This window comes from Fistularia commersonii, chromosome 3 (genome assembly GCF_037954325.1).
Source record: "Fistularia commersonii isolate RoL2024-O1a breed Wild chromosome 3, RoL_Fcom_v1.0, whole genome shotgun sequence".
Lineage (NCBI taxonomy): Eukaryota > Metazoa > Chordata > Actinopteri > Syngnathiformes > Fistulariidae > Fistularia > Fistularia commersonii.
In genome coordinates, this window is record NC_141286.1 from 14,769,943 (window position 1) to 14,894,701 (window position 124,759).

Genomic DNA, 124,759 nt, shown 5'->3' on the forward strand with positions numbered 1-124,759 from the left:
AGTTCAGGGTGTACCTTGCCGACTCTTAAGTGCTGGGTGATTTGTAGATAAGTGGATCAAAGAAATCGGCAAATATCTCTAAAACAGTTTTTCTCAATTTTCAGTAAGCAAAGCACCAGTGGTTGAGATGAAATGCAACTTCAAATCATAGGGTAAATTCTTTCTCTCACATTTCTCTCTGGTGATCCTCCTTTCTTTATGCAGCCCTAGCCCCGGAATGGCTATGGTCAGGAAATCACAAAACTACAAATACACATCTTAAAGTAAAATGATATAAATTTGGTGTCAATTTCCATGTGCAGTAGTAATAATTGATATTTATAAGCGCTCATCAGACCCTTTTTTATGTGCTTAGTCAAATGTAAAGCTACTACTTGTAAAAGAACACTTAAATTGAAACTTCATATAATTATAATTAATCCAATGCTCTTAGATGATATTGTCCATCCCCTGTCTTGTGGATGTTGGTTGGCCATCCACAGAAAATTCAGTCGAGGACGGATATTACTTAAAGCTTGTGCTTTGCAGTACCATAGTTAATATAATTTAAAGACCTGCAGTAACACACCAAAATATTATGCATGTGTTGTGATTGACAGTAGGCCTTATGTCCTGGAGGTGAGATAGTAGCACCTCCCGTAAAATCATCTGTCATGTTTATGTCATTCCAGAGCATTATTGTGTAACATCAGTACTGCAGCTGCTTGTCCTGGCTGACACTGCAGCAGGCTCACTGTCAATAGAGGACAAAGTAAAAATACTCTCACTCACAGTTTACCCAAATATCTTATGCTTCTTTGAAGTAAGCAGGCTGCTGGATGGCCAAGATGTAGCCAGATATATCAGATGATGTTTATAATTTTTAGAGATTTAAATCTAGCTTAACTTTCAATATTTACTCTGACCCTCGGGCAAAATATTTCAGAGCAGAGGTTCAAGTAGGAGTATAGGAGAGTTTTCCCTTTCAAAGACACTTGATTGAGGTCTTATCTGTTGTTGCATTATTATCCATTATGGTTATACATCACTGGCATTGCCATTTAATGTCATTTTAATTATTTCACTGTATTCAATGTTTACCAAGATGGACAATCATAGCAAAAAACAAATTAACTACACAGTTCAAAAGCACACAAACAAAAAGCCACGGAGAACTGACAGAATTAAAACAAGATGTTTTGTAATGGTCTGATGAAGAAGTACTTTCAAATGTGATATACTTCAGATTGCACAGTTAGCACCAGAAATATTTGGTCAGTGACATAAACTTAATGATTTGAGATCTGCATGCCACCACACGCTAGATTTGAAATGAAAATACAATGGAATTGAAGTGCAGACTTTAAGGTTTAATTCAAGGGGTTGAGTAAAAATGATTAAACATGTAGGAATTGTAGTTATTTTTATACAAGCGCTCCTAATTTCAGGGGCTCAAACGTAATTGGACAAATAAACATAACCCTAAGAAAAATGTTACATTAATATTTTGTTGAGAATCCTTTGCAGGCAAAGACTGCCAGAGGTCTTGAACCCATGGACATCACTGAACACTGGGTTTCCTCCTTTGTGACGCTTTGCTCTGCCTTCACTGCAGCGGTCTTTAGTTGTTGCCTGTTTGTGGGTCTTTCTGCCTGAAGTATTGTCTTGAGCAAGTGAAATGCATGCTTGATTGGGTTGAGATCTGGTGATTGACGTGGCCATTGCAGAATATTCACTTCTTTGCTTTTTTTTAAAAAAAAAAAAGAGTCCTTGGTTACCATTTGCAGTATGCTTTGGATCATTGTCCATCTGTATTGTGAAGCGGCGTCCAATAAACTTTGCTGCATTTGGCTGAATCTGAGCAGAAAGTATATCCCTATGCACTTCAGAATTCACTTGGCTGCTTCTGTCTTTTGTCACATCATCAATAAACAAATGTGACCTAGTGCCATTGGAAGCAATGCATGCCGATGCCATCACACCGCCTCCACCATGTATTACAGAAGATGTGGTGTGCTTTGGATCATGAGCTGTTCCAATTCTTCTCCAAACTTTCTTCCCATCATTCTGGTACAGATTGATCAGGTTGGTCTCATCTGCCACAAGAATGCTGTTCCAGAACTGAGCTGGCTTCTTCAGCTGTTTTTTTTTTTTTTGCCAAAGTCAATTCTGGCCATTTGATTTTTGAGGCTGATTAATGGTTTACACCTTGTGGTGAATCCTATCTATTTTCTCTCATGAGGTCTTCTCTTTATGGTAAACTTAAGATACTGATATACCAATTTCCTGGAGAGTGTCCTTCACTTGAATGGATGTTTTGAAGGGGTTTTTATTCACCATGGAAAAGAGTCTGCAAACCTCCTGCACTGTGGTCTTCTGTGGATGTCCAGGCCTTTTTAGTTCCCAAGCTCACTCGTGCACTCTTTTTTTTTTTTTTCCTCAGAATGAACCAAGCTGTTGATTTGGCCTCTCCTAACACTTATGCTATCTCTCTGATGGATTTCTTCTTTTTTTCAGCCTCAGGATGATCTGTTTCATCTCAATTGAGAGCTCCTTTGACCACATGTTGTGTGTTCACAGCAACAGCTTCCAAATGCAAATGCCACAGCTGGAATCAATTCCAGAACTTTTAACTGCTTAATTGATGACAGGTTACTGAGGGAAGAGCCCATGCAGCCTTATTATTTTTTTGCAGCCTTCTGAGTTAATTGTCCAATTACTTTTGGTTCCTTGAAAAAAGACGCGGGTAAGTATTAAAGCTGTAATTCCTAAACCCTTGTTCCAATTTGGATGTAAATGCTCTCAAATTACAGCTGAGAGTCTGCACTTTAAGTACATATTGATTATATAATTGTATCCTGAATATGTTTTCGTAAACAGCTAAAATAACAAAACTTGTGTCGCTCTCCAAATATATCTGGGCCTAACTTTATGTCATCATTTTTGTTTCTGGTAATGTTAAAATCAAAATTAAAATGATGTTCAAATTTGCAGGCATTTTTTTTCATAAAATTGTTGAAGAACAGACTTTTTCATCATACTGAATTCGTTTTTTTCTGCAAATTGTATAGAAGTGCTTACTCATCATTAACCATTTATTTTGCCCTCAAGGTATGTAAGGGGTCATTGAAATTCTCTAAGTGAAACATGATTTCACATGAAAACGAGGGTATTCTTATGCACTTAATACTAAAATGGATTTTTCCGTAAAATACGCTGAAAAGGTTTTACTGGGGATCTTACATCCCTAGATATAACTTAAAGGAAAAATCCAGTGGTTCTTTTGTACTTGACTGAGCTACTGCCAACCAAGGAGTTTAGGCTCTGGTATATGGAGGTCCTCTGACAATATTTCTAACATTTGATCACCAATGACTAATGTTACTGTGCTTAGTTTGTTCGCCTGTTGAATTGTTGTTAAGCAAGACTTAATACCCCTAATTGCTGCTCAGTGACATGGTTTATATATGATGGGTAAATGCAGATGATTAAGAATTTCCCGAAAGGAATTAATAACATATTTGAATTAAGTATTTGAAAAATTCTGACATGATTGAATAATGCATTGATTTATGTGCATGGTGTCATTGCAGGCTCTTTGATGCAGTGTGAATTAAAACATTGTGTTAATTTGTCTGAATTAATCTTATTGACTTAAGGATTTATAGAAATTGGAACAAACAATTGAACAATTGTCAAGAAAGGTTTTCAGTTGTGAAGGTTTATTGCTTTTCTTTTTCTCTCTAATCAGACCCTAAACTATCACAACAACCAGCATTTTCTCGTCCGAGATTTGCTGGACAGAGACCTTCTGTTTAATATGTGGTGCTGCAAAGGAGATTTAATTTCTGAAAAAAAACAAACATTAATGATTTTGTCATTGGTTATGTGACAGTATTTGCTCTTTTGGTTGAACATGTTGTGAGGCTGTATGACTGTATGTGTTTCATCAAGTTGTCATGACATATTTTTACTGTTAATGAGAGGAAAATAATTAACATTGAATGTTGAGCAATTGAACAACATAAGTAGTTTCAGCCCTTTATACTTTTATAATTGTTTGTGAAGCAGTCAGGTGTCAGAAAGTCAGAATACAATGTATCCTTTCAATACCAGCAGGTGTCAGCATGTTGCCTCAAGCTTCTCCTTGAGGTCAAAATTGTGGCAAATTGCAGAAATTATTCAGAAATGGCTGCCTGGGTAACAATCATGTTCAATGACAAGGAACAAGAATTATACTGTCATTAGCATTCAACAACAGGTCAGTTAAAGTGATCATCTTACAATACAAACCCATCTGTTTGGGTTTATTATTTCTCCACTCCAAATGAGGATCCTTTCTCGACGTTATAATCTATTTGCTCTGTCACTTGATAACTGATCTGGAGGAGGTTTAGATGACAAGTCCAGTTGCTCCTAAAATGTTAGAGCTATAACAACAATGTTCAGAGAGCAGCAGTCAATCAAAGCTTCAGTTGTTGTAGCCCAGTTTGAACATACGTTGTGCTTCTACCAGTCCAGTTATTATGTGCATGCTGGGGCGTGCCCAACACACACACACACACTAAACTCTTTACAGTCACGGTGTGTCCCGTCACTGCTGCTAAAGACCTTTAAGCCGCAACACATGAGGTCTAAACCTCATTTACTCTAGCTGCACAGACATTAATCAATTCTGCATTTTCTATATCAATGTTCCAATTGTTAACTATCCATAATATTGACTTTCGGTGAATTTAAAAAAAGATTAGAATCAGAAGTACAAAAATCACATCCCAGGGTAGCATGCTACCACAGTGGTTAGTACTTCCGATTCAATCCTCCCAGTTCAAGGTCCCTGGTTCAATTCTGAAAGCGGGCCTTTCTGTGTGAAGTTTGCAAGTTCTCCCTGTGTCTGCATGAGTTTCCTCCCAAAGTCCACAAATGGAGTAGGTTGATTGGAATGGGTTGTTTGTTTCTATGTAACCAATCCAGGGCTAGGATAGACTCCAGTGACCCTTAGTGCAGCATAGGTAATGGATAAATGAAATAACATCAGAAAGAGCAATAGAAGTTATCAGTTTGAAATTTAGTTAAGGAATAATTTAGTTACCTTGATGATCTACAGAACAAGGTTGCAAGAGACTTCGCTGAGATTACTGAACCTGGGCAACCCTTCCTTAGCCAGGCCTGGGAGAAGAGTTTGCCAGCAAGTGCCTAGTGAACTGGGCTTAGGTCCATCGAACCTCAGCGAGCAACATGGAGTTACAACCCTCTGGTTTCACCAACTGTAGAGAGACAACAGGCCTCAGTGTTGTGGAAGACAGGTGGAGTTTGTCAGTATCTGGTGTGGCAAACCAGTTTGTCACACCAGAGGATAAAGAATATAAACCTCTCTGGGGGAATAGAAAGTCTGGTGAAAGAGGTAAAGCATTACCAGCTAAAAATATTTGGGCTCAACTCAATACTTAGCATTTGCCCAGGATTGGCTAATGGGCTGACCAGTTAAGAACAGTTTCCAACTGAGTTTTGCAGGGAAATGTCCTGGATGGGATGTTGCCAGATATCTGCAATTCCTTTGGCAGACTTCAAGTTCTACTTGGGCAATGATGTAGAAGCTTGGAGGTTATTAAACAGAAGAGATAGTTGTTTTGGTGTAAATACCAGGGTTTGTCTGAAACAGTTGGAGAGTTCAGTTGCGCTGGACGGCTGCAACTTCAGTGGCCGTGGAAGCAAAAAACAAGTGTGGAAAGAGTTTGGAGAGGCCAAATAGAAGGACTTTGAGTAGTATTAGGGACCTGGTTTGACCTTCTCTGTCTGCTGCAACTGTAACCTGTCCCTGGAGAAGCAGCAGGACTGTGAAGAATAGAGTAAAAAATGTTCAAGCTTGTCATTTTTTAATTGATTTGCATTTAACTTTATAATCAGCCAACCACAGCCAAAGGGATTAAAAAAAGAATGCCATATCTTGAGTCCATAAAGCTCTAAGAGGTGTCAAATTTGATCCTTATGATGACTTTTAGTATATGATTTTATTAACTTTGTCATTGCATGTTCCTCCCTGACAACTGTTTTATCCTTTGATGGCTTCTATGTCTGAGTTCTATAAAACAGAATATCATATAAACTTGTTTGAGCTGCTTCTTCCCCTTTTTTGTCCAACAGGACTGGGGGTTATTGCAAGTCTGGAGTTGGGTCTGGGAAGAGAGGAACAGGGAGTCTCAGCCCATCTGGTAAGAAGCTGCAGGTCATCCAGTTGGCTGCTGGTCTGTCTGAAGTTTGGGGGGATGGTGGTGGTGGAGGTAATGAGAACTTGCTTTCTTAAGTTTACATCCTGCAATCTGTGTGTTGTTCTTTAGCAAGTTTCACTAAAATATTGAATATACTGGAGGAGTCTCTGTCCTGTCAATCCAGACCACAGAAATAACAACAAGAAAACGTTTTCAGAAATTTAGTTGAAGAGATCCTGATGCTGATTTTAGTGTGTTACCCATACTCATGGCGGCCAGAATCTGGAGATACTTATACTACCCAGTGCTACTAAGACGTTATTTCAACGTTAAGTGCATCCATCTATAACTTCACTTGAATCCAAACAAATTAAATGTTTGATTATGAAACTATCTTTAATAATCAGTCCAGTGTTGGTTAGGGATACCTGCTTCGTGACACCCTAGTCATTATTGTCGGTCTCTGGCCCAGTGTGGCAGTCAGTGGAGAGGTCCTGGTCCAAGCCTGGTACCACAAAGAATGGAGCTATTCTGTTAAGGATTAGCTGCTGCCTGGCTCTGCTCCTCATTGGCTGCCTGCAGATTGTTCTGCGATCTGGAAAACCTGCTCACATTCTTGTCTGATGAGCTGGATACAGAGGGAATTTTCCATCAGAACGGAGCAGGATTGTTGTCATCCTGTTGGTCCCCTTCGGCTCACACAGCAGCACTAATTACAATGCAGAAGAAGAAACAAACTGGCCCACCATGGCAGGATAATCACCACTTTCCTTCCAAGACATGTGATGACTTGCTGGGTGCCCTGCATCAGACCTCACATCCATTGTGATAACAGAAAACCTGCCTGCTGTAACTTGATGAATGTTTAATTCAGAACAACAAAGATTTCACACAATAGCTTACATAGCAGCTTCAAATATACACAGCACAAATTACTCAACCAATACAATCATCAGTCATCAGTTCTCGTTCATTTCATCCTGAGAATTACTGCATAAATGTTTGTGTATATTCTGAGGTGTCACTTTTATGTAATGTCTCATCCTGGATGAAAGGGACTGAATTACTTTACAAAGTGTTAAGCTCAGAAATATTGTTGAGCCAGCCACACACACCCATTGCCTTTAGAAAACCTACCTGGCACAGGACTGTAGAATGAGCCCATTCCTCTTCTCCACAGACCATAATAAGGCTATTTGGCCAAATTTTAAAGATTAGAGATTAAAAGCAAAAGTACTGCATTTTCGTTTAAAGAATGTTTGTAACTTGTTATATGTAATGTCATAAATGGTGTTTCAAAGTGCAAAGATATACGTAGTTGAGCATTATTGGTGGTATTAATCATTTTGGGCCGAATCATAATAAGACTCATGACTGAGAAAAGAATGAATTGAACATATAAAAAGGTTGAAATCATTTTGGTTTATGAGTTGAAAAGAGTATGGAATTAACTCTAGATATGTGAAGTGAAGGTTTGGTGGCTGAATAGATGAAATGGTAATGAAGATGAAGCAGTCTCGAAAGGAGGTTGGTCTCAGGCTGGTGGTAGTGTGAAATTATGGGGTCTCAGGAGCCCCCAACCCCAGGGAGCCCAAGCAGATACCCCAATGGCCTCCATTTGATGAGACTCAGCTGAGATGGCTTAAGCCTCCTGAATGCTTCAGATATTCTCAGTTGCATGGTTTAAAGGGCCCATTTCAGGTGTCACATCATTGACAGTGTTGGACTCTTTAACACTGCAGTTTCTCATACTTGGATATGGCAGAAAAAGTGTTCTACTTTTGGCTTTTCCCTTCAGGGGTCGCCACAGTGAATCAGCCTTCTCCGTCTAACCCTATCTAGGGATGAAACCATACTGCTGTACACAAATGCTGACTTCTGCTCTCAGTCTAGTTTCCACTACTCTTTCCCATAACTTGATTGTATGGCTCATCAACTTTATCCCTCTATAGTTGCCGTAATTCTGCACATCCCCCTTATTCTTAAAAATGGGCACCATCACACTTCGTCTACATTCTTCAGGCATCTTCTCACTCTCTAAGATCCTGTTGAATAGTTGAATCTAGTCAGAAACTCTACCGCTACCTCTCCTAGACACTTCCACTCCTCCACAGCTATATATCATCAGGACCAACTGCCTTTTCACTCTTCATCCTCATCAATGCCTTCCTCGTTTTACTTTTACAAATCTGTGCTACTTTGTGGTCTACAATAGTCACCTCTTCTACCCTTGCCTGTCTTTCATTTTCCACATTCATCATCTCTTCAAAGTACTCTTTCCATCTTCCCATCGCTCTTCTAGCATCTGTCAATGTATTTCCCTCTGTCCTTAATCATCCGGACCTGTTGTACATCCTTTCCTTTTCCATCCTTTTCTATCCTTTCCTTTCTTTATCCCTCTGTTTCACCAACCTGTATAGATCTTTCTCTCCCTCCTTACTGCCCAACCAAGCATCAAGTCATCATACGCTCTTTGTTTTGCCTTTACTACCTCTATCTTTACCTTGCGCTGTAGCTCCCTGTCCTCCTGTCTGTTCTCTTCAGTCCTCCCAGTGTCCCACTTCTCCTTTGCGAACCGCCTTCTTTGTATATACTCCTAAACTTTCTCGTTCCACCACCAAGCCTCCAGAACATTCCAAACAAACTCCTCCTTCAAGATAACTCCTACTCCATTTCTCTCCCTGTCAGTACCATGATAGTACAACTTAAAGCCTGCTCCTAAGTTTATAGCCTTACTACCTTTCCACCTGGTGTCCTGGACACAGGAGACAGTATATCCTGGACAGTATATCCACCTTCCTTCTCTGCATCATGTTGACCAACTCTCAATCTTTTCCTGTCAAAGTCCTGATATTCAAAGTCCCTACTCTTAGTCCTAGCCTCTTGCCTTTCCTCTTTTCTCTTTGCTTAAGAACACGACTTCCTCTTTCTTTGACCATGAAGGATAAAAAATAAAACCTAACAAAACCATATATGTTCTGTAGACCTGATTTAGCATTTTAGCAAAACCCTGCTAAATAAATAAAAGCAAAAGGTGACAGTAGCAGTATAACACGCCACAAACCACTTCACCACCAAGGTAGGTCTGGCAGCTACATTTTCCAAAAACAGTGTAAGATGGTAAAAATAACAAGTCAAAGTTATTTATATTTACCAACGAAGTCATACTATGCTGTCAGTATAAACAGACAGAAGGAAGGATACTTCAAGGTCAAGATAATTTTGTAAAAATGTTTGCATATTTTATGATGGATTTTACAATTTCAGCATAGCACCTCTACAGTATTGGCATTAATGTTAGTTTCACTGTCAGGAGAGTCCTAGGTCTTAAGTTGAAAAAGAATTATAAAGCACACAGTGTCTCTTAAAATAATAATGGGCGGATTATCAACCCATGTGAGTTTGAATAGGAATTTATAGTGGTCCTTCAGAGAACAACTTTCTTTAAAACCAACTGCTAACACCTGTTAGAAATAATAAAAATACCTCTCGAAACTATATAATTTCATCAAACTCCTCTCTGGTATTTTATTAAAGTAAGGTCATTAAAGTTGCACCAAAGTTGCATTCGTCGACAAACTTGGGTCTTTTCATTACAGAACAATAATAATAATCAATGACATAACTCAGTCACAACAGCATTGGCAGGACTGCTATATCAGTACCCGTATCATGTAGCTCATTTATGCTAATTTGTGGAAAAAAAAAGAATACAGCTACAAAGTAACATGGCAAGTGACATTATTACAATGGGCTGTAAGCTGGTAGTGTAATGTTTTGTCTGTTAGCAGGTTTAGTTTGAGTCAGTCGATTTGAAAAAGATGTGGCAGGCTTAGACCTAAGGTAAGATTCAAACACAAAAAAGGTTGAAAATGTCAATACTCAGCCACTAGGATTCAAACCTGAGAGTATGTTCTTTTGTGAACACAAACCAACATTTCACTGTACCTTTTGGTCATTTCAGAGAAAACATTTTGTTGTTCATTATGTTTATGATATGGCTTTTTAATATAGAGTGAGAGAATTACAGCTGTTTTAACTACATTTACTGTACTATTAATGAGAGAGAGAGCTAGCCCTGGTTTTCAAGTCATAGGTTTAAAAAGAAACCGCATGATTTGCAATCCATAGTAAGGATTTTCTCTTTGGAGGTTTAATCTGTTCTAAGTAGTTTCTCCTCCAATAAATACAGGAATGCTAACTGATGCATTGAAGTTGATTGAGTTTTTCAAAGTTTTACCTGCTGCATTTTAATTTTGTCTTTGCAAGAAGCAAACTATTTTTTACACATCTCTAAAAGAACAAATAAATACAACTGACACTCATGATTACTATTGAACTGTCTGATCAAAACCTGCAACATAGATAATTACAAATAAAACCCTTCAGATGGGGATGAAGGTGAAGTGCAATGTATTGTGCCTGTTTCTTTGCAAGTTATTCTGCTGTTACATAGCTTTGTATGCATGTGTGTTTTCACAAGATCAGTCCTGCTGCCTGGATTTTATTATATAACTGTTCCCTACAGACATCTAGGCTTGTTTTTGGTTGTTGTAAATACCTTCAGGTAAAAACATGATGCAGATCAAAGGATGGTTGGGTATCTTTGGCATGATGGTAGCTCCATTGGGCAGTTTTTCCACATCCTGTGGCATCTGACTGCATACTTTATATGATGCTAAAAGTCTCATCTGTAAGGTGTTTCCAATCTTTCTTTGGTTGGTTGTAGACATAGGCAAGTATGAACCACATCTTCTGTCCATCAGGTCTAAACATCTCAAACTGAAGGGATTTATATTTGGCTATTTGGAGGTTCCACTTTTAGACAGTAATTTGAGTTTGCATTATTAAGTTTGTATCCTTACTTGAACTTGAAACTCTGGCACAACAATTTCCTTCGGGATTAATAAAGTTGTTCTCATCTCATCTCATTAACTTTCTGATTTCAAAGGTCATCCATTTCGATTTGTGTGTGTATGGGTGTGTGCGCATGCGTGTGTGAGTGGGCGCATGGGTGTGGGTGTGTGCGTGTGTGAGCCCGCGTTACAGAGAACGAGAGAGAAGGTGTTGATGTCATATATTGACAAATTTCAATGAATCTCTGGTGAGTTGCACTTTATGACTACTGCATGACTTAATTTGGTGCCTGAAAAATTAAGCACTTTGATGATGCAGAACATCCAAAGATAAATATAGATGGAGTCTGTGGTATCACTCACACAATGTCGTCATGGCCACACAAACACACTCTCAGCCACACTTGTTTCCATTCATTATGCTGGTGTCTTCTCCCTGGAGATACCCACCATCCCTCTGTTACCACTAAAGACCCTCAAGGTTGAAGGTCAGGCAAGCTAGATTGGACCATCTGCTACTTAGCATTAGATGATACTGCAAAGAACTATGAGCAGCAACAGTTTTATTTCAGGGGCATTTTTTATTTATTTATTTAATTATGCAAATTCACTTCTGCTGCTTGGGGGTGCAGTTAGGCATGTACTTGAAAGAAAACAAAGCAGACCAGCTGGGGATGTAGACCCCCTGTGTTGATACATCCCGCCTTGGTTACAAGTTATTTTTGTTAATTGATAAAAAGATTTGGTAGACACATTATGGAGCTAACAAAGACAGATGTGTTTGCTGAAGAGGCCGTACCAGCTCAATCACACTTTTGTACTGGGGCTTTTTTCTGCTTTTTTTTGTGGAAACTGGAGTACTATAAAAAGACTCAAGTTGGTAATTTCAGCGTATGTCTGCATGTTTCTCTGTGTCTGCATTTTTTTAGAGTTTGAAAAAAATGAAAGACTAGGACTGTTAAATATTTAGCTGAGGTAAAGAGGTGTTTATTAAATCAGGTGGAATGGGAGTGGCTGCATCTGTTTCTGTTTGAGGAGTGATACTGAGACAGAGGTCATAACTTATTAAGATGAGTAGTGATGTTATAAGGTTGTGAGCAGGAGGGACAGGTCGAGTTTGTTTGAGGCAGAGTTATCCAAAGTTTATTTGGGTGTTGATGCTTTTCGAGCTAAAATGAAAAATCTTAACAGACTTTTAAAATGCAACTTAATTTGTATCATAGATAATATAATTAAATTCACTGATATCAGTCCAAATACCACAGTGGCGGGGCAGCATTCATTATAAGACAGCCCTTTGTGTTCCTGAGTTTAAGAGATCCATAATCATAGTTGGTGAAGCATTGAAAAGGCCAGCTGAAAGGTTGCTCAATGTCCTGCAAAAAAGCAAATCCTGATACAGATTTCCAGTTGTGCTTTCACAAACCAGGAATTTGAGTGACTTGAGGGACTGAGGAGTTTGACATAGAGTTTATGTCCTTGCTACAAAATATTTATCCTTTGTGTCTGAGCGTTTTTCAATTCAGTCGCAATGCAACTCCTAAAATTGTAAACTTATCGTGCTGGAGGACTCTGTGTGTCCCTATTAAGCAGGGAGCTGTATTGTTGGTCGCATCAAGAGCTAGAAGAATCTCTGTAGCCAAGTGATACTAAGTAAGGGTATACTGTAGATAAGGGAAATTCAGTAGACTCCAAAAGGTAGCAAGGCTTACACATAACCTGGTAGGAGGCTCCTTTGTCAGCCCAAAACACACTAGAGGGATGATGTTGTACTTCCGTCCAGCCTGGAAAACCTTTGGTTTCCCAGGGAAAATTAGAATCAGAATCAAAATAAACTTTATGGAGCTACAGTATGTCACTGTGGACAGGGATACCTAAGTCAACCTACTCAGTCTGCTGCCACTGCACCCAGACCCAGAAAACCAGTGGGTACATTTATATGAAAAGATACTTGTGCAATTTTTAGGGCTCTAATAGACAGACTGCATGGCAGAAGAGTTTAAACTGACAACATGGTTATTAATATCTAAATGAGAATTGGTGGTATATTACCAGGGGGTGAATAGCAATTCTTCCAGCTGCTATCTGATGAAATAAAAACGCTTCAGTGTTTTTCCCACCATACATTCCCCTCCTCTCCCAAATGCTGAAATCAAAGTAGGTGTAAGTCAGTACTCATTTCAGTTTGATGTCAGTCAGAGTGAACTTTATTGTCAATGTCTTTATTGCTTTTTAATTTTAACAAAACCAATATTGCCTGCTTGTTGAAACCTGGGAAAAAATGTTTAATGTCTAGAAATGAACTGATATCCAACCTCTTTCAGAAGCTGTTGTTCTGAATGAGTGAATATCTGGTTACTTCTTATTTTCACTGTCACGGGGGAGTAATACTGGAATGGTTACTATAGTGTAATGTATTATGTGACCTGGAGATACTTCAAGGCTGAAGCGTAAAAATGTCTGTTAGTCATGCCACATTTCAAGTTGAACTTACTAAGAACGTATTTTTAGTTTCTCATTTTGATGTTGCCATTTCTGCTCATTCATTGAGTCCCCTTTTTTCAGGGCAGTTCCCTTTGAAAATCACAAGTTAAAAAAAGAAAACACATAAATAGACTAAGAAGAAGTTACCTTTATATGTACAAGAAGGTAATTTAAAGTTATATATGTATAATTTATTAATTTAATTAAATAGCATTTATATGTTTGAATATATTGATGACTCACTAAGTATGTGTCCCACTCACCATTAAGCATACTGCTTTGGATATGGGTTCAGGGTCTGGGCCTGTTCCCCCTCAGGGATTCAGCAGCTGCTGAATCTCTCTGGCTGTCCTCTGTTGTTTAGGAGTTGGCAGAATGTAGTAAAAGCATAATGATCAGCATTTAAAAGTTGTCAGTGACCTACTTTTTTTCAACACATTATGCTGTCAGTGACAGACTCAGATCAGATCCGTATCTTGTAATGGCCCTGAGAAAATATTTTGACTCGGTTCAAAAGACATGAAGTCAGTTAATGGTGGTTATGATTGCTGGTCTAACTGTGCTGTGTTTCTTGTGGTCTATTTAAAGGTCTGCTTTGTCTTTGGTAGAATGCCTGTTAACTCCTGCCAGCACCACTTAGTGTGTGTATGTATGAGAGAGAAAAAGAGAGATAGAGGGTGAGTGAGAGAGAAAGAGAGAGTGAGAGAGAGGTGGAGCTGTGAGCCTACCGACTGATATTTTTTGGGACCCATGCTGGTTTTTCACTGTGAACTTAGAGGAGCTCCACTGACAGCAGACCTGATCATGTCTGTCTGGATGTCTTGTCTAGAAGCTGGTCTTGTGCTCTAGATATTAGAGTTTGTCCCTCTTGTCAGGTTGGGGCTTTACTCTGGATTATTGGCTGTGAGGAGTTGAGTGGAGGGAGTCTCAGTCTCCTGACGGTAAGAGCATGCGATATTTCAGACAGCTTTGTTGTTTTATGCTGCAATACAATGATGGTTATTGTAGCATGTTTGGTCTTAAATTTGTTGTTCTCAGTCTGTTTTCAGGAACAAAACAGGTTTTACTATCATCAGTTTGCCTTGAACCATGTTCAAGTTGTGTCTTTCTGGCTGATCCTTGCTGGTCACATGAAAGAAAAGACAAAGTAAAAAGCTCAATTAGCATTCAAGGCATCTGGTTTAGAACTACCACAAGCATTCATGACCTTGATCATTGAATTCCTGGAATGCCAGGGAGAATGTCCAAAAGATCTTGGAAAACCTGTGAGGAGATATTTTTATATGACATTTTTGTAATCACTGAAAACAACTGAAAAGTTAGAGAAAATTTCAGGTATAAACTTCTTTTAAGAGTGTACTGTCTCTAAAACTGGCAACATGTAGGGTCATTCTGTGGACAAGAATGCGTCCAGTAGTTCTCTACAAGTATGGGTTCTCTCCAAAAACCCCAAAGGAAAAAGTTATGAATTTCAGTTACGTCTTCTGGTTACTGTGGCTACTTAATATAGGAAAAGCCATTTTTTTCTGATTACCTGATTAACTAATGAAACTATCAGAATGATGGATTAAAATAGTCACTGTTTAAGTGTGGGGGCAGAAGGGCAGGCACATGTTTCTGGATTTATAAGAAGACATTGGACAGCTGCTGCCCATGTTAGTGTTTGTTGGACTATCTAGATCAGACCCGGGCATTTTACGGCCCGCGGGCCACGTCCGGCCCGCTTACTTTTTTTTTTTAAACGGCCTGACAATCTATTTTCTTTGAATATTTTAAGAAGTATTTTCAATCAATATTGAATTTAGAAACTCCTTTTTTACCTCCTTTGTTTGATTTTGTATGGATCATTACATATAAAATAGTATTGGTACATTTATATGATCATTCATGATTTTAAAGTTGAAATAAAATGCCAAAAAATTTAAATGATTAAAATTAAATTTTCATTTTGTTTGATTTACATGGTACTGAGTTGGCCCGTGCATAAAAATGAAATAAGACATGTGGCCCACCAGCCAAAATAATTGCCCACCCTGATCTAGATTGTCATTAAATTGTTCTTGGACAATGGTCTCTTGTAAATGGGTTTGTAAATATGGTAAGTACAAGATATAGTTACCCCCCCTGCAGAATAAGTTTGATTTTGGTTCCCCCATGTGAAGAGAGAAGCTAGACCCACAATGATGTCTGATGGATCGCAGCTAGTGTCCTGCTCCTGATGTGTAGAAAATAGAAGTAAAAATCTGATGAATATGGATGCTGGGTTAGGAAAGCCAACAATTCTCAAACTGACCAGAAATTGCCAGTTGCATCATTGGATAATATATATCTTTTTTCTAAATCAAGATGAGGCAGTCCTCTTCTGCCACACACACACACACACACACACACACACACACACACACAGGTACATGAGGGTGGGAGTGTTTTGAAGGCATTTATGTGTACTTTTGTGAAAACCCAGTGAATGTGAAAATATTTAGGGTTAATTATAAAACAGGCACAGCTAATTAGTCTATGGTTGACCACCAGTGTCTAACTGAATGTTTGCCTACACACACACACACACACACACAGAAAGACACAAACTCACACATATGCAGACATACACGGGAACTGAGACTGAGGTGTTTGAAGAATGCCAACAGAACACAAAGGCCTGAGGCGCGAGAGCTGCTGCAGGTGGCTACTTGTCTGACAGAGATGGAGCTGCTGAGCTAATGGATCACATGATCACCGGGTCAAAGTTCTTGAGAAATGCGGATTTTTATATATTCTTCCTGTTCCACTCATATAGGACAGTTATACTGATGCTAGCAATCAGTATTAACTATATGACCCCCCTACTGGTTCATTCATATGTTTTCATATATCAGCCAGAAAAAATTAGAAATCAACTGAAAGTAACTTAATGCATTTGAAAATACTAGAGAAACAGACCGGCTGACTATAAGGTTAATTTTCTCTATTATATTAGAACAACCTGAAACATATATGCATTAACAGGGTTAAAACATGGTTTTACATAAATTACCTGGAATCACATCACAGACATTTTTGATAGCAATAATTGTTAGAAAAATGGATGGATGAGAAGAATATAGTTATTATTCATCTCGTGAATTAATCAGATTCAATCCTTAGTTGCACATAATTCACTACATGTTTACATGCATTGATTGGGAAGTTCACCCGGTTGTTTCAGATAAGTGATAAAACCTTTTGTTTTTTTAGAGAGTTGGCACCGAACAAACTGGTGAGGGAGGCAATACGGCCAATGTTGTTATTGGGTACATTGTTGAAATTGTTTTTTCATTAATGTGAAAAAAGAAGCCAGCATAAGCAAATCCTTTGTCAGGGAAGATGCACCACTCATTTTTTAGGAGGCTGATCCTAATGAGTCACTCACTCAAAAAATTTAAAACACCAGTCTGCAGCATTTAGTGGCATTATCTGAGGTTAAACTAAGTGTAAAGTAAATTGGTGAGAATGCAATCAATCAAGCATGGAAATCAGCCCCCAAGCAGTAGTTTGATTGTTATATTAGCTGTCTCCTGGAGTTCATACAAACATGTTGAATGATTTTTCATCTTTATTTATCAAAATGAATGGTCTTGAAATATGCATTTACAGTACTTGTGGTAATCAAAACCTATAGTACATTTATGTCAATATCTGTGGCAGTCATCATGATAATCCCTATCCAGCAATTCAGAGCTGGTTTTCATAGACCACACAACACAACATTGAGATTTCAATTCCTTAACAATATCGAAAACAAAAACCTAAAAGTAAACCAATTAAGATGTGAGAGACTCCATCTCAAATCCCACCTTAAGATAAGCTCATATCAATCACATCCCATTTGTGTTCTGGGGTAACCTTTTCATGGACTTGACCTTGTCCAATTATGCTGATTTTTGTAATGCCTATTTGTTATTCAATGACTCATTGCATTGAACATATGCTTGTAACCACATGAAGATTAAGCATACCTTTGTATTGAGTTATGGCAGCTCCTGTACCGTTTATGATGAAACTGAGTTTATTGATGACTGAAAGTTTTTTATGTGGTCCATTTTATATCCAAGTTGAAAAGGAGGAATTGCTTCCCTGACTGATGTCTGACAGGATATTAAGTCTCTATTTAATTTCCTCCTGCGAGGCCTTGGGGCTTCAGGCACCCTCAGAGGGAAATATGTGCCAAAGGGTCTCTGTGTTCTGGGCTCCAGTCACTCCAATACATTTTAGAAGGACAAGTCAACACAAGTTTTATTTGTGATGCTGCTTTAAATTCCATTCTGATTCTTGACGAGGGAAACAGGAAAGCTCATGGATATCACATTTATTTCAAATGAAAGATGGAAAGATAAAAAGGTGCCTTGTGTATTTGTGTTTCCTGTCACTATGTTATTCTTACATAGTCCTATATTTAATCCATGTGCTGAACTCTTGAACAGGCATCCACCTGCTATAAAGATTCTGAAGTTAAAGTCAGTTAAACTGATCAATGAGCAGCTTCTTCAGCAGGGGTCCCCCATGGCCCTGTCTCAAGCCCTACGGACCTTTTCACACCACTCCTCGAGTGCTAAATACACTATGATCAGTGTTTATTGGCTGCATATAATAAAGGCAGACAGGAGCAAGACAGTCATATTGAAGCCCTTCTACATTCTTCTTTTTCATTAGTGTCACTGCAAAAGTGCAATGTCATACACCACTGTTTGGACAAAAATGCTTTGGCTTCCAACAACTGGCCTTTGCTGAACTAATCAGAACAGGGAGTCTGAGTTGTGTCATTTTTATCATGTCAGGATTTTTGCTACTGTGTACCACTTTGATAGTTCTAATAAAATTTAGAAATGAAAAAATGTAATAACATTTGATCAGACTGTTTGGTTGATGAAACACTAAAAATCCCAAATTTTCCCTTTGGGGATCATAAAGTAAGATCTTCTCTTAAAACAGCTAAGATAAACAGCTAATAAATGTAAATAAATAAATTCAACAATTACTTGGGTTTCTATAGGTTTATTCATTTAAAATATATAAAATTGTATATTTTATTTTGGTGATCTTAAAAGAGTTACATGTGTCATCTGTCATGGACATCAGTCCATGACAGAATGATCTCCAAAGCCAAAATGGTTCAGACAGAAAAAAAATCCCAATTGTGCTGATAACTGTCAAAGCAATGATGCTTTGAAGGTGCCTTGCATGGACTTGGTAGATGGATACACCACTCCTAAACAGGAAGGAGCTTGTTGATGCCTGGGCCCACTGACCTAGTAAGTCAAATCCTGCACAAGCATTTGGAGTGCAGATTGTGAGAAAAGACTCAATCTGGCACCCATAGTACTTTCCTTTTTGCCGTGCAGAGTGCATGGCAGGGGTCAGCAGGATAGTGTGACAACATCAGGATTCTAGATTCTGCTCTTCCTGGATGATGTGGTCCTTAAGACTCATCACTATATTATTATGATTATAAATAATCTTGCCCGATGACAGCTTGGATGGCTCCAGCATCCCCCGCGACCCTGAGTACAGGATAAGTGGAAGAAGATGGATGGATGTATAATAATAATGATAATAATGATATTAATTAATATATAATAGTAATATAATCATAATATATATAATTGTAATTAATTATATTCATAAATGTACTTTCAATCAATGTGCTATCATTTATCAAAACATAATTTATTTCTTTTATATTTTATATTTCATTATGTCCGACTAATTTCTCCATGTTTGTACAGCATTTTGAAGGGAGGCCTTTTCTAAATAATTCCATTAATTCATTCATTCATTCCAAACAATTGCGTTCATTTTTGTCTGTTCCACCTATCCTCTTGTCAGGGATTTCACGGGCTTGAGGGTGTTTTTGTACCTCCAGGTGGCAAAGGGGTAGTCTGCATCGTCAAGCAGTCAGGATCGTTGTCAGAAGCTCTAAGTCAGAGGCCCTGGTTCTGTACCAGAAACTGGTTGACTTTCCCCTTGGAGCAGGGGGTCACTGCTTCAGGTGAAGAAATTCAAGTATCTTCGTTTGTTTTTTTCATCAGTGATAGGAGGAGGTAATGTGAATAGTTTCTGAATATATGGGGCGCACACATTGGTTTTGTGGTTTAGACACTTAATTGGTGCGGTGGGGTGAACTTGGGGCTGAGCTGGAAAGCAAAACAATTTCCCCATCCATTTATGTTCCAACTCTCATCAATGGCCATGAACTTTGGTTCATGACTGAAAAAACAAGGTCTCTCCAATATGAGCTGCGTATGCAGGTTTTGTCTGCAGGGGTAAGGGGTAAAGCCTTAGAGATAGGGTTAGGAGGACAGACTGCTCCTTTGGGTTGAAAGAACACACTTGATGTGGTCTGTGCATCTAATGAGGATTCCCTCTGTATGTCTCCCTTTAGAAGCAATCTTAGCCAGTATAATACATGAGGTGGCTTGCTCAGACTGCTGCCACCATAGCCTTGGCCTGGATAAGTAGTGGGATAATGAAGATCAAGGTAAAGCTTTTTTTTTAATTGAAGCCATATTTAATTTCAAAGGAAAAACATTTCAAAACATTAATACAAAATATTAATACAAAAGTGAATATATTTAGATTTTCACATCATTACTGTTATTTATATCAACCCCAACATATATGTGGAGCCATAATTTTTATTCTGATTAGCTTCTGTCTGCTGCATTTGACCTTTGGACTGTTGGTACTAAACTAACAGCCACTTTCAGTGAAATGGAGCGGATGTAAGCAAAGGTCAGAGGTGAGCTGGTTTGATTTCTGGTGATGTGATGAGTTTCTCATCAAACTGACTTGCTGCCTTTGAAAGGGTTCAACGTTCAAAGTGTCAGTAATGTCACACACACGACCCTCTGACCGAAGTGTTGAGAATTTTTGCATGAATATAATGTTTAGCATGTGCCAGTGTTGAACTTTATTATACTTTAATTGTGACAAAATTCCCTTACTCTCAATACAATCTCACTGCACTCACTACTGCCTTTAGACAGACCTCATACTACAGAAACACAACTTCACTCAATATGTACCTTACAATTACAGTTTGTATTCACCCCATGCACACATATAAAAACTCATCTACTTGTCCCCCCAAAACACAAACTTTATATATACTATAAACTTTCTTATACACATCATACATACAGATTATATGCTCACTACATACACACACACAATCTCATGTCTCACTAAAAACACATCTTCAATTTCAATAATGAAAATAATTAAAAATAGGATAAATTGAAATATCCAATTGTAGCACAAGTGGGCTGAGATTTGATTAGTTTTTAGCTTCATGTGATCTGACAAGATGACATGAAGTTCTATTTAAGCTAGATAGTTACTGTACGTTGCACCTAATGGACATTCTGTTGTAATGTTCTGCATCCTGAGACAACTGACCTGGGATCAGCACTATCTACTTCTTGTGGTGAAGCAGAATCGGAGTGCTCGAAGTCCTCGTGATAAAATTGGCGTGGAGGCCCAATATAATCCTATTGTCACCTATTCATAGCCTTGACATTGTGACTTTGCCAGTTGGTGTGGCGGCGCCACCACCAACTGGCCACCAACCACTTTTCTTCTGCGGCTGAGAACTTTTGCTTTTTCCGAAGACAACAGACTACATTAGCTCCATGGAAACCATAAAAGACCCCTGGAGATGAATAAAGGCCTGGTTTCCCTGGAGTTTCTCAAAGATGTCCAAAACTGCTCCCTTATTGTTTTCTCCAAAAACAGTGGCCCTAAATGGATGACACAAAACAGCTGATGACATTGACAAATTAAGCAACATGTCAGATTATACTAGTGAAACTGGTAGAGAAAAGTCTTCCACTGTCTGTTAGCTTTTCATCGTGCAAACACCTAGACTGACGCTGTTGCTGCTCTTAGAGACCGCTACAAATATTAGGCGCATTGTATTTTTTTCACACCCTCTCTCTGACTCTGACTGTCTCAAGAGCCATCACTATTCATGAAATAGTATGCATTGATCTGCGTTGTTTCACAGAAAGCATGACAACAGCAATAGCATATTGCTTGCAGTATGTGTTAGCGTTAAAAAAAAAAGGTAGACAAAGTCCTTTTGGCCAAACTTCTGTAATGTGGGAGACACCATACACTTTATTTTAGCCATAACTCCTCAACATCAGGTCTGCAGGGTTTAAATTCAGGGTCATCGACATATCAGTCAGCCTGCAATCTCTAGTGCCCTCTTGTGTTCTGGCCAATGGTTTAAGTGTCTTGAAATTGACAGGCATTTTTCATTTCATACTGACTGACATGTTTTTTAATCCCAATATTTTATGATTGGAGACTCATTAAATTTACAGCATTAAATCTCACAGGTATAACAATTATCTAGATGAATGCAGGGTCCTTTAAGTCTTTTCAATGCTGTCTTGTGGTTCTGTGTCAGTGAGTCAGATGTAGGTTGAGGAGTTTACCAGATGTTGGTCATGAAGCTGGTGCTGATTTATATGATGTTTTGGTCAGTCTAAATGAGCTTGGTTCATTCACTGAATTTTTAGGAATCCGCTCCATTCACTGGATTAGCTCAGTGAACCACAGACCAGACCAGTCATTGGGTTATGACTGACTGCCTATAGTTTAAAATTGTTGATTATAGCTGTCTTTTTAATGTCCGGCACTGAATTGGATAAATGATATTTATACTTTTATTTTAGGAACTCGTTATCTTACACTGATCATCAAAAACACAAAGAAAATTATATCAAGAAAAATATTTTTCGAAAGCAAATCAGAGCACTTGTAAGCAACATTTTAAAAATGTATATTCATAGGCAAAGTCTACTAACTCAAACTGAATGTGTCCCTCCTGCAGGTTCAGCTCAGAATGCCCATCAATAAAAAAGACCAAATTACACCAATGTGTATGTGTGACCCTAGCTGAGAGGTTTCAGACAGCAGGCTCTGGGACTGCAGCTTTATCCCCAGCCTGTTACTGGTCACATCTGTTAGAGCCCTAATGCTTCAAACAGATGATGCTTACTGTCAGATTTATATCCCTGTGCCTCAAAAACTCAGTCGAAACAGGTGGTTTTTAACTTAGAGAGAAAAAATATCAACTGAACAAATAAAAGTCTTACTTTTGATCCCTCTGGAGCCCTTCAGGATGCCCCACAAAACACAATGTAGTCAACAAATACTGTTGGATAACTTAAGTTCAAGTAATAGATCAAGTATCAAGGTATTGGTAGTTGTTTTTAAAGTGTCCTTTTTAATTTGAAGCTTTATTAAGAACACTATTAAGATTATTTCTAGATTTATCATGTCAAATTTTCTTAATCCATTAGGCAGTCCACATCTTTTGGATCCATATGGGAAATAAAATCACTTCTGAGAAAATTGCTACTGATTTCAGAGGGCTTTCACTGAGAAAACCTTCGGCATATTTGACTGACAGAGCTGTCAGACTTTCATTGACGCTTTGTGCAATCCAGAATACTAATAATGCTTATAAATTATGTATAGCACTAGGTTTTTAAGTATGAAAAGGAATGTCTTAGTTGTTTCAAAGATCTTCCTTGAATCTAATTTGTCATCTGTTGTTTTTAACAACATTAATAATAATAACAACAAAAATAATAATTTCCTTTCTTTATCTCCATTGGGAACTTTGTTCTCTGCAGTTAATCTATCATGGATGAACCATGAGCAGTAGGCTGCCGTCCACCAGCGCCAGGATTTTGTTTTTGTCCATCTCTTTTTGACCAAATGTTGCATCACAGCAACACACTTGCCTTGAAATACTTAAAAGTACCTCTCAAAAGTTTGAACGACTCAAACTACAAGCAGTTTGTGTTGTTCAATGAACTAAAGCTTTGCCAGCAGAGAAAGGTAGAGTGGCTGGAGGCTGGGCCTCAGATCAGACAGAGTGGGGCGGGGGAGAGGATGACTGGCCGCTGGGGGTGGGGTTTTCACATGTGCGAGGTTGCGCTTTGATTCAGACAATCAGAGGTGAGGGGCATCAGACAGTTGCACTGCTCCAACAACATGGTGTCACACTGGAATTCACAACTGTTGACAACACACTGCTCACACCATGGTAAGATATATCTGCGTATGAGAGTGTTTGCCAGCCATTTGTTCTAGAGGGGGTGGGGCAGCAGGGGTGTAGGGTTTCCGCAAAGGTGTAGTTCGCAAATGTTTGTCTTGAAGTGTGTGTTCTGACTGACTTCTACTTTCATCAGTGTGTGTGTGTGTGCACGCGCACGTGTTAGTTTCATAGTTTTAGCAGAGTTGGGAAACAACTGCACCTCTCAAGTCAGTTCGTCATAGTCTTTGTCTCTTTAGTGTCAAGTCATGATTGGAATGTTTTTTTTCGCTTTTTGGTTTGATTTGTTTTTCTTCTGTTTCCATGCTCACGGTTGATACAGGAACTGGAACTGAACAAATTAGAGCCAGGAGAAAAAATGCTAACACTGTTGTGACTCTGAAATTGAAGAATGAACCAAGCCTTTGGGACTGATATTTTCCCAAACATCCAGGGTCAAGATATGCAGTTTAACTGCGCTGAGTTGCAAATTTAGTGACTTGTAAATAATGAAATCAGAAGAAATTGATTTTGAAAGTCAGCAAAAAACTCTGTATTTAGCAAGTAAATAAAAAAAAAATAATCCAAGTCACTGGTGGTTTGTAGATCTTAAAAACAGACAAGCATTGTATCAAAATATGTAAAATTTAGACGAAACTTTTTTTTTTAAAAGGAAGTATGCAGTTTATATAAACAATTCATGATAGTTACACATGGGATACTCAAAATGAAAAAAAAACCTGGGTTACAGTCAAATAAACTGTGAGTTAATGTGTTTACTCAACAGTCAGCACACGTGAGGGACTTCTTGGTCAGCTCAGGTAGTGTGGATGTTCTGTCATGTTGCAAATGATTTTATATTCTTGTGAAAGTAAGGGGATGTTTGAGTTAATTCTTGCTGTCGTACTTGATAAGAGAAATTAATGAGCACAGAGATATACCCATCCAGTAAAATGGAGTCAGTAAATTGATCCAAAGTCAAATATATATAGCTACGGATGTTTTTGCACTGGTGATGGGGACATTCAGTCTGGTCTTACTGTTGATAGTTGGGCAATGAAAGACGGTCCAATGTCTTTGCAGTTCACTGATGTTAGAAAATCTCTTATATGTAGACTTCAGCTTGAAATTGTTGTCTCTTAGCCCATAGGACATTCGTCGAAGGCTCTATCCTATGATTTTATGATCATCTATAGTTTTAATGTTCCGGACTCTAGACTGGATCTCCATCATGTGAAGCAATGTTGTTCAATAGGGACCTTGATAAAAATGTTTGTAGTGGACCACAAGAAACCTGATCTGAAATCACTTATCTGACACTCACAACCCTTGTTCTCAATTTAAGTTCCTTTTCATCTTCTAGAACTTATTTTGTATTTTGCATTTTGTAGTTGTTTGCCTATTTTCTTACTAAACATAGGAAAATGCTAATGAAATAATTGGACTTTTGCAAGACACTTACTGGGAATCTACAGAATCAGTAAAAACAGTAATGGACCTAAAATGTTTTGGAAAATTTGTTCATGATCTATGAATTGAAATATTCATAAATTTACAATATAAGAAGTATTGTAGAGTCACTCTAGGAAGGACAGGTTGTCATCTCTGTGCTTTCTGTGTAGTGATATTCTCCTTTCCAGTTCATGAATCTAAATTTTGTTCTGTAGATCATGCAACTGGTTTTCAGTGTTTAATTGATCGGAAGTGATTTTACACCGTCTTTGATGATCTAATGTGGTTGTAGATTATGTTAATCATGTTTGGTGGTTATTTATTTTCTTATAGAAATACTATAATATACCGTAGTACACCTATGTTCGGTCTTTGCTCTCTCTCTGACTGTCTAACCCTTTTTCCACTGTAGCTGCGGATGTAAGTGAGCTACAGCCTGTGATTTTATTCGTTGTCCCAATAAGCACCTCATGTTTTCTAGCTCTTCCTCAGCTGGACTGTTACAACTGAGGCGGCTAAACGTTTTATTTACATAGGAAATAATGTCTTAGAGAAACAGTCTATAACAGGAAAAAGGTCAAGAAGAATTTGTGAAGACATCCAATTGTCCAGGAAGGGATATATGTTGATAAATCTTACTGTGTTAACTGGATTTACTTTACGTTTGCCTCTCGTCAAATAAACAATGTAAGAAAAAAAGACATGAACGAGTTTTGATGCCAGGATTAAATCTATCAGTTTGGAAAGGATTTCAGTTTTTCTTTGATTTTCGTCTTTTTTCTCTTTCTTAATTTTCTTCATCTCAATGTGAAAAGGCTTATATACATCTTTTGCTGACATAGAGTGAATACTTGAAATTGCAGTGCTTTAGCATGATTGACATAGAACATCATATGATGGAGCTGCATTGAGTTTCTTTGATCCACTCTCACTCTCCTCAAGAAATCATATAATAAGACAGTAACAAATAATGCCTCGCTGGTTGGCTAACATCTCATTTTGTTTTCCTTTCCCATTCATACAAACAGTCATACAATAATACATTGAACAATGCTGTCTTTGGGGAGTCTGGCCTTAGATGTCTTGTTAGGACTTTTGGACCCTCTTTGAGAATTGACTGAAATCCGTAACCCTTTAATTAACAGGAATGCATCTTTGCCACCTGATGTTTTACATGTGACATCACCTCATAACTCAAGCATCTGTTAATTTATAATCTCTTGAAAGATTTGTCTTGAAGAAGATGCAACCCTGGAAGTTTATTTTATTATAAGGTTGAGTTTTTTGTCTTCTTTTTGTCATTTTGCCATCAATTTATGCAAAATATATATGAACTAACTCCCGTTTATGTCTTCAAAAATGGAGTGTAAACATTCAGAGGTGTTGATTTATAACAATTGTATTTCTGAATTTTTTTTTTAGTGGGTTGTATGTGATACACATCCAGTGACTTCACCATTTGCCTTGTCCTCCAGGTTTGTGTCTGACACGCTGAAGAATGTTGCCGCTGTAGCTCTAAACACAGAATTTCTTACTCCATATTGACTGGATCCAAACTCCAAAACCCTTATCATGTCCATCTACCCTGAAGAGGGGGATCCGCATACCGTTAGACAGCCAGCCAGAAGGAAAAATAAGACGTAGTTAGGGAGTGTGATCTGATCTAAAAAAGACGTCTGGCAGGAAAACACTAGGTTGTTTGAACCCAGATGAAGATGAGATATACACTCAGACTTTCCCTGTTGTGAAATAGGGGTGTTCAGAACTCTTGAGATTGTGATCGAGATGTCATTCTCTGAAAAAAAAGTGGAAAAATAAGCAAATAAACAAAAAAAATAAATAATCATTCTTTTCAGTATAATAAATTATCACCAAAATCTTCTTTCATGGCAGTTTTACTAAAAGAACTTGTGATGCTGTAGAAAAATGACCCCCCCCCCATGCCCTCTATTTAGCTGTCAGTCACACAATGCCAATGATTTAATTTAAAGAGCTGTAATGGTTAAGGGTCTGTTTTACCCTGATACAGCGTACACCATTCTGCCGCCAAGCTTTTTATAGATAAGGAAAAGTGAAACAGGAGCTTTGAATGAGCTACTTTGGCATCTGTAGAGCTGCAAAACATGTTTAAATTAACTTGCACTCAAATTCTTGTGATGTACATGACATCAATTTGAGTCATGAAGATGTAGTCATCTTTTCAAAAAGATGTAAATTTACATTAACAAAAATAAAATGACAGAGAAGCTCAATAAATAAACAGTGCTTTGTTTGGATTAGAATAAAGTCAGATTATATTATAAACAGTAGATGGTGATGAATGGAATCCATGTGACTTAAGAATGCCCTGGTAGTTGGGGTGTTTCTGTGGGGGTGCAGTTCTGGTTAGAAGAAGCCTTGCTTCACGTTTCAACAGCTGATGATCAGTAACCATGATGCAGTGGTACAGATTCAAAATGTTGGTGCTCTGGACAATCCTGACACGAAGTGTGCTATGTGGTGCATAGGGACAGTCCTGACAAGGCATAATGAACCAGTGTTCTTGTAGAACCAAAGGATTCCTGTTTTTAAACACAGTGAAACCTGAACCTTCCGGACCCTCATTCATCTGGGGAAAACCCCACCACTAAAGTGACACGCCTTGCCATCTGAAATTAATACCGCCGCCAAAGAATCTCTCTGGCCCCTGAAAGTGTCTGACCTACTTCATTGCAGCGTTTAGGGATGGACGGTCCACCATTAACCACTTTGTCAGGATGGCCTGACTCATTGGACTTCTCCAACAGCTTCGACATTAGTTTCACTTCTTAATGTCAACAAGGTTGTAGTATATTAATTCAATATCTCCTTGCCTGTCACAATTTTGAAAATACTTGAATTTGATGAAGTAAAACAGTTATAAAACACTGAATTGAATCAGTTGATATACATGTATTTTCCCCATTTTTTCTGTGTGAAGAATAACTAAATTATCAACAGGATTCTTAACAGTTAACAAATCCTAATTTTAATGTGGTTTACTTATCGCCCATATTTCTTGACTTCTGTTGTCTATAACACCCATCTGCATGAGATATCATACATGTGGTTGCTATCATATATAAAAATGTTAATCATATCATCAAAACCCCGAAATGCATTTTTGAATATGACATGCATGTGATCCAGACCTTGGCTATAACCTTGAGCCGTTGGGCAGAGAATTCTGCGTGAAGGAGAGTTATATTAGATGGGGGCCATAGGTTAGGGGTCTAGTTGGTTACGTTTGAGTGGCCCAACTTGATGGGCCACACAAAACTAAGAACTAGCTAGAGCATTCAGGAAAATGCACTCTTTTGTAGCAACCAGATCCACATTTACTATTCCCATTTCTTCAGTTAGATAACAATCTTCTTATTTGTCTTTCCCGATAGTCACTCCAGAATCCCCATAGCATAGGTATATTCACAAGTCAGACTGTTTTGTGACTCCTTGAGATTGGTTTCCTGCCTTGACTTTTGCAATAAGAGCTTGACAACTTTTTGTGTTATCAGAAACCTGAGAGTTTGATCTGCACTGGCAAAACAAGTTGCTGCAGATAAGAAATCAAATGCTGTACGGGTTATGAATCAGAACAAAGCTAAGCTATTGTAGGAGGGAAGAGGTATTTGATATTAAGTGATACCATTGGAATCAGCTGAGACAGTCTGACTCTGGACCAAGAGAACCTGGTTTTATTGACTTTCAGGAAAACATGGTGTTGTTTTGACTTGATACTGCTTGGTATGACAGCAAAATATATAAGACTGCTGTGCTAAATCAAGAATGTTGCATTGGGTTAAAAGGACAATAACAGCGTCTTCATAATATCCCCCAACAAATGTTTACCACCACACAACAACAAAAACAACAACAGCAGCAGCCATTAAATATACCTAAGAAGCTTGTTAAATACATTAGTACACTGATGCTATCCTGCAGTTTGATAACAGGCTCACTCTACTCTAAAATCCAAGATGTTTATAACAGATGCGGGAAGATAATTATTACCCAACTACATGGATGTGGGAAATAAAGCATTTTGCAGTCAGAGATACGGAAAAATTATATACTTACATATTATTTTTTTTCTTCTGGACACTTTTACTATGGAATATAGGTAAGAAAGGATTTTGACTTGTGCATCAGGTGCCTTACATCCTCTTTGTTTTCTCTGAAAAGAAGACAATGAAACAAAAAAATATTTGTTTAGTTTGATTTCAAACATTTCGATGATTTCTAATGCTCATACACCAGTCTCGATCACAGCTGGCTTTTTCTGTCACATTTGACTTGTGGGAGGTCAGAGGTCATGAATCCAGCAGGCCCCTTCCTCCTCATGTTTGTCACCATGATTGGTTACTAAAAGGGTCATGACCTCAGGGTTTTTGAAGGCCTGGGTTCCATGGAGGTGCTTCTGTGTCAGTCGGAAGCAGCGCCGTAGTTCCTCCACACCCAGAACGGGTTCTTCCATTGACTGGGGTAAGGATGATAAGTCATCACCCTCTGGGGACAGAGGTATTGCCATGACAACGCATTCATGAGTGGAGGGGATGAATCAGTTTAACTTGAGTCTCCATCTGTATAATTAAACAGCCCGGTTGTCGCAGCAATCAATGACAACCACTCCACCACTGACAACTCACAGCTTGCGAGCAAAATATAATTCAATTTTGCAAGAACCCATAATAATGATAAACTAATCCCGCCTTCTAAGATAGCAATATTTCATTAGCAATTCAGAAAAAAATGCTTCTATTATGATGGACTTCCAGAGATAGGCATTACTTAATTTATCATTTTTACTTGACTCTCCATTATTTGTTTAATCAATTTGGCAGGTCTTGATCAGACTGAAAAACTAGAATAAGTTAATACCTTTAAAAGAAATGGGCGGTGAGGTAAATCACATTTTTTAAACGTTTCATTTCCAATGTCATGGTAATGATTTATTGCTCTCTTCCAATAATTCTATGGTGGCTGAAGCCAAATGAAGGTAAAAGATGATGAAATTACTGCTTTGAAAATTCCCCCCCTCTCCTCAACTTTCATTACCCAGACCTGAGAAAATTTACAGGATTAAGACTGAAATATTTTTATTGTATTATGCTGGATACTGTATGTTTTTAAATTCAAGGATAAAGGTTGCCACTTAATTTAAAATGTTATTTTACATATTCAATAACCGTTACAATGACCAAAAGATAGGACAGTTACAGTGACCAAAAGACAGGAGGCAGAGCTAGAGGTCGCAGAGATGAAAATGTTGAGGTTCTCTTTGGGAGTGACCTTGATGGATAGGATCAGGAATGAGTCTGAGGAACAGCACATGTCAGATGTTTTGGAAAGAAGGTCAGAGAAGCCAGACCGAGATGGTTCGGTCATGTACAGAGGAGGGATAGGGAATATAGTAGTAGACGGATGCTGGAATTAGAGCTGCCAGGTCTCAAGGAAGACCAAAAACAAGATTAATGGATGTAATGAGAGAATCTATGAAGGTGGTTGGTGTGAGAGAGGAGGATACAGAGAAAAGGGTTAGATGTAGAAAGTTGATTCGCTGTGGCAACCCTGAAGAGAAAAGCCGAAAGGAAAAGATTTTACATATTCAATATCTTGTTGGTTTGTACTATAAGCTCATCTGTTGAATTTCTTGTCGTATTCCCTAGACTCCACCTTCTATCAATAAAAGGAGGAGATTTTGTAGATGTCTGGTAGATAAAGATTTACCTATGCGTTCAAATTAAAGTAATTTTTCCCCAGTAGTAGACTGGTGACAACAATAGTACACTCAGACCAATGGCATGAGACTCCTCTAAGCCCCAGCAATATCACGAGTGTCAGCTTTTCAGGAAGAAGTGGCCAGAGTAGAGAATAAGTGATTTAGAGAAACAATCTTCTCCCCTTTTTCCATGAGGCAGCTGCACACATTTGATACTGGAGCCCAGATCAGTCCTCCCCGACCCTGTTTCCTTGTAGAAATGCAATTTGACAGAAACTTAAATGGTCTTACCTTAGCCTTTTGTCTATGTGGCTATTACATGTTTTACACCTAACCCTTTTCAAAGCAGCATTTCACCAAAGTTTTTGCTTGTAGCTTGTTGCACCCCTTAACAGACTGCCATCTATTGTTGATATGTAGAAAGTACTGAGCAACTTCATAAAAATAACCCTCCAAATCTATGCAGCTGTTTAATTGTAGAAGCCCAGGGGTTGTATGGATGATTATTTGGATGCCAGGGACATCGTGTGTTTAAGTGTGCACAGGTGTGTTTTGTGAGCGAGTGGTTTATGCTTTGTGCAATAGTATGTTGGTTTTTTAAAGGCAAAAAACTACCAACTATGAGCAAATATTTATATAGGTTAAGGGTGTATTTTCACTACCTATCTTTTTTTTTAAATTATTAGTCCTGAATGATTCAGTTTGACAAAAACTGACAACTGATAGTTGATTAACTTTGATGACAAAATACTGAATGGGCTTGACACCTAAGTTTTTTTTTTTTTTTTTCAAGTGTATTACCCCCACATTGTTTGGCTCCTCTCTGTTTTGATTTTCAAACTCAAAGTAAATTTAGCAGGGTGCTTGTCTGGATGTGTGCACGAGCGTATAGGCCAATGTCAGACTTATAATGACGACTTTGATCGAAGTTGGTTTCAGAAAACAGCTAAACGTGGATGATTTAGTGCCTTTTATGTGAAAATCCAGTAATTGTTCTCTTGTGGCTGATAAAAAAAATTGGCTTTCTTACTCTCAGGAAATTTATAATGACATGCTTCAGCTCCAATCTGTGGCTATTTCTTTAGTGCTTTAGTGCTTCAGGGGAGTTTCTAAAACATCAAAATATATCAGGAGTAGCAGTAGAGCCTGTAAATATTATGATATGTGTCTTAGGAGTATGTGTGTGATTTCAGAGTGTAACTTGTGTGCCAGGTCCAGTGTGAACCTGTTGCTCATTCTTCTGTAACAACCTGATAGCTTTTTTTAACATGCTAATGCAGAACAAGTGAACTTTTTGTACTACTCTGCACCTTCATATCTTAAGTTGTATTTTTAAAAATCACTACCACCATATGTTTCTTTGGTCTCCGTACTGCTGGCGCCGTGATGTCATGACCAGTGGTTGTAACCCCATGGCAGCGCTGAGTGTCACCTGACCCGACAGCCGGCTGCTAATTCTGGCCAAGCCTCTACATTTGGCTGCCAGCTGCCGAATGTGAATCTACATGACTATGTCACCAGGATCATGTGACCTGCTGCTTTGAGCAGATTTTCACCATCAATAATCAACTCTCATCTTTTTTTAACCAAATGTGACTATTGACCTTGTGGAGCAGTCATGATGCAGTCTGAGCAGTCTGGGTCCTTCAGGCTCCTGATCCTCCAACAGCAACACTTGCCTTTAAATGTATCCCTTTAACAGATACTCTGTGAATTTGTACCAGATTGTCTTAAAAGGAGTAATTTTGTATTCTTTAATGTTTACAGTAAAATATTTTCAGCTCAGGATGCCACTTGACATCTGAGTACCAACCAAGCTATCTATGTGTTTGGCTTATCATTTCAGTCAACACTTTTTGAGTTTTTGTGATTATATTTTAACCCCCTTTATCAACAAAGGGTTAAAACCTGTGCAGTAACAAACCTATGCCACAAAACTTTTGACCAACTTGTCCTCCTTGTACTGTGCCATCAGACTAGCCGATCCAGTTTGAGCCCTGCTGACATGTCCTTCCTGCCACACCTGCAAGGGCGTGTCCTCAGAATGTTTCAGTGTCAGAACAAATGCTCACTGTTGAGACACACGTGAGAGCAGAGATTGATGTTGGAGGTTATTAGTTTGGATTCTGGTGTGTGTATGATTTTTAAAATGATGCAGTCATTGAATGAGAGTGGAGTGATTTTTGGAGGCTACCAATTTTGATTCTCATGTGTCTATGATTTTTAAAATGGTGACTATATGTCTCAAATACAAATAAAAACTAGCTTTTTTTAGTTCTAGTTTAGTTATGCCCGCTGGCCTCAAAAGCGTTTCGGTCTTGTGAAAGTTCATGAAATTGATGCTTTTATCAATATTTTGTACCTCCTTTGTTATCCTGTAGCTTAAAGTTCTCCTCTCTCTCTGACATGTTTCCCTGGAGATGCAGGATTTCTTTTTGGCCTGAAACATTCCAACGTTTTTCACACATGGGACATAACATATGCATTACTCATTAAATTGCCAAGGCAGAACAGCCTGGCCCATGTTTTCAGATCCAGCTCAAATACATTTGACAGGAATCAAAATGAAGTATGGGAGAATGGTAAGGCACTGAAGATAATGTGATAGTTTTCACAGAGCTCTGCTGGGAATCATTGGTCCCTGCAATTCATGTGGATGTTACTCTGATGTGCACCACCTACACTGATGTTAAGGCATACCAAGTGCAGCCCTTTATGGAAAGGGTATCCCCTTTTAGCAGTAGCTTTTTCAGCAGAATAATGTGCTTTGGAATCAGTTTAAGAAATAACAATGACAACTTAGCTTACCTATTCTACTGATCCCAATCCAGTACAGTATCAGTTTCACAGTATCCGTGATGTTTGGGATCAACAAGCGTGATCCATGGAGTAATCGACCTCACAATTGACTGGACAGACAGGGTCACAGTGCTGAAGTATATAGTCAGGTCAATAAGTATTTGATCCCCCTGTGATTTGCAAGTTTTCCGTCTTAGAAATCATAGAAGGGTCTAAAATTGTCATCATTGATGCATTTCCACTGTGCGAGATAGAATCTAAAAAAAAAATCACATTGCATTTTTTTTAGCAATTTATTTGTAAATGCCAGGGTCAAATAAGTATTTGGTTCTTTTGCTTATCAGGCAAATGCTTATTTTGTTAACTTTCTGAAAGACACCTGTGCAAACCCACAATCTGTCAAAATTGTAGCATCTTGCATGAGTAAAACCAAAGAGCTGTCAAAAGACACAAGAGACAAAATTGTTGACCTTCATGAAGCTGGAAAGGGTTATAGAACAATTGTCAAGCAGCTTGGTGAAAAAAAGAACAACTGTTGGAGCCACTGTCAGAAAATGGAAGAGGCTAATGATGACTGTCAATGTCCCTCGGACTGGGGCCCCACGGAAGAACTCTCTTCTTGGAGTATCAGTGATGCCAAGAAAGGTGAAGAATCAACCCAGAACTGCACAGGAGGAGCTGGTCAATGACCTGAAAACAGCGGGGACCACCATCTCCGAGGTTACTATCAGTAATACACTGAGACTTAATGTTTTAAAGTCATGCATCGCATTGAAGTTTCCCCTGCTTAAGTCAGCCCATGTCAAGGCCTGCCTGAAGTTTGCCAAGGACCATCTGGATGATCCAGAGGAGTCATGGGAGAAAGTTTTGTGGTCAGATGAGACCAAAATAGAACTTTTTGTTTTTAACTCAGTTCGCCGTGTTTGGAGGAAGAAGGATGATTGTCATCCCAATACTACAGTACCTACAGTGAAGCGTTGGGGGGGGACACAGACCAGGACGACTGGTCTGTGTGTTCAGCACACAGACCAGGACGACTGCTCTGTATTAAGGAGAGGATGAACAGGGCAATGTATTGTGAGATATTTGTCAAAAAACCTCCTTACCTCAGTCAGAGCATTGCAGATGGGTCGTGGCTGGGTCTTCCAACATGACAATGACCTGAAGCACACGGCCAGGAAAACCAAGGAGTGGCTCTGTAAGAAGAATAAGATTCTGGAGTGGCCCAGTCTCCAAACCTAAATCCAATCTTTGGAGGGAGCTGAAACCCCATGTTGCCTAGCGATAGCCCCGAGACCTGAGAGATCTAGAGAAGATCTGTCTGGAGGAGTGGGCCAAAATCCCTGCTGAAGTGTGGGGGAACCTTGTGAAGACCTAAACTGTTTGACCTCTGTAATTGTTAACAAAGGCTTCTGTACCAAATATTAAAATGGTTTGACTCTGGGTCAAATACATATTTGACCCTGTAATTTACAAATAAATTGTTAAAAACATCATACAATGTGATTGTTCTCTTTTTTTTTCTTTTTTTTTTTTTTAAGATTCTATCTCACATCTGAAATGCACCAACGATGAAAATTTTGAAAATTGCTGATAGCTTGCTATGTTGCTGACTAGCATGGTGGAGGCTCCACCAAAGAAGGTGAAAAAAGGCTTACAATTTCAATCCAGAATGGAAAGAAGAATTTCTATTTACCTTGGTAGAAAAACAAGCGCATTATCATGTTTTACCACCCAAACATGTGCAGTGTCTAAACAAGGAAATATGGATCTCGGCTTTGTGGCGGACTGGTGCATTTGTCAATCAGATCATATCTCTGATGTAATATCTGTTGTGTCCACCTTCCTGAATTTTTCACTGTTAGATAACAAGTGCTTGTTGACTTCTTGAATGAGAAACCATCGCTTGCTCTTACAATCATTGAATGGTCTTCTCCCAGGGGTTTGAAGTATGATGATGGGGATCACTTTTCAGCCAGAATTGATTGACTTTTGAGCAATTTATTACCTCAGAAAATCATGGCACCATTCCTGGATAATAGCAACAAATACAGCCCACGCTCACTCATTCAACTTTTTTCCTTCGTAGCTGCAGTTTATTATGGAGATGTGATTGGTGATTTGTGTGTTTGTGATGATTACAAACATTACAGACATTGTAAAAAGTCCCCGACTATTGCAGATAAACATTAAATTAATTTTGATTTATGCTCGATAAGACTTTGAAGTATGGTGGGATTGTTGTACTGCTGTGATTGTTCCTGCTTTAATTTAACGATTAGACTGTGGTAATGACAGGTCCTGTCATCAATCATGAATATCAAAATATTTGTTTAACATAAATATTTGCACAAACTCAAAAGTTTTTGTTCTCCTTCCTTACTTTGGCTGTAGCTTCCGATCTTTCAGTGTGTTTTATAGACTTAGGATTGTACTTGAGGAACTTAAATATCTGGCTCCTTATCCATCCTTGCATACATGGTGCCCTCACTAACCGACTAGACAGTATTTTGGCTCATGGACGTTTGGCACGGTATGTGATTTGGTTCCTGTCATCACAGAATTGTTGGATGAAAGTCAGTCAGAGCTGCAGACATGTAACGTACCTGCACTGTTTATCAAACATTCAGCAAACAACTTCCTCATTTCACGACAAACTAGAATCTCTTTTCAGATTGTGATGGTATTATTCAATTATGTAATTTCAATAGAACTAAAATAAGTACCGTCATTTCCGGACTATTGAGCGCACCTCAATATAAGCCGCACCGGCTTATATTGACCGATGGCTATCTCGGGATTCCTCCTGCGCACCAAAACGGTCAAAGTCGTCTTCTTCGGTATCTTCTTCGGACTCAGAATTTCCCCGTCATTTCATCAGTCCGATGTGACGAAGAGAAATGTTTTAGCGGCGTGAAGCTTGTTAGCGTCCCCCACCCAAAAAGTCTGTATATTAGCCGCATCGTAGTTTACGTGAAAAAAGTCGCGGCTTATTGTCCGGAAATTACAGTAATTCTTTTGTTCACTGCCTAAAATGTTTAACAGAGTTGTTTCAATTTCGAGTTCAAGTTGCACCTTAACCACAAAACTTTCTCCTCAGACAGGGTATATTTAGCTCAAAGGATGTGTAAGTATAATTTAGACTGATTTGTCTCTGTCTAACTTTCAGGACTTTGAATCTTTGGACCGCTGCATTCAGACTGCTCTATCATCCCTCTACCCACCCTTCCAGGATACGTCCCCAACAATCCTCTCCCAGGTCCTTAGCGTGGTGGAGAAGTGTTACCGAGGAGACAGCCTTTACTACCTCATCCATTTCTTGCTGCCAGCGAAACAGTTCTTACAGACTCTCCAGTATGATGCCTGTGTGAGTGTTCCACCATTTGCTCACCCTTTCTGTTCTGTCTGTAGCACTGGCAGACCATGCAATTCATAGCTTTGCCTTCAGTCGTGCTCTATTTATCAATCCACCACTCAGTAACTGTTTTATGGCTATAAAAAACATCTTATTATGCAGAAATGTAGTATAAAGCACTGTTACATGGCAGAAATAACTCATGCAGCCACAATAAATGCTGTTGCTGAAGAAACAAACCTGGAGCACAAGTCTCCTTCCACTGCAGCTACAACTGTGACACACATAAACAAGCAACAATAATACCCTTATAAAATTGTAATATTATTCAGAAAAATAGGAACATTTTATTCACAAAAATTCAGATTATTTGTAAAAAAAATCCATCATCCTTTCTTTCCTCAAAAAAAATTGAATTACTGTGTTGTATAGATTATCCGGCGCTACAACTCCATCAAGAAGTCCTTTTCTGTCACTATCAAAGCTAATGTTGTCATATTTCTGGCAAGCTTTAATTCACTGTAGGGAAAATGGTCGCTTGACAGAAGCAGTTGACACACGGAGGGTCGACAAACACACAAATGTGTACAGCGGCTCAGTCCTTAACTTTAGCTTGCACTTCATTTAATCCAGAATACATGGGCGCTGCGCCAATAAAAAGAGCTGTGCCACAACTTTACCCAGACATTAATTTTCCACAAAAAATTGGATAGTAAGATGTGCATTGTCATTGCCTCGTTTGCCACTGGTTACACTGTGCCTATTACATAACACAGGATCAGTGCGAGCTGTGCTGCCTTACTCGCTGCGCACTTGCTCACTCAGGCGTAGATCCTCTCTGGTTTTCCCAAAAGTTTTGGACAACACTGTTTCTCTGAAGTGTCTGGCAGTGCTCTTGTGTCTCGTTGCTGCCTTGGTTAGGCAAGTCAGATTCACAAACCCAGTATGGCTCCAAACACCATGTCGATCAGTGGCAAATAACAAGCACTCCCAGCAATACAATATGCAGTTTTCCTTGGATCCTATGAGTCATGGGTACTGCTCATACTTAGCAGGTTAAAAGTGATGAACAAGTCCTTTTCCTTGCTGTAACAGCTAACTTTGGAATTGCCCGACCTTTCTTAATGATGGCCAGCATTTCTCGAAAAGTCTGTCTTGAAAATGGCTTTGACAATAAATCTGCAACCACATCAATGTCTTTTCTTACTTCAGCCATCATCGGTTGACAAATTAGAGATTGTGTCAACACAGCTATATTTGTATTTTTCCAGCTCGCTACCGATGCAGCTTGCTAGATCTGGCTAGTACACTCTCTGACTATCCAATCAAAGGGCGTGTGACATGCCGACGTTGCCGCACACTTCTAGAAGGCCTTGGTGTCACAACTCAAAATCTGATTGGTTGAAGCAACAGTTTCATTGACACAATTTTTTTTGCTAGAACGCCTGTGAATCTGATTCTGCAAGTCTCCAGGCAGATTTCTTGACTTTTACCCAGCCTGGCAACAAATAATAGCTGAAATGTGATTAGTTGAATGCTTTAATATAAAAATACATGTTTGAAGCAGCACCGCCAGGGAAAAAGCTATTAAAGGAAGCAGACAGACCATTTGGAATTATTTAATAAGTATTCATGGACAAAATCTTATTAAAATCAGTCTGTGATTCAGATATTTTTTAGGCCAGCAGAGAAGGCCTTGCAGGCCCTGACAGCCCAACACTAAAGCCCACTAAAGACTCTTAAGTCACTAGTGTTCTGTGTTCAGACACTCCTGCTTTGGTAGAGTGAAGTAGAGTTTCGTCTCTATCCAGGTTTAGGGGGAAGTGTCTCGTTTGTTTGTACTTTTGTTCCAGTATCAGTGTGTTTAGACTAGTGCCCTGACTGAATTGGCTAGGATTTTAGTACCATTGTACCCATACTTGTTTCTGAGACATATTAAGGACGTTATGCATGACTGTAACTTCTGCTCTCTGTCACCCTTCTCTTCCCTCCTCTCATCTGCTGCAGTTGCCATATTCTGGTCGGCTGTTCCGTCATGAAGGTTGGCCTCTGTGTGTCCATGAGAAGGTAGTTGTCCAGCTCTGTCCGCTGGACCAGCGCTTCCTGTGTCCTGGAGACTTCTACCTCCTGGTTTCTCCTGCAGCTCCATCACTCTCTAGAGCTCTCCGTGACTCCTGCCGGAGGAGTTCCTTTCCCTGCCTGGTGGTGTGCAGCTTGTCACCTGGTGGACATCATGTGGAGCAGCAGGAGGTGTTCCACTTAGCCCTGCCCTCCCTATTCAGCATGGCTTGGCTGGATTCAGTCAATAGGGAAAGGAAGCGACGGGGAGCTCCTCGGCTGGACCGCTGCATTCTCTCCTCCAACGGAGATGTCTTCAGAGTCCCCTGGGAGGACGTGGTCTATCCAGAGTTCATCAGCCGGCACAGGTCCATCCCCAAGGATCAGGATGAATCGCCTGATAAAACATCACATCATCCACCAGAACAAGGGGTCCAGCTCCTGCCCTCGCCTACAATAGCAGACCAATCAGTGTTGAGCAGCGACACTGAAGAGTCTGAGGGGGAATATGTGGAGCTGACAGAGCTCCCGCTGCCTCGTTTCTCACCGCAGAAAGGCTCCTTGACTCAATCAATTGGACTGCAACGCCGATCCATGACCACTGCGTCCACACTGCAAACCGTACACACTCAGCTCACTACAAACACACAGTTGTCTAATGACACACAGTCAAATGCAGGCACACAGCAAACTATACAGACGTTGCACACCACAAATACTAACCAACCCGTAGACACACTGCTGACTACTTATTCACAGCCCAGTACACACATACATGAAGCTACAGACTCCCAGGGTATAACACATGTTCAGCAAACTACAAGTACATTGCACACACCACACACACAGCCCACTACAAACGGACAGAAAAGTTCCCACACACAGTTCACAGACTCACCGCAAACTACAGACTCAGCATCTACTACACAGACACGGACCACTACAGACACAGAGCGAACTACAGACACACAGTCCAAAACAAACACAGACTTCAGTCCACACACACAATCCATTACAGAAACACAACATACTACACACATAGATACAGATACACACACACAGCAGGCTTCATTCACGCAGCAAACTGCGCATACACAACAAATACACACACTTCAAGCAGCATACAAACAGGAATCCGCTCACACACAGCAAACTATTCAAACATCTCCAGTAAAACACAGCTTTGAGTGCTGTGACATACACACACAGCAAACTGACACTCAAGATACTTATAAACACACTACTACAACACATTCTGTGTTATTAGATCAGGAGGTCTCTTGTCTCATGGACAAGAATCTGAAGTTTTGCCCCAACATCTTGTCTTCCACCCCGCCTGAGGTGTATGAATCCTCTACCTGCCGGACACCGATGGAAACAGAATGTGCTGATACAGCTGGGTGTTCAAACCCTAACACTCAATCCAAAACCTGGGGAAATGATTTTGGGGAGGAGAGAAGAGATGAAGACTTGACAAAGAAGTTGGAAGGACAGAAGATAGAAGAGACAGGGAAGAGGGTAGACGAGGGTTTTTTAGAAGAGCACAAGGAAAGTGAAGATTTAGACAGAAAGGTTGAAGACGACATGCAAGTAGAGCAGGAGGTTAAGGTTACTGTACAGCAGAGTCATGCAAGTAGGGATGATGAGGAGAAGTTTGTGACATCTCACAGTGTTGGAGGGAAAGAAGAAAAAAGAGAACAGGAGTCCCATATTCATACACACTCTGAAGACTTTTATTGTGAAACTGAACCACAAAGCACAAAAACTGAAGTCTTGAATTTTGAAACCTTGGAAGCACTCGATCAGGCAGAGGACTCTCATTGTGAAAAAAAGGAATCGCTCACTAAAGATTCTTGTGTTAATGATGAATTGCAACACATGCACAGTGAGGATTCTTGTGAAAACTTCAGAGAACTGAAACAAAATAATGAATCTTCTGAAATCTGGACAGAAAGCACACACGATAAGCAATCTAATTGTGAGAATAAGCCGCTGCTCCTTCACTCTGAGGACTCGTATTTTCAAAATGATGTGTTACCGCCACAGTCTGAGGAAACATATTCTGAAAACAAAATTTCAACTCCCCACTATGAGGAATCATTTTCTGAAAACCATACAGAAAAGAGACTGAATGAGAATTTCTCTTCTCAATATCAACAAAATGTATGCCCCGAGGACTCAAATTGTGAAAATCAGTCAGTGCTGCACTCTGAGAGCTATAATTGTGAAAACAATTCATCAGGAGACCACTTGGAGAATCATTATTTTGAAAACACGTTACCACCACAATCTGAAAATTTGTACTGTGAAAACCGCACATTACCAAACCCCTCTGAAAATGCTCATTTTGAAAACAAGACATTACTACTCCATTCTGACAACTCTTGCTGTGCAGACAGCATGTTACCAACCTCTGAGAAGTCTTGTTGCGAGCACCCTTCTCTGCCCAAGTCAGAAGAAACTATTTGTGAAAATAATTTGTTGCATCCATACTCTGAGGGGCCTTGTCTTGAGACAAAACCACTCCCCCTCCAACTTCAGGACTCTAATTGTGAAAAACACTCTTTACCAACCCAGTCTAAAAACTGTTATTTTGAAAATATGATGCCTCTGACTTCTGTGGAATCAAATCCTGAAAACTTGCTACCGCAAAACTGTGAAGACTCCTCTGATAAAAACGAAATGACTTTGCCCCAATCAGAGGGTTCCAGCTCCTCAGTTATTGCCGTGACAGATCAACACGCTTGTCAAGAAGAACAGCATGGGTCTGGACAAGGGCAGGAATTAAAGAATGATGAAAAAGGGGTTGGTCGACGATGCCCTGTGGAGTGTCATACTGAAGGTACTCGCATTTATTTCCCTGTGGTTGTTCTTATTCTTACTCATAAAATTTTTACCTCTGTTCTCAGCATCTCCTCATCCTACCTTGCATCCTCTTCCTTCCTCCTCTTTTCTTCTCCCTACAATATGCCCCCCCATGTCACAGCTTTCTCTGTCTCTGTTTTATTCCCTCCTATCATTATCAGAAGATATGTAAATGAGCACAGATTTCTCACACATAGTAACACTATTGCAGTCCAGCAAAAACAGTGCGTTTGCCCCCTTTGACAGTGTAATCTTGTATGTTACTATTAGAGCCACAACTCCTAACCCCACTGTCAATTTCTCTTGGGGATAGAGAAAATGGGTGACTAGTTCCTCCTTTATTATTGTCAAACAACACAGATTACGTGGTTTAAGGCTTTGAAAAATCAGCCCTTTGTATAAATGATTGATAGTCACAAAGGCCTAGTTGCACTAAACATATTTGCCTCCTATTTTTACTATTCTTCATCATCCTTTATCCATCACATGTTTATTATTTTTGCTGTCTGTGTGTCTTGCTTCACAGACTACAGCCCTGAGCTATCTTCTGGCTATCCAGATGCTGTATCTTGTGATCCCAGCTCATCCAGTAACCAGTCCTCCCAGTCAAGCTTCAGCAGTGTGCTATTGAGCTCTGGAGTTCTCTGTCTGCCCGGTAACATACATACCCCATTCATCTTTGCCATGACCACCGTCTTTGTGTATGTGTGTCATTAGATTTCAACTCCTCTGTGTGTTTTAAGGTACCAGAGACCGGGCTGGGCATCCCCTGCTAACAGTCCGTACCAAGGACACATTGTGGTTGAACCCAAACTGCGATAACACTGCACTGCTCAATCTTCTGCTATACTACACTTCAACGCTCAGGTTGGAACCCAGCTCCCCTCCAGACATTTTACGTCAGTCAACTTCTTCCTCTGCAGCAATTTATTTTGTGTTGCAGTGAGGATGTACGAGAGCTGGGTCTGACAGTACTAATGGACATCAGCCGAACAGCTCCAGCACCTGCCCTTTTGGATGCCCTCAGAGCCCTGCAGGTGAGACTGAAACTGCATAATTTCATGTCAGTTCTGGCATATTTGTTGTTTAAAAAGAGAAAAAAAACATTTAGTTACATTCAAAACGAAACATTCGTGTAGGAAGATACATTTTAGTAACATGCCCTCTTTTGTTGAAAGATTAATATCCTCAATGACATCCCCCAAGGATTCAAACTACTTATTTGTTGTATAGAACAGTCAAAACAAATGGTTCAGAGTGTAGTTGATGACTTTTGCCACTACAGTATATTCACATTTGACCTCACTCATATTTGATTCAAATGTACTTAGAGATAGATTTTTTTTTGTTTAATAACTCCAGATTGAATGTCAAGCTGCCAGAAACAAAATAGCCATGTGATCATTCTGTTTGCCCAAGAAGGAGCAATATTAAGCTTGAACACTGAATTTATTTTCAAGTTCTTGTGTTTCTCTGAATATATGTGTTTTTGTTTGTGTTTCTGTGCAGGAGAAGGCACCAGGCTCCATTCACACTCTGTTACTGTTGACCAACAAGGACTCATCTTTGTATTGTGACAAACCTTTAGCTGTTAAGGCAAGTCCTCTCTATCCCTCTCTCTCACACACACACACACACACACACACACACACACACACACACACACACACACACACACACTTCTTTTCCTACATGTATTTGGAGATTATTGAACTTAAGAAAACTTAAAACAGCTATGTGCCAACTGAAATATTATCTGAATGATAATGATTTGGAAGCAAAGCAGTCATAGCTATAAAACCAGGCAAATATTGGAGTAACTTCAGACAAATAAGGAGTTTCATCTTCATATTATAAAGATTTGCCTGAGGGTTTTTAGAGTCCCAGTGTATTTGTGAGATAATTGTTTGTCTTATTCTGTGTTGAAATTTACTTGATGAAAACCTGCATGCTCTAAAAGAAAAGAAAAACAGAATGTTGATGTGACCCTGGCATACTCCCCCTTTGGCTCATCTATTGGCCAGCTATTCTTCAATGTTCAGCAGCTACTGAAAGATCAGCTCCTGTAGAGTAACTTGAACTTAATGACTATGGTATACTACCGTAATCAAAAAACAATTTCTTGATTCTTCCCAGATTGAATCTTTCCCTGAAAGAGGAATGACACTTAGGGGATGACAGCAGTTATTTTCCTGTTCAGCAAATTTTTCAGGGGACAAACTGCTTCAAGGTGACCGCCTCTTTTTGTTTTTTATGTTTGCGCGCGTATGTGTGTGTGTGTGTGTGTGTGTGTGTGTGTGTGTGTGTGTGTGTGTGTGTGTGTGTGTGTGTGTGTGTGTGTGTGTGTGAGAGCAGGTTGAGGTGTCATGTACCCTGAAGTCAATCCACAAACATGTGGATCTGCATCAACTGCCAACAGAGTTTGGAGGCTCCCTCTTCTTCAGTCAGAGCAACTGGGTGTTTTTCAGATCGGTCAGTGTACACACACACACACACACACTCAAACCAAACACATCATCAGTACAACTGCACAATTGCTGCTGTTTCTATCTAAGAGTCTGCTGGAATTCACTGAGTGAAAATTGATTAAAATGACAAAGAAATAGACTTAAGGGCACTTGTGGTTTAAGCAAGTCCATTTGCCATGATAAGTGTCATGAACTGGATGACTGGCAATCCTCACCGACTTTATTGGCATTTTGAAATTAATGAAGTGAAACAGGCTCACGTGTTCGAACTATGTTTTAATCTGTTACTTTGTGACTTTCTGTCTCTATCTGTGATGCCATTAGAGGATGGACCAGCTGACCAGTCAGTGTGAAAATGTCATAAGCCTGTTACAGAAGACCATCAACACCCTGGAAAACACAGCACTTCCTGCTACTGCTGAGGTATCTCTCTCTCTCTCTCTCTCTCTCTCTCTCTCTCTCTCTCTCTCTCTCTCTCTCACTCTCTCTCTCTCTCTCTCACTCGCTCTCTCTCTCACACCCCCACATGCATCCCCACAAATTCTAGGGTCAAAAATTAATTAATGAAACATGTTTTTGATGATAACTGTAGAAATAATCGTCACATAGTTGTTACCATCACTAAAATTGTATCTAATGCTTCCTGGAATCAAAAAATGTTGACCAACATTTGTCTAAATGTTGACCAACATATGTCTAATGTCTGTGTGTATACATGTATGTACACAAACATCCATAAATTAGTTGTGAATCAGGATACTGACCGTTAGCTCCATTACATGTGAGACACTCCTCCTGAATTCCACTATTTAAGTTGTTTCTATTCCATGTTACCATTGCAGTACAATGAATTGACCTTACCAGCATTCAGGCCACCCAGTGAAAGACTATTAGAAGTAAGACTACTTTAGTAAGACTCAGGACTCATCAGAAAATAAGATCTCACTATATTCATTCATGAAATTTAACAGAAAACTTTCTGCTGCTGTTTTTAAAAAGGAGCATTTTGCTTGTACAAAGATTTATGTGGCTGATTGATACTTCTGTGGTACCTGCATTCTGGTCTGGTGTAGGTTCACTTTAAGCCAACATTATGTGTTTTGTGTGTACTGTAACCCAAGCTTCCATATATCTGTCTGCGTTCCAGGAGGCGGAGCAGCTGTTGTCCAGGTTCAGAGCTGTGATGCGCAGTGTTTTAGAAGATAGCCGGTTGGTCAAGTTACAGCTGGAGGGTGGAGCTTCATTGTCTCTCCTCCGTAGAGAGGAGGGCAGTGCTACGGAAGCCCAACGGGGAGCAGTGGATGGAGTCTCATCACTGTATGAGCAGGTGGACGAACTGCTTCACCGCCTTGTTACACTGTCTAATGACCGAACAAGGCAGCTGGAGTTCATTCTGGACTTCAGCAACCTGGAGATGGGCTTCGCCAAAGTCAGTATGAGCATGCTCACAAACGTATATACTTTGGTCGTTATGTGAATCGTTGTTTATGTGCGTGGATATCCCGTGACCTCCTGATATGTCACTGTGTCACTGATGGGTGCATTAAAGTCTGTGTGTCTTGTGACCTTCTAACACAAACATATGCATTATGTGGTTGTTTGTGTGTTAGGTGGCTTCCTGGCTCCAGGAGGTTGGGGATGTCCATCTGAGGAGTCTGAATGAACCTGAAGATTCTCTGGAGCTTTTAAAAAAGAAGCAGCTAGACTTCAAGGACTTATTCTCATCAGCTTCTGTGAGTTCAGTCAGTTCAGTCGTCACTAACCACAATGATGTAGCAGTCAATAAGCGGTCTATTATAATGACAAGGAGAAGATGTGAATTTAAGTCAAGTGCCAAGTGTCCAAGTATGATAATACAATATAATTTCGTTATAAAGGTGATAGAATTAAATCTCGGGTTTTATGGTCATCAATGTAGTTTTTACATAAGTAGTGAAATATGAACATTCAGTAAAGGAGAACATTAAAGATTAACTAAGCCTCATAACTCCAGTCTTCATAAGTAGATTGACTTTGTTGAGTACACGGATTGAGTTCTAAACCTCTGTCTCTGATAAGTATGATCTGCTGCTATCTGCTGGTGGAAATGAGGACTGTTCCAAATCCAAATCTGGAATCTGGAATCCAAAAAAATATACCTGCTGTTCCAAGTATTTTGGCATCATTACTAGTACACAGTGACTGTTGGTTATATCTGAGGATTAAAGATGCCTTGTTTCCAAGCTGAGATAAACAGCGTGTTTGTTTCCATAGGAACACTGTAAACATGGAGAGGCCTTGTTGGCTCATCTAGATCGTTGGAGTGACATGCCATACTCTGCTGACCTACGAGTCTATGAGGTTAAAATTCACTCCTTCTGGGCTCAGCTTCAGGATTTCTCCCAGCGGGTCAACATCACTGGGATGAACATTGATCGGGCTGTTCACCTCTACACCTTTCTGGACCAGGTATCACTCAGCAGCTGCTCATCTTCAGATTATTTATGGTACCACATAGTAATCTGCTCTATCATCTTAGAGACATTGAAATTCTCTTAATCTCCCAGTCTGTAATAGATAAGACCAATCACATTCTCATTATTTTGACCAAATAACATTACTTAAAAAGAAAAAAAAACACTTAATTATCATTTGAAACCTCTCTTCTGCAGAAAAATGTGTCTTCATATTTGTTAGATTTGGAGATTAGTTTTGGAGGGAGCTTGTCAAGGGGAGACTGATTGGTCTATTGTTACTATTTTCTCTGAATATCATCTACACCTTCTTTCACCAAGTCCATGTTAACTTCTGATTGTTGAGGGTGTGTTTTCTCTACATAAGATAGAGAGTCACCTGACTACCACATTCCTCAGACATGAGAGGACGTGCTGAAGGTGAAGCGTGTGGAACTGCTGTAGGGTCCGACAGACTTTCCTTTGCAACAAATCCAAAAGTCAGATAAAGTACCTCTAAATAACTAATCAAAGTATCTAAAATTAGAAAAACATTATTCGTAAACGTTAAAATGGTAATCCCATGTACATGCGTAAAGGAGAAAAACATCACTTGGAAATGACCAGGAGAAAAGGGACATCAAATTAAAAAAAACAAAACATGAAAATTGTTTTGGTGGCCCACTTCTCTTGTGTTGGCCACTGTAAGTGACCAATGGTGACAGATGTATGTTGATCTGTGTGCCCAAGGGAATAGGGGGTATTGAGAAGTTTCCACCCCTATGCACCAGGGTGCAAATATTGACCTGACACACACACACACACACACACACACACACACACATGCTTGAACACATGCACACAGACATGCATACACACAAAGCAGATCAATTCATCTCTAGATCATAGATTTTTGAGGACAAAGGAGCATAACATAAATGTGATGCAAACCTGTGAAAAGTAGTTGCGTGCACGTGTCTCTGTGGGAGTATGTTTGCCTGTGTGTATGTCGGTGTGTGTGTGTGTGTTGTGTCATGCGTGTAGTCCAGGTATCGCTCCAGTGCCAAGTTTTCCCTCCCTCCCTCTTTTTCCCTCCTTCCACAAAGTCTTTGTTGATGTGGTGACCTCCTCCCCCCTGGGACCGCCCAGCTGCCATTCAGCATGTGAATGAGGTTGGGGGGTGTCAGGATGCCTCTCTTTCACTCCTCCCTCTCACTCTCTCTCAGTCAGACTATAACTTCACAACTGTATACATCAGGTAAGACTCAGCTCAAAACGCTCTTCTGCTATGTTTGGATCTTGTTTGTTTGTGTGTGTGTGTGTGTGTGTGTGTGTGTGTGTGTGTGTGCGTGTGCGTGTGCGTGTGTGTCTCAGTATGGCTACTTGCCTGTCTTTGATTCTTTTAGACTTCAGGCGTCCGCGTGTAGGAGAGTGTATCTGTCTTTGTGAGGACCAGCTGTCAGTTTTATCAATCAAAGAAGGGAATCTGAGGTTATTTCATCTTGTATCAGATCTGGATCTTATCGATTTATCTATCTGTCACATCTGATTTTTGGGAAGCCAAGTAATTGTGCCCTTTTTTTGAATAAATACCAAATTGTGTCACGTAGTCACTTGCTGGTCTAAGTGTGTCTAACTTATTCAGCCAAGGAGCCTGAAGGAGGGAGACACAAACACAGTGTGATAAAAGTCTCACATGTTGAAGCTGGGGCACTTTTTCTATATTAATTTAGCTCAGCTGACTTTTGGTACCAGATCCATTTCCAAAATCTATTTTTCATCATTTTTTTCTTCTTTGTTCAGGACATTAATTATGGATTATTGATTATTGATTATTTGACATGTTCATTTTACATATTCCTCTGCCAGTCTCACTTTGGGTCTGATATCCAGTTAGACCTCCATCTGCACATTTTCTGGAAATACATTTTCATCAAAACATTTCCATTAGTCTTAAACTCCAATCCTTTCAGACACTTCCAACACAATCCAGTCCCCACTGACATTGTCACAATTTGTACAGCATAGAACTCATTCCTGTAGTTTTAGCTCATGTCCTGGGACTACAAGCAAATGTACCTGCTTGTGCTTGCCCAACTCATTTGCTTGTTGAGTCTCTTGATCTGTAATGCAGAGAAGATAGCTTCCAGTGCAATCTTTCCGTCTTTTCCAAGGTTGCATGTTCCTTTAAATGCTGTGACTGCACTGAACACAGTCGAGAGTCATTGCATTACAAATGTCTTCCATTTGGCTGAAATTGATTTCATGTCTCAGTTTTACCGATGATTTACACCCCAAATAAATGATGTCATCTCGGAACGGCTAGGTTACATTCCTAGCAAAGCCTTTCTTTTCCATGATATTAGCTCAAACTTCCACACTGACAAAGCTTATGTTAAACGTTTGTAATGGGAATTCAGATCTATAAATATCAGCATTTAAGAAAGAACAACCCTTCTTTTTAGACAAACCAATGTAAGCTTTTTTTGCTTTTGCTCCAGCAAAAGCTGTTGAAAATACATCATGCTTTTCTAAAAAATGTTTCATTCTAAAGTGGGACTGAACACTTGTTGACTGTGTACATCATCTTACCAAATGACTGCAGCTAATGTTATCAGGGAGACAGGGAGGACAATATTTGGTGTGTCACCTGGAAAGAAAGTAGATAATGTGACTTGGTGGTGGAATGGGTAAGTGTAAGAGTGCATATGGAGAAAGAGGTTTGCTAAGAGGGAGTGGGACTCTGAGGGGATTGAAGAGAGTAGACATTCATACTGCGATGTAGTGCAAGGTGAAGGTAGGGGTGGCAACGGCCAAACAAAGGGCTTTTGATGACCTGGTTAATAGATTGGACAGTAACAAGGGAGAGTGATTTCATAAAGGTTGGTGAGTCAGAGAGGTAGAGATTAGAAGGACGTTAAGCAGGTTTGGGTGATTAAGCACAGAGTGGGAAATTTATTGACAGATGCCAGAGGTGTCATGGAAAGAATAAAAGTTTTTTTTGAGCAGGTGATGAATGAAGAAAATGAGAGAGAATCAGTAGTGGAAGAGGTGACTATTGTGGACCGTCAAGGTATAAAGATCAGTAAAGGTGAAATGAGAAGGGCATTGAAATGGACAGAGTGGAAAGATGGTTGTTACTAATGATATACCTGAGGCGGTATGGAAGTGTCTTAAGAGAAGTGGTACTAGAGTTTATTACTAAGTAATTTGACAGGATTGTAAAGAGTTAGAGGATGCCTGAGGAATGGAGAAGTGTGCAGTTTTTATGAACAAGGGAGATGTGCAGAATTGTGATAAGTGCAGAGGAATAAAGCTGATGAGCCATACAATAAAGTCACGGGAAAGAGTAGGGGAGGCTAGATTGAGAATCGAGGAGAGGATTTGTGAGCAGCAGTATGATTTCAAGAAAGATCACTACAAATGCTGTACTTGCTTTGAGATTGGGATAGAGAAGTAAAGAGAAGAGTGAGCTGCATTGCGCCTTTGTAGATCTTGAAAAGACAAATGACAGGGCGCTGAGAGAGGAACTGTGGTTCTTTTAAGACAGTTTTAGGTGTGTTACACAGGAGTTCAAGGTGGACGTGGGACTCCATAAAGGATCAGCAAGGAGCCCCTTCTTGTTCGCTATGCTGATGGATAGGCTAACAGATGAGATCAGAAAGGAATCTCCAGGGACTTTGATGTTTGCAAATAACATAGTGAGTCTGTTGTGAGAGTGAGGAACAGGTGAAGGAAAATCAAGAGGTCGAGTTATGTCCTCCATAGGAGAGAGGAATGGTGGTTTGCTGCTGCAAGAAAGCGTATGTGAGTGAGTGAGAGGGACCCAAGTGGAACGGTGAGGCTACAGGGAATAGGAGATAAAGAAGTTGGAGAACTAAAGTATCTAAAGTCAACATGACAGAGCAGTGGAGATTGGGGAGAAAGGTGAAAAACGTGTTCTAGCAGATTGAAACTGGTGAAGAAAATGTCAGGGGTAATGTGTGATAAATGAGGATCAGCCAGAATGAAAGGAAAGGTGTACAAGACAGTGGTGAGACCAGCGGTGTTACATGGTGGTATGGTGTGGTAGAAAAGACAGGAAGCAGAGCTGGAGATAGCAGATAAAGATGTGGAGGGTTTTTTTCGGCGTGACAAGGATGGATAGGATTGAGAATGAATCGATCAAAAGGACATCACATTTTAGATGTTTTGGAGGTAATGTCAGAGAGGCAGAACTGAGGTGCTTTGGACATCTAGAGAGGAAGGATGGTGTATATATTGAGGTTATGTGGTTTGAACTTCCAGTCAGATGCATGAAGTCTGTTTGTGTAAGAGAAGAGGACACAGACGACAGGCTTGGGATGAGGCATTTTCCATCAGGTTACTCACTTTGGTTGTGCAAAGCTCAGCCTATAATAATGCGTATAGTCGATTATGTTACCAGTCCATGTTGTGAGTTCAGTGCTCACTATCCTGTGCTTAATTTGTGGACTCCCTTTGATCTATTATATTGTATTATCTCAAGGAATGATAATAAGAACAGTATCCATTTAATGGTGTGTGCGTGCGTGCGTGTGTACGTCCGTGTGTGCGTGCGTGTGTGATGGCTTGTGTGTGTCTATGTGTGCGTGCGCATGCGTTTTAACCTCTACCTGCAACGCAGTTGTTTGTGTGCAGGCATACCGAATGATACAGACCTGACATCGACTGACTGGTATGGGAGGTCCATTGGTGGACACTGTTTTGAGTCAAAAACTCTGTATCTGAAATGTAAAGACAGAGAGATGGTTTAACGCTTGTTTGCAGAATGTATTTAGGGTGTGTTGGTAAATATGACTTACAAACAAACTTGAGACAATACTTCACTGTCCTATGAGTGCACTAACCACAAACTCAGATTATTGAGGTCAATGAACTATTGAGATTACATATTATGGATTTACACTGCTAACTTGAATAGCAAAGCTTTATTATTTAAATATTTGACTGCACAGAAAGAATGTTTACCCATTGTATGCCAGTGAGGGATTTTTGCTCCTATACCATATTCAGTTAATTAATAATAACAGTACCATAATTTTTGGACTATTGAGTGCATCTGAACACATGCTGCACCCATTAAATTTTAAAAGAAGAAAAATTGTGCATATATGCCGGTATAGGCCGCACCTGTTCATAAGCTGCAATTTCTAAATTTATAATTTCAGATATTTGCAAAGAAAGATGTTACAAAGCAAGATTTTTTTTACTTTTAATTAAAAATGTACCATAAATGCTTGTTTCTGAACAGTGCCTGTAGCATGTCTGGTTAAAAAAATAAAAATAAAAATACAGTAGTCTACCTGGAAACTTCATTGATCACTATCTTCATCTTTATCCAGCACATTATAACCACTAGTCGTCTTCTTCAGTGTTGGAACTAAACAGCCGTAGCATTCTCCGGTCACACACTTACTTAAGTCTTTCTTACGTTGTCACTCTGTGTCACTTTCGTCTCGAGGTAAATTCGCCCTTGAGCTTGTGGTCTCCTCTTTATCATGCAGCAGTCCAGCCTTTCGAACCCGGTTAGTGATTTATGCATTGATACCATGTGTAACAGCTCTATTTTCTTCTTTGACAGACAGATCGATTATCATTAACTTGAAAGCGGCATCATATGCATTTGTTAAGCAGTTTGTTAAGCAGTTTAATTTGAACGGTTTAATTGGTCCACTGTTACCATCTCGGTAACTTCATTGGTCTGATGTGATGAAGCTAAATATTTTGACGGCATGAAGCTCGTTATCCTGTAAAAATCCATAAGTTAGTCGCATCATTGTTTAAGCTGCAGTGTTCAAACCATGTGAAAGTCTAGAAATTATGGTATTTGTGAGACACTTTCATGCTGTCAGAAAGAAAAGGCGAGTTAAAGAAAAGATGGCACAATGATTTCACTTGAGAAAGAACAGAACACTTTTAAAGGTAAAACTCAATACCTTCTTGCATTTGGACTGAAACTGATCTCATGCTGCTGTCACAAAAAGTCCTTAGACGTTTATACAGCGGCAGCAATAGCTGCATAATTAGCTTTGATAATTATACAGTTACACAAGGCACGATAACAAATGTGGATGTATGTGGTGGCTGATTTGAAGAATGACGATAGCAAAACAACAGATGTTCCTTTGTCTTTTTTGAAATACATTAATTATTTCAACACAGATGACCGCCAGAATAGTACAAGCTAATTTGTTGTGATGCTATTTAATCTGTCTAGATGTTTTCTCCACACAACAAGCCATTAGAAGTGCTAGGATTAGGGCTCAGAGTTGTTTGCTTTGGTTTGCTAGCACTAGGTGAACTGAGGACAAGTGGGTTGAAGAAATGTCAACATGGCTGATTGTAGTGTCTTAAAAAGTATAAATCTTTCAGGTGTCTACTAACTTGAACTCACAACCCGTAGAACCAGAAACACTGACCACTGCAACTTCAAACAGAAATACCATAAATGTCAAAGAGACAAGAAACATCATTGGTGGTCTCATGTGTTTTTAACTCTGACCTGACACAGTAATTACACTGTATTGATTTATTTTTCAGGTTCTGTTCAGATGGTTGTTTAAATAAATACATTTTATGATAATGCCAGGCCACACAGTGTGTACTCACACATACACACTCTACATAAACCAAGACACAACAACCTAATGAACATCCTTGGACAAACTCACACTTATCTGTCAGTAAATACACAGTGAGCACAGTGTTCCCAAGGAGCATAGAAGAAAGTCACATTTTAAGAACAAAGACTTTCTACTCAAATACAAAGTCTTGAGTCTGTCTGGTGCAAAACAAGACATTTTACTCTGATAATGTCTGACAGATTCAATCCTGCCTAACTCCGAGCTCCATCTTCAGGAAGCATGCCCCATGTGGAAGTAAATAAGTAGATGCAATATCAACTTGGATATGTGTGACATCAGATAGGGGGGGCTTTGAGGTCAGGTCAAACTGAGCCCCCATTCCCCCTTACTGCAGCGTCAGTCAGTCCCAATTTGACTTTGAAGGGTTTGGAATCCCCCTTTAACTGCTTTTCACTTTTAACCCCCCCCCCCCCCCCCCCCAACCCTCACCCAGTCCCGTGCTGACTGACTCCAGCAGAGCTGACCTCAGTTCTTCAAGTGTCAGAAACAAGCAGACATTTTCATCTCTCCTCCTCTCCAGTGTCTTCCTCCTTTTCTTTTCCACTAATCTATTTTCCTCACTTTAATGTTTGTTAGAAAGTGGGTGAAGTGGTTTGTGGTAAATTATCGGTACTATCTTTATCTTGTTAGTTAGAATGTGACTTGGCAGTCCAGCAATTAATGCTATATCCTGCTGGCTTGTATAGTGGAGGGAAAGAGCAAGTGTAGATTGCAATCTTGTGTCAAAGAAATGACCTGATGTGTTGAGTAACTCAGTAACTCTGCTGCTTCTTCCTCTGTCTTGATATTTTGAACATCAAATCTGAGACATAAGAACAGATGGTATTTACATTAACCAAAATGTCTAAGGATATCAGTCGCTAATTTGAAGGGTCTGTCAACTTGGACGTCCACAACATGAAGAACTGATACTTTGCAGTTTCCCCAAATAAAGGACTGTCTTATCTCATTGTAGATTGTAGCTCAATGATGCCCCCCCTACAAAAAAAGGAAAAAAAAAATGGTCCTTTGTGTGTGTGTCTTGGCTGAGTGCTCCTCAAACTGATTAGCTTCCTGATTCGTCCTGATCACCAGACGCTCAGTTCCCACATACATTCAACTCACCCAGAGGCCTTTTGTAGAGATGTATTTGTGTGCTTTTGTATGTGCCCATATGGTTCCATTAAGTGTCTTCTAATCCCTCTGTCCTGACAACAGTAGGTTAACAATATTAAAACAAACCTGAATTCAGATATAAAATGGCTGAAATGAAATAATGGTTAATTGCAATCTGTGTTTTTTAGCAGTTCCCTTAAACCAAATGATTTTGGTCTCATTTAAGCTTCCTTTAGACATATACTGCAAATTTTACAGTAACATGGCATTCGCTGCTTGGGTTGTTCATGAGTGACAGAGTGAAAATAAAACTCTTTTAAGTCGTCAGGTTCCCACAGTCAATATAATCACGGATCAAGTCAAGGATCAGGGAATTCATAGAGGGTGTGACTGTTTGTTAAAGAGTTTATCATGGACAACTAAACCATTACCCGTTGAATAAACGTAATTTATATTAGACAGGCCGACAGCTTGCAACAAATAGTTTAATAGCTGTTTTGGAGCAACTTCATTGTGCAGTCAATCTGCAGTTGTATGTCGATCAGTTGAGACGAATATTAGCAGGAATACATTTTTTAGCTTGTTCATTCATTTACACAGAAAACAGAACTTTAGGCTTATAAAAATAAAGAAAGGGAGGGAAAAAAACCTGAAAGAATGAAAAAGAGGAAGAAAATTGAAAGCAAACTAAACAGAGTGTATATCGCCCTCTGCTGTACTGCTTACTGCTCTGCTTGTTTATGAAACCTTCAAGATAATCCTTTTTTTTTACTTAGAACTGAGACAGTCTGCCCTTACTGTGTGTGAGGGTGTGGGAGGTGGTGTCGGGGAGCGGGGGCGAGGGGGGGGGCTGCTTTAGCAATGAGGTCATGTGCTGTCAGTCAGGAAGGGAAGAACAATTCATCAAGGCACTGAATAAAGGCAGGCTTCTTTTATTTATATGCTTTGACACGTGTGCGCGCGCACACACACACAGACTAGCAGAACCAGGGGGGGAGGTTGGAGCCTGCCTCACTCACTTAAAAGCTCCTTCCTCCCAAGGCTGGTATCACTCCTGACCTCCACATTCTCTCTTTCTCATGTTTTCTGCCTTTTTCATTCCCCGTAACTTTCACAATTAAAAATTGCTTATTTACCGTGTGTTTTAGAAGTAGTTCAGGAAAAGTAGACGTGAATATAGAGTATCAGGAGATTTCGTTTGCGAAAGCTGTCCACTCAGTGAAGCAAGTTGATCACCCATTCTGTTGTGAAATTCTCAACAGAGTGAGAGAGAGACAGACGCCCACACATCACTTGAACTGGAAACCGTTCCAAAACTAGGGTATAAAGCATCAGCATTGCTGCAATTGTTTGTTTTCTCTTACTTTACACATTTTTAAGGTTACTTAGTAATCTAAGTCCACTTAATTGTCATGATGATGACAACCATGACAATCACTTTGACATTTACAAGTGATAGCAATAACATTTCATAGTCCATAAATAATGAGCTTATATGCATTACATTTGTTTAGCTTTGGGGTCCAGATAATCAGCTGGAAAATCCACATCTGAGGCAAAAAATTAAGGTTAAATTTCTCTTAAGTTACCTGTTCAGGATCTCCTTTGACTAGCCCTACCTGAACCTGTTTGTAATGAGGCCACATTCCTGTAATGGCGTTGTATGTGACACTTTGCAGGCCTATGGCTGGGCATTGGAGGGCATGCGTCAGCTCGCTGGCATCAGTATGGACGACTGCCGGCTTCCAGACAAATGCCAGGCTGTGATCAACAGCCTGGAGGACTACCACCGCCAACACCCGCCCATCCCAGACACCTGCTTCCAGGACATGAAAGCAGTGGCAGGGGAGCTGCGAGGGGAACAGGGGGTCCGTCAGTGGCACTTTGCCTGGTCCAAGTGCCAAGAGACCCAGAAAATGATGGACAGGAAGATGGAGGCTGCCCTCAAGACTCGAGACTCCCCCCACAGACGACGCTCTGACTCTGTCAAGAGCTCCTCCTCCGGGAGGACACTTTCTGGACTCTTTGGGCTCAGGGAGAGCTTTGATCCACCTGAGGAGGACATCATATCCCAGCACATGCCATTCCTGCAGCGTCTGTTTCGCAGTGACGCAACTTCAAGTCCCACCCCATCCCATCGCCTCACACCCTCCCCTCCCACCTCCTGCAGAAGGCAGCCACTCAGGAAGACCCAGAGTTTCGACTGTGCCCCAACTCCAGAGGGGTCCTATTATGGGGTGAGCCCCCGTGCTCTCAGCGAGCCAGTGCGACGGGGAAACACTGGGGTCTTCATCCGTGGCCTGGAGGTCAGCAGCTCAGAGGCAGCTGATCACACCCTTTGCCCAAGGATGGTGGCTCACGGATGGCCTGGGCAGGGACCCCGTTGCTCAGGGAGCCTCAGGACCATGGGGAGCCCCTCAGAGTCCCGGCCTCGAGGGAGGTGAGTCAGTAGTTCAGCAGTGATACAGCGCTTATAGATAACTATAAGCGCTGTATTATTTTATCAGTGTTCAATACTATCCCTTCAAGTTAATAGGGTCGTGAACTTGGAAAAGCATGGCAATTAAATTTGGAAGTTTTTTATTTGAAGTCATTTTGGATACAACATTTATTGGATTAGAAAGCAGCTTTACAAGTACTTGTGTATAAAAATTTGTAAAATACTTATTATCAACCTTTACTGCTTGTTGTACTGAAATATGCTGGCATCTTTTCTGTCTGCCATTTCTGAGGCCTTAGCATAAATGACTCTTCAAGTCTGGAACTTATTGTCAGAAATGTTTATGGACTCTGTAATGATAAAACTCTTCAATTGTCCGCCGACATTTGCAGTAAGCTACGTCACATCATGGAGGAGATGGTGACCACAGAACGCGAGTATGTGCGGTCGTTGCACTATGTGGTGAACCATTACTTCCCTGAGATGGAGCGGCATGACGTGCCACAAGAGCTGCGCGGAAAACGCTCAGTAGTCTTCGGAAACCTGGAGAAGCTTCATGATTTTCACAGCCAGTTCTTCCTTCGAGAGCTTGAGGCGTGTCGGAGACACCCGCTGAGGGCACCGCACTGCTTCCTGAGACATGTAAACTTCACACACACACACGCAACTGCCCATGTCGATAGGACACGGAAATAAGTTGCCACAAGGATCACATCAGGCCAACTGTTGACATCAATACATAATCAAGATATTATTCTAAAATCTGAATGGTTGTCACTTTTATTACTGCTGTATTGGAACATGAAATACTGTTCATACGACACAAATACAGAAGTTGTCTGGGGATTAAGGTGGGATCGAATCAAATCTGTGCCTTATATCACCCTATATATGTGACTATATGGCACATACTGCTGAGTATCTCAGGCTGCATGGCAACCGCTTTGAACGCATATGGTCAGTAACATTGAGGGTACGAATTTTAGAAATGGAATTTGAATCCGGCAATCCATATTGTGTGGTGCATTTGTAATTGTTGACATTGTCTCAACTTTTTTTCCCTCATACTTACAATTTGTGTGCATTTTCTAACGGAGCAGTTGTATTTAGATGGTAGAAAAATGTAAAAAGAAATAATGCAACAGAAGTGCATGACTGAGGGTGACATGCTTGTTCGTTTCTATGTTTCTGCAGCAGGAACAATTCAGTCTGTACGCGCTCTACAGCAAGAACAAACCCAAGTCTGATGCTCTATTGGCCAATCACAGGCTGTCCTTCTTCAGGGTAGGACCTCTACTCTCTGACCTCACATTCCAATCTTCCTTCCCTATGTTAATTTTGTCTCCCATCCCCAACTCCAGAGGAAGCAGCAAGAGCTGGGAGATAAAATGGACTTGTCATCCTACTTGCTGAAGCCCATTCAGCGTATGAGTAAATATGCCCTGCTGCTGTCCGACATCATTAAGGAGGTGGGTGTGGCTCAGGAAGCTGACCTAAGTGTGCTACTGGCTGCAACGCACATGGTCAAATTTCAGCTTCGCCACGGAAACGATCTACTCGCCATGGATGCCATCCGGGATTGTGATGTGAGTCGGTTTTTGTAAGAAACACCTAAAATGCTGAAATATATTCTTTGGATTGCATTGAAAATATAGTTAGCTGTATAGACCCATTGACAAACCCGCTTGGTTGACTGTGTGAAGGTTTCTCAAGTGAATTTTGAAGAGAAGATCTGTAAATCAGGCGCTTCATGCAAGCCTCCTCTGTCTTTAATTCATGTGTAAAATTGAATTAAGGGTTATTAAATGTTTCTGTTTCTGTAGTAAATGTTTCTGGTTGTATCAGCCTCCTTTACCTTAGTCACATTTGCTGTGGTTTCTTTCCTTATGTCTCATCAAGATTCTTTGAGCCTTTGGATAAATTCCAGTCCCTCTGCCCTGTCTACAGTGTCATGTTAAGCCATTGATAAGAAGCAGCCTGTTCAGAATAGTTAGAAATCTTCACCCAAGAAACAATTCATTGCATCAACAGCTAAATCTTTAGGTTTTCAAAGATATTTATTCTTGATAGAGGTTTCCACGATGTCTGCCTCCGATTTATATGACCTGTTTACTGTATAAAGGGCATTTGCCATCTACATAGCAGATGTAGCAGAAATACTTTGTGAAGTGGATGTTATTTCATTTTTCTTATTCAGTGGCAAAATTCCCGCTGATATCCCTTTCTACTTACAATAGATCTCTGTTTCAGCAATTCTTTTAGCCAGGTCATTTAATACATAATGGCGTTTTAAAAAGTTCAGAGCTAGTTAGGGGATGTTGGCTGAAATGGTCCACCACAGATTTTTATTTTTCACATATTGGGAGGCACATATCTGTTTGTCACTTCTGATAAATGAACACATTGAAGTAGGTGAAAGCAAGCTAAATACACCAGTTAGTAAACAGCACCTTTGACAGTTTTTAATGATGGTGGACACATGGGATCTGTAGAAACAATTAAAAAACATTGTATACAAAGCCAACCGAATACTGAAAGGATTATTTAAGGATTATTAGTTCTATTCAGTAATTTTTTAATGGGAACCTGCTAAGGAACGGGCTGGACATAGTAGCAGAACCAAGAGCCTTTTATCCTCTGAAATGACATCCTTCAGTGACCTGTACTTGCCTCACCTGTTGTTACATGCAGTGTAGAAAGTGGTGAAAAGTGGCTTAAGTAGTATGAGGACAGCCACAGCGAGAAGCTCATTTACAAAGGCAGTGTTTCCATTAGCAGAGGGATGAAGGCAGAGTCTGTGTGTGACTATTACGTAGTCTGATTAACCTAGTCACTGATGACTGATATTTTTTTGTTCCTTCTACAGGTGAACCTGAAGGAGCAGGGTCAGCTGATCCGTCAGGATGAGTTTACAGTGTGGAGTGGGAGGAGGAAGTGTCAGCGCCATATCTTCCTGTTTGAGGAACTAGTGCTGTTCAGTAAACCAAAGAAGGTAGAGGGTGGCCTGGATGTCTTCATCTACAAACACTCCTTCAAGGTGAACTCTACTCCACTCACAGGCAGGGAGGTGGCAGAGTCTGGTCTTACATGCCCCTTTCCGCTTCAGACAGCTGATATAGGTCTGACAGAGTCGGCGGGAGAGGATGGACTGAAGTTTGAGATCTGGTTCCGAAGAAGGACAGCCAAGAACCAGACCTTCATCCTTCAGGCTGCAATCACTGAGGTCAAACAAGCCTGGACTAGTGAGATCGCTCGCCTGCTGTGGACTCAGGCTGCCAGGAACAAAGGTAGCAGTGGACACAGACAGTCTGACAACATTGAAACGAAAAAAAAAACATTTGCACTGAGCAATGAGATTTGATGTGATTCACTCAAACCTGTGTTGTTTTTTGTTTGTAGTCGTTTGTTTTTCCCCCTTTCTTAGCAGTGTCTCGTTAATTTCCAGGTAAATCCATTCAAGCCTTTAAGTTTTATTTTTTTTATTATTAACAGATTTTTTTCAGTCTGATATTCACAATTAAAACAAATAATTAAATGAACTTTCAAAAAAATGTGAGAAATGTGTAGCAATTCAATAAAAATAATTATGTATAATGTGTAAAGATAAGCCAAACAACTTAAAACAAACTAACCTTCTCTTCTGCCCTGATCTATTTGAGGTCAGATCAAACAACACGCTTTCTTGATTTCTTGTTTAAATGAACATCATCCAAAAATATCTCGTCATTCCTAAATACTACTATTTTCTAAGTACCTGTAAGGACTTAATTTTTAAGGGGCTTGTGGTTTGGTTTTAGACAATCTTTTACTTATTTTTTAGGTAAACAATTGAACTTTTCATTTTTAAGGGAGGAATTCCTCCTCATGTCTGGATGTACAGCAGTCCCTCACATATCGCGGTTCATCTTTTGCGGTCTCGGCGGTATAAAATGGTATCACAAACAATTTTATATTTTTGCTATGGCACAGGTTTTTTCGGTGTAAATTATTTTTGAATGCTTATTATTTCAATTATTGTTATGGTAAGACTATATGAAGTGTTTTTCAGAGTATGGGAAAGGTTAAAAAATGTCACAAGTGTCAAGAGTGTCATAAAGCTTTCGAAAATAAATAATAAAATGAAAATAGGGTCGCTACTTCGCAGACTTTTGTTTATCGTGGTTGGTTATGGATATTAACCCCCGGGATAAACGAGGCACTACTGTATATCCAGTACAAAACAATGTGAGTGGAGTTAAAGAGGACTGAGCCTGTGCGGTCTGTGCGTGCAGAGATGCGTCTGAAGGAGATGGTTTCGATGGGAGTTGGAAACAAACCCTTCCTGGACATTCAGCCGAGCGACGCGGCCATCAGTGACCGAGCTGTCCACTGCATTATGAAGAGCCGAGGTGAATCCCGCTGCTTCTTTACACTGGTTTCAGCCCATATAGACATATTTAAAACAGTGACAGTCACACGAGGGTTCCCAGCTCCAATGACCAGACTGAACAAACTCGATTTGGTTACCTAGTTTTGGAGACCTGCAACATTGTCAGTCAGAAGGAAGGAGGCAGTTTGAATGTCATCAACAGCAACCACCCATCATAGACATGGAATAATTGATAATGTGGTTTTGTTCAGGGGCCAGAACGCGAGCATCCATCGCTGTCTCAGTCTTCGATCACTCCAATCCTTTCAAATGTGCAGCAGTGAGCTCTGAAAGCACCACCTCAGGCCCCTCATCCTGCAGCCTGTTGGGACCCCTTAACCTACACATGTACAGGTAAACACACAAATTCAAGTACTCACTCATACTGTCCATGGACACACGGATGATAAAATCAAATCTTCTTTCCACAGTCAGGGCACATCATCCTCCCCTCCCCTCACTGTAGAGAGCTCGTTCACTTCCTGTGTGGAGGAAGACGAACAGGAGCATGAGACGAGCAGCCAACCCTCTATAAGTATGTGTGCGCACAGTGTAATTTCTCTTGGTCAGGTAGAAATGATAGTCATTAAACCATCATTCAGAAAACATATTCTGATGAAGAAAGACAACATAGTTAAGAATAAGACTACTGTTTACCGGAGATGTTTAAATGATCAGATATCAGAGGTGTTCAATAGAATTAATTCATTCATTGTATGTGAATGGAGCTGAAACTTATGAGCTCACAGTCCTGACACCCAGAGCAGCAGGGAAGTTTCCAGAATTGTCATGAATAAAATATTTTGTGTTGCAGCCACTGACAGTTCAGGTTCGTCGTCTCACTGTTTCTCTGGATCCACCGGATCAGACAGTGGCTGTGTCTCCGCCAACCTTCAGGAGGTACTGCAGGACGAGCCTAATCCCCCCGGCTCCGCACCCTCCAATAAAACACCCAGGCACAGGAGATACACTTCTGTGAGTACACACACACACACACACACACACACACACACACACAACTCCTCATCAAATAATGGAGTGGGTGGGTAGGGGGTTACAATCAGTTTGAAGAATCACACATCTTGATGTTATCTGTCTTGGTGTAATTATTCACCCTAAATATCAATAGACTCAGAGCCACCGATTGGAGGAGATAGGCAGGTTGAGGGATACGGTATGTTTATGAGGAGATGGACCTGTTCCTTTTGTCCCCAATTGTCTGCTTTTTGCTTTATCTTTTGTTTCACGTGACTGTCAGACACTCTGTCCGCCTGCTCTATTCCGAGCAGTAAAAGATCAGGTCTGTGGAAAAAGGTTTATTTCTCTCAACTGAGGATTTATTCAGAATGTTAAAGGAAAGTTTGTCATCGGTGAAATATGAATAGGCGATGAATTGAAATATTCTGAAATGAAATCCGTTTTGAAACAGATAGTTTGAGTGGATTTGGGGAACTCTGAAGAATTTGCCTGAAACTGCATTAGTCTTACATGCATTAGAGTCCTCAGATTATACTGCTGCTTTGACATGTTGAGTCTTAACTTCCAACTTAAGGGAAGTGATTCTGGTCTGTTTCATGTTACATATTTCTTGTCATGGCAGTCACATGATTTCCATTCTGAGAATATGTCCTTGCTTCATTTCACTTTTCCCCCAATCAGAAGTCCTCCCCTGTGAGTCCAGCAACCATTGTGTGAGTCAGCTAACTGACAGTTCAACTGTAAGTGACCTCATCATATAATATCATATCATCATGTGTCTTTCAAACCTGTTAGCCAGCCTTTTTGTTATGGAAACACGTTGACAAAACAAAAGCCACATGCAACTCATTGATGTCAAGACTCAACCTGACAGAAACCAAATCACTGATATCATTTCCAAGCCTTGTCAAAACCTATGCCAACCTGAAAATGACTTAAGTCAAACTCAAGGAAATTCCCCAAGTTTCAAAATGTATAATCCCTGTGGGTTCACCACCACTGCGCCCTCTGGTGGTACCAGGTTCTTTTGCAGTAAAATATCTTAAATGTTCTGCAACAGTCTTTGAGGCTACAATCAAACTTTTCCACAAAAAATGAACAAACTTGACATTTTTGAGGCCCAACAACTTCATTTTTTAATATTTCAGCAATCAGTGGACTGAAATCATCATTACAGTAAAAGTTTCCTCGCCTTTTTCTTGCTGGCTTTTAGTTAAGATTCAGCGGCCATGTCTGATGTTTATTTTGTGTGTCTCTGTGTCTGCAGGTTTATCCTCCCACCCTGGAGTTATCGTTTGTGTTTGTTAAGTAAGTGGTCGTGTAGTCGAGGTGTAAATAGTTATGTAGTTGGACTCGCTGCTGTTCACATGTAAATAACAAGCTGCTGTCACTTTTCTTACTTGAATAATAAACATGAGTTTGTTCCAAACATGTATTTTTCAGAAGCTGAAATGCTAGCATGATGTTTCCACAGCACCCATAAGAAAATGTATTCATCCACACAGGATATTATTCTCTTCAATGAAGTAAAACATTTTATCTTCGGGTTTCTTGGTAGGTTGTAGAGACAATGTATGATCAACATACACCATGTGCCATGGTGTCCTGAGAACCGAAGGCAGGCTACCAGAAAATTGATTAAAAGAAAACAATAAGCACAATAAACATTAATAAGTCTAAAAATGTAAACATTACAAAAAAAATGTACTTGGTTTAAATTTAAAAAACAAATACCGAGCCCAAGATCCTGTCATACATCCAGAGGTTTCCACCAGGGCTCTCATAATAAAAATTTGTTCGGTGAGAAGCAGCAGGTCATGTAACCATGGGACCCCAGTACTAATCTTACTGCTGTACAATTTACCGTCATCATTTCAGTAATATATTTTGTCTCAATGTAATTCTCACAATTTCTCTTAAAGATCTTAAGAATCCCATGTTTATCATGACCAGATCTCCTCTGAACTTAAAAGGGGAAATCGTTGGTCACTCGTTGCCACAATAAAAGGCAGCTTCAGCGAGACCGGCCTGCCTAGGGGAGAACCTGGGCAGCAGGGGGATAAAAGTTCCACATAGTCGCCTGAGCGCAGCGGAAATGTAAAGCTATGGCACTCTAGCAAAATGACCATTGCTAAAGTAGGTCTCAAATCTGTCGCCCCCTGCTGGATTATATATCCCATTATGATTGTGTGCATTGGTTCTGAATCCTCATCCAAACAGGAAATGTTTTCACTTCCTCTCTTTCCCAAGAAATTAACTTTCACTTTAAAAAGATACAGAAACATTTTTGGTATAAAAGTTTTATTGTTTCTTTGGCTTCTCCAAATCTCCGGCTGATGAATCAATACTTGATACTGACACTGATTTGAGACAGTCGGTCCGCCTCAGTGATAATCAGGAAATGCAACAGCAACTTACATAAACTTTTTCAGAGCAATAACTTTCTCTATAAAAATAATAATAATTTGCATTGATTATCTTGTAATCCATAGTTTCTGAACAGACCAGGTCAGTTTTTATTGGTCGGGTTCTGATATGAGACAACGTATGGCGCAAAAAAAAAGAACAGCTGATGCTGAACTGGTTTTAAGTTCAGAGGTAACATCATTTTCAATCAGTGTAACAGAAAGTTACCATTAATGAATACTGATATCAATACTAATAAGAAAGGTCAGTATTGGTCTGTATTGTTATCAGAAATAACTGTGGACAGTCTGAGGGTCAGGATTACTCATAATTTATAGCAGTTATATTAGAAATCACGTGATTACTAATGAATATATTTAAATATTGATATCAGTGTTGCTCTCCAAGGTAGTTGAAGCACTGACAAGAAATGTCAATACTGAAATGTTTTACTGAAAGTGAAACACCAGATTTCCGGCAGTTTAACAGCAGAGACACCAAGAGGAAGTGCAGCTGGGGGCAAACATTAAACTAAAGCGGTCTGTAAACCATTATGTCAGATAGAAATACTTTCACATTTGCTGTGAATGAAATTGTGCAATTATGTCTGAAGACTTTTCATGATCAGATTCTTTAATTGGATAGCTAAATTATTTTTTCAGTCTTTAATACAACTATAATTTTTTCCCCTTTAAAAGGGAATATAAATTCATCATTTCAATATAGAATAAAGGAATCTTTCAAATAAAATGTCATTTAAAATGACAGATCAATAATGTAGCTATAAAATAATTCTTGTTATAATCTTCAATTAACTGAAGTGAATAAATCAAGATTTAGGAAAATCTTTTGGTCCAAGATGAATGAGACAAAAACAAAGAAAACAGTTTATAAAAACCCTTAAAAAAACAAAACAAAAAAGCAAGTGGTTTTTCCTTCAACAAACAAGAAAATACAAAAATAGAAATGTAACTTTGTAACAAACACAAACCTCTGGCAGGGCAGTGAATGCATCATGGAGTCCATCCGTCACCCGTAAGTCACTAGTCCGTTCAATTGAAGCATCAGATTCTGATCCCAATGCGTAAAATTTAGATGAAATAAAAATTCCAATTAAAAACATTTTAATCAATAAAGTAATGGAGACTCAAGGAATCAGGATTTTACCAAGATACACCATCAAACATTCAGGTAGGACATCAGATGCAGATCCTGAATCACGGAAGCCAGAGTCCGGGTGTGGTGATGGTGTGATGATGACGTAGAGGGTATCTACACGGTGAGCCTGCCCCCTCACCTTTATAAGTAATTAAGAAATTAATAATTTCTTCTACGTTTGCGTGAGACGGGATGTTGTGATTAGCAGAGATGGACGTCAAGAGGATTGGAACTCACGGACTGGCAGAACCAAATGTCAAACACCGCAGAAATGAACTAAGACGACGAGGATTAACACCTCTGTGATCCTATCAGAGGAAGACTTGGAAGTAAAAGACAGAAAAATACAATCAACTGACATGATTGGAAGCCAAAAGATGTTGAAAGTCGAGCGACACTTCAGGCTCTTCCCGGAAGTGATGGAGATCTGCTGTGGCGTCGGAAGAAGAAAAGAAAGGAAGCACAGAAATAGGCGACGGCTGAAAACGTTCCTGCAGGTCGTTTGCTTCCCGTTGAAGCTGTCATTCCCTCCGGCCAGCAGGGTGGCGTCGCACCCCGTTGGCTCGACATTTCAGCCAGAAGACAAGAAGGCGGTGTCCAAGCAGAGGCCCTGCCTACAGTGGCAGCTGCCCTGTGACAATGGCGGAGGCCCCATCTACAGCAGTGAACACCTGAAGAAGCTCTTTTTTGAGCGCGACTCTGTGATCTTCACCTGGCCGCCGCCACCAGGAGGGTTGTTGTCGCTCTGGAAATGAGGAAAAAAATAAGAAAAATCACTGTAAGAGGTTCAACCAACTAGGCTGGCAGATTCTTTCTCTAAACGGCGGAAAACTGATTCACGACTGGGAGGCAGGCATTTTTACCAAAGAGCTTAATATTTAAGTTTTTTTTTTTTTTCTAAATTACATATTAGTTCTTGTCAGATCATCTTCTTGTGGTAAGTGGACTTAGTTTTCTCCCCTTGAAGATATTTCACCTTAGCCGAGAGGCTTCTTTAGTTTATTATAGCATGAGTTAGCATAAGTCCAGTTGCCATGGGAAGATTTCAAACAGAATTAATCATGATGCAAATGACAAAGAACCTCAAGACATTTTTTCTTTATTTTCAGAAAGTTCCCCCCCGTTTCTTGGCAACTTAGTGTTGCAACTAGCACATTTTGTTCATTTTCATGAATGATTGTGAGTTTTTTTATTCATTTCTGTGGGGAAGCAGATATACTGTTCTTTGAAAATGGGATCATTTTTAAATGGTCAGAAATTGATTTTCCAAAATTCTTTCCAGTTTGCTGTTTTTTTTCTTTTAAACATCTGATAACAACTTCCCTTTCTAAGAAAAAATATCATGCTTCTGCATTTTTTACAGTACTTTTATTCATATGTAAACGTTCTATTGCCAACAACTGAAAACACAACCACACACACAGGCATTTACACTCACCATCCTTCTGTTGAGTCGTGTCATGATGTCTCTGCCGAGAGTGAAGAAGGCCTGCGGGAAGTGTTTACACTGCATGTTAACTGGGGTCACATCAAGAAATTAACATTATGTGAAGTATTTACTGCTTTGTGTCTTCCGCTGTTCAACTGATCGTCACGCTGGACATCAGTCTGTACGGAGGAGGAACATAAAAACCAAACCCTCACCTCTTCCACGTTCAGGCTGGACTTGGCGCTGGTTTCCAAGAACTTGATACCATAATCGATCGCCAGCTGAGGGAGGGAACATTTTGGCATAATTATTATGATATCATCTCTAATAGCAGTGATGTTAGATTTATGAACTCTTGACAGGGATGTACATTTTTTTTTAATCCTATTAGTCCCACTTCATATTTCTGATCAACCAATAAAAGTTACATTTTTCGTTGATCAAAAAATCTCTAATCTTTACTTTCCAGAGTGACAAGGGATATATATGATAGTGTCAAGTTACACAGAAAAATAACACAATGGTATTTCTATGGGGTGTAGTGTGTGTGTTTACGCATGTGTGTCGCCATTGACCTTTTCTCCTCTCTCCTTAGAAACTTGTCTCTTGTCATTCATGTCACACTTATTTCCCAGAATCATCCGCTCCACATCTGAGGAGGCATGCTGGAAAGACACACGACTATCAGCTCCTCTACCACTATCATTATCAACAAAGAGCAACAACTACAAAACATGTAATAGACAGTATGGTAAAATGTGCAGTGATGATGTCGTCTGGGGGAGTGGCCTACCTCCTCAATGTTGCGAATCCAGTTCCTGATGTTGTCAAAGGACTTCTCATTAGTGATGTCATACACTAACATGATGCCCTGAAGCGCACAACAGGAAATGACAATCACGATCATCACATACACTCAACAGTGAAGGTGGTCCCACGAGCCTCAGAAGGGAACGTGTCTTACCATAGCTCCTCTGTAGTATGCCGTGGTGATGGTCCTAAAACGCTCCTGACCGGCCGTGTCCCTGGAATCCAAGGGGGGCGGGGGGTGAAAGGCCATTTGTTAGCGTCATGTAAACAATCTGACCTCCGATCAGTGATCTGAATGTTTATGGATGTTTAGCTGATTGTTTTGTGGCGTTCTTACTGTTGTATTGCAGTTTATAGCTTATATCACTAGATGAAATGGGTAAAATCAAAATGAAAACAAAACACGATCACGGAGAGTTGCATGAACCTGTCGGCTTCAGTTATGGCCGTCTGCCGTGCGTGATGTCATCATTGTGTCACACTAACCAGATCTGCAGTTTGATCTTCTTGCCGTCCAGCTCGATTGTTCGGATCTTGAAATCGATTCCTGAGACAAAGAAAAACAAATCTGAAGTCACAAACATCGTGGACACCACCACCTGTCGGCACCGCCTCCCATCAATCACACAACTCTGAATGCCCGACCTTTAGTGATGTCACGTTTGCCGACCCAGTTGGGATTTGCAGATGTGAGGTCGTTTCCTGCTCAGCTGAGCAATGCCTTGCACAAGGTAAAATAGTTTAACAAGGCTCCTTCCTGCCACCATGAGGCAGAGATACCTATCCAGGAAGTGGCTGACAACTGGTTTCCTGCTGTGTGTGTGTGTGTGTGTGTGTGTGTGTGTGTGTGTGTGTGTGTGTGTGTGTGTGCGTGCGTGCAATGATGATCAAGATTCTGTGTTATTTGTGCGAGCAAGGTACCCACAGCAACCAATACTGACACCTAATAAACTAAGGGAGGGATAAGATTGCCCAAAAAGTCACAGAGAAGTAACTAAATACAAAAGAAAACGGGACGTTTGACAATTCGGTGCCGATTGATTGTCTGGCCGGTTTGAAGCAGAAACAGGAAATAAGAACTTGGGTCTCTCCTCGTCAGCAGGAAGTCAAACTGGGCGTCACGGAAACATACAGCGGAGCAGGTCAATGACCCCCCCCTCCCCACAACGTGGCTGACCATGTGACCAGCTGTGCGTCAGAATCGCCACAAGTGGTGGACGACATTTTTTCTTTTGTGACAAACCGTTCAATTGTCACTTTCTTTCTTTCTTTTTTAACAAGTCATTTCCAACTAACTGATATTCTCTGGCCCTTTTTAACAACCTCTCATGTAAAATAATGTATTACTGTTTTTTTTTTTGTTTTTCAATTTCAAGTACATATTAATTTTGGTTTTGCAAAGTTTCATGTAAACTGTGCCAATTTGCATTTGCAAAATTCTTCTACACTTTTTCCCAGGCATTTCCCTTACAAATATTCATGTACAATTTTGCAGTTTTTCCAGGTACGGGATACAGAAATAAATATCTATTGCCCAATTTAAGGCAGTTTAAGTACATTTAAGAAATTACATTGAAACTGTTTGTGACGTTGCTTCTTTTCTACTCTTGTTTTAATATTCCTGCTGTGCATAAAGGCCAAAGTGAAACAAGGCCTATAGAGTTTTCAGACGACAAGCTATAGCCAGTCAGAGCAGCTCTTTGTGTTAGAAAAGTTCTTTAGGTCAATTGAGACAGTTTTGTGGCAGAGTCATTTTGACTTTTACGGTTGTAATTTTACAGTTTCACATCCAAGCTAAGTTATTATCATGCTGATACATCTGAAGAAAAGGCATGCTTCTATTTTGATCGTTACACCATTCTGAATTCGGGGTTTTACAAACTGGCATGTCCTCGCTAACACACACACACACACACACACACACACACACACACACACACACACACACACACACACACACACACACACACACACACACACACACACCCAACAAGGGTCAGCTGACCCCCGCTGCAGGATGCTAACAGAGCATCCTCTGTGCCGTAGCAAAGGATTGTGGGAAAGAAGCCAACGGCAGAGACAAAGAGCAGTTTGACGAAGTATCAATCAATCATCTGACATGCAGCATAAGGTTGATGGATCCAGTCGAACCAGTGCTCTATATTCATGTTAAACTGGATGGTAGTGAACAGCACTGACCTCTGACCTCTGGATGCCTTCAACTTCAACCTGAATCACTCTTTTTCCTTTTTTGTGTTTTTATGAGGGGAAAGAAGACAAAGTGAGTCCTCTGAATCTCGAGGACGAGTTTACTATTTTAGGATAAACAATAATCTGTCTTTGGTCTGGACTGACTTTCAAACAAATCATTTGTTTGGTCTTTTTTTTTTGAAAATCCTATGAATTGTACCATAGAATCGACTTTTTGTAGAAAATAGCTAGAAGAAAAGTCACACCCACATAAAGATTTGAAACAGATTGAAATTCCAAGGGTCTGATCAGCAATGACATCAGTTTTGTTGCTAGTTTTAATGCGCCTCAACGGGTGGAGATACTCGATCCACGCCTGGGTGGGGTCAAAGGTCACCAAGCATCTGGACGCCCACGCCCTCTCGTGACAGCACCCTTTAGCCTCCCGTTAGCCTCACAGCTAAAACGTTCCCCGTAAACGTGCGGGAAGGAGGACTCACCGATGGTGGAGATGAAGGTGGTGTTAAAGGCGTCCTCGCTGAACCGGAACAACAGACACGTTTTTCCGACACCGCTGTCACCGATAAGCAGCAGCTTGAACAGATAGTCGTACGTCTTCGACATGTTCCCGCCGTGTGTTCCGCCCCTCTCGGTAACGTCGTGGGATCTCCCTCCCCCGGCTCTCTGCACGATCCACCGACACTCCTCTGGCCCGCGGGCTGACTGGGAACACCGGCCGTCACTGGGATCTGGCTCTGGTTTCCGCTGGAGCTGTTGCGGCGGGTAAGAGCAGGAAGTGGCTCGGTCAAGTTTCACTAATCGCACCGTTGGAGCACTTCCGGGGACTATTTTTTTTTTCAAAGTAAAAGTACACACAAAGCTTAAAAAGTTCAAACTTTTAACTCAAAGCATGATCAGTACGAAATAACTTTTAACAGTGACCAATGATGGAAACGATTTGATCCCCATTGCTTCACACACCAGAAATTATTTGCATGCATTTTTTCAGTTCTGAATGTTTACATTGCAGATCAATTTAGTATTTACAACTTTATGGAGACGAATGGGTTCAGATATTATTCCAAACAATGCATAGCTTAAAAAAATTAAAACTTTAGTTTACTTCAGATATACACATTTTTTCCCCAGGTCATTTTTCCGTTTTTGTCAATCCACTTACTATTTATTTCAGGTAAATTACAAGAGTTTTTTTTTCAGTAGTTCACACACTTATTTTTCATTTGTACGTCTCATAGAATTCCACTTACGAATACCATGGTTGCTCAATAAATACTCAATTGACAAACAATGACAAGTTTTATTGGTGGAGTCCAGAAATGTTTTGCAGGTCCATGACCCATGTGACCTCACACAGCTCATGAACTCATGCTATAATGAACTGCCTCAGGAGATTAAAATGATACAAAATAATGACATCACTTCCAAAGTCTTACATCATGGTTCATGGAATCAGTCAGATTGGCGTGCTAGAATTTCTGAATAGACATAGGGGTTTGACAAAGCATCAATTTTTCTATACAGTCTTGCTTTTAGTTTCCATGCACTCCTGTGTTGGTAATAAAAACAGCTGTTGTTAGCAGATGCCCATATTTGTTGAGGGAAGGCAGAGCGACAAGTCTCTTCTAAAAAGCCCTTTTTTAATGGATGTGAAATTTTAGCAATGAGTGAAACAGCAGTTTCACTCCCAGCGCAGATTGCAGGCCTTTAGAAACTGACAGGAAACTGCAGTTAACATAGGCAGAAGTAAAAGCAATAAATAGACATTATGCACTTTAACTGTAAAAAATACTTAAGCAGTTGAAATGAAGGTAGAGTGCTGATTATTATTAATAATTCTTTTATGTAAATTAGTTGTTTTTCTAGCCAACACTTGTTTGTCAGAAACACGTTTCATTTCATCTTGGTCATGAGATATTTGTGCGTATGTTTCTTTCATGTGAATGATGGACAGCTGATGCGAAAGCCCCAACGCCTCCCTTTACATTATTAAGTCATTCAACCAATTACATTCTGACTGAATGTAAATTACGGGACCAAGATAGAAGTTTGGCTGACTTCCCGGTGGGTTGTCAGTAAGAGTTGGGGAGGGGGGGGTTCGCAGGTTCTCTGTGCAGCAGCCACATAATGGTCCCGACGCTCACTCCAGATCCTGGATGCGCCTGCAGATTTCAGCAGTGAATTCTGAACATTTTGAGTTTCCGCCCAGGTCCTTTGTTAGTACCTGAAATGCAAAGAGGAAATTGAAGTCACTAGGAAGATAGCCAGTAATCTGAGCAGCCGGTGGTCTAGCCCCGCCCCTCTCCAGCACATAGGATGAACAATTGGCTCAGAAACATGTAAACCACACCGAGTTGAAACCAAAGTGAGATGATGCGGTTATCCTCCAATGTTTCTCAGCCAAACCCTAAACAAATGACACAACCCGCTTGACACAAACCTTTGACATCAAAAGCAATTATATGGAGGATGCGCACCTTCTTGTCCCTGATGGTGTCAAAGCAGGCTGTCTGGATCTTTTGGGCATGGTCATGGAGACCCATGTGACGCAGCATCATGACACCACTGAGCAAAAGTGCAGTGGGGTTGGCGAGGTCCATGCCAGCGATGTCGGGCGCAGTGCCATGAACCTGCAGGACAAAGTCAGATGTGACTGATCGCATCCACAACCAATGTCTCTCTGACTATCCCATCAAAACATCCTTCCCATTAGAGTTCATGTTTTGTTTGAAAAGCTCATAAACAAATGTTACGTTATGTTACATGATGCTATAAAAGGATGGATCGAAACTAACTGATTCAAATATGGCGACACCGTTGGCACCGATGTTCCCACTGGGCGTGACACCGAGTCCTCCAATCAGACCGGCGCAGAGATCACTGGAAAAGCAAAGAAAGGTCAAGAGTCACGTCGACTCGTCGCATCTGTTCTCGAAGGCCTTCTACTGACCTCAGAATGTCTCCATAAAGGTTGGGCATGACCAGCACGTCGAACTGGCTGGGATCCTGGACCATCTAAGGATGCAAAACACACAGATTATAATGACCGGTCAACCTTACTTTCTCTTTTCTGTTTCCCATGCAACTTTTGCCTTGTATTTGCTGGATTTTGCTGGCTCAGCCGACGTCAGGTCAGCAATGTAAGATGCCACAAATACAATGTGTGAGAATGATGCATGTTAATGTTGGGCTCCACTCTCTGTAGACATTGAAGAAACTGAGATGCCAGGTTGAAACATTACAGATGGCATTATTCCTCTTCCTCAACCTGTGTATCGCAGATACCAATCAGTGGAAATACACAAAATATTTTTGACAACAAAATACTTCAGGCCATGTGGTTTTACTCTTTAGACTAGCTGCGCCAAATTCTTCCACTAAGTATCAGCCTATTGTTTGATGTTGTGGCCAAGGAGGCACGCAGCAGCTCCAATGACAGACAGACGGTTTAGTTTTGATGTAGTACAAAACCAGTTCAAATATACAAAGTATTTTTGACTGTGGTATTCCTGCTAAATGCAGAGCTGCGTGGTACAGCAGCGTGTCGGTCAACTCACATTGAGGCACACAGTGTCCAGGTACATCTCAGTGAACTTGATATCTTTGTAGTTTTCAGCCACTTCGCGACACTTTCTGAGAAACAGGCCATCAGACATCCTCCTGGAGAGACCCGATGGAAGGAGACGGATGAATGTATAAATCAGACAGAGTGGCCTAAACTGCCCTGTGGGAGGCAGGATTGCCTGACACCTCACTGATTTTCAGCTCTAAGTTCAATCTAGCAACTGTTCACAGCGTTTGGTCCCTAATGATGGAACAATGAGGATAGATCCAGAAGAAGGTTAAAAGTTTCCATACAGCTGAAAAGCAGGACGGTGCAAAGAGAGTGTAAACGTACTGACCACACTAATGTGCCTTAATTAATAGCCTTGCTGCCATAACAACAAACTCTCCTTACATTATGTTGGCCTTGTGGACAGCTGTCACGCTGTTCCTCTGGTTGTTTCTGGCGTACTCAAAGGCGTACTCTGCAATGCGTCTACTGGCCTCTTCTGTGATGAGTTTGATACTTTGGACGACGCCTTCAACAATCTAGGAACAACAAAAGAACACCCTGAGACTAAGAGACACAACACAGTCTAGGACATGGGGATGCCCAGGTCGGCAACTCGCCCTTGTCGCCCCTGACGGGCATCGCAAGTGGGAAAATGTGATCATGGTTTTGACGGACCATGTGATTCTGAAAAGATGCAAGAAAAAACAAAAGGGCAGCACAAAGGAAAATGGTGTCTTATGTTCACAGGGGGGGCGTTGGGAGGGGAGACGGGCAGGAAGTGACATTACAGATAAGACATTGTCTGCCAGCTGACAGATGACTATCAATAAAGATTTGGGTTAAAGAGTTCTGGACCCTCATCTTTTTGATCGACCAGCATAGTCATTCATTTTCTGTCAATTATCAATTTGTGTGTTTCTCTACACACCTGGGAAAAATTGTGACTTCTGAAGAAAGTACTTGAAACAACAAATATGACATTGTAAAAGTTATTATTTTTTTGTCCTTTTGGGGATTCCAGATGCTGATGATCTTATTTAAATACATTGTATTTATACTTGTTATTCATTTTAGTTGTTGTTGCCTTTAAGATATCACCTATATTTTCAAAGTCTTTTTCTCTTCCAACAATGTGTGGAAAAGATCCAATCAGCTAGAACTCATCAGAATACAAAAACAATGTTTTTTTTAATTACTATCAGACAAATTTAGTTGTCATAAATAATTTTAACAGGTTAATCTTCAGATCTGGCTGGACCATCCCCTCCCACACACTGACTGGTCTGAGGTCATTGTTTCTATTCACTAAAAATCTAAAGACATTCACCAGGCCAGGCTACTTGATATTAAATTACTATATGTGTAATTGCGGTTAATTCATAAAAATATTCTACTTAATTAGTATAGTGACAAATTTGTCTGGGGGGTTTTGAACTTTCATGCATTGCTTTTGTTAATGATTGCCAGTAATCTATTAATTTCCTCAATAAATCCATTTCAGTCATTACAAAAACATGACAAAGCCAGTGACTGATTGGTGGGTAAAGCTGACATCGGATCCACATTGTTTTTATTAATTGGAGGCTGAGGATGAGATCTAAGCCGACAGTAACGTCACATTGCTCCTTCTTACCCAGAGCACACGGGAGCAGAGCGTCCGACGTGGCAGCTAGTCATCCTACAGGAACACAATCACATCAGTCGTCACTAAAAGCCTCATCTGACGCTCTGTGCTGTTTACACACGGACATCAGTGCTAAGAGTTCAGCACTGGCCACACAGATACCAGTCTCCCCTGCAGCTGTGGATCATTTAGACCAAATGTTGTGATGGACACCTTAACATGTTCATCAAATGTCTCAGTGGCAGTCATTGATTTCTGACATATCACCAACTATTGTTGTAGACAAACATCCATTTCACACTCCAAACTCAGCAGAATTGTGTTTTTATAAACTTTTAAAAAGTGAGTAGATATAACAAAAGTTGAAATGTCAGCAAATCAAGTCTCGTTTCTGAGATGTTCCTCCTTAAAAGGTTTTGATCTTGTAAACCTCACTTTTCGCCGTCCTCTGTTCATCACATCACTCACCACATGTTCGATGCCACTGTACTCGCCCTCTGTGTTCTCCCGAATAGTGACCAGATTGACATCGGTGTAGGCCGTCTTGTAGCCTTCGATGGACACACAGGGTCTCACATTGGCATAGAGGTCGAAGGTCTTCCTGAGCAGTAGATTCATGGAGGGATGGCCAGCAGCAATGGGTGTCTTCAAGGGTCCTGTGGGGAAATAAGCCATGGTCAGAGTGTCTGTGTCTCAGTCTATCCAGTGTGATCATAATGTGAACAAACCTTTCAGGCCAATTTTGCTGCGGTCCATTGATTCCTTTGCATCTGGAGGAATCATCCAGCGACCCCCAGGACCCTTAATGGCGGTGACATTACGCTCCTCCCATCTGACCGGAGCCTAAGAAACAAATGTACCAGTTAACTTCTCTGAAAAACACACACTGATTTCATGAGCTAGAATCTATCTCGTGAAATTTGTTTGTGTGGCCAACCTGTGGCTCCCAAGTCACAAGCGGCTCTCATGTTCATGTCGATTTTTGTGTTTGAGTGTTTTTTTTTTTTTGCTGTGCGCAGAGAACGCTGGAATGGCACAAGTAAAAAACACACAGACACAACATTCAAACATGCAGCTAAGGAGCCACAGGTTGTCCAGGCCTGAGCTGGATATTTTGGTGGTCTTTGAGGGACAAAACAACAATCAACATCTCAATCCAGACTCACTTTAGCGGCTTCAAAGATCTTGACGACAGCAGACGAGATCTCAGGTCCAATTCCATCCCCTGGAATCAGGGTGACAGTCTGCAACTGGACACGCAAACAATGTGTTAGTGTTGCGGACAGTTCAGTTTGCCAGTTGCAATTTGATGTTAAAGTTCCCAGTAGGAAGCTAGGTCTCTGATTAATTCACAGCATGATACTCATGGGCCTCCATGATGACGGCACCGCTGCAGGAAAAGCTTAAGTTGAAGATGTTGCAAGGTGACTATGAAGACAAAATGACAAACTGACTGAGTGGAATGTACTCACCCCTCTGGAAAAAGAAGCGGATGACAGAGCGGGTCTTTTGATGGCCCCTGCCACCTGGGACAGCTGGAGGAGACAGCAAGAGGGTCAGTCGACATGAACGCCACAACACAAACCTTGTCACAATCAATCTTCCAGACACTCAGGATTACTGCGGCTGATTCCATTTAAAAGCACATCATCTTCCCGCGAAAGAAAAATCTTGTGACAAAACACTTCTTTTAACATTACAGAGCCTCTTCACCAGTGTTAAAGCCGTTTTACCATTCATTCAACAATATTTTTTCATTTACTAGACGCATCAGTTAAAAGTGAATCTGAGGATGTTGATTTTCTGTTCATGTCATGTCCTAGAAGACAAAATCTTAATACTGGCAACGTCTCTTTGGACTGTGCATTGATGAATGCACAAGCAGAATTTCCACGGTATGCCTGTGACAATAGCATCAGCAATGTCCTCTCAGAGGTCGTTTATCTATTACTATAAACTCCAAGGTTATATCCAGTTGAGCCGAATTAACCAGCCTGATGCTATTTGTCAGGAAGGCTTTTTGAGCTAGTTTCCTCTGAACTGTACACTTATGCTGAGGTGATTTACTTTTCATCTGAATTTTAGTTTTTTTTTTACAGGGAAAAAACGTGGCCTCAATCAAAACTCTGTAGCAGTAGGCTTTTAAATCGTGGGACGAAGTCGTGACTGTTACGGATGAAATCTGGCGTTTAGCTAGTTAGCTTAAGTGAGCGAGTTGTCAACTCGCTGAAGGACACACACATGTAGCGGAAGCTAACTTGCTAACCCGCTAAAGGTTAGTACAAAGACGGCTGTAAGAAACTGTCCACAGCGACAACATTGGGTCAGTTTCTCCCCTCTCTCGTAGACACAACTGCCGACAATTACACTTAACGTCAGTGTTTTCATCCCATTTAAAGGCATCGTTTTCTCACCATTGACCTCCACACGCTGCCGGCCATTCTGAGGAGCCGCGACGAAGATCCTCTACAGTAAAGATGATCAGCTTGGAGGAAACGTCACCGTACGAAGAGGAAGACGCAACGGAGGAGTCGCATTAACGGTTCCCTCCCCTCTCGTACAAACGCTTATATTTTTACGTTCCTTGCGTCGTGTTTTGATGATGTTTGACGATTTCCGATGTTATTGTTTTCTTTTAGAGTACACATCACACTACAATTGTATAAAAATGTCATAATTTCTTAGCACGCCAATGGAACTGTTATGAAAAAGCGGTCAACAAAACACTAGACAGTAGGAATGAAAAAATATAAAATAAAAGGAAATATAATTTTCCAAAAATTAAAAATCTATATTTCTTTATCCATGTGTCAATTGCACATAGATTCATTTAAGTAGCAAATTTAGAGAATCCGGCCAATCGTGAATCTTTTGTACGTTGTACGCTGTCAGTCTACTTTCTATAACAGTCAGATAACCATTTAAATGTAATTTTGGCGCAACGTTAGTTGACGTCATTGCCAAGTCAAGAAAACCACCATAGTGATTCATCTCATTATGAGGAGACAATCTTTGTAATCAGGAATAGCATTTTCCCACTTGGTTTATCATCACCAGTGCATTAGTCTCTTCTCCTAAATACTTAAACATTCCAACAGATTTTCAGCTAAAACTTATCCACACATGTTCATACATTTGAACGCAGGTACTCGCACAAAACGGATTCCAATTTGAAAAAGTAACTGAAAAGTAAATGTGATGCTGAGCCTCAGAGATTATCTCAGCTGATGGTTGCACTTTATTAGTCCTTTATCGTCCAGCTTGGCGCCCCCTAATGGACACCTGTGAGATGATGATACTGCTGCTGCCTTCAGGTGGTATCAGGATCACTTGCTCAGCCTGGACCTTGATGCCTTCAGATTGTTGATGGTAAGAGACAAGGGTATTGATCCAACTGCACTCATCTAACTTAGAATAAGAAAAATGCAACTGAAGACTTTCACAAATCTGCAATTTTTTTTAGGGGTTGTGGTGGCGGTGGCTTAGGTTCTAAATTAACCTTCAGTATCAATATATCCGTGGAACCGGTCATTGATTCATTTAAGCTGTCATATTTTCTTTAATAATTCACAATTTCAAAATACATATTTCAAGAGAGCAAAAAAGACACAAAACAAAGATGTTTCCACAAACCACACACACAAATACACATAGAGATAAAATAATAATAATAATGACAATAATAATAATATATTTCATTGAGACGCCATACTCTAGACACTAGATAAACTTTATTGATCAAGGACGGGGAAATTCGATGTGTGTGTGTGTGTGTATTTGCAAAATGAAAATATTTATAATATATATAAAATATTACAAAAATATGATATTATCTAATATTTTATAAATTATTATAAAATATATTTTATAATATATATACTTTGACACCTTTCCACAGTTAAGGGTATCGTTGTCCAAATTTTAGGATGCTACATCCTTATGTCTGGTATATTAGTAAAAAAATGAAGAGTAAGTAGCTCCCGGCCTCCTTTTTGCTGCTAAACAAATAAAAAAAACATGGCTAACGTGTTTTGTATCCAGTAGTATTTTGACCCACTCGTTGTTCCATACAGTTTTTCCCGCTCGGTGCTGCACCGGTGTCGGACTTTTCCACGCGTCTCTTGCCGTGTTAACGAGCGGGACGTGAAGGCAACACACAGTCACCTCTCCGCCTCGCCTCCCAGCCACGGTCTCCTTCGCTGCTCCTCCTCGGAGCTGCAGCCTCCATCCCGGTCGGGAGAGTGAATTCTGCCGCCGCAACCGAGCGGATGTGTGCGGATGTGATGCGGCTCCGTGCGGCGGCAGGATGGGGAACAAGCAGAGCACCTTTACTGAGGAGCAGCTGGAGGCCTATCAGGTGATGCTTTTCTCGGTCACCCGGGAAGTTACCGACACACAGCCGCCGTCAGGAAGAGCATCGGTGTGTCTTTAGAGGAGGAAAGGATGGAGGTGAAGGTCATGAACGGCTTCTGGCACGTTCTAGCAGGATCTAATAACAGGGCGGCTTCTGGTGGCTTAGCTCCAGTTCTGCAATCTCCCCATACACACAGATGCTCTCTCTCTCTCTCTCTCTCTCTCTCTCTCTCTCTCTCTCTCTCTCTCTCTTTCTCTATCCCCCCTCTCTTTCTCTCTGTCAAACTCAGCCGCTCAACCTGTTTGTGTTTGTTTACAGGACTGCACTTTCTTCACCCGCAAGGAAATCCTGCGGTGAGTCCTTCATCACCTCATCCTTACCAACTTTATCATCTTCACCTCCATCCTCAATCATCATCATATGCTGGGCTTATACCCTGAGACTAAAGATTTTGCAAAAAATCATGTACAACTATGAAGTCACACAAGCTCACATCTTAAGACTGTTTTTTTTAAGTATTTAAATCTTAAGGATTTGTAAAGATGTTGAAAAGACTTGTGGGAAACTACAACTAGATTCTTCCATCGATTTTTTTTTTTTGCCACCATGCAATGTTTTCACCAGGAATTTGCAGAGCCTCTACATTTTCCATCCAATAATCAGAAACAAAATCAGAAAAAAATTATTTGTCCCCAAGGGGCAGTTGTCGGGCACATAGGGAAGCATAGCAACGTAGAGCAAATGAACATCTATAAATATATAAAATAGATATAGATATATAAAATGAAGGTGGATTAAAAATCTGATAAAAAATAGAGTGAAGTAACTTCAACATCAATGAGGCTCCTCAAATGAAATTAATTATTACTATTATTATTATTATTATTGTTATCATCGCTTTTGCTCCTTCGCTCAGTCATGATACATTGAGAGTTGACACCATACAAGCTGGGCTGTTCAGCCCATAGTTCTACCATGCGGTCCTCTTTCTGGACGCCCCATTCTGATTGGGACATCGTTCATTTTTCCTGCATCCATACCATAAACCAATACCACCTCTGCTGCCAATAACGCTGTGGTGATTGTTTGTCTATCAGGTTTCTTATTTTTGGTTTTGTTGGCCCTCACCTTTTATTTGTTGATTCTGTCTTTACTGTGACATAATGCTAAGACTGGCAATAATATCAAACATGTTTGATATTGTTTTAAGCCCTAAGACTAGGAAAAGAATGAGCTAAGACTTAAGACTACCAGCTCACACTTAACAACTGAGATGATGGGAACGCGCTGTGACTCGGATAAGACTGCCCCATGACTCTTAAGATTTTCCTTCAACTTCCAGTTTTAAGTCCTCAACTGGAAAATCATAAGAAGTAAGCCCAGGAACAATCCTTGAGGGCCCCCAAAAGGCTGTTTTATTTTACTTTTTACAGTTTGTTAAAAAAACAAAAAAAAACAAATCCTTTTAATTGAAGTTTCAATAATGATATGATACATTTTTCACATGAATTGAAAAATCTCAATAGCTGGTAAACAGATCCCATTTGTTTTGTTCACTGTGACCTTGACGTGACCTCTGCCACAAACAAAACCTTGTTGGTCTGTGCAGTGTTGAAGTGGCGCGTCCTCGCTGATCGAGTGCCTAGTTGGGCCTATGTTTGAACTGTCTTCGCGGATGTGTCTTCCTTTGACTCGCCCCTTTCAGGCTCCATGGCAGGTTTCGGGAACTGGCCCCCCACCTTGTTCCGCTGGACTTCACCAACAACCCAGACGTCCGAGTACCTGCCAGCTTGATCATCAGCATGCCGGAGCTGAAGGTACCAAGAATCTTCTCTATCAAATACATGTAGGTTGTAGCTCTTTCACAACAACAAGCTATGCTTCGGCTTCCTAAAGGGCCCTCAGAGTACAAAGCAGTCAGCTGATTTAGCCGTGTTACAGGCGCTTTATTCTCAGGGTGAGGAGATTATGTTTTATTTTCTTGACTTGAAAGCAGCGGAGTTGAAAAAGTTTCTTTGAAGGGCATGTCTCAGTGTGGCCCATGCAGCGTTCTCACTAAACTGACATTCCCTGGCAGGAGAACCCCTTTCGAGAGCAGATTGTTGAAACATTCTCAGAGGATAGACGAGGGAACCAGAGCTTCAACGACTTTGTGGACATGTTTTCTGCTCTCTGTGAGATGTCACCCCGAGAGCTGAAGACCATCTACGCCTTCAAGATCTACGGTAACATTTCACTCTGAGCACCCCATTGTGCTAAGTTTAGGATCCTTATTTGCAGTTTTTAAAAGTCTCATATTCAATGCACCTTTTTATAAGTAATAGTTTCTTTAAAATATATTATGTCTCCCAGTATCTCTCCTGATCTCCTCCTTATTCATTTACAGCGATGCCCTTTTTCTTTATTGTCGAGAAAGGAGTTGACTAAATCTGCCAGATAATTTGCAAAATGAAGCAAGTAAAATGCATTAGCGGCAGCAACTCAGAATACATGGGTGAATGAGGAATGGTAAGGTTACAGGGAGTAGAAATAATGATGGTGGAGGACTTTAAATACTCAGGGTCCACAGTGCAGAGCAATGGAGAGAGTTTGAGACCAGCAATGATGCCTGATTTAGAGACAGTGCCTCTGTGGAATAGACAGGAGGCAGAGCCGGAGGCAGCAGCAGCGTTGAAGATGTTGAAGTTCTCTTTGGGAGTGACAAAGATGGACAGGATCAGGAATGAGATCATCAAAGGGACAGCACATGTTCGATGTTTTGAAAATAAAGTCAGCTGCCAGACTGAGATAGTTTGGACATGTAGAGAGGAGGGATAGTTAATATATTGGTCATAGGATGTTTAGGTTAGAGCCGCCAGGCAAAGGCCTAGAGGAAGACCAAAGACGAGATTTATGGATAGAGGGAAAGAGGATATAAAGTTAGTTTGTGTGAGAGAAGAGGATACAGAGAATCTGGCTACACGAAGGCAGATTATTCGGTGTAGCGAGCCCTGATGTGAACAGCCGAAAAGGAAACGAAGATCACAAGATTAAAACAAGATATTATTCATTGTTATGACAAGGAAGAATGAAAACTCTATTTACGATGCGTTTTAGTAGTAATTTATACAGCTGTAAAAAAGTCAGGAGAAGCAAGTTGTTAGTGATGTTTTGCTTGTTGTCCAGACTTCAACAGGGACAACTTCATCTGCAAGGAGGACCTGGAGAAGACCATGAACAAGCTGACCAAAGGTGAGCTGACAGCCGAGGAAGTGGCCTTGGTGTGTGATAAAGCGCTGGAGGAGGCCGACCTGGATGGAGACAACAAGCTGTCCTTCACAGACTTTGAGAACATGATCTCAAAGGCTCCCGATTTCCTCAGGTTGTTCTCGCAATATGCTATTTTTGTTTTAAGCATGGATTATGAAGCTGAGTTTGTGGCATATAGATCAAAATATGTTCATCTTAAACAATTTTTTTTAACTAGATTTTATATTTTGTGACTTTGTTCCTGCAGTAACTTTCACATACGAATATGAGTCGGGGAGGCTTCACTGCAGCAGTTGAAATCCTGCAGGAAAGGCAGACGTCCCATCCGGACTTGCCAAGTCCGTCCTCTCAACACAGTGCCTGTTCTTTCTACCGTCGCTGCAAAGGCCGTCTCCCTTAGACAGACGGAGGTTCCCGCATGAAGCCGCTCTCTGAAGCAAAGGGGGAATCGTGGAGAGATCCACTACAGGACGGATGAGGAAAATAAACATGAGGCATCCTGTCTTTGGGTCGAGGATGCAGACAGGATTTATTTGTAAAGCACAGAGTCTGGAGCCGTGATTCTTCTCCTTACTAGCATGTTGTAACGCTTCCTGCTTCTGCTGCAAAATGACAATCACAGTCGATGGAAGGGCTCTCTGTCTTCTCTCACATAGACACTTAAATATTTTCTCGACAGACTGAAAGAATATTTTCTTTTTTTTGTTGCCCCCGTGAAGCTTTTTCAGACAGCATCTTTTTCATTTGCATTTCAAAAATCTAGAAACCTGATTTCAGATTAAAAGTATTATTTTTTATTCTTTTTAAAGGAACATTCTGTTACTTATTTTCTGATGTTTTTTTTTTGCAAATTTCATGATGTAACTTTCTTGACTGTATTGTTTTCTTTGTCAACCAGCAACTTTGGTCCTACGGTGTCAGATTGTCCCATTCTGGTTTGACTGTTTATAAAGGCATGACCTATGTAAATTATCGCCATGTTCTGTGCTCACCTTTATAATCAACATCATTCCAACTCATTACTGTGTATCTGACTTCTCTTTGGAATTTATGGGCTAAAGACCTCCTTTTGTGGAAAAAATTAAAGACATAAGGTTAAACCATTTTTTAGAATTTAGGTAATTTTCAATCCTGTATACCCATGTTTGTTAATAAGATGACGCAATGATGCTAAAGAAAAAAATATTAAAAGTTGGAACATAATGAGGTAAAAAAAAAACCTCTAAATTAAAAAAGAATGGAATAAAAACTGTTTTAAAATGAAAAATAACAACTGGGCAGCTATGAAACCTTGTGCCCAAAAGTGTTCCCAAATCGACGATGTTGTCTTGTTTTCTGTTCATCATTACGAACTGTGTGCTACATGTTAGCTGCATGCTACACATTAGCCATGTGCTGCATTAGAAAGAACTTCCTGTTTACAATCATCTGCCAACATGGTTTATCAATGACCATTATCACTGAGGAACCTGCTTCCCAAAACAAAGACTAACCAAAAATGACCCACAGATTTAAAATGGTTTTATGATCCCGTTGTTGTCCTGCTGATTAAAAACCTCCTGGGCGAGGAGACATTTCTTCTCGGATCCTTCCGAACAGTCGAGTTTTGTCTATTTTGATGTTACTGTGAAGGCTGAACCTCTGACGCCATCCTTATCTCACAATACAAAACAGTTCTGATGATGACAGCAGTATGAGGTTGCAAGCAGGTCATCAAGAGAAAAAAACAATCTGTCCGATGACTGCTTGCTTATTTCATCATTTTCATTCAATGCCAACTTATTCTTGGAAGCTTCTCTAGATTTTAAGAGTTTTTTTTTCTCAGTTTTTCAGTAATTTTTGCTAAATGTCAAGGAACGTCTACACTAACATTGAAGCATTCTATGAAATTGTTTGTTTACGAGCGTGTGCACTTTTGGGCTGATTAGATGCAATTTTGCTGGCAGCCACTCGGCGTTGCTGTCACACAGTCTTCAGGCTGTCCTGAGGCTGACCGACATCTGTTTGCAACAGATGCCTGTTTCCAGAAATGAAGCAAAGTACTTTTTAGATTAAATCCCTACTTTGTGCTCAGGTTTTTGTTTTGTTTTGTTTTATTTACTGATTCTTGGTATATGGTCTTTCAGGAGATCTGATGAAGTATCTCTGACAGACTGAATTCCTCAGATGCTTTTTTTTTTTTTGTCATTTTTTTCAGTGATGAGGCGTTAGGATATTGCTAGCTATATTCCAGAAATTCCTGGGATTCTCGAGATTGGTCACTTTGTTGGGTTTTAATCTTAAAAAGGTAATTTAAAAATCTATCAGTGTAAATTTTGAATTGGAAAGACAACGTGTAAGACACTGTTGACGTCTGCAGGGTGAATAAATGGGTTTAAAAAAGATTATTCATGATGGATGCGATATTTTATTTCATTGCGCCCACATGTGACCAGACATCAAGGTTTTGTAGATACTGTAAAATTCGAATAAGCGTCAGTATATAACTAAAGTTTGATTTTTTTCATTTGAACGTACATAGGTTTGATAAGATCATTAGCTGGTCTGTCCTCATTTCTTCTATCTACCTCAGTGTCGACTTGAGGGTCAGCATGATTATTTTGCCACAAAAACTGAGCAGCCGTCTCTCTCTAACCTGCTGCTTATGAACTTTAAGGATGATTATATGTCATATAGTGGCTTGAAAAAGAGTTCTAAAATTTGTGAGAACTTAGGTTGAAAGGCAGCTTGAAAATATTTTCCTTCATAGTCAACATAGGCTGCAGGAAGTGGCAGGAAAACTGCTGCCAACAAACATATCAATTTTTCAGACAGAAAAATAAATTTTGAGCAGTTAATGATGTGCAGGCGGGAGACATTTTTCCAAGATATTGTTCCAGAAAAGGACTCTGGAGTTGTGACTCTGAATAGGGATGACCAGAGACGTATGTAGGTTTCATATTCAGATATTGCTCACCTAGAGTGCAAAATAGTCTCATCTCAAACCTGGATGTAACCCCTTCCTATTCAAATAGGTTACAATAGTAGTAGACTAAAGTTCACTGTTAGGATTCTAGATGCTAGGATTCTAGAAAGTTGCTCATTGAGCCCAGGATGGAAGAACCATATAAAAAAATTAATTTGCAACGGATCGTTTTTTACTTTCAGCTTTTCCCTTCAGGGGTCGCTAAAGCAAGCAATCTCCTCAATTGAACCCGTTCTCTGTATCCTCTTCTCTCACACCAGCTAACTTCATGTCACCTTCCACTACATCCATAATTCTTCCCAAAGGAAAGAATTATACCCAAGGAAAACAACAGGGAAGAATTATGGATGGAATTATAATTGGAATTATAATTTCTTCCCTTTTTTGGAGTTCAAAATGTTTGGTTGCATGCAGAAATGTTATTTTGTTTTCTCTGCAGTTGTTCATTGCAACACATTTTGTTTATACATTCAAAGCGATTATTGCCACATACACAGTGTAGAAATGTGTTTCCCTGTACAGTGAAATTCCTACTTTTCTGTCTGCAGTGCATTTGGCTACATAGCATAAAGGCAAAAAATATATGTAACGTTATATGATGTGGTAACTCATTTTAAATTTCAAAAGGGTTGTGTGGCTCCTGGCGTCTTCTTTACTGTGGGGAAAGGGGCCCAAATGGCCCTTTGAGTAGTAAAGGTCGCCGACCCCTGCCCTAAGTACTTAAAATCCTCCACCTTCTTTATCGTCACTCCCTGTAGGCTCATCGTTCCACTTGGGATCCTCTCACTCACACACATGTATTCTGTTTTGCTATGACAAACCCTCATCCCTTTACAACAGGTAGAAATTCCTTATCACAAATAACAAACATATAGCAACAAACCACCAATAGCATTAAACAAGAAAAATAACAAAGTGCTCACAAAAAAATTAGGAAAGATAATCAAATTTGTTCTCTGTTGTTTTCCTCGGGTTTAGTCTGTTTTAGCTTAAGTTTGATCAGCCTTTCCTTTCTTAAACCTCCAGTAGTACCCAGCAAACCTCAAGAGCAACCTAAATTCTTGCAGGTTCTGAAGGACTGGCCAAGTTATGAGAGAAGTGATTTCCCTTGGATCCGTCTCAACCCCGTCACCGGAGACGACATGTCAGAGATACTGGACAAATGTCTGTAACATTTGCTTGAATTCCCAAAACCCAAAAGAGCATACAAGTGCTGTCTTGGGTTTGTCTGACTCCTCAACTTCAGTTTTGTAACAACTAGACATTTAATCAAGAACTGAAAACCACTGGAAACCTGAAAGCGTGGAGTAAGTGTTGCATTTATCCTTTGTCTGTCGTGTTCAGCTTATGATAAACAATTAACAGTTGGGCGGCAACTTTTTTTTTTTTTTACCACCACAATTGGTGACAAAAAAGGTGACTCAGACTCCCTGATTACCCCAATATCTAGGAGCTCCTAGATGTGTTTGCACATGGTGTCAACATCAACATCAATGTGTATTTAGTCTGTATTGCAGCTTTTCCCTGATTGTGAGCTCAATTTTTTTTTGATCTCATTGGGGCTTTTTAGTCTGTGTGAATTTCTATGCGCTACGACACCACAAGTAGGGAGGGTAGGTTGTCCTTTACTCATCACCTCTGGCTCGCCAAATGGTTCACTGAATCTTCTCCTCCAGCATGTGCTCATGAAACCGCTATGTGGCTATCTGCTGCTTGTCTCCTCTACTTGAAGTAGACTAATGGTGCTGATGTCCCCTCCCAAAATCCACTCTCCACCAAACGATGTCCAATAAAACTAAATGCATTGAAGGTGAGTTTCTTCTTAGCAGCGAATACACACTAGATGCTACATTAGTTAGCCGTTAACGTTCACTTTGTGACTAAAGCCACATGTACTCGACTCCGCAGCAAATTCTGCCTGTCTTGGAGTCTTTTGTTTTTTCGACGACTTCTGGACAACTTTTGTGCAGAGCAACTCCTCACCCGCACAGTCAGATCCCGCGGTCTCTCCTTACTCAAATGACCCATTGAGGTGGTGTCCTAATGCTATTAGCTGATCATCGGTCCACTCAGGGAAACACAGTAAACCCCATAAATGTTTGCTATCAATCATTCATATACAGTATCTACAGTATCTAGACTCAAGGACTTCTGCGTCCCTCTTTTTTTCCTCCAGCTTATGTAGTCCTGGGCTATATGGACATAAACTTCAAGATTCTCTTTGCATCTTTTTTGTCCTTCGCTCCAAGTGTTCTTTTTGTGAGCTCTTGTTTCTATTGCGAACCATCATTCTTTGAAGAATCTGGATTTAATGGAGAGGGAACTGAATCAAGATGATAATAGTGGGCAGTCTTCATGTCGATTTTAAGACATTCACCCATCTGTGTCATGGCTGTTAATGGAGTTAAGACCTCAGGCAGTTGCTCATTTAATGCAATTGAGGTTACTGGGCCAACATGATAACTGGAAAATACGTCAGAGCCTACAATTCTAAGATGGGCCAGCAGTGCTTTGTGGTGAAATGGAAAATAGCCTGATACCACATATGCAATTGATGATGGGCCCTTCATTCATTTTCATTCTGATCTATCTGAGTATCTATAACCACCCATAAATCTTACCTTATTATTTGGAGGCCTCATGCTGCCAATTCAAAGAATCTGTTGAACTCTTGTTTTGCAAGAATTGGTCTTACCAAATCAGATCGATGATCACAAGAACGTTTAACAATGCAAAGTTCGTGGGTTTTGAAAGGACTGTTATTATTCACAGGCTGTGCCCCAAGGGTGTTAACAGCTGAGGTAATGATTTGCAACTAGCATATCATTTTAACTACTTTGTATAGATGATTGAAGGAAATAGTTTGCTGAGTCTGTACCCTAATGTGATGTCAGTGTCCCAAAACCTGCCTCCTCTGGCCTCGGTCAGCTATTCTAACCTTGTGGTCGATGGATACCACCAACTCTGCTGTGCGCTGTCTGGCCTCATCCTGATGGATGTGGCGCATAGAGTGCCTAAACCTGGGAGCTGCCATCGGTAGTGAACTGATTCCCAGTTGGTTGTGGTGACTTTGAATTAGGGCCCACACTAGGAAGCTTAAACCCACGTATCTTTACAAATTCAACAGTTGGAGTGAAAAGTAACTAGTCCTCGTTAAAAAAAAAAAAAAAACAACTATTCCTCGTCAACATGCTATTAGGCTTATAATTGGCTGAGGGAGCTCTAACGCCTTGAAACCCTCTTCCTGCAACAGCTAACATATGATAATGTAAGTCAATTACATTGATGGGATCAACCGTACTGATAAAGCTAACTGTTAGACTAAGCTTAGAGTAAAACCGTTAAAGAAAGCCGAAGAAATGTACTTGAAATATTAACATAAAACAAAACAAAATCTTGTACTGTGATAACAGGTTCAAAGACTTCAGTAAAATGTAGTAGTAGTTGTATCTAGTATTAGAAATTTAGATCATTTAACGACTGTGCGGAACTTAAAATGGAAGCTTGGTTTAAATTCAAGTTATAAATCCCACAAACTCCACAGTGAATTTTAAAGGAGTCTCTGTAAAAAAATTGGACTCCCCTGTAGTTTTGTTACAGCATTCAGTTACCCTTATAAAAACTATGACTCACCAACTATAGCTACTGTTCTCTGGAGTCTTAGAAAGAACTTTAAAGGTACATTAGCCAAGAAAGAGCCATAATCTTTCTTACACCCTAGAAAGACCCATAATGTCCATGATGGGAGCAAATCTCAACCATGACCATAGTCTTGGTGCTGGGGAGGTTCTTGACCTCCTCTGTGACCTAATGGTATGATGTAATTCCACCAAAAGTAGAAGTAGAAGTGGAACACTGGCATGTTACTTGGATTTAGAAATTCCTCAAAATGCTGGCTGTGGATATCCCTCCTCAAATCCTTGGACTCTTCCAGAATTTCTTTTTTTTCATTGTTTTGGGCTTATCTGGGGTCAGGAACACTAGCAGCAGACTGTGTGCTGCACTATGTGACCCATTCCTGCTGCTTCCCCTCTCACAACAATGCATGATGCATTGGCAATACACAAAGAGGACAAGTATACTTCAGTGTACCCTTCAAGATTCCCATGAGACTTCAGAGCGGGTCCACTATTTCATGATCTGGATGGAATCTGCATTATCAAAAGCTCAGCATTTTGGCCAGAGTCCCTTTTAGTTTTGTCTTTCAAATAGACTAGAATGTGTCTAGGTATAACATGTGAATCTTTTTCATTCTTTTTTAGCCTTCATTGATAAGAAGTTTTCACTGTGTATTATATAAAGTTTATTAGGATTTGTGATGACTGTTTTTCCTGTCTTTTGTCCGCGCAAGAGTTTCCACACATGAATCTGAGTATGGGTCTTCACGACAGTGGCTGATATTGTGCTGGAAAGGCCAATATTTCTCTTAACCCTGCTGAGTCCGTTCCTTATAGTCCGTGCAGTTTCCCCTCCCACAGGGAAATGCAGGATGGTAAGGAAAGAAATTAGAAGGATTCCTGTCTTCAGACAGGAAACCAGCAGCAAGTGAACAGCTGGAGTTTGGATTCTGGTGTCTTTATGTTGCTCCGTGTGGACATTGAGGTTTCTATGCATCTTTGCTTTAACAGTAGTTCATCACCTGGTTTTAATGTCTGGATCAGTATGTTGTTCAGTTTCAACTTTGAGATTTGTAAATCACTGGGTTTAATTGTAAAAGCCTGTATCTATATTGGCTAAATTGTCACTGTTCATAGACATTAGGAGAGTATACAGGACTGTCTCAGAAAATTAGAATATTGTGATAAAGTTCTTTATCATCTGTAATGCAATCAAAAAAACAAAAATTACTTTTTCATGATATTCTAATATTTTGAGATAGGATTTTTGAGTTTTCTTAAGATGTAAGCCATAATCAGCAATATTAAAATAATAAAAGGCTTGCAATATTTCAGTTGTTTTGTAATGAATCCAGATTGTATGACTTTTTTTTTGTTGTAATGGCATTACAGAAGGTAAAGAACTTTATCAAAATATTCTAATTTTCTGAGACAGTCCTGTATATCCTGCTTTTGGTCTTTGGGTTTGAGTGCGCATTGACTTTTACATTGGTGTTAGCATGTAGATAAGTTTTGATGTTTGGGCCCGTATCATGACAAAGAAAAGAAGGTCTTAATTGCAGGTCCTCAGCAGTATAGAAGCTTACCAAATGTGATATGGTTATCATTTGTTAATGTTAAAATTTTTCAAGGTGTAATATGGCATTTCATTAACAAGTTGCTTGTGACAGTTAATGACTAATTAACTGCAGGAACCAGAGATATTTGTGTTTCCCTTTCTGCAGCTGTTTGGTAATATCTCAGCAAAAAGGGCTGTTTATGTCTGATTTCAACACACAAGACATTAATTATTTGGTGGACGATCCAAAACTTGAATTGAACCAGGCTTTCAGAGTGTTGTCATTTGCAAACCATGTGAATCTACTAGTACTACAAAGTGTTGTACACAAAAGGCAGAAAATCAGAGAGGTCCACTCTAGGACAGCACCCTGATCTGTAAATGATTTCAATTTTAACATCTTATTTATAGGCAACCAAAAGTAGAGTGTGTTTGTGGTGAAGCGTGTTGATCATCCATAGAGTTACAATCCCTTGTGCAGCGGTATCAGAATGTTTGCATGTGGTGCCCCCATAAATCAGATTTATTTGTCCACAGGATCGCGGCGTGGCTTATTTGGAGCCTTTGGAACATGCTACCCAACAACGTCAACTTGAAGGCCAAATAAGGAGGCTCAAATCATTCCAGACCGATTTTTGCAGTGTAGCAGAAGGAAGCTCTTGGGTAAACTCTAGGGCAGGGGTGGGTAAACTTTTTGGCTCGGGGGCCACATTGACTTTTAAAATTTGACAGACGGGCCGGGTCAGTACGAGATACGATACATATTATAAAAAAAACGCATTTGTAATCGGTACATATCAGACTCATCTGACATTTGCTTTGAAAATAAAACCTGCTCGGTTTTGAAGGCTCTGGCGTTTGCTTGCATTTCATGGACAAACCAGTTTTTCCCTTGTAGCTTCACGTCCAGCTCATTCATGTGTGTAAGTATGTTCACAGTAAAGGCTATTTTCAACCTTTTTTGAGCCGTGGCACATTTTTTCCATTTACAAAATCCTGGGGCCCACCACCAACCAAAACGACACTAACACAGTACATATAATACTTACAGTTAGTAATATAGTTTTTAATGTATTTATACTCACTTAGTGTGACACCTGGGCCTTTTTTGATGAACACATGATGGATATCCTCAGAGAAAGGAGACAGTTTTAAATATAACCATAAAAATATGTACCGATATATAATTTGAAACTAATGGGGGTCAAGTATCAGATACAATGAATATGTATCAGATTTTGTTTTCTGAGTTTTATCTTTCTAAATAGGTATCAGTACCAGTTTTAAAAGGAAAACAGGTAAAGTGATTAAATACCTTTTATTGAATGATTAACAGAAAAATAACTCAGTAATAAACTTGATAAAAAGTGACATGCAAAAATGACATTAGCATAATTTTTCTTATCCAGTGAGACTTTGCTCTCCATAAAGCGTTCAGTCCACTCACCCCAGAGTTTCATTTCACAGCATCCATCCATCCATCATCTACCACTTATCCTGCTGTCCGGGTCGCAGGAGCCTATACTAGCTGTCATTGGGCCAGATTTAATAATAATTTATCCTTTATTAACCCCCATGGGGCAATTCCGCATTTGCAATGCATCATGGATGAACCATGAGCAGTAGGCATGCAAACCTCCAGTGCAGTTAAGGGTTCAGTGTCTTGCTCAACAATACTTCGACACACTAGAAGGGGCCAGGAATTGCACAGGGAATGTTCGGTTCCAAAGACAATTGCTCTACTCCTGCAGCTCGCCGCCTCAAAGATTTGCACATCTTAGCAAGTTTTCCAATATATTCCAATTAACCTTCTATATGTATTTGGCCTGTGTGAGGAAACCACACAGAGAACATGCAAACTCCATATAGAAAGGCCTGAGAATGGGACCAGGGTCCTTAATGCTGTGAGGTGGAAGAGCTAACCACTGATTTCATAACAGTCCCATAAAAATCCTGCCTTCAGTCTTGAATGATCGCCAGAAATATGCCGAAGTATCATCTGTCCTTGTAAAAGGGCACGAATGCTTGTGATTTTACAAACGCAGTTATGAAAGGCGTTCAAACAAGTCCTTCTTTCTCAGTCATATACTCACATGAAACTTATCACCTGAGACAGCAGTTAAGCATCTGTTTGAGTCTGTTCCAGTGATGACCTTTCCCACAGTTAGAGTTCAGCGTTCACTAACATGACCTGAGGACTCTATGAATTCAGCATTATAATATATTATATAATAAAGATACAAAACATGACCCAAGAAACCCTGGAATATAGAGCGGTATGTCATCGGTGTAAAACAACAGACATTCTGATTTAAAAAATTATTTAAAAGTGAAAAAAATATTTATTAAGGTTGGAACTTCTTTTCACAATTTTGTTGAATGAACATGTGTTTATGATTTTGGTTTTCCAGGGTCATCATGAAACTATTAAATGTGCTTGTTTGATGTGTGCAAATAAGGCGAATGAACAAGAAACAATGGCTTTTATCTGCTTGAAAAAGCTCATGATGGTTATCAAGACCATCACATTTCAAATGATTTCTCTTCAGCTGAAAACCCGCTTCTGCCTCCAGTCTCTCAACCACAAGGTATGGCAAGATGCTTTTTTGCACACATGCGAGGGTGAACCTGAGGCACTAGCGGAACATTATGTGACCGACTGAATTTTTAACAGCTCTGGGGTTTGTCATGAACTCGAACGCCTCGAGAGGTCAGTGCAATAAGACACACAGCTCAGACTTTCAGTGATTTAATGTCTCTTAATGACCCAATGCTGCCATACATACGGTGATGTATGATTGCATATTAGAACAGTATTCCTGAGTCGAAACACCTGAGCACTAAAAGAAATGGCTAAAGGGTGGCCACAAAATAGTAAAAAAAATGTTTACACTGTTGGCAGTCCAATATGAATTATATTCATATTAGACAAGTATTTGTGAGTTCTTGTTGTAACTTATATATAAAGAATAACAATATGTCATATAATTTGTTTTTGATTCTTGATTCCGATTTCACATTTTTTGGCTACTATAAACACCTGCATTTATTTCTTAACAATTTTAGTGATGCGACAATTTGCCAATTATTGAGTAAGTGATCAACATTTGTCAGGTTTCAAATGATACTGATAATCAAGATTTGTCCTTTATTAACCAAGCATCCGATCCTATTGTTTTGAGTGTGTTTCCTGTATTTCCCGGGTTTTAATCTTTCACTGGAAGCTTATAACTGATGTGCAAATAATTTGTTTAAAATGTCTAAAATTCGCCAACTCACCAGGTGTATTTCCTCTATTGTCACTATTGCCTGTCACTTTGGAACATGCCAAACTAAATGTCCACTAAACTAAAATTAGTTTAAGGGAGCGATTGAGATGACAACTTTGGAATCAAACTTCAAATTTGGAAACCACATGAACGGTTCAACAACATAAAGCTGTGTGAATGAACAGTACTAAGCTAGTTTAGGACAAACGTGGAAGTCCAATATTTTGAAATTGAAAATGCTGGAATCATAATGTCTCTGTTCTGTGGCCAAAATATTTTGTTTGTTTTATCTCAGTTCAATGAATACCTTTGTTTTTAGAAAATAAATGGAGAAGGGGTTTATATATTTCACAATCTGTGCTATAGAACATCATTCTGAGATTCAAGGAAACTGGAGGAAGTTTTGATGCATAAAGGTCACAAGTCAATAAAATGGTGACCTCTGACAGGTCAAACAATATCCAGAAGTGTCCACTTGAAATTGCCTCAAAGAACATGCACTAAGATAAACTTTGTCAAACACAAAAAAGGACAGTGTCATCTCAAAACACCCTTTTAAATGACTACAGAGCCAGAAATAACATTAATGTTACTGAGGGCAGAGTGTTTTATATGGAGCTTTACTAAGTGGAGAACTAGATTGCTGTCAAACCAGGCACTTTTGCTCAGTTTTTGGTCTCACTAAGAAGAAATAGATGCTTTGTGCTTCTAACCAGTGATAAAAAAAGGACTTTTGGACCCTCAGGTTGCTTTAAAGATAACATTTTCACACAGATGTCTTCATTTGGTGAATGGAAAAAGAGCATTTATTTATGGTAGCTTTTTTTTCCAAAGTTATTAATGGTGTTCGCCTCATGTCACCATTCACACACAGACAAAAACAAACAACAAACACACACACACACATGCACGCACGCACGCACGCACGCACGCACGCACGCACGCACGCACGCACGCACGCACGCACGCACGCACGCACGCACGCATGCACACACACACAATTAGGCCGGTTTAATACATCCTATGTCTGTGCTGCAGTTGCATCGCTTGACAGCAGGGAACAAGCACAATAAAAAAATAAAACACTGCGCAATCTCCAAATTTAAGGGGCCATTTAACTTTCCATAGGATCCTGCAAACATTTCAATCACAATTGGAGATTCCTTGAATGGCAATGCTGGGAATTCTCAGTTGAAACACCCAGTTAGATTGAGAATCTGGAAATTATGGATTTTTTTTTTTTAAGGTTTTGTTCTAAGATTGTGCAGTCATAATGTCAGACAATCACCCGGAAATTAATTCACTGCTTATTTGTACAGTGATCCAACAGCTTACAGTTAGAATATATTAGATTGACTTTAAGTGAGCTGCTGCTGTAGGTTAGCGTGACGGGGCAAAGTGGTTAGAATGTATCCAAATTGGGAGGGGGGGATCATAGTGTTACTTGAGGACATTTCAGCACTTCCCAGCAACGTTTTATTTGCCAGATGGCTACACTACAAACCATTCTGCTGTTTGTTTTTGAACGGATGATGTAAAACCACCACTTGAAACATGACAAAGGCCAGGTTGTGGTAGACGAGCGACAGAAGGGATCATGTCCTTACTGGAGAATGTGTGCCACATCGAGACCCCACCCTATACTTCACCTGAGGAGAACATTATGTTTGGTAACAGGAAAGCCACTAGCTGGAAACTGGAGACCTCATGTTGCTTTAGTGAAATGGATTTTTGGGTTCACCAGGTCAAGCACAAGTTTAAAGTTGCAGGAAGTGAATAACTGTGAAAAAAACAAAGCAAAACAAAAAAACAAAACCAAACAAAAAAACTACAAAGTGGCTTGTAACTTGTTTAAGTTGGGCTGAATCTTCCATGCATGTAACTCCAAAGCTCACCTTCCATATTTTATTTCTTACCATTTTTTCTGGTGTAAGAGTGAAACTTTCTAAAAAGCTATGAAGGATACGGCCAGGAAAGTTAGAATGCAAAGAAAAGTAAGACAGATGTTACTTGAAAAATTCCAAGAAATTGTCATTTCAAAAAGACCAAATAATGTAGTTGAAGGTCAGACCACCGACACCCCATGTGTCAACTCATAAAAGAGGTTCAGAAATCATAAACAATAAATAATATAAATAAATATAAACTACATTTATATGGTTTTGACAAGTTGCTCTCAGATAACCCTCTTTTACATAATTCAGGTTTGTTTCCTCAAGTCATACACCAGGTTCAAGCGAGGCAAATGTTAATGTTTGTGTGAGCGTGTGTGTGTGTGTGTGTGTGTGTGTGTGTGTGTGTGTGTGTGTGTGTGGTCGTTGGTGTTGCAATAAATTAATGCTCACTGTGGGAGTTTGTGCTTCAGTATCACTTGATACAAAAACTCACTTTACAAAGCACTAACAAAGCATTACTGAATGCCACATACCCTATTTTTAAAATCATTTTAATACATAAACAAATTCAACTCAACAACTTGCCAGCTTGGTGTCTGAATTGACTTTGAACAATGTGAGTTATTTCTATAACTTGGCTCCAACCCGTTGGGGAGCCTTGGATGGGGGTCGGGGTGGAGTGGGTGCGCATCATTTATTTTAATCGAATGGGATATTTGGGCGCGTCTCCCTTCGTCCCTGATGGAAACAAGCTGGATATCCAGGGCCGTGGCCCTGCCAGAGAAAACAGTCATACACGCAGGGGTTGAACCTGCGAGCTGCTGCCTCCATCGTGGCTGTTCCTGGAGGAGGACACACGCCTGGAATTCATCCACGGAGGACATCTGAGGACAGAGGAGCCAGAGAGACATGAAGGATCAAGTTTCTTCAATGGGAACATTAGCAGGATCGCAAACATGTTTCAATATCATGGTTTCATTGTTTGTCTTTTGTTCTTTGATAAGATTGTTAAATGTGTAAAAAAATACAGACAAAGATTACAGTTTGTATAAATATGTGGATTATGAAAGAAACATCAGGCAAAGGATTTTCTGAAGATTTGAAATTAACAGAAATAGATAGAAACAGATAATATAAAAATTCTAGAAAACACTGTTAGGGAGCATAGAATTCAGTGGTTTTAGCAGAGATGCATCTGATTTGTCATCATTTAAACTGTATTTTAACTACGTTGGATAATTTCATCTTGGTGGGCATGACAGTAAAGAAGCAATTACAAACTACTTTGGGTTTAAGGCTTTTTGCGCAGAGTTTGTGAGTTCTCAATGTTGTCTATGTTTTAGATGTTCTCCACGTGTGTGTGTGTTCCCTACACATGCAGTGTCTTTTGGTACAGTACAGCCACTGCACAGCCTTGTGCGCAGGATAATCAGTATGGATAATGTATCACGGAATGAATTTCTTGCTCATTTCAAAGTTGTGTAGTGCTCATTTTCATATGACTTCTAACAATCCCTTTAATATGTTGTCCCACAATTCCGAATACACATTAGTTACTTTGTGGACAGTTGGACTACGGGATTGAGAGCGTGAACATCTAGAACTGTCAAAACCTCTGGGAGCTCAAATGTTCCTCCCTTGACAAACAGATGTTCTGTAATAATGATAAAATGATGATAATGAGAATCACTATGACCATGGTGATGTTGATTATGATGTAATTAATGATAATAATTCCGATCCTGACGGTGATGATGATCCACATCCACATTTTGTAGGAGGGAGCGCATTGCTGCCTGTGGGAGAAATAATGATGTGTGATGTTGGATTCAGAGATATTCACCCTGTCAGAATGCTTCCTGTTTTCTGCAGCTTGTGTTGCTGTTGGTTGTTGTAGTTACCAAACATTTTCTTGTGTGTGTTGATGATGTGGCTTTATTGAGCTGATAACAAGGCTGTGTAGCCACTTGTGCATCCAAGAACTCTGATCGCCAAACCAACTGTGTGATCATTCTGCTTATATACTTGTTTCCCTAAATTTTATTTATTTTATTCTGACTGAACCTTAGGAAGGCCACTTTTTATTAGACACTTTAAAGTAGTTGTTTAGAGTTAGAGAAGTTTAGAGCAGTTGAGATGAGTCAGTATTGAAGCCTGACTCCATAAGCACGTTGACCTTTTGACATATTCTGGCTAAAATGCTCATCAAGCATTTTGTACATTTTAAAGGGAATGTAACTGTCGGTTAAGTTACAAAACTGTTTTGACTGGAAAAGCATCAGTTTTCTGTTCAGACGCACCCAACCATGTGAGGAAATATACATATTTATACTGACTCAATATACATTTATTAGGTTGTTTCTGACCAATTTAAAGTGGATCACATCAACTTCCTGTGTCTGGAGATTTCAGGATGGAATTTATCGATTTTTGTTGCCAGATTGCGGTGTCATAATCATGCCTGAAAGTAAACCTCTGGGTGTCTCCAGGCCTGGACAAACATGTCAATATTGAAATATTAAATTATATGATGGAATTTCTCTCATGGTTGAAATCCTTTGATGAAATATTGGTATTGGTAGACTGAAAAGTCATTGTCAGAATGTCTTCCAACCATGATGTTGATCAAGTATGCTATATTTTTGAACAGCTCTGTATTTGTTTAGCCAAGATACAATGGTGCATATCTTTATTGGGAAAAATTATAACTCACAGTTGGGGCACACATGCACCAAAGAATGCAATCTCTGTGATGTCCAAAAACCTGTCTAGCAAAAATGTTGGACAACTCTGGTAAACTCTATACTAGGAGTATATCGGAGTATAAAGCATATTTTCAGCCGTGGCCACTAGATGCAATAACAACATGACATAGGTTCAATAATGTCGCAAAATTAGATCATTTCAGACCTGGGCGATCACGCAGGTGTGACCACCTAGATGTGACCATGTGAGTAAACTCAAATAAAAGACCTGATCAAAAAAATCATGAGAATGTGAAAATTAGCAGGAGGCACTTGTTATTAGTGTAACATTCACAATAAACATTTGCCTTGCCAAAGATGTATCTTTTTAAACAATTTTAGGGCATCAGAGCCGTAATTCATTCTTCTGAAAAACACCTCCTAAAATATATACATTTGTAAATGTGTGATTTTGCTTAAAGGTAAAGACTGGAACACAGTCTGACTGGTGAAATAATCCTCTCTGAAAAAAACCTTGTGTAAAAAGCTTGTGTAAAATTATGTCTCCTTCATGGCCCGTGATGGAGAACAAACCCCGATCCGCCGCTGTCTGGCACTCAGCTGCTCCAGATGTTGGAGGGGAACTTCCAGGAAACTCCGACCACAAACAGACCAAATTGTTCACAAGAGCCAAACTCCTCGAGATGACCAATCATGTCCTGTCACCCCACACTTGTAAAACTAAGGTCAAGGTCCTGTCAACGGCTGGTAATTGAAAAAAGCTTAAAAAATCGACTTATGTCGATTATGTGTTATTTGGAACCTCTGAGACTCTCTTTAACCATCTTCCACTCCCAGGTTTATTTCTTTGCTACTGTATATTTTGAGGGAATTATGTTTCATTTTTTGGAAAAATATCCTGTAATTGTCTGGTTCAACTGCAGGAAAATAAATAAGCAACAAATAACCTAAAATTAATAATAAAAAGATAGAATTGACTATCGAAACTATAAAGATTGCAACTAACATCTCTGAATAGAGTGTGCTGCATGATACCAAAAAAGATATAGCGTGTGAAAATTAAGAAATTGATTTTCTTCTGAGTAATTTTGATTTACTTTTGTTTTTTCAAAATAGTATTAAATTTCCTGATTTTTAGTTGTTTTTTTTTTTTAATTAGGATTTCATGCTGTTGAACTGCATACAATCTCTATTCAGCAGCTTGTCAGTCAAGAAAGATTTTTTTTTTTACTGTATACACATAGATAACATGTCAGTTTTATTACTCTGTGAGAAAAAAGCACCAAACTTCTGAATATTCTGTATACACACACACATGCACAGAGACATGCATGCACACTCATGCAATTGCATAAGTGTCTCTCTCCAACTGCCATCAGCTGCTCGGATCTTCTCACTATGACGTGACCGAGTTCAACTCTGTTCACTATTTAGTGTAGAAACCTTTGGCTCAGACCAGAACTTGAATATCAGACCAATCACCAAGAACCTGCAGCTGTAAAACCACAAAGCCAGTGTTCAGTCTGGAGTGACGCCTCTGTTTCCTGTCAAGCACATTGTTTCTGTTACCAAAGACCAAATGTTTCACACTTGACTTTTGAAATACCAAAAGAAACTGTGAAATAAATCAGCACGGAGCCTTGATACCGTTGATACCGGAATCACTGTCAGTGGAACCAGGCCATCCCATTGTGACACCTTGATGTGTACATTTGTTTATTGATGGAAGACAGATGCCGGTTGATTCTTGACGTCTTCCTTAAGACAGCGATTAGTAGCACGCTGAGCTCCTGTTTCTCGTGTTTGATTTATGTACACACTGCTCATATCAGTCTAACAAATGGACAGCCTTTTAAATATGCAACACATTAACACCTTCCAATGTCTTGTGTGTTTCTGGTCTTTTTCTAATTGGAGAAAATGTTGACTGCAGAAACGAGCTCAGAACATTTCATTGTTTAAGAATCACTTCCAACTGGCAGACTAGTAAAGTGAAGAAAGGCTCCCTCTCCCAAATTGGATAAGACGATCCACAAAAAAAAATCTTGTTCTTGTGGATTCCGACGGTCACTTGCCCGGGTCAAGAGGCCTGGTGAAAATTTGACCTCTGACCTCATGAGACAATTTAGACAGGAGCTGACTCAACAATAGTAAAGTACTGGATGCAACAGTGTTTAGAGCTGTGAGAGATGAACTTGTCATTGTAAAAGTAGATCATGATCTTTGGTATTTTCGTTTTTTGAATTTTTTTGTTTGTTTTGATTCAACTGATTTCCTGTTTCCTTTGTTCTGTCTTATACTGTTGTGTTTTAGTCATCTGTGAACACCCCAGACACAGATGTTGCTGAATTGTCAGTCTGTCTTACCAGATGTTCAGACACACTGTGACTCTCTCTCTCTCTCTCTCTCTCCCTCTCTCTCTCATTCTCAACTACTTAAAAATATTTTACAATGCTGTACAAAACCAAAAAGTACATTTCTGATATTTTGAATTTTGATTACTTAACCTGAAAAACCACGTTAAAACCTGAATTTCAATTTGAAATTTGTATTGATTTTGACTATTTCAGTTGATCAAGAACTGAATGTAGCACATCCTTCCGTCTATTGTCTGCCGCTTATCCTGCACCCAGGGTCATGGGAGCAAACTCCACATAGAAAGGCTCTCCTTTTCGGAATTGAACCAGGGTCCTGCGAGGCTGAAGCGTTAACCACTGCGCAACTGTGCCGCCCCTCAATGTAATACAATGAAATCCAATTTATTTACTGTGAACTTATATTGTTATCTGAAATAGATACCCCAAAAAAGTCTGTGTGTTATCGTAACAAACATATATTACCTCACTTTATTATCGTTGAGGCTAAGCATAGTTAATGCATGAACCTTGCATTCTCCAGGTGCTTTGCAAAAGAAACCATTCGCTCTCTCACTCACTCACTCACTCACTCACTCACTCACTCACTCACTCACTCACTCACTCACTCACTCACTCACTCACTCACTCACTCACTCACTCACTCACCAATTCTGGCAGAGCTGTTCTGCAGCGTGCTATCATGGGAGCCACTTGGGGTTCAGAGGGGTGCCGGCTCTACCAACTTGAGTGAACTTTTCAATGTCTCTTTGTGGGACCCTGTTATCGATGAGATTAAAATCATGCTCCTATTACTCTTTAGTTAAACATTTATTTTTCACAAGTCCTATTCGAATCATGAAAGAATCTGGATTTTGTCAATTGAAAGAAGTCATCATGGCATGCTGAGACACCTGGAAAGTTCCTGCAGTACGCACCGATCACAATTTCTCTTTGGTGCTGGTTTGTTTCTCTTGTTTCCTCTAATGGAAATGAATGAACATCCTTATCATTGTTGGTGTTTATCTATCAAACAAGAATTACCAGAAGCTCCCTCCTCTGGAACCACAAAGTCTATTTATGCTGAATCTGCATCCTGTATCTGTATATGTATCCACTTTACCTGTGGGGTGAAGAGCCTTACTGTCTTTAGCCAGTCCGTACTAGGAGGAGCAGTAGCAGCATGCCTGTGGTGAGAACGACTTGTACTATCTCCAGGATCCAGACATGAAAATGATCCTGCCAGCCTGTCGCTGGGGGTGAAGGAGGGGATTTATCAGTCTGGGTTTGGGTCTGGATAAGCTGTCTTATGTCAGCTCTGTGGGTCCTAGGATTGTGTCAGTTGTCTGGGGTTGAGGTTTGGTTCTTGGAATGGGACAGGGTTTGGTTTTTGGTATGAGCTTGAGCAAGTTTGGTTGGTGGGTGTTTCTGGGTCTTGGTTTAGGCCAGGTTATAGAGACTAGGAATCAAGGGGTCAACAGTATCTGTGTGGGATTTGAAAATGGGGACTGGGTCTGGGGTCAAGGTATGACCTTTTTGATCGTCTTCTTCTTCTCTTTTTGGCTTTTCCCTTCAGGGGTCGCCACAGCGAATCAATCTTCTCCATCTGACTCTATTCTCTGAACCCTAATTTTTCACAACTACCTTCCTATCCCCTCTCACTACGTCCATAACTACGTCTGTCTTGAGACCTCCTGCCTGGCAGTTCCAATTCCAGCATCCGTCTACCAATATATTCACTATTCCTCCTCTGTACATGACCGAACCATCTGAATCTGGCCACTCTAGCCTTCTCTCCAAAACTTCTAACATGTGCTGTCCCTCTGATGGACTCATTCCTGATCCTATCCGTCCTGGTCACTCCAAAAGAGAACCTTAGCATTTTCATCTCTGCAACCTCTAGCTCTGCCTCCTGTCTTTTTGTCATTGGAACTGTTTCTAGGCCATACAGCGTCGCTGGTCTCATCACTGTCTTGTTCACCTTTCCTTTCATTCTGGCTGATAGTCTTCTATCGCATAGTACCCTTGACACTTTTCTCCACCCATTCCAACCTGCTTGGACCCGTCTCTTCACCTCTTTTCCACACTCTCCGTTGCTCTGGACTGTTGACCCCAAGTACCTGAAATCCTCCAACTTCTTGATCTCCACTCCCTGTAGCCTCACTGTTCCACCTGAGTTCCTCTCATTCACGCGCACATATTCTCTGTCTTGCTGTGACTAACTTTCATTCCTCTCCTTTCCAGCGCATACCTCCACCTCTTTAGATTTTCCTCAACCTGTTCTCTGCTCTCACTGCAGATCACAATGTCAATTGTGCAATGCACAATGTGCAAACATCATAGTTCATGGAGATTCCTGTCTAACCTCATCTGTCAGCTTGTCCATCACCATCGTGAAAAAGAAGGGGCTCAGATTTGATCCCTGGTGGAGACTGTCTCCACTGTCTCACAGCTAGCATACATGTCATGAACCAATCTAACATATTACTCTGCCACTCCAGATTTCCTCATACAATACCAGAGTTCCTCTCTTGGCACCCTGTCATGCTTTGCCATGCTTTTTCAAGGTCTACAAAAACACAATGCAGCTCCTTCTGGCCTTCTCTGTACTTCTCTATAAGCCTTCTCAAAGCAAATACTGAAGCCACACTGCTGTTCACTAATGCTGACTTCTGCTCTCAGTCTAATTTCCACTACTCTTTCCCATAACTTCATTGTATGGCTCATCAACTTTATCCCTCTATAGTTGCTGCAATCCTACATTCTTCTTCTTCTTTCGGCTTTTCCCTTCAGGGGTCGCCACAGCGAATCAACTTTCTCCATCTAACCCTATTCTCCGCATCCTTCTCTCTCACACCAACCACCTTCATATCCTCTCTCACTACGTCCATAAATCTTCTCTTTGGTCTTCCTCAAGACCTCTTGCCTGGCAGCTCCAATTCCAGCATCCGTCTACCAATATATTCACTATTGCTGCAATTCTACATAATTCCCTTATTCTTAAAAATGGGCACCATCACACTTTGTCTCCATTCTTCAGGCATCTTCTCACTCTAACATTCTGTCAAATAGCTGAATCTAGCCAGAAACTCTACTGCTGCCTCTCCAAGACATTTCCATACCTCCACAGGTATATCATCAGGACCAACTGCCTTTTTACTCTTCACCCTCTTCAATGACTTCCTCACTTCACTTTTACTAATCTGTGCTATTTTGTAGTCTACAATAGTCACCTCTTCTACCCTTGCCTGTCTTTCATTTTCCACATCCATCAGCTCTTCAAAGAACTCTCTCCATCATCCCATCACTCTTCTAGTATCTGTCAATACATTTCCCTCTCTACCCTTAATAACCCGGACCTGTTGTACATTTTTTCCATCTTTATCCCTCTGTTTTGCCAACCTGTATAGATCATTCTCTCCCTCCTTACTGTCCAACCGAGCATACAGGTCATCGTATGCCCTTTGTTTTGCCTTTGCTACTTCTATCTTTACCTTGCGCTGTAGCTCCCTGTCCTCCTGTCTGTTCTCTTCAGTCCTCTCAGTGTCCCACTTCTTCTTTGCTAACCGCTTTCTCTGCATATACTCCTGCACTTCCTCATTCCACCACCAAGTCTCCTTTTCTACTTTCCTTCCAGATGACACACCAAGTACTCTCCCACCTGTCTCCCTGACAACACTAGCTGTAGTTGTCCAACCATCTGGAAGCTCTCTCTGACCACCCAGAGCCTTCCTCAACTCCTCCCTGAGAAACCAACACTCCTCCCTTTTCAGTTTCCACCACTTTGTCCTCTGCTCTGCCTTTGTCCTCTTGATCTTCTTCGTTACCAGAATGATCTTAAAAACCACCGTCCTATGCTGTCTGGCTACACTCTCACCAAGAACTACTTTGCAGTCACTGATCTCTTTCAGGTTACCTTGTCTATACTAGATGTAGTCTACCTGCGTGCTCCTACCGCCGCTCTTATAAGTTACCCTATGTTCCTGTCTTTTCTGGAAAAAAGTGTTCACGACAGCCATTTCCATCATTTTTGCAAAATTTACTGCCATCTGTCCCTCTGCGTTACTATCCTATATACCAAATCTGCCCATCACTTCTTCTTCCCCTCTATTGCCTTCACCAACATGCCCATTTAAGTCTGCACCAATTACCACTCTCTCATTTCTGGGGATATTCTGCATCACTTCATCTAGCTCATTCCAGAACTTCTCCTTCTCCTCAAACTCAGTGGTATAGCCACTAACAACATTGAACACCACACCTTCAATTTCCAATTTCAGACTCATAAGTCTATCTGACATTCTTTCAACCTCCAGAATATGCCTAACAAACTTCTCCTTCAAGATAACTCCTACTCCATATCTCTTCTTGTCAGTACCATGATAGTACAACTTAAAGTCTGCTCCTAAGCTTCTAGCCTTACTACCTTTCCACCTGGTCTCCTTGACACACAGTATATCCACCGTCCTTCACTGCATCATGTCGACCAGCGCTACCTTTTCCTGTCATAGTCCCAATATTCAAAGTCTCTACTCTCAGCCCCAGACCTTGCCTTTCCTCTTCTCTCTCTACTTGCGAACATGCTTTCCCCCTCTCCTTCTTTGACCAATAGTAACCCACTTTTCATCGGTTCCCTGTGGGTCATTGTCACCAACGGCAGTCGTTGTTAACCTGCGCCTTGACCGATCCGGTATGATCTGGTTATTATGATTGATTCTTATGTTTGGTTTTGGAAAAAGTTTTACACCGGATGCCCTTCCTGACGCAACCCCCTGCATTTATCCGGGCTTGGGACCAGCTCAGGGAGACACCAGCCCATGCCGCTCTGAGGCTGCATTAAGGTTTGCCCTTTTTGATCAGGGTTATTAATCTGGTATCTGCAATATTGTTCTTTGGGGGGGTTGATCCTGGTGTTCAAGTGTGCCATGGGCTACAAATCTGGGGTCTGAGATGTGGCTCTGAGCCTTGGTCAGTGACTTGCAGTCTGAAGTCTGCAGTCTGGGGTGTGAGGTCTGGATCTATTTCTGGTTTTTGGGACAGATCAATGATCCTGTTGACAAATCGGTCAAATAGATGTTGCACTGTGTCCTCTTTAATCTGTAAAGCATGTTTACTTATTTGGTGGGTGTCGGACTGACAAATGTCTGAAGTTGCTGGTTATCAAGACTCATTTTTAAATGAAAGCTCACCATATGACGTTTGTCTTTAATATACCCTCATCTACAACTTTGCACATGATAGAAAAGGTTGTTGCGTTATTTTCATCTCAGCATTAATGATTAATGATTGTTTAATATGATGTGAAATAAAGGTACCTATGCCCAAGGTTTTAATGTTGCACATCTGGTTTGACCTTAGCTGTATCAACATGATCACGTGATGCTGTCAACCTAAACCTGCCGTGTTTACAATCTCAAGGACAGGGTTTTGATCAGAATTTGTAGTTTATTACAAGCCCAAATGTCAGCCTTTTGGAAAAAACAACAACATTAGACTGTTGTCATGATTACTATATCATTAACTCCAACGCCGCTGTTTAGATCTTGGAATATTATAACACAATAAAAGCCTTTAAAAGTGTATGCTTTTATTAGAGGATCACCTGGAGGTGGTTTTCTATTGCTGGCAGATGTTGCTGGTAAGTAAATTAGCTGTTGTCATCTGCCCCCCCCCCCACCATTCTGATGAAGATACTCTACAATGTCATTCATCTTCTATTCTTTTAGTATTTTATCTCAAAGACACACCATTTAGTTCAGACAAAGAATGTTGAACATTTTACTCGAGGACTGTTACATATCATACTGCAGTTACCATGGGACCTAAATCAAAATCCATTAAACATATCGCAGAAGCAATGAGTCGGTGAAAGAACATATGCTACAGTAATAAACCCGACCTCTCTATCTAAGATTACATAACACAGCGAAATGTAAAGACACATTTGTGACAGAATTTTTTATCTAACACAATAATTAATGCAAAGGGATTTGGGGTTCAAATGAGGGTTCAAGAATGCGTTCCTCCCAATTATACATTAAATTCTGGCAATTCAGATTTCCATTGCAAGACATTCCTGTTGCCAGAACATTTAAAATTTTTATTGTGTGCTTTTGATTTGCTTATACCACAATGTAAAAAGTTGTATTTCTCAGAGCTGGCTTACATATGGGTACCGAATATATACATACACAAAGAATTTATGAACCCCTCCGCCCTCATTATTCCAGGAATCAGTAAAGGGTCACATTCAGGAGACAAGAGTCTACAAAAACACCAGGTGTAACATGATAATGGAAAAAAAAAAGAAAACACTAAAAAGCTTCTTCCCAGAAAATCAATGTATACAACAACCCTATATTCCATTTCACATAAATGCATTCAGTTCAAATGTAATTTAATGTTGCAGTTTGGATTTAATTTTCAAATGCCGTTATTAAAGTGGAGCTCATTGGGACTACTTACAAACACATTCCCACACACACGCACATGTATATGCATCTGTTTGTGTGTCTGTCTATGTGTGTGGCTGTCTTTGCTTGTGTGTGTGTGTGTGTGCCTGCGGTGGAAATGGAGGCAACAAATGCCCTGTTAAGGTTTCGTTGTCCTCCCCGTGGTTCGTGAGGGGTGTGAGATTTTGTGCATTGGAGTTGGGGGACGATTGGGGATAATGCTCATGCTCTGATCTTTTCCAGATCACATGATTCGTTTGTACTAAACGATAGCGTAACGTTTGTACATGGTGTTGTGATGCAGATTAATTTGTTCCTGCCGGTTCCTGCTTCACACTCAGCTGAACATTCAGGAACAATTAGCACATTTTGATCAGGATTATGCTCTTGGTCCGACTCACTATGTGTCATTTCCAGGTCACAACTTTGACAGAATTACAGCAGGTCAACGAGTCCCGACAATCAACTCATAAGCTGCTTTTCAGTGTCTAAAAGTAGTTCAAAGACTCGTTTGTTCCATTACTGTACAGGAATAAACAGACCAAGAAATACTTTTGTTTTATTCTGAATGATTTTTTTTTATTTTCTCTCGCTTGTTTCTCCCAGCTCACTCAATTGTTTCAACATCATGGGAAAATACCACAAGAAACTTGGCCAGGATCATCACAAATTAGCAAGAAAAGAACAATACAATTATACAACATACATCAGATCAGACTCCTTTTTATAATTGTATTAAAAATTATATTTAGATATTTAAAGGTAATTTCAGAAATTCCTCCCGTATAAACTCAGATGCCTGCTATAAACATTGTGATGACAGAGAGATAGAATGAGCAGCACTCAGATAAATGAAAGGACTTGACACTGATTCATACACACACACACGCACACACACACACACACACACACACACACACACACACACACACACACACACACACAACGCACACACACAAGTGTGCACACATAATCGAGGTTTCATTGTAAAAAGTGAATTTGAATTTAAAAATGTGTATTTCATATGAACGCATTCATAAATCTCTGAAATATTTGATAATCTACAGCATATTTATTTAAACAAGTTTCAGTTTAGACACTAATTGTTTGTGCAAGTTGTTTATTTTAGGTTATAAATGAGGAGGATGAGGTTTTCAAAAATATGTTCCGTCGTGCATCTCCATTCTCTCGTGACTCAAAGGTGTTTCTCTCCGCTGACCAGAAAATTGGACATCACTGTGTCTTCGTCCGGACAACAGCAGGTGTGTGTTCCTGCTAATCCCCAGCATCGCTTTGCTCCGGGACAAAGGCTGGCTCTGTCCCGCTCGTCGCCACCCACTCAGCCAGGACGGGGGGTGTCCGTTTCCCAGAACACCCTGTTCTGGAAATCTGTGTCACATTCTCTTCTGCAGCGTAAATAATGGAGCCGGGCCAGTAGAGCCGAACCTCCACCAGGAACATAGTTCACAGGCTGCTTTCCCTGCAGTTTTACTTTACCTTTTGTTCAAATTACAGGGTTTGTTTGGTCCCAGATGTTGGAACCTCCTATCAAACGACCTTCAAGAAATTTTCGTGTGATTTCAGACCATATCGTCAAATAAATTTAACATTTAACGCGAAGGTCTTTACCATCACCCAGCTGAAAATGTTTCTCGCTGTTCTGTTTTTTTTTTTCCTCTTCTTTTTAAAGCACATATGTTGGCAGTTCCTTGCGGTTTTTGTCTGTTTGTGCATCTGATGGTCCAACATGTGTTTGTGTGTCTGCGTTCAGGTTCTGCCCGGAGACTCGCTGAATCTCTGCCAGAGAAATCTGTGATTACGCTCCATCAACAGAAACACAATCAGCTTTAATCATCTTCACATTCTTACTGAAAAACATCTGCCGGGCAGGTTTTTCACTGATCCCTTCACCTTCTCCAGACGTTCTTTGCTAATGGTATTGAAGAATCGGGGTTCGGATGATGTTCCACTACACCTCTGAGTTTTTCGTGAACACCAGCCATTCACATGGGACATTGTCACATTTTACTCTCCAAATGTTGCAGCACAACCTTTTATTCTGAACATTGTGACTAAATCATTTAAAAGATCTGGAAGAGAAATGGATGAGAAATGCCTTTAAATGACCCAAAGGTTGTGTGCAGCACAGCGGCTGCTCAGTTGAATATCAGTTTTATTTTCATTTCTATCTATCTATCTATCTATCGGCCACCTTGAGTCTGATGTGTCACGTTGTTCATATCTTCCTATAGGTCCTATTGGTGACGCCAGCAGTGTGGAGGTGTTTCCATTCTGAGCAGAAAACAAAGAATAAAGGGCCAGAGATTAAAACTATGAGTGTTACGTGAACATTGCTCTAAAGGTGGAAAGTGACATAACACTCGTTTCTTAATAAGAGCTTGTTGCCAGTTCATGACTGGATTCTACTTCTGGATGTTGCGCTTGAAAGGTCTGACTGCAATGTGCTTATCAAGTTTCACATCCAGTTTGCATCAGAACAGCGACAGCTTACTCAGCATTATATGGGGGAAATTACATGAGACATATGTTTCTTTCCAGAGCTTTGAAAAGTCAAAGCAATGGAATAGAAGCAGACCTTTGAGCCAGATGTGCTTTATGTTAACATTGTTGCGGAGAGAAGGCAATGGAGGTCTGTGTTTCCATTTTAATTCAGCTCCAGGTTGGACCACATGTTCACTCCAAATCCCCAGAAGACCAGACCTCATGGTTCAGAGTTAGTAAAATGTCTTTAACCAACTTTGGCCTTCTGCTACCCTGGTATAAAAACAGCTGTTCATTGTCTCCTAGTCTTCTTGTCAATTACTTTGACAAAGGTCTTCACAAGCCAGAGTCGAAGGGTCATCATGCTGATCCCATTGATAAAAAACAGCTCAGGGAGCCCCATTTCCTCTCATGAGGACCAGACTTGTCTAATTACTGCAACTCAGCCTCTTTCGTTTATGAAACCATGAAGAGATGTGATGAGTTTCGATGAAGGATCATGTTATTGTCCTTATTCGCTCTCCTGGTTTGACTTGTACTGTCCACATGTCACTTGCTTGACATACATCACTTGCCTATATTCAACTTAAACGACAAAAGAGCAGGTTCAAAACAATAAATCCTCAAGTCCTCCCGCCACCCAGAACCAGAAGGTTAATTGGTAACCCAAAATTGTGCAGATGCGTGAATTAGAGAGTGAATGGTTATCTCTAAATGTGGCCTTGCGACCAACTGGCTGCTGGTCCAGGGTGTACCCCGGCTCTCGGCCAATAACAGCTGGTATAGGCTCCGGCGACCCTACGTGCAGATAAGTGATATAGATAAAGATTGAATGAAAAATATTTCAAAGCTGGTTTTTAAAATGTCCGATCGTTCTCATGCTGGGATTATTGAGATAGAGGTGTCCCATGAAAAACTGGGATAATTGACATGTTAGACTGGTCAGTGACAACCGGTCCGGTGTCCAAAGTGTCCCAGGTGTCCCCAGAGTCCTCGGTGTCCAGGGGCTTTTGCAGTTGGTCTGGTGGGTGTAATGTGACTGCACTTCATGCCCTCCATCCTGCATATTTTTCTTTATCGAGCGGCAAGACATCGTGTTAAGGGAACAGGAGCAGAGCAGCCACAGGTTGGTACCCGGGACCACATGCTTGGATTAGCCTGAAGGAACCTCGGCTGGACCAGGGGAACAAAAAAACGCTCCATCCCACTTGTGTGTTCCTCATGTTTTTGAGCACCAGCACGCCGCTTCAGCTCTCACACACTTTCTGAATTTGGTCAAAGGTCATTTCAAAGCTTGGTCAAATAGGTTTGAGTCTCTCTCACATTTGTTCACAGGCCATCATCTGCTTTTTGGATAAAGATCGACTTTATGAGCCAGATGGCGAACAGCATCGTAAAAGAGAGCTGGTTTTATTAGAGGTTTTTGTGTTATTGACACAGAAACCCTGAGAGTCGGCTGCCCTCATTTTCTGCTTCTCATTTTCGTTGAAAAACTAAAACATTTATCGTGACTCAGAGGAGACACTGTCCAGAGGAATCCGCATATCGACAGGATTTTTGACACGGGTCCCAGAACACAAGGACTCAAGGCTCCTCGAACCTCTTGGCTGGGGTTACCAAGGCCACATGTAGGTTACCAGGATGGGAAAAAAGCAATAACCAGAAGGAGATATTTCCACTTTGATTGCCCTGAATCTTAACAACAGGAAAAATGAAAAGATCTTTAAATTACCTCCAGAGCGAAATTATATACAATCTCCATTGCTCCACATAGCTGTTTCAGTTTAACTTCCACTGATTTCATGATTAAGGCAGAATTTTTTTCCCACTTAACATTGGAGCGCTTTTCTATAACCTGAACTTTTTACTCTAGTTCGGGCACTTCCAACTTAATTTTTACACATCCATCTGTACTCTGCAATTTTCTAGTTTGACTTTCAGTTTTTTACAGTGACACCACATGTTTTCTTCAAGCAATCTGCTAACTCTTCCACACAGATTAGATAATTGTAGTGGACTTATATTGAACAGTACTGGGCTTTTATTTTTTCGTTTTTAAGTTGCAAAGACTCAATTTAGTTTATTTGTGTTACAATGACATACAATTTTTAACTGAAATATTCATTCATTCATCATATACCGCTTATCCTTCACATTTGGATGCTGGAGCCTAGCACAGTTGCCAATGGACATGAGGCAGGATTCGCCCTGGACCGGTCGCCAGTCAATTGCAGGGCCATATATGGAGACAAACAACCATTTGCTCATTTGTTTACACATTCGGGCAATTTTTCAATTTAACTTCTGCATGTTTTTGGACTGTGGGAGGAAAACGGGCTCTGCAGACAAATGCTGCCCATGTTTACAATATATATACAAAATGATTTAAGGAAAAAAATCTGTGTTTACAAAGATGTCATAGTCACAAAAAAGATGGTGAACTTGACAACCATCTTCATCCCTAAGATGAATATATCTGGCAATCATGGTTTTTCAGAAAGCGGGATCCATTCAGCATTGGCATTGAGAACATTTATTTAAATGCATCTGTTAGCAAGAAAACCCCATGTTTGAACACCCGTTGGCATACTGTTATTTCAGCAAAGTGCACACATGTCAATAAAAATGAACATTCTATAAAAATGAACATTATAGTATTCAGTCAAATAGAAGGGATGGGGATGAAATTAGAGAAAAAAAATCCATGTGGAGCCAAATTGTGTCTGTAATAGACCATGAGACCTCCAGATGTTCAAACCCCACAACTTCTCAAAACCTAACTTAGTCAGTCCTCTACATCTTCAGACCTTCTAAGAGTCTGGATTTCAGACTTCAGACCCAACTTCCAGGAAATCCACATCAGGGTACTTTTGGCCTCCCATCTACTTAAATTACTTAAATCTGATCCACACAGATTGTTCAGGGTCAAGAGGACACAATGTTCCTATTACCCCCCCCCACCTGCCCCCCCGCCACACCGCCACACACACAAACACACACACACATTCAGACCAACACATACACACATATGCACTTTCTCTCCTTCTCCCACTGTGTGTATGTGTGGGTGTGTGTTTGTGCGAGAGAGAGAGAGAGAGAGAGAGAGAGAGTGAGAGAGAGAGGTTGAAGAAAGAAAGGCTCAGTGATGGTAGTTAAAGAACATTGCATTGGGAACCAGATGAATGTGATAACAGACAAAGATTTGCTTTAGAAATTACTCTGACTGTTTTTCCCTCAATCGGAAATGAAAAAATCTGCAAAGACCAATTTATTTATATAAATGGTTTCCAATCTGTCACTGCAGGCACCAGGTAAAGACCTATTCCTAGAAGGGATTGACACCACATCTACACTAGATGTCCTCACACATGGTACACATGCTCGCAGACACACACATACACACACACACACAGACAAACACACACACACACACACATTCAGACCAACCTGGCAGACTGAGGACTCAGCTACAAATACTCAAAAACTATTTGTGTGCATTAGTGTGTGTGTGTAGGTCAAAGGTCAGATTAGGGTGAGCTCAGAGATTTAGGGGTTGTTGTAATCGTGACAACGGCTGATGGAAAGTCCTTGGATGCCCCTCAATTCATTTGGAATCAACAATCAGTATAAATTACATATCGGAAATTAACTGAAATAAATAAAAAATCTCATATTTGTAAATGAATAAATTCAAAAGTAAATCTGAATCTATTTATAATCATCACTCCTAATGTGAATAATGTAAAAACAAAAAAAACATGCTTTCAAATGATTTATGATTTGGAATATTTAAGGGTTAAACATCAACCTAATACCTCCAGATCCTCCTGTGGAGTAGGGGTCCGGTGCTCATTGACGCTCTGGCGCCTGAAGAAGGTCGTACTATGTGGATGGAGAACACGATGTTTCTGTTTGTTTTCTAATGCTGAACTTCAGCGTGGCTTGTTTTGGGGTGGTGTGGTTCAGTCCACCTCCATTTGGCGAGGCGGTGGCAAATCTGCTTATAGGATCACCTTCAGGAACATTACGTTTGGAATTGTAACTAACCCCCCCCCCCCCCTTCTCACTCACACTCTCATACACACACACTCACACTCACACACACACACACACCATGTTCACTCTTTCTCTCCCGCTTGGTCGATCGCTCCGTCTCTCACACACACAAAGACACCAAAACAACATCTTTATGTAACCTGCTACTCTAATCCAGTATTTCCTGTTCAGGAACTTTTGTTTTCACAGCAGATTATCCAGAAAACATGCCGTGTCTGCTGCAAATGCTACCGAGGCAGCTGGGGGGGTTGTGAAGCCGTAAGGTCACAACCCCCTGGGGTCACAGTGATGCTTACAGTCTCAGTTGACTATATAATGCCATTGTTATTGGTCTATTCTTCACCACTTTTCCTATTTCACGATTTGATAAGACAATTGGAGATTATTTAAAACCGGCACCTGTTTGGTATTACTGGTTACTCTTAATACTGGATAGTAATCATGTTCACTGTGACTATTCACTGTGATTAGTGTTTACTTCTATGCTAAACTAATCCGACAGAACACCACTCCTCTTTATCAATACTGTTGTATACTGGCTCTAAGTACTCATCTTTAGCACTGTATATAATATGTAGTGTTTACTGGTATTTGCCGTTACTGCAAATGTATACTGGTTTTGATGCTCAAAATCACCACCAGTGCATAGTACTTCTTTATACTGGGTGCAGTTTATTTCTCCTTACTACCTCTTTTGTGTTCTTGTTTTACTGCTGTCATACTACTGGTAATATTATTAAATACTGTATCAAAGTGCCACATGTTGGATTTACTGCTCTTTACGACTCCTATTATATCTAATATCCGGGAGTGGAGACAGGGTATTGCATGTCTATTCTTGGTTGATTATATTAGATATGTGGTCATTTTCTTCGAAATTCTGTGTGTTGTGTGTGTGTGTGTGTGTGTGTGTGTGTGTGTGTGTGTGTGTATCTGTATGTGTCAGGTGAACAGGGTTTGTCAGATGGCATATGATCAGGATCCAATGCCCAGCACCCAGGACTTGACTTCTCTAATGTGACTAGCTTCAGCGCAGTATCATCCGATAGGATGTAGTCAAGAGTTGCAGGAGTTAGCAGGTGGTAGGGGGTTACAGAGGTCGGGTAGAGACCATAACAAGCAGATCCTTTCATGTGCACTCACTTGACCCCTTGTTAACTAGTTAACAGCTAACAAGATGATCCTTCAGACCAAACAGAAGTTGGCATTCCTCTTTCCTCACCATCTACTATATTATTTATCTTTTCATGCCCTCTCTTCTTTCCAATATTGATGCAATGTAAAACATCTGCACTTCAGATTTAAACAGCATTATCAAAATAAGTCTATTTTAGTCAAAAATAGACTCACTGAACCCTGAGTCAGTTAGTCCAGGCCTCCAGTGTCTTTTTTCAAAACCGACGTCATTTTAAATGACTATCTGGAAACAAATATCAGCCTACTTGGTAATCTTTTTTTTTTTGTTGGTAATTTTCTCTTCTTTTCTTCAAAAGCAGAAAAAACAAAATAGCACATGTCACTAAATGTACGTACCTGTACTTACATATGTGGACATGTACATGTGATGGAAATTACATAATCTAATGTTCCAACGTCATACTGAATCAGGTTTCTTAAGACTCGGTGCACTTTAGATTTTGTACATTTGAATAATCTCAACAGGAAACACAGCATTTAATCCTCCAGTGACAAGATTTTCTGGGAAAATGCTGTGTATTCATGTGACATTCTCCTCCTGTTAGTGACATCATCACCCTGGTGATTGTGAGTTCTCCCATATGACATGTTGTTTGCTGCGGGGACTCAAATGGTTAAATGAGGCGTGTAAAACATATCATTGTAGTAGTACTTGGACATGCGGTGTTTTGACAGCGTCCACGCTGCAGGTCACGCCATCCTCTAATGAGAGTCCCGGTACTCACACACAAAGGACACTTTCTTCTGCAACTTCACTTTGTGATCTGCATTCACATGTTCCCCCGACACCAGGTTCCTAACAGGATGAAGATCCTTTAAGCTGAATCCAAAGAGGGAAAATCTTTCTTTCACTTCCAAAGAAGTCTCTGTGTGTTTCTGAGCAGGATTTGCTCAGAGGGGGTGTTCACAATTTACACAAATAATCACAAATAATGTGTAGTGTTTACTGGTATTTACTGTTACTGCAAATGTATACTGGTTTTGATGCTCAGAATGACAACCACTGCATAGTACTTCTTTATACTGGGTGCAGTTTATTTGGATTGTGTTAGCTTATATAAAACTTAGGAACGTATCTTATATGTCCTGTAGTGCGCCTGTAATGGGAAACTGCATGACCCACTGCCCTCCTTCTGCTGCACCATTGTCCCGCAGGGTTGACCAGACTGAGGCCTTGCGTGCAGCCAGGCTCTTAGTTCTTTGTCCTCGCTCGGCAGGTTGTCTGACCGCGTCATCAAAACAACCCGCAGCTTGTGAAGCTACTTTTCTGCAGAAAACTTCAAAAATAAGAGGGAACGGCTGACGTGAAAACAAGCAACTGACGTAATCAGAGGACTAATGTTCATATCCTGTGGGAAAAGATTAGCCGACAAATATTAAACAGAAATATTTTTCCATACATTATTATACAGTATTCCATACATTTCTTTGTATGGAAAGACCAAGACTTTTTGCCAACATCCTATCTTTACCTGCCCTTTGTGATTTTGCAGACTAAAGCTGCACTCAAATTTTAAGATGTCGTTCGGCACTTTCTCAACTTGCACATACCGTGAACACAACCCTTTAGATTTAAATTTAATTTTTTTCTTTTAACTTGCACATCCTGTGAATGCTGTTGATATTGCTTTGTGCCGTTTACACGTTTTGCAACAATATGTGTATCAATGTTTTTTTTTTGCTCCCTATCTGGCTTCACTGTGGACAGTAAAGGGAGAAGTTCATTGTATGGAAAAACATGTTTCCAGATTATATATATGACAATAAACACTTTGAATCTTGAATCTTAAAAACAAATGTAAATCAGTTCAATCAAATGTAAATCAGGTCCTCGAGATAATCTGTCTGATTCCCCTGAGTTATTTTCAGCAGTACAAGGAACTCTCTGCATGTTCGACTGAATCTGTCTCCACTCTCATACAAGTAACGGAGCGGGCCATGAAGTTGGAGACAGTAGAATCTTAAAATAATATCCCTCACATTCTCTGAATGCTGTATCACAAGGAGGTTTTAAAGTGTCAGTCTAAATGAAAAGACAGTAACTTTAAGTTTGTTGTGGAAGAGAGCATCGTTAGCCTCAGTCACCAGACTTGTAGATTATTATCCACAGAGAGTCTGGCCGTAATCAGTCTATTCGACTGGATTCTTGTCTCGGCACTGACGACTTTTTGATTCGATGTTTTGCGCAATGGGATATGACGTTTCTGTGTGTGTATCTGTGTGTGTTTGAGTATGTTGGGCTGGTGGGAGGATGATATAGCCAAAACGGTGTACTTGGTGAGCATCCAAAGGGCAGTGGTGTCAATGTGGCTGCTGAGGTTCTTAGAGTAACGGCGTAGCGGGGGAGGACTAACTGCCTAATTGATTGATTAATTTTTTAATTGATTAAAGCAGCACACTGAGCTGCAGCCTGTTTGGACTTACTGTACACGGCAGGACTCCAAGTCAAATAACCAAAGTTAAAAGGACAGTTCAGATGATGAAAAACAAAGTTGCAAGTCTATTTGTCCATCCATATGTTTCTGATAAGAGTGGAAGACTCATCCGCAGAGAAATGTGACCTCATGCTCTGTTAGCATGCTGGCTTTTCCGATTTGGACACTGTCGCACACAATTACATTTTGGCACGTTTACATTGTACTAAGAGACTGATGCACACTGACTCACCTGGTTCTATGGAGCAGCTTGGAAAGACATGCAGTCAGTCACATGTTCATGTGATCCTGCTATCACAACAGATCTAATTAGTGTCCCGTTGTAAATACCGCTGGATGAGAATGTTTTTTTTCCGTTCTTCAACACAGGCCTCAGAATAGCTTGCCAGTCAGTATTTGTGTTTTCTCTGAGCCTTCTAAGAACCCTGTCTGAATCTCAAAAGAAATTAAACCAGATTATTTTTGAAGTGGGTGCAGTGATCAGCACTCCCGGTTCACAGAAACAAGTAGCGTGGTTCAATTCCGACATGGGGAGCCTTTCTGTGTGGAGTTTGCATGTCCTCCACGTGTCTGCGCGGGTTTCCTCCTGGTTCTCTGGTGTCCTCCCACAGTCCAAAAACAAACAATGGGTTAGTTGGAAAAATTGGAAAATTGCCCAGATGTGTGAAAGAGAGAGTGAACGGTTGTTTATTGCTCTAAAAAACAGGGCCAGCAGGGGCGGTGTGGCGCAGGAGGTAGCGTAATCGTGACCAAACATTCCTGGTTCAATTCCCAGCTCCCCCTAGTGTGTCAAAGTGTTGTTGAGCAAGGCACTCAACTGCTCCCCTGGCGCTGGTCAACGGCATGCCTACCACTCATTGTATCGTCCATGATGGGTTTATTGCAGAGAACGAATTTCCCCAGGGGGATTAATAAAGGATAAATTGTTATATGTGTGATCAACTGGCGACGGGCCCCAAAATGTACCCTGCCTCTCGCCCAGTGACAGCTTGGATAGACCCCAAAAATTCTGTGACCCCAATGCAGGATAAGGGGTAGATAACGAATAATTGGAATGACTCTCAATCTATCGTGAATCTTCAGTGAATTGACTGAAGTGTCCCTCAATATTCTTTAAGGCTCCTCTCAATCTTCCCATTATCCATTCAGAATCTCTCTCGTATCACGTCCCCGTCTTCCCTCTGACTACCCTAATGGTGTCAGTGCATCCCTGTGCAGCTGCCAACCTGCTGGCTCGTGTCGATCCAAGGGCTGAATGAATGTTTGGCATCAATCTGATGAGAGTGCAGGTCTGGAAGGGACAGAGCTGCTGGACCATAGAGATGCTCTGAGATTCATTAGGAAGATCATTTGATCCAGTTTTTATATGTCGGTTACTGTCAGAGAGTTCAAATCGAAAAACGTTTAAAGATGTCCCAGCTGTCAGGATGAGCTTAAGGTTACGCGTGTAAAATGATCCAGTTCCACATGTCGGCAGCTCAGTAAAGCAGCCTCTTTAACATGGGGGTCATGTTTGGACTTCAACCCAAACATCATGGTTTCATCTAACTGACAATAAAGCGACTTGTGATTCAAGCCCCTTCATCTCTTCGAATTGCTGCTCATTAACCCTTTTCCAGTGGTTCTGACTGAACTAATTTATGTTTTCCACTGAGTTTTCTATTCCATGAGCATGTGAACATGGACTATATTAAGGAAAGAACCGCAGCTATAATGTCATGAACCTGATCTGTGTACTGTCTGTTGTGGATTTCCTGTGGAAAAACTCTATGTATATATAATATTGACTAAAACATCTGCAGTGTTCTTGCAAGGTCTTACTTTAAATAAGAAAGTCAAAACAATGTCCTTACTGTATTCTATGCCTTTGGAGACAGATTTCAGTAAAAGTAGTCATCATCCATATCTGTAACAATCTTAAAAAGTAAAGATGACTGAGGAAACACCTGCCACTAAGATAAAACAAATATCTGTGGAATTCACACTGAAATAACTTAAAGAGTGTATGAAAAAAAAGGGTGTAGGGATGTAATGATGGCGCTATCCCTGCGATGTTGCAACCTTCACTTTAAGCTCTAGATAAAGTTTCAGATAATTTAACTTCCTGCATCTGCTCCATATCATCACATATAAACAGTTCGAATGAAAGTGCATTACATGGCCTCTTTGTTTAAGAAACACAGTTGATGAAGGAACAACCCTACACTCCACATGCCAAAATATTAAATTTGAGGGGTGTTGGCAGTGGGTGAGTGACATTCTATCCATTATTCACAGTATTGTCCTCAGATTGGATCCAGAGGTTTGTTTACTGTGCAACCTCATGAACTGAAATCTGTTAATATCTCTTCCAAGGATCACATGACTTATCTGATATTGCCAGAAGAACTTATATAGCCCTTCCACATTGGAATGTGGTTCTCTGAAAAATCACAAATATAATAATATGTAATAAAGGAGTATATATTCTGTCCGGATTGTATAGAATATTTTCCATCACATTATCTTTACTGAGATTCTGCATCATTTCTACGCACTAACTTCCCTGTGTTCCTTATTGCCAGTCATTTTTTTCTTGTAAAAGCTGTCTGCTTTTCCACGCATCATCAATATTTTCCATGGCATCATATTTACTGAGATTCCGCATCATTCCTCGAGACCACATATGTCAAACTCATGGCCTGTGGTGGGATTATCTTTGGCCTGCAGGATAATATTTAATTACTATTAGAGCTGGGCCGCTAATATGTTGCAAGCACCATTATGACTAAAAGTATTTTTTTGATGGACCCGGAACATCCTGTTTATATCAACAAATTTCTCTCCAAACCTAATGAAAATAAAAGCACCCTTAGTATTTTGCACTTGTTTGTTTTCTAAAGGAGAATCACGTTTCTCCACTGACCCGACAAAACAGGGGGGCTTAATGCGTCGGTATATTACGCATGGGAATGTGTTGTCAAAAAATTAGGAAAAAAGTTAAACGCTTCTTCGGGTTTGTCGTTAATTACAAAAAAAGGCGCCTAATGTGTTGGTATGTGACACGAAAGGGAGCTTCACCATTTGTCAGGCAGTTGACACATTTGAATGTGGAATGTGTTGCTTAAAGAGCCATAAGAAATGAATGCAACTGATTTTTTTGTATTTAATGTTTAATGTTGTTGTTTGTAGGCAAGAATGTTTAAGCTTTGTCAGTTCCAGGTTCAGTTTTCTTGCTTAGACTAGAAAACGTCAGAGAGCAGAAAAGTGAGCAGTAATATGTCTCTGTTTTGTATTTTTTTCTTGCTAACACAAGACATGTTGGATTTTTCTTAAAAGGAAATTCTTTTTAGCAATGGAAAATAGTTTCATAAGGAATTACCCTGGAAAGGCTGCAGATAGAGACATAAGAAATTGTTGCAACCAAGTTTTGATATATTTAATATTTAATGTTGTTTTAATAGGCAATAATTTAAAAGGTTTGTTAGTTTCACGGTCAATATGTGCAATAAGTTAATTTTTCCAATAAACACTGAACCACTCCGGTTGTCGACTTGTACCGATTTTTAAATTTTGGCCCACTGTGTATTTGAGTTTGACACCCCTGCTCTAGAATAACTTCCCGATGTTGTTGTCAGTCATTTTCTTTCTTTCTTGTAAAAGGCATCTTCTTTTAATAATAATTTTACTTGTTCCCCTTCCGGTTTCCTGCTGATTTTGAAGCCATTTCTTGCCTGTAGGGTGTCTGTCTGTTTCATTTGTAAGTAGCTGATAAAGCATGACGAAAAATATCTGGGAAAATTAGGCAAGATGGATGATGAACAACATGGCTCATCAGTCACAGGAGCAAGCAATTCAATGTGACGGTTGAAAATTGGGGGAAGTTTGCATCCTGAAAAGTGCTGAGCAGGATTTCCAACATCAATGGAGTCACATTCCGCCAGACAGCCAACATTTAACAATGTTACCTTGACTTTAGATCACTCTTTGTCTTAAATCAGCACAGTTGGTTCCGCCTTCGGACATCAGCGGTCATTAACTACCCTCATCCCTGAACACTGTGGAGGACAGCAGATAAGCGAGAACATCTTGGTCCTGAAACTTTTCCAATCTGAGTTTAACTGTGAGATGGCTGTTTTCAAGCCAACAGACTTGTTTTCAGCAAATAAACTGATACAGCAGATGATAATGAGACTGATTTCAGTATTTTTTTAGCATGAAATAGTTACCAATCAGATTTCATTTTTTTTTAATGGAAACCATGCATTCGCATCGTTCAAGGTCTCATCTTATAAGGTGCTTACACTTGAAGTTTTAAAGTGTTTTAAACTAGAATGCATTCATTCATTCATTATTCACACACACACACACACACACACACACACACACACACACACACACACACACACACAGACACACACACACACACACACACACACACACACACACACACACACACACATTAGTGGCAGCAGAGCTACCTTGGAAGGCACTGAGGAGGCTATTGGGCACAAATGTGAGTTCAGTGTCATGCATAAAGACTCGTCAGTATGCAGACAAGAGGAGCTGGTAATTGAACGGTCGACCCTCCAATTGGAAGGATGCCTGCTCTACCAACTGAGCCCCAACCACCCCCGTCGTTGCATTTGCATGTTTTTGAATGCTAATACGTTATTGGCTATAAGATGTAGATCCGTGATTTGATGGCAGCATCAAGTATCCAAAGCGGATGATATAAAAACTGTCTGAAAATAACACTGAATCTTCACAAATAACAGAACAAAATTCTCGAGTCATTTACGATTTGTTCGAATGATTTTGCTAATGGGTAATAATCAAACTTTGATGGGAAATCGAAACACTATGTGAGGATTGAATTGGTACTCGGTCAGCCATTTACCTCAGTAAAAAAATCTGAAATCTGCCTTCAGTCTAAAATTTAGCAGTGAGGTTGAGGTGACCTTTGGTTGTTTTGTGTTGTTACATGTTCTGTCCTTTGCTTGCAGGTCAAGTTACTGTGGTGTTGTGACTGGTTAATCTGCAGGTTGTGGGACATCCCGTGAGGCCGGGGGTCAGGCGGTAAAGCTGATCTGGGCCACGTGAGGAACAGTTGCCGGGCCTGATGCGTGTCAGAGCACCTGGATTAGCAGAAGGAGGTCAGTACTGTGGTATGACCCTGCAGATCAGCAGGTAATCATGTCAGACCCTCACTGTGTCCTGCTGAACCATACCTGATGGCTATTGTGTGCCAAAGTCACTGAGGTGATGTGAAGTTGAGGGGCCTTCACAACATAGTGGTCAACTGCTGGAGACACACTCCAGGATTGTAAACTCTTCATTAAAATATTGGTGTGGGTTTCACAAGAATTGGGTAGGTTTGTTTCTGATACATTGCACTGTCTTTGATTAGTTAGACCTGTTATATATATGGAGTATAGATGGAAATGGAAATTCTGGCCAACATACTTTTCCAAGTATCAATGATATAATCAATTTCATCTCTTTCTCTGTGTATCTGATCTTTGTTCGATCATCCAAATAAAAGAATCCCATAAGACACCCTATTAGCAAACACTTAGTTCAACTGCCTGAAAACTCAACAGATATACCAGTTTTCTGAAGAATATAGCATATGAAAGCAGGATAATACTTGACCATGCTCCACGTTGACACCAGACTCTTTGAGATCACGTCCAGTGTTAAAACCAGACTATATTACAACATATCTAGTAAGAACACCAGATTATAAAATGGCATTGATACTAACATAGAGCTTTATGAGATTGTGTCTCATGTAAAACCAGATAACATTAGATAGGAACTTTTCTAATGAGAAAATTTCTACCCCCACTCCACCCACTCCCTTCCCTGTTTGCTTTTCTGACTGCATTAAATAACACCCCATTAAATAACACCCCATCTCATAATTGACAACTAATTTAAATGGCAAACTATTTTAGGCTAGATTTGGCATAAACATCAAACTGAGATGGATGACATAACATAGAACCAAGGATAACGTCACATACTGACCAAAGACAATGTCTGAACACATATAATAATAAAAAAAAAAAAAACCTTATTTAAAAAACTTTATTAGATCACATCATATGTAAATTATAGGATAGAGATTAGAAATTGTAAACACCAGAGTGTATAACATTACATATAATTTAACAAATAACTCCAGGAAATAAAAATCCCATGCAAATGCCTGTTGATGTTTAGTTATAGCCAATGTTTACAATCAATCCTATTAAATCACCGTCCAGTCAATCTTTTTCACATTATGTGTATTGAATTAGCCATGGAAACACCAGATAAAATGGGATCACACCTGAGTGATGTTCCATGGAAACGCCATACTGTAATGATTCACAGCCCAAAGATAGGTTTTGATAGTTTTCCATTGGAATTTTAGATCACCTCCTATCAAATGACAGGGTACAATATATTATATCACATGAAAACATTGTAAGAATATGAGATCACAGTTCATGTGAACACCAGCCTCTATTAGATATCTTATATTAAGAAACACCTGGCTACAATAGATCATATCTAGTTAAAACATTGGATGTAAAGACATCCTATGTTGACACCACACAACATTC

The 124,759-nt window shown here is 40.2% G+C and overlaps 4 protein-coding genes across 4 annotated transcripts; 2 read left to right on the forward strand and 2 right to left on the reverse strand.

Annotated features, from left to right (window-relative positions):
• Window positions 1-5,217: 5,217 nt before the first annotated feature.
• plekhg4 (pleckstrin homology and RhoGEF domain containing G4) lies at window positions 5,218-63,796 on the forward strand. Its single transcript, XM_086140270.1, has 26 exons — window positions 5,218-5,383; window positions 6,124-6,260; window positions 14,305-14,469; window positions 36,773-36,970; window positions 38,966-41,858; window positions 42,408-42,536; window positions 42,625-42,748; window positions 42,825-42,918; window positions 43,391-43,477; window positions 44,237-44,353; window positions 44,674-44,772; window positions 45,497-45,778; window positions 45,960-46,082; window positions 46,603-46,797; window positions 56,221-56,981; window positions 57,374-57,623; window positions 58,176-58,265; window positions 58,343-58,567; window positions 59,848-60,018; window positions 60,088-60,268; window positions 61,253-61,369; window positions 61,602-61,743; window positions 61,821-61,924; window positions 62,204-62,364; window positions 63,049-63,107; window positions 63,635-63,796. Exons 1-25 carry the CDS (start codon window positions 5,218-5,220, stop codon window positions 63,082-63,084), a joined length of 7,047 nt encoding a protein of 2,348 aa, XP_085996396.1. The 3' UTR covers window positions 63,085-63,107; window positions 63,635-63,796.
• An 855-nt stretch (window positions 63,797-64,651) lies between these two features.
• Window positions 64,652-71,158, reverse strand: rab8b (RAB8B, member RAS oncogene family). Its single transcript, XM_086143775.1, has 8 exons — window positions 70,861-71,158; window positions 68,657-68,717; window positions 68,325-68,385; window positions 68,154-68,231; window positions 67,936-68,025; window positions 67,576-67,641; window positions 67,370-67,420; window positions 64,652-66,676 (listed from the first exon to the last, which is right to left on the reverse strand). Exons 1-8 carry the CDS (start codon window positions 70,982-70,984, stop codon window positions 66,587-66,589), a joined length of 621 nt encoding a protein of 206 aa, XP_085999901.1. The 5' UTR covers window positions 70,985-71,158; the 3' UTR covers window positions 64,652-66,586.
• Window positions 71,159-71,658: 500 nt separating this feature from the next.
• LOC147235634 (isocitrate dehydrogenase [NAD] subunit alpha, mitochondrial-like) lies at window positions 71,659-78,055 on the reverse strand. Its single transcript, XM_086143774.1, has 11 exons — window positions 77,973-78,055; window positions 77,031-77,093; window positions 76,725-76,808; window positions 76,287-76,401; window positions 76,027-76,214; window positions 74,337-74,470; window positions 73,936-74,038; window positions 73,329-73,393; window positions 73,174-73,258; window positions 72,856-73,008; window positions 71,659-72,602 (listed from the first exon to the last, which is right to left on the reverse strand). The coding sequence occupies exons 1-11, from the start codon at window positions 77,997-77,999 to the stop codon at window positions 72,519-72,521; spliced, it is 1,101 nt and encodes a 366-aa protein (XP_085999900.1). The 5' UTR covers window positions 78,000-78,055; the 3' UTR covers window positions 71,659-72,518.
• A 1,518-nt stretch (window positions 78,056-79,573) lies between these two features.
• On the forward strand, window positions 79,574-85,492 carry LOC147235635 (calcium and integrin-binding family member 2-like). The gene is made up of 6 exons (XM_086139428.1): window positions 79,574-79,915; window positions 80,231-80,265; window positions 81,618-81,729; window positions 81,990-82,137; window positions 83,078-83,273; window positions 83,409-85,492. The coding sequence occupies exons 1-6, from the start codon at window positions 79,865-79,867 to the stop codon at window positions 83,428-83,430; spliced, it is 564 nt and encodes a 187-aa protein (XP_085995554.1). The 5' UTR covers window positions 79,574-79,864; the 3' UTR covers window positions 83,431-85,492.
• The last annotated feature ends 39,267 nt before the right edge of the window (window positions 85,493-124,759 follow it).

Bases quoted from the DNA above. Each gene is read 5' to 3' on its own strand.
- LOC147235635 (XM_086139428.1), top strand. From the start codon at position 79,865: ATGGGGAACAAGCAGAGCACCTTTACTGAGGAGCAGCTGGAGGCCTAT. The intron at 80,266-81,617 runs GTGAGTCCTTCA...CGCCCCTTTCAG, and splicing joins ACCCGCAAGGAAATCCTGCG to GCTCCATGGCAGGTTTCGGG. The intron at 81,730-81,989 runs GTACCAAGAATC...ATTCCCTGGCAG, and splicing joins TCAGCATGCCGGAGCTGAAG to GAGAACCCCTTTCGAGAGCA.
- LOC147235634 (XM_086143774.1), bottom strand. From the start codon at position 77,999: ATGGCCGGCAGCGTGTGGAGGTCAATG. The intron at 77,094-77,972 runs GTGAGAAAACGA...TGTCTCCTCCAG, and splicing joins GCAGCGTGTGGAGGTCAATG to CTGTCCCAGGTGGCAGGGGC. The intron at 74,039-74,336 runs GTAAGGAGAGTT...GGGTCTCTCCAG, and splicing joins GTCCACAAGGCCAACATAAT to GAGGATGTCTGATGGCCTGT.
- rab8b (XM_086143775.1), bottom strand. From the start codon at position 70,984: ATGTCGAAGACGTACGACTATCTGTTCAAGCTGCTGCTTATCGGTGAC. The intron at 68,718-70,860 runs GTGAGTCCTCCT...TCTTTGTCTCAG, and splicing joins CACCTTCATCTCCACCATCG to GAATCGATTTCAAGATCCGA. The intron at 67,421-67,575 runs GTGAGGGTTTGG...CACTTCCCGCAG, and splicing joins CCAGCCTGAACGTGGAAGAG to GCCTTCTTCACTCTCGGCAG.
- plekhg4 (XM_086140270.1), top strand. From the start codon at position 5,218: ATGGAGTTACAACCCTCTGGTTTCACCAACTGTAGAGAGACAACAGGC. The intron at 5,384-6,123 runs GTAAAGCATTAC...TTTGTCCAACAG, and splicing joins TAGAAAGTCTGGTGAAAGAG to GACTGGGGGTTATTGCAAGT. The intron at 61,925-62,203 runs GTATGTGTGCGC...TTTGTGTTGCAG, and splicing joins GAGCAGCCAACCCTCTATAA to CCACTGACAGTTCAGGTTCG.